At 41.8% G+C, this 128761-nt stretch overlaps 4 protein-coding genes and 1 pseudogene across 8 annotated transcripts; 1 reads left to right on the top strand and 4 right to left on the bottom strand.

Annotated features, from left to right (window-relative positions):
* Positions 1–7378: 7378 nt before the first annotated feature.
* On the bottom strand, positions 7379–40706 carry LRRC66 (leucine rich repeat containing 66). 3 transcript variants are annotated; one of them, XM_061145982.1, is made up of 6 exons: positions 40552–40619; positions 39983–40058; positions 37287–37787; positions 25573–25742; positions 14990–15179; positions 7380–13339 (listed from the first exon to the last, which is right to left on the bottom strand). In XM_061145982.1, the coding sequence occupies exons 3-6, from the start codon at positions 37780–37782 to the stop codon at positions 11622–11624; spliced, it is 2574 nt and encodes an 857-aa protein (XP_061001965.1). In that variant the 5' UTR covers positions 37783–37787; positions 39983–40058; positions 40552–40619; the 3' UTR covers positions 7380–11621. The 3 variants fall into 3 exon arrangements, with proteins under 3 accessions (XP_061001967.1, XP_061001965.1, XP_061001966.1); XM_061145984.1 differs by lacking the exon at positions 40552–40619 and having other exon boundaries at positions 7379–13339; positions 39983–40037; XM_061145983.1 differs by lacking the exon at positions 39983–40058 and having other exon boundaries at positions 40552–40706.
* Positions 40707–40949: 243 nt separating this feature from the next.
* On the bottom strand, positions 40950–70761 carry SGCB (sarcoglycan beta). Its single transcript, XM_061145986.1, has 6 exons — positions 70696–70761; positions 60542–60751; positions 50262–50447; positions 49340–49531; positions 48875–49006; positions 40950–44523 (listed from the first exon to the last, which is right to left on the bottom strand). Exons 1-6 carry the CDS (start codon positions 70729–70731, stop codon positions 44320–44322), a joined length of 960 nt encoding a protein of 319 aa, XP_061001969.1. The 5' UTR covers positions 70732–70761; the 3' UTR covers positions 40950–44319.
* On the bottom strand, positions 54714–56794 carry LOC133058895 (ATP synthase subunit ATP5MJ, mitochondrial-like; annotated as a pseudogene).
* Positions 56913–58704, bottom strand: LOC133058893 (RNA-binding protein FUS-like). The gene has a single exon (XM_061145985.1). It carries the CDS (start codon positions 58630–58632, stop codon positions 57088–57090), a length of 1545 nt encoding a protein of 514 aa, XP_061001968.1. The 5' UTR covers positions 58633–58704; the 3' UTR covers positions 56913–57087.
* A 7077-nt stretch (positions 70762–77838) lies between the features above and the next one.
* Positions 77839–128640, top strand: SPATA18 (spermatogenesis associated 18). 3 transcript variants are annotated; one of them, XM_061145978.1, is made up of 13 exons: positions 77839–78148; positions 95457–95562; positions 95695–95810; positions 97475–97581; positions 102512–102607; positions 104751–104996; positions 106622–106922; positions 108515–108673; positions 110855–111030; positions 114624–114747; positions 120819–120902; positions 125103–125148; positions 125419–128640. In XM_061145978.1, the coding sequence occupies exons 1-13, from the start codon at positions 78062–78064 to the stop codon at positions 125424–125426; spliced, it is 1656 nt and encodes a 551-aa protein (XP_061001961.1). In that variant the 5' UTR covers positions 77839–78061; the 3' UTR covers positions 125427–128640. The 3 variants fall into 3 exon arrangements, with proteins under 3 accessions (XP_061001961.1, XP_061001962.1, XP_061001964.1); XM_061145979.1 differs by lacking the exon at positions 102512–102607; XM_061145981.1 differs by lacking the exon at positions 104751–104996.
* The last annotated feature ends 121 nt before the right edge of the window (positions 128641–128761 follow it).

Below are 128761 nucleotides of genomic sequence, written 5' to 3'. Positions count from 1 at the left end.
GGTAAAACACAGGTCACCCAGTTGGATCTAAATTTCAGCTAAACAACGAATCATATCTTAGTATAAATAAGTCTCAAATATTGCACGAGACATACCTACATAGTTGGAGAACATTTGTTGTTTAGCTTAAAGGCAAACTCAGCTGGGCATCCTGTATTTTTATTTGCTAAACCTGGCAACCTTAGTTAAAGAGACAAATACCTCATCCATATGATATCTTTTATGTGTGGAATCTAAAATATGGCACAAATGAACCTGTCTACAAAACAGAAACACGTGCACACATATAGAAAACAGACTTGAGGCTGCCCAGCGGCAGTGGGGAAGGGAGAGACACAGACTGGGAGTTTGTGGTTGGCAGATACAAACTATTGCACTTAGACTGGATAAACAGCAAGGAACTATATCCCGTCTCCTGGATAAACCATAAGGGAAAAGAAGATTAAAAAAGAATGTGTATATGTGTTTAAGTGAGTCATTTTGCAGAAATTAGCACAACACTGTAAATCAACTACATTTCATTAAAAAAATAGAAAATAAAAAAAAAATTGGTGTGTGCAGCTAACGTGGGGCTGGCAGGAGGCAGGGAGGCTGCTCTCAGAGCAAATGGCCTCTCCCAGCTGGGTGGCAGCTGTCTGCAGCAGGAATAACTCCAGACCAAACAAACACACTCCAGCTGTTTGAGATTTTTTTAAAAGTTGGCGGTGCGGGGAGCAACCGAGGGCCGTTTTAGCTGTTACCACCCTTAGGGTCCTAGCTGCCAAGTACAGCCAGCTCACCTGAGGGATGGAGCAGGGTAGGAAGGGCAGAGTGGGGGTTCATCCCCAGAGGGAGAACCTCAGGGCTCACCTGGATCCGGAGGGAGCGATGGAAGCAGAAGAGGGAAGCCTTGACCCTTGAAGACAGCTCTGTGGAGCCCATCCCAGAATGCAGGAAGGTAAAGACAGGGCTGCAACAGCCTGGGTACCACCCATAGCCCCGAGCATGGGGCAGAGAGTATGCCAGGTGTGGCGTCTGCTGCAGCAAGCACTCGTCTTCTTGGGAAGAAACACCTGGAAGATACTGTGACATCCTGAAGAGAATGTTTTCTACATCTCCTGGGTGGCAGGGCCTCCCTGTCAAGCCAGCCATCGAGAGAGGCAAGGATAAGGATCATCCTCACTGGCGGGGGATGTCCAGAGTGAATTCTGGTTGGAAACAAGGACCCGCTGGGTGGCCTTGGGTGCAGCAGTTTACTCATCTGTTGCTTCAGTCTCTTCTGCTACAGGATAAGGTTAGAATCAATGGTGGGCTCTGCCATCTCTGATCCGTTATTCTCCTGGAAACTGCTCCAAGTTGGAACAGAGTTTCCCCAGTCAGGTTAGTTACCTACACCAGCTATAAGAAAGAATGAAATGACAAAGCTTAAAAAAAAGAAAGAAAGATAAAGGAGGGGAAGCGAATTTATTCCCTGCATAATTATCAACATTATTTCTCATCATTTGCCATCAGAAATTCATTCCCCTTGCTGAGGGATGGCATTCTGAATGTGACCCACATTAATAAATTGATGCAGAGGCAAGACAAAAATGTAGTTATAATGATTTTGGTATCTACAAGATGTCCATAGAGTCTGGAATCATAGATAATACTGTTTTACATTTTTTTCATATTGAAGATATTTGTGATATTATTCACCCACATTTCTGGAATGTGTGTATATATATGTGTGTATATATAATAATAAATAGTATATATTAAATATGTAATTGTATAATATGTATAAATACATATATGTTTTTAGTGTATGTGTGCACACAAGTGTATGAGAGAAAAAATAAATATGGCAAATATTAATAATTAGTGAATCTTAAAAATAGTCAATGAAAGTAAATACAATTCTAGGTTTTCCACTGGTGTATTCAGGTAACTACTACTTAACCAGTCAAAACATTGCATTTGAATGGAAAAAGAAGCTTTCAGATCAGTGGGGTATAAGAAATGATTGCAATATTTATGTTAGTTATTAAGGGCATTATTTATCTGCTAAGTTGTGTCCAACTCTTTAGCAACCCCATGGACTATAGCCTGCCAGGCTCCTCTGTCCATGGGATTTCCCAAGCAAGAGCACTGGTGTGGGTTGCCATTTCTTTCTCTAGGGGATCTCCCGAGCTCAACGATCGAACTCACGTCTCCTGCTTGGCAGGTGGTTTCATCACCGAGCCACCTGGAAGACTGTATTAAGGGCATTAAATATACAGAAAGGAGGCTTTATAAGAATGCAAATAGTTTATGGAAAATATCTAGTTGTATTTTTATTTGTTTTCATTTTGTAACTTTACATTTGATATGAAAAGCATTTCTAATTTCTACATCACATCCTAGCAAAAATTGCAGGAATCCATGGGTTCACTCCTGGCTACATCTGCTACTGACTGAATGGGCTAAACTGCTCCACCCAGAACTGATCAAGGCCTTGCTAATGCTTCTTGTTTATGAGCTACACCGGACTACTTTTCATTAAAACTGAAGCATCAACTCTGTGTTTAATTATTTTGATGAAATAATTCACCAAGTAAGGATTATTTGAAATCCATTTTCCCCTGAAGTTCAGTTCAATATTTGATTGCTGGAAGGTAGAGGTGGGGGTTATGTATAAAGCATGACTTTTGTCTCAGTAAGCTTGGGGTTCCAGAGGCTATAGGACACAGGTTGCATGAAGATTGCTGTTCTAGTTCTGGTGATGGAATTGGAAGCAGGATCTTTTTTTTTCTAAAGGAATGGATCTTCACGGAGCCACAAAAGGTATGGGTAAAACCGCAGTAAGCTTCAAAGCCATCTCCAGCCCTTCTGAGTAGAGCAAAGCTTGTTGTCAGAGAAGGAAGAAGGACCTGTTCTGACAGCCTGGAGTCACTGACTGTTACCCAGTATACCACCCAGGGCACATCCTACTGCTTTTGGGCTACCCTGCAGAGAAAGTCAGCGGGCCCTCTGTTTATTGAGGTCAGTGACATAGTCCTGACCATATCAAGGGAGATCACCTTTCAGGGCCTGGGCTGCACTACCACAATAGCCCACTATCTTATAAAAATATATGGCAGAAAGTCCCACACTTATATTTCAAACATAATATTGGGGCCTAAATTTAAGCTCCTATTGAGCAATCATGTTTCATCAGCCAGCTGTTTGTCTCAATACATTTGGAGGATTTTCCAGGCAAGAATACTTGAGTGGGTTGCCATTTCCTTCTCCAGGAGATCTTCCCCACCCAGGGATTGAACCCGGGTCTCCTGCATTGCAGGCAGACGCTTTACCCTCTGAGCCACCAGGGAAGTCCATTTGGAAGGCAGTGTTTAATCTTTTGAGAAAGATAGGAAACAAACATAGTTTAAGTCTCTTTAAGAAAGGAAAGTATTTTAATTAAAAAGAACTGTAGGACTTCCTGGTGGTCCTGTGGTTAAGAATCCGCCTGCCAGTGCAGGAGACACTGGTTCAATCCCTGGTCTGGAAAGATTCCACATGCCACGGGGCAGCTATGCCCGTACACCAGTAACTACTGAAGCTCTCGCACCCTGGAGCTCCTGACCCAAAACACGAGAAATCACTGCAATGAGAAGCCCATGCAGCACAACAAAAAGTAGCCCCCACTTGCCGCAACTAGAGAAAGTCCATGCCCGGCAAGGAAGACCCACCACAGTAAAAAATATAAAATAATAATAATAATAAAAATAATAAAACAGTAGTCTTTCTAAAAAAAAAAAAGGAACTGTAAACAAACTCTTGCGCCTAAAGTTACATTTGTTTAATTGGACATTATATGCAAAGAATACCTCTTTGTTGGAAAGAGAAGGTGCTGCGGCTAACCAGTGCATATTTGCTAAATAATAGATAGGGTTAAGACAGTCTCCGTAAGAGAGACTGTCTGTATCTCTGGTGATAATTCTTTTTGGCTGTGTTTCTCAGCCATCCAGTGTAAAGCCATCAGAACTCTCTTGTTATCAAATTACTTTATGATGAAAGTTTTTTTTACCACATGAAATGTAAATGTCTTTTATTTGTTTGGATGTCAGTTATCATGAAACAGATGAAAAGTCACAAAATGCCAGGTAAGAAGCAGTAATAGATGAAAATGGTACTTGTTAATGACTGCAAATATAAATAAATTTAAAACAAGTTGTGTTTTCTCCTTTCCTATGAAAAACTGTTTCAGGTTCTTCTAATGTTTTATAAAGTACATTATAATTTCTGGTATTTGAAACAGTAGCATGGTAAAAATAGGACTTTCAAAAATCTTAAAACCAAAACACAACAGGAAGATTTGTTTATGTTTCAACCGCAATAAATCAAAGCAAAATAATTTGAGTAGCAATCAGTAATGGGATATTTACAAATATAGCTGCCACTGCAATATTAAACCTTATTAATCATCCAGTAGTCTTATTATCTGTGTTAATATTAACATTTTCACTTTAGACTTAATTTGTGTGGAAGGATAAAAAATAAGTAGTTATATCATTTAAGTTATAAATAAATCTGGTTTCCCTGGTGGCTTAGATGGTAAAGAATCTGCCTGCAATGCAGGAGACCCGGGTTTGATACCTGGATCAGGAAGGTGCCCTGGAAAAGGAAATGGCAACCCACTCCAGTATTCTTGCCTGGAGAATCTCATGGACAGAGGAGTCTAGCGGGCTACAGAGTCCATAGCGTTGCAAAGAGTCAGACATGATGAGCAATTCACGCTTTCACTTTCATAAATAAATCTATGACTCAGTAAGTTATGAAAGAGAAGAACTTAAAGTTTGGAAGATTCTGCGACCCCATGGATTGTAGCCCACCAGGCTTCTCTGTCCATGGAATTCTCCAGGCAAGAATACTGGAGTGGGTTGCCATACCCTCCTCCAGGGGATCTTCCCAACCCAGGGATCGAACCCAGGTCTCCCACATTGCAGGTGGATTCTTTACCATCTGAGCCACCAAGGAAACCCAAAAATCCTAGAGTGGGTAGCGTGTCCCTTCTCCAGGGCATCTTCCCAACCCAGGAATCAAACCGGGGTCTCCTGCATTCCGCATTGCAGGCGGATTCTTTATCAGCTGAGCTACCAGGGAAGCCCCAATAGAAGCTAAAATTTTTAGCAGGTATAGCACAGAGGAAATGTGAAACTAAACCTTAAACTTGTTCATGTGAGCTCATATATACAAAGGAGATCTTTTCTAACTCTGCCTCTAAATAGCCCAGCTACAGTTATCCCAACACTACACTCAAGACAGATAATCTGTCCTCCATCCCTATGCTTAATTTTCATACACGAGTATAGTATATTTCTCTGCGTTCTGGTCAACTACATAATATATCACCCTAAAACGTTGTTGTTGTTCAGTCACTAAGTCATGTCCGACTCTTTGAGACCCCATGAACTTCAGCGCACAAGGCTTCTCTGTCCATCACTGTCTCCCTGAGTTTCCTCAAACTCACGTCCATTGAGTCAGTGATGCTACCCAACCATCGCATCCTCTGTCGTTCCCTTCTCCTCTTGTCCTCAATTTTTCCTAGCATCAGGGTCTTTTCCAATGAGTCAGCTCTTTGCATCAGGTGGCTGAAGTGGATCTTCAGCATCAGTCCTTCCAATGAATATTCAGTGTTGATGTCCCTTAGGATTTACTGATTTGATCTCCTTGCAGTCCAAGGGACTCTAAGAGTCTTCTCCAGCACCACAGTTTGAAAGCAACAATTCTTCGGTGCTCAGCCTTATTTATAGTCCAAATCTCACATCCATACATGACTACTGGAAAAGCCATAGCTTTGACTATATGCACCTTTGTCAGCAAAGTGATGTCTCTGTTTTTTAAAACACTGTCTAGGTTTGACATAGCTATTCTTCCAAGGAGCAAGTGTGTTTTAATTTCATGGCTGCAGTCATCATCCGCATTGATTTTGGAGCCCAAGAAAATGAAATCTGACACTGTTCCCACATTTTCCCCATCTCTTTGCTATGAAGTGATCGGACCAGATGCCATGATCTTTGAATATTGAGTTTTAAGCCAGCTTTTTCACTCTCCTCTTTCACCTTCATCAAGAGGCTCTTTAGTTCCTCTTCACTTTCTGTCATTAAAGTGGTAAAATAACCCTAAAACTTAATGGCTTAAAACAACAATCACTATTATCTCTCATAGTTCTGGAGGTTAACAGGGGTGAGTTGTTCTTGCTTTGGGCCTTTTTAGGGTTACAGTCAGATGTGGCTATGGTTGAAGTCATCATCTTTATTGTATATCATTTTTGGGGGGGGGGGGGTTGTGCCTTGCAGCTTGTAGGATCTCTGTTCCTTAACCAGGGATTAAACCCAGCCACGGCAATGACGTGCTGAGTCCTAACCACTAAACCACCAGGCACTTCCTGAAGTTATCATCTTTAAATGTCTGACATCTGGGATGGGATGTCTGGAACAATGGGGAGCTAGTTTGGTATCTCTCACTCCACATGGGTAGCTTGGGCTTCCTTACAGTATGGTGGGCTTAGGGTAACTGAATTTCTTAGGTGAGGGCTGGCATCATCCAGAGTGAGCATTCCAAGGCACCTAGGAAGAAGCTGTAGAAGTTTTTATGACAATCTTGGAAGCCCTACAGTCACTTCTGCTGTACTCTGGTAGTTAAAGCAGGTGCAGGTCAGCTCAGATTCAAGGAGGTGGGAGGATACCTGCATGTACAGAGAGAGAAGAAATCGATGGCTTCGCAAAGCATGTTTCTGCCATAGGAATTAGTTCGTGTGTGATTAGGGAATGATGTCAGTCTAACCTAAAAGTCAAGCCTGGTCATATCAGATTTTTCTAGGTGAGGAGCGCCAGAAGAGCAGGAGTAGAATTGCAACCTTCAGCAGAAAGGAAAACACTCCCACCATGCAGAGCTGTACTAGGAGTAGGATTCCTCTCACTGTGTTTTGTGAACATTGAAAATGAGCCGCTGCACCAGGCTCTCTGTGGGAGCTCAGAGAGGTGGACCCCAGCTTTGTGTCACTTTCGGCTCCTATGCCTGGGAAGCTCCTGGCTCAGAGCTGGTTCCGGCTGGATTGTCCCGGCAACCTCCTGGCTCTGCTCTAACTGAACAGTGACCAGTATTGCCATTCAGTGTTTATGTGAATTTTTAATGTATACTCTGGTAGCCTCTAGCCATGTCTTGCTGCCTACATGTGTGGTCCAAGGTGATTGCCAAGGTACCAATGATTGTTTTTCTTAGCACTTTAGTCTCAAGGTTGCCTATCTTTTGAGTAGTCTCCCCAACTTTATTTATCCCATAAGCCCCATGACTTTTAATGTATATTTTTGTAAAACATGAGGTTTTTCATTAATGCACATTTCACATTATAGCAGACAAACCAGAACTATTTATTCTCTACCAACAAAAGCAGGTCTCTTTGGAGAGAAGCTGATTCCATTCTTGGGGTAACATTCTAGACAGACTTGGAACATTTATTGTCAGAAAGTAACGATGCTTTAGAAATTCTGGAGAAAGATGGAGAAACTAGCCTAAAGGAGGACTGATTGACCAAACTGCAACAATCTAAGTTCAAAAACTAAAAATAAAACCAAAAATTATGGTTAATTAAAATATATTGAGTCATGAAAAGCCACAGTCAATAACGACATTCAAAGAAAAATAAGAATTTTCTTTTCCAATAACAAGTGTTATATTTGGGTTGCATCTATTCAAATGAGCCAAGATGTTATCATGTGTAAGGGCACACATTGCTTCAGGACTGCAGATACATATACACACAAAGGCAGACAAAATACCTACCAACAAAAGACTGAAAGATATCGTGCCCAGGTTTGGGATGTCCTTGTTCATTACGGTGACTGAAGTATGCTTGTTATATTGAGTATGTTAAAGTATATAGAGTCTGCAGAGCCTTAGAATTCAGTAACACTTTCACTGCCCACAACACCTAGATTTTCAGATAGTAATATAACATTAACATGGATATTTGAAAAATATAAACTTGCTGGTTTGTGCAGAAACAATGTTTAGACAGTTTTTGCCCTCAATTTCTCATGAATATAAGACTTTCAGGCAACAGAAAGACAGCACACTTTCCCGCTACTTGCTAGTAAGACCTCCTGTTTTAAGGCTGTGGCCGGCCACTTTTTATTTGATGACATAGTAATCTGGTTCTAGTGAAACTCATAGACAAAAGGAACTCCTTGTCCTCCTCTCACTTCGGTCTCCCTTGGGTCTGAAAAACATGTAGCCTTGAGTCGAATGGATTTTGTTTTTCAAATGAACTGGAAATATGGCAATGTCTCTTAGCTTATATCTCTCTGCTGTTTGGTGGTTCCAGCGGTTATTCCTTTGTTTTCTTCTTCACCCTGCATGGCCACTGAAAGAGCAAGATGAATCTTTCCCAAGGACAGAAGGGGAAAGAGGCCTGAGGACTTACATCTTGAACCATTCTAGAGGGGTAGGGGAAATTTTTGTCAACTTGAACCAAAATGACTCTACTGAACCTGAAATAACATCAAAAAGACAAGTAAATGTGGCACTAGTTGCTTTTTTAAGAAAAGTATTTTAATGTTTCATATGTTGTTTGTACAGCCATGTGTCCAAGTTGTGTTTCATAGACTTAGAAACATGTAAAGGTTAATTATGCCAGGGGTTTTCCCAGTGTTTTCTTAGATGAAAATATTATGGAATTGTTAAGCTGATAAAAATTTGAGTTACTCTGCTAAAGAAATTAAAAAATGTTATCTTAATGAAAAGTGAGATGTTTGAAAGGTCATTTGTGTCATAATAGAACTAGAGGCATAATTGGAATAAGTGAAACTGGGGTAAAGGGTATCTAAGGAACTTAGGAATTCTGAAGTTTGAGTCAGTTTGGGGGCAGACCCCAAAGGTGAGACATTTTGGAAATCTGGAAGTAGCAGGCCTCAAATCTCACTCACATAAAGCAGCATTAGCCAAGCTTGGGTGTGTGTGTGTGTCTGTATTGTCTGTTAGCTGCTCATTTGTGACCCCGTGGGACTGTAGCCTTCCAGGTTCCTCTGTCCAAGCAGGCATATTGAGAGGGGTTTAAAAAAATTTTTTTATGAGCACTTGCTGAGAAACAGACCTACTTAACTGCAATGCCTGTGATGTTTATGCTGCATTACCAGAAGCTTTTTTTTGGGGGGGAGGTGTGAACAAAAACAAACAAAAATAGTCAAGGCCATATATACTTTTTTTCTTCAATGCTGCTGAAATAGAAAGTAATTTTTCACTTTATAAAGTAACTGCAAACTCTGAGATGATTTTCAGCTTCATAGACCCTATGCTGGTAATGAACTTCATCCAGCCCATAGAAGCGTCTCCAGTAGATCTCAGTCAAGCCATGTGAAGCCTTGTTTTCACCGGAGCACACAGCAGTATAGCAGGGGCTGGAGGGAGGAAGAAAGTGGTCCATTCTACTTGGGTGGAATGAGCTGAGAAAGGCTCTTGGGGGAGGTGACCTTAAACAGTGTCTCAAAAACAGCAGAGACATCTTCCAGGCAGTGAAGGTGGACTTAGCGGAAAGGCCAGATGTGACCCTAAATGTGGGGAGCAGAGTGGGCAAGGGTGACATAGTCTGGTGTGTCTGTAACTGTGGATTTCAGAGTGAGGTACTGCACAGTGAGATAAATACCACATGAAAAGTCGGATGGAAAGTGGGGCCAGATCAATACTAAAGAGTTCATTTTCATTCATTTATTTAATAAATCCATATATCGAGAACCTATTAAATGCCATACCTTTAGGAGACAAGACACATTGTTGTTCTTGTGGAGATAAGAGTATAGAAGAGGCAGACAGACAGTAAATCAACCATCACACAAATAATTATTCAACTTTACTTGCGATAAGCTCTCCTTGTGAAGGACAATGTTTGTGTGATGAGAGTTTGCAACAGGAAAATCCAACTGAGTCTAGGGGTCCAGGAAGGCTTCCATGAGGAAGTGACAGTTAAGGCTGAGACTCAGGTAGGGTCTATTGAGCTTAAAGGGGGGCTTGTTTGGTGGTGAGGTTGTTGGGTGGGGTTGGAAAGAACGTTGCAGGCAGATGCGATGTGGACAAAGGTCTGGAGACAGGGAGTTACGTGGTGCTATTAAAAAGAAAAAAAACAAAACAGAAAAGACTGCATCCACAAAGAATGGGAGCCATGTGATCACTCTTGGGTTTTAGGAGCCGCTCCCTGGCTGCAGAGGACCAGCGCTGAAGAAACCAGTTGGTGTGCTGTCGTCACAGACCTGGGGCAGTGTCAAGGTGAGCACTGGAGCTGGGGCTGTGTGGACAGAGAGGATAGAACAGACTCGACAGATATCGAGGGGCTGGAAGTGATTGTACTCAATGAAAATAATCAGATGTGGGCAGCAAGGAGAGGAAGACCCCCAGGTTCCTGGATGGAGCAACGGGGCAGATAGTGAAATGAAGGATCAGACTGGGGGTGGTGATGGAGAGGATTGGGGGCTGCTACTGCATTTCACTTTGGACATGCTTAGACTGAACTGCCTATGAGGATATCCAACAGGCAGCTGGATATGAGTTTAAAGTTCCAGAAAGAGTTCAGAGCTAGAGTTACAGAAGCAGAAAATAACAATTAAAAGCCATGACAAGTAACAGCTCACTCAGGGAAAGGAAACAGAGAAGACAAGAGGGTCTGGGACCAAGCCAGACATAGCCAAAAATGACAACAGCATAGATATTTACCAGGCAAACAGAATGGTGGAGTACCTTTTTTTTTTTTTTTTACAAGAAACATAAATGTTCTTCCTGAAAATTAACTTTTAATTTACACTTTGTTCTACAAAATGGAGTCTCCATTAACATTTTTTTAACAAATATTTAGAATTGCTCTGAATCCCTCCGGTTTTGTAGTTTTCTAATCAAACTCCAAAAAGCTATGCTGTTCTTTGTACAAAATTCATTAAAATCTCCTCAGGAGCTCCATCTAAGTGCTTCAATATGCACTAAAATTGTTATTTGAATCCCCTTTGATTTTCAGGTTGAACATCCTTGTGTTTGTCATAGCAGATCTGGTCCTCACATGGACAGCTAACTCCCATCAGGTTTCTCTGGGTCTGCATTTGAGTATAAAAATTGGAATCACCTTTTTTCTAACTGCAATACCATCAGTGTTAAATTTTAGTGTAAAATTTAATTGGAACCTTTGATGTTTAGGTATCTCAATGCTTCCCTACCTAAATGACCCATGTCTTGTGAATGGCAGTTTTATATTAGAATTAACTAAACATAGAGAAGAATTTATAGAATCTAGTTCATTGATTCAGCTTTGAGTGCTGACCCCAGTCTTTATCACTGAAGCGCTCCTATGTGCTCAGTGAGCTGGCTTTATCTGGAAGCACTTGTAATAGTGGTACCTGGCTCTTGAAACCATCTTCCAAATACCCCTCCTGGCCCCTACCCCTTCACAAATGGTGTTTCACTTATAACCTTTCTGGAATCATTGTCCCCAAGAGGACATACACACTCCTCATTTGCGTCAGTGTCCATTCTTGTTGTCCTCTTCAAAATCTTGTTGTGAGGTTCTCAAGTTCTGCCCTGCAGTGACCTTGGAAGAAATACTGTTTTGAGCTGTGTTTATTCCTTGAACATAAAGTTCTTTACAAACATCTGCGTCTCCTTCACGACAGACACCTGTCAGGATCTGAGGAAACTTTGGCAGAGCACGGTGGTGTTTGCGGTAAAGCATCCACATCTGCAAATTCCAAGTCTCTAAGTGAGTACTGCCATTCCACTGCGCTGGGTTGAAGAGCTGAGATGTAATTGTAAATGGACATGCTTGGGACCTCCTCACTGCTCGGACTGCTGCCTGATGACTGGGGCAAGGAATCCTCATATTTATTGACGTTAAAGGCACTTTCCAGATGAGTCTCGCACAAATGACAGTCTGGGTCAGAAATGACAGTTTTCCCAAAATGATCTTCCTGATTTTCACATCTCCTCAGAGTCTTCTGGAAGGCGGTGTTGTTCTCAGGACTCTCTAATGGCCTGACACCGTCCCTCCTCTCACAGGAGACCTGGTCCCCAGGGGGCTCCCCGGCTCTTGGGCTCTGCTCCCCACGTGCCTCCTCTTCCGCCACATTTCTCCAGTCTTCTGAACTTGTTGAACTCAGAGTAAATAAAGACCCTTCCTCAGAATCGGAGTCAGAGTCCACCTCATACTGAGCGTCAGGAGTGTGCCTCTGGGGCTCCTGGTAAGCTGGAGTCACTGGCAGGTCCCCGCCGCATCCTGCCGGGACGCCAAGTGGGGACGGGTCTCCCGCGTCACCGAGCGCGGCCACCTCGTAGTGGGCGGGAGGTTGTCCCTCAGCACCGGCATCCTGGAGGCTCTGCTGCTGTGGGCTCTGCCCCTTCTCCTTAGAAAACTCCGAAGGGAAGTGTGGGGGAGCCCCTCTGCTCTCCGCCCCAGGGCTCAGCACCTGTGTGCGGGCTGGCCTTTGGCAGAGAGGTGCTGTCGTTTCCCTGGGGCGGGGTGGGCCTAGTTCATTGGAATCCTTACGGTCTGAGCCAGGGCTGGTCTGCATTCCGGCAGCCACTGCAGGGATGCCCACTGAACGCTCACCGAGGGAAACTTGCCTGGCCACAGGGTCGGAGCTGCCTTCTCCAGGAACATCATTCCTGTAGATGTGGTCCCATCCCGCTAACGTGAGTTGGGTGTCATGGGCGTTTGGCAGTCCGTAGAGAACGCGCCGGGCTGCACTGTGACTTGGGGGCACCTTACCCATCCCACTTTCTGCCCCAGTGGGGACCCCGCGTTGTTCCCTGTCCTGCCGGCCGCCAGCCTCTCTTCTGCTCAGTGCCACTGTTCTTTTAGGAACCACAGCGGCGCGTGGGGCCTGGTTCTCATAGAGGTTTAGATGGTGGACAGTTTGGCGCAGATCCATCCTCGGCTGCTGTAGGTTTACCGCACCTTCGATTTCATCGTAGAAGGCCTGGTTTGAATACACGTTCCCTGACGCTGAACCTGGACTTTTTTTCCGGCATCTCTGTTGCCACAGTCTGTCCACATAAGGCCTCGCAAAAGCCCCCAGGCAGAAAGCCACAAAGAACGTGATGAACACCGACAGGCAGACGGCCAGCACCAGGTCCTGGGAAGAGCCTTCCTTTCTGCCAGCAGCGTGCACATCCTCGGCCCTCCTAACCCGTTTTAGCAGCTGTCTCGGCCTGTCACCAACATCAGAGCCTGCAGTGTCCTTCTCCAGCATGGAAGAGCGCACTTCCAGGGCCCTCTCAGCTTTGCTCCCTATGATGGTTTTCATATGATTCAGATCAGCGTGAGGAAGGCGAGTCTCTCTGGACACTCTGCTTGTGAGGGTCCACCAGTGTGCATCCTCCTTCCCTAAGAATGGGAATGAGATTCAGTGATTTAAAAGCATCTGTGAGCCCTCAGTCCTTTATCTCCCTGTGTGGGTGCACAGGCACTTCAGTCCTGTCCTACTCTTTGCAACCCCATGGACTGTAGCCCGCTAGGCTCCTCTGTCTGTGAGATTCACCAGGCAAGAATACTAGAGTGGGTTGCCATGCCCTCCTCCAGGGGATCTTCCTGACCCAGGGATCAAACCCACATCTCCTGACTTGCAGGCAGATTCTTTACCACTGAGCCACCAGGGAAGCCTCAGTCCTTATCTAGCTAGATTTAAAATCTGTTTTATATAATTAGCAGTTTTACTGGCTGATTGATTGGTTGGTTGTCTGATGCCAACAGTGTGTGCAAGGCTCCATGCACATTTACACGAGGCTCTCAGGCTCGGGTCTGAGGCTCCAAGGCCCAGAGGCTGTGTTTCTGAGGGTTCCTGACTGACTCCTGCCCACAGGAGGAGGGAAGCCAGGCTGTGGGTACAGTCATGTTGCCCCTCCTCTCTCCACATCCTTACCTACTTACTGCACATCTGTAAGGACATTCTATCAGCCCCCTGCAAAATCTGCCTTGGCCTCACCTGTGTTTGTTATATCATCTCCTCACCTTCCTCAGTGCTGGTAAACAGCAAAAATATTCAGGTTTTTCTATTGGTTCCTGACATTCTGCCCTCCACACTCGGAAGGCTGGTGTGGCTTTTACAGAGTGATGAAACAAGTGTGGCTGACACCATTAAGACTTCTCTCATCATTATGGATTTCTCCCAAACCCGTTAAGCATGGCCATGTCTCTACTCAATAGCAGTCCTGAGTAGAGCAGAGGCCAGAACTCATTAAAAAAAAAGAGACAGAGAGAAATCCATTTCTCTCTTTTTTCCCAGTTAGGAGTTTGATTTTAGATTTAGCCAAGATAGTTCATAACAACAGTGCTCAGTACTCAGTTGTGTCTGACTCTTTGCAACCTCATGGACTGTAGTTGCCAGGCTCCTCTGTCCATGGGATTTCCCAGGCAAGAATACTGAACTGGGCTGCCATTTCCTTCTCCAAGGGATCTTCCCAACCCAGGGATCGAACCCACATCTCCAGCATTGGCAGGGGGATTCTTTACTGCTGAGCCACCAGAGAAGCCTGATAGTTACTAGTGGGGGAAAAAAAAAAACCAACCTTTCCAGAATATTCAATTCCAGTCACATATTTTAGCAGTTTGGGAGAGTGACAGATAAAAAAGCAAAGAAAAATATACTTTTGAAATTTGTGTGTTTTGTTTATGTTATATCTTCAGAGGGGTAGCAAGTATCTTAAATCATTATGGTTCAAGTTTTAGAAGTTCCTTGATTATTTTGTTACTCTTTTGGATAAAAATATGACATCTGGGGGTTGTAGAGAAACATTCTCTCTTTGTGAAATTTCTGGTTTTGACCAAATCCAGTGGTTCCTGGCCATGTGAAGAAAATTGTTCATGAATTGAGGAAAACAGGTACCAACAATTGTTCTGTGATATAGCCCAATGATGACTAATGCACTCTTGCTCCTGAGGTGGCTGTCATTGTTTCAAGTGTCACTAAATGTTTTGTGTACTTTTTTTTCTGTTTAAATGGAACCACTTCTGAGAGGAGAGGAACTACTGACTTACCTAACGACTCACTGCAAATAGCATTCCACCTTTTCCTGCAGGACTCAGAAATAACATTTTGGAAGACTGCCAGGCTGTAGTCACACTGCCATGGGTTATCGGCCAGGTCAGCCTCCAGGTGGGGAAGTTCTAGAGCCATGACTACCACTGGCAGGATGGCTGTCAGCGCATTGTTGCTGAGGTCTACCATCTGCTCAAGAAAAAAACAAAAATTTAGGACAGTCTGTGAATAAAGACATTTGGAGACAAATGAGTTACAGATATGGTCTATATCTCTATGGAAGCAATATGAATTACCCACTGATTTCAGAGTCAGAGACTACTGGGTTTAAATCTCTGCTCTGCCCCTAAGAACTCTGTGAGACTCAGCAAATTGTTGACTCTCAATGAGTCTACCTCCCAGGGTTGTTCTGAAGATTAAATATATGAGAAATCTTTAAGTCTGGAGCCTTTATTAGAAGCCCAATCACTTTCCCTTCCTTTTTTCCTAAGAGTTGTGATTTGTAATGCTAGATATAACCTAGACTCCCAATTCTTATCAAGATTTGGAATTAGGTACCAGGTTTAGAATGTCTAGAAGCCCTATAATCTTGAAAGTGGCAGAAATATTGGATGATGAGGATAGAGTCCAGAAGAACAACTGTGGTTGAACAGAAGGAGCAAAGAGGATTCTTTTGCATCAAGTATTATTTTAAATGTTGTTGTTCAGTCGCTTAGTTGTGTCTGATTCTTTGTGACCCCATGAACTGCAGCACTCCAGGTTCCTCTGTCTTCCACTATCTCCCAGGGTTTGCTCAAATTTGTGCCCTGAGTTGATGATGCTATCTAACCATCTTATCCTCTGCTGTCCCTTCTCTTTTTGCCTTCTATCTTTCCCAGCATCAGGGTCAATTCCAATGAGTCTGCTCTTCACATCAGGTGTGAAGATAAGATACTACCTTATCTTAAAGGTAGTACATTTCTCTGCATCCATGGCTACAGAGTATACACAAAATGACTGCTTTTCCTAGTCTCATATGAAACAAAAGGGAATGTGGGGAACAAAAGGGACTCAGTGATTCTAGAAACACAGAGCAGGATCTGCTGAAGTTGGATCTGGCAGCGGAGTTATGGGGTAGGGGAAGCAGAGTTAGGTGTAGCTCTCGCTGCTGTCTACATTGTTGTGTACCAGGCATTTTACTGGGTGCTTTACATGCCTTACCTCTGATCCTCCAAACAGCTTTGTCATCTCCCCTTTACAAAGGAGGAAACTGGACAAGGTCACAGTATATCCCACATAGTCCCTAGTCCTAGAACTTGGTACCCACATGCTCAGAAAAGAATGGAGGAATGAACAAATGAAAAAATGAGTGGCAGAGTTAAAGTCTGATCCGCCTCTGCAGCTGGGTGCCTTCTATTCCAGAATACAGCCTCTGGGGGCCTGAGCTCTCGCTGCCCTGAAGTGAAGGGCTGGGCAGAGGAGGCCTGGAGAGTGAGGCACCAGAGTGGGATCATGGGATTTGAAAGCAAATCACAAATGCCAACTTTGCTGAAAAGTAAAAAGAGGGCCATGGATAAAAACCAGAAAGTCTGAATGTAATTCAGGTCAATTGTTTAATAAACATCAGGGAAAAAGCAGCACTGGCATCTTAGGTTATATAAATTCTTAAGAAAAGCTGACTCAAACACTCAAACAACACCATAACCAATACTCAGCAGTGAAGGGGACCTTTGCATTGTTGAGTAACCAAGCCCTCTTAACTATTAAAGGAAGGTTGTCAAAAATAGGAAATGAGATTTGGAAGACATACACAAAACAGCTTTGCTTTGGCCTGGCCTTACCTAGGATCAATAGCTTTCTGTGTACACCCTTCTCATCAACAGGTGAAATATCCTAATGTTTTGGTGGGTATTTTCTTCTTCGTGCACATCTGCTTTTTCATCCTAGCAGCTATTATGTTACAAATCATGAAACTGAAATCAAAACAGAAAAGAGGACAGAAAGCTAATAAAATGATTCAGGAGGGGTAATTTCTGAGAGAAGATGAAAACAGAATAGACCAATTTGGCTAAAGAAGTGACCATTCACCATCATTTGAAAGGAATGTACATTATATTGTAGAGAGATTGGGAGAAGCATGTAATGTTGGTAACAAATCACTATGCTAGGAAGAATGGCATGCAAAAAGGAAGGCTAATTTGAAATGCCAATGAAACATTTTCATTCTATCTAAACATGAGGATGGATTTATGCTTTAAAAATCTATCTGGCTTCTGAAAAGATTCCCACATGGGAAGACACATAATATAGTGCAAGTATTAAATATATCATCTGGGGAAAAAAACAGCATCCATTTTAATATTCAGCTTTCTGGTACCAAAGATTCTCATCATGTCCCCAAACCAGTTTTTAGAGTTATTGCTGAACATGCAGAAGGGATAAGAGAGAAGGAGAAATTGCATGATTCTGGGCAACTCAGGTAATTTAGAATTACAGATGATTTAAACATTCTTGGGCTTATTTTTTAGTCTGCCTGTAGCATCTATTACCTGTGAGCTGCAGAAGACTTTTATTTATAAGCACAATAAAAATGCACAGGAAATAAAACAGGCATAGGGAAATTATATATATAAATATAATCAGCATGGGCTTCCTTGGTGGGTCAGTGGTAAAAGAATCTGCCTGCAATGCAGGAGATGCAAGAGATGTGAGTTCGATCCCTGGGTTGGGAAAATCCCCTGGAGGAGAGCATGGCAACTGACTCCAGTATTCTTGCCTGGAGAATCTTCATGGACAGAGGAGCCTGGCGGGCTACAGTTCATGGGGTCACAAAGGGTCGAACATGACTGAAACGACTGACACTCACACACAAACACATCATCAGTGTACAACATACTAAGTGAGGTTCCCAGGCAATCTGACAACATTTCTGTGGTGAACTGTGGAGTGCTGCCAAGTTAAGTAGACTTTCTCATCTGCTCTGATAACTACTATGGCAGACAGGTCCCCAGAAAACCTTCCCCACATTCACATCCTTTGAGTCATCGCCTCCCCTTGGAGGGAGAGTGGTGAGACCTCTGCTTTGCTTCTTCTTTTTTTTGGAAAGTATATCTTTTAAGTTTATTATAAATGTTAATGCTTCATACAGGCAAAATCTATGTAAAATATCACAAATGTACATAGTTTATTTATTTTTTCCTTTATTTATATTAGTTGGAGGCTAATTACAATATTGTAGTGGTTTTTGCCATACATTGACATGAATCAGCCATGGATTTACATGTGTTCCCCATCCTGAACTCCCCTCCCCACTCCCTCCCCATCCCATCCCTCTGGGTCATCCCAGTGCACCAGCCCTGAGCACTTGTCTCATGCATCAAACCTGGACTGGCGATCTGTTTCACAGTTGATAATATATACATGTTTCAATGCTATTCTCTCAGATCATCCCACCCTCGCCTTCTCCCACAGAGTCCAAAAGTCTGTTCTATACATCTGTGTCTCTTTTTCTCTATTGCATACAGGGTTATCGTTACCATCTTTCTAAATTCCATATATATCCGTTAGTATATTGTATTGATGTTTTTCTTTCTGGCTTACTTCACTCTGTATAATGGGCTCCAGTTTCATTCACCTCATTAGAACTGATTCAAATGTATTCTTTTTAATGGCTGAGTAATATTCCATTGTGTATATGTACCACAGCTTCCTTATCCATTCGTCTGCTGATGGGCATCTAGGTTGCTTCCATGACCTGGCTATTATAAACAGTGCTGCAATGAACATTGGGATACACGTGTCTCTTTCAGTTCTGGTTTCCTCAGTGTGTATGCCCAGGAGTGGGATTGCTAGGTCATATGGCAGTTCTATTTTCAGTTTTTTAAGAAATCTCCACACTGTTTTCCATAGCGGCTGTACTAGTTTGCATTCCTACCAATAGTGTAAGAGGGTTCCCTTTTGTCCACACCCTCTCCAGCATTTATTGCTTGTCAACTTTTGGATAGCAGCCATCCTGACTGGCGTGAAATGGTACCTCACTGTGGTTTTGATTTGCATTTTTCTAATAATGAGTGATGTTGAGCACCTTTTCATGTGTTTGTTAGTCACCTGTATGTCTTCTTTGGAGAAATGTCTGTTTAGTTCTTTGGCCCATTTTTTTGATTGGGTCGCTTATTTTTCTGGAATTGAGCTGCAGGAGTTGCTTGTATATTTTTGAGATTAATCCTTTGTCTGTTGCTTTGTTTCCTATTATTTTCTCTCATTCTGAAGGCTGTCTTTTCACCTTGCTTATAGTTTCCTTTGTTGTGCAAAAGCTTTTAAGTTTAACTAGGTCCCATTTGTGTATTTTTGTTTTTATTTCCAATATTCTGGGAGGTGGGTCATAGAGGATCTTGCTGTGATTTATGTCGGAGAGTGTTTTGCCTATGTTCTCCTCTAGGAGTTTTATAGTTTCTGGTCTTACATTTAGATCTTTAATCCATTTTGAGTTTATTTTTGTGTATGGTGTTAGAAGGTGTTCTAGGTTCATTCTTTTACAAGTGGTTGACCAGTTTTCCCAGCACCACTTGTCAAAGAGGTTGTCTTTTCTCCATTGTATATTCTTGCCTCTTTTGTCAAAGATAAGGTGTCCACACGTGTGTGGATTTATCTCTGGGCTTTCTATTTTGTTCCATTGATCTATATTTCTGTCTCTGTGCCAGTACCATACTGTCTGGATGACTGTGGCTTTGTAGTAGAGACTGAAGTCTGGCAGGTTGATTCCTCCAGTTCCATTCTTTCTCAAGATAGCCAATAGCTTTGGCTATTCGAGGTTTTTTGTATTTCCATACAAATTGTGAAATTATTTGTTCTAGTTCTGTGAAAAATACCGTTGGTAGCTTGATAGGGATTGCATTGAATCTATAGATTGCTCTGGGTAGTATAGTCATTTTCACAATATTGATTCTTGCTATCCATGAACATGGTATATTTCTCCATCTATTTGTGTCCTCTTTGATTTCTTTCATCAGTGTTTTATAGTTTTCTATATATAGGTCTTTTGTTTCTTTAGGTAGATATATTCCAAAGTATTTTATTCTTTTCATTGCAATGGTGAATGGTATTGTTTCCTTAATTTCTTTCTGTTTTCTCATTGTTAGTGTATAAGAATGCAAGGGATTTCTGTGTGTTAATTTTATATCCTGCAACTTTACTATATTCATTGATTAGCTCTAGTAATTTTCTGATAGAATCTTTAGGGTTTTCTATGTAGAGGATCATGTCATCTGCAAACAGTGAGAGTTTCACATCTTCTTTTCCTATCTGGATTCCTTTTACTTCTTTTTCTGCTCTGATTGCTGTGGCCAAAACTTCCAAAACTATGTTGAATAGTAGTGGTGAGAGTGGACACCCTTGTCTTGTTCCTGACTTTAGAAGAAATGCTTTCAATTTTTCACCATTGAGGATAATGTTTGTTGTGGCTTTGTATATATAGCTTTTATTATGTTGAGGTATGTTCCTTCTATTCCTGCTTTCTGGAGAGTTTATATCATAAATGGATGTTGAATTTTGTCAAAGGCTATTCCTGCATCTATTGAGATAATCATATGACTTTTATCTTTCAATTTGTTAATGTGTTGTATTACATTGATTGATTTGTGGATATTAAAGAATCCTTGCATTCCTGGGATAAAGCCCACTTGGTCATGATGTATGATCTTTTTAATATGTTGTTGGATTCTGTTTTCTAGAATTTTGTTAAGGATTTTTGCATCTATGTTCATCAGTGATATTGGCCTGTAGTTTCCTTTTTTTGTGGCATCTTTGTCTGGTTTTGGTATTAGGGTGATGGTGGCCTCATAGAATGAGTTTGGAAGTTTACCTTCTTCTGTGATTTTCTGGAAGAGTTTGAGTAAGATAGGTGTTAGCTCTTCTCTAAATTTTTGGTAGAATTCAGCTGTGAAGCCATCTGGTCCTGGGCTTTTGTTTGCTGGAAGATTTCTGATTACAGTTTCGATTTCTGTGCTTGTGATGGGTCTGTTAAGATCTTCTATTTCTTCCTAGTACAGTTTTGGAAAGTTATACTTTTCTAAGAATTTGTCCATTTCTTCCAAGTTGTCCATTTTATTGGCATATAGCTGCTGGTAGTAGTCTCTTATGATCCTTTGTATTTCTGTATTGTCTGTTGTTATCTCTCCATTTTCATTTCTAATTTTGTTGATTTGATTCTTCTCCCTTTGTTTCTTGATGAGTCTGGCTAACAGTTTGTCAATTTTATTTATCTTTTCAAAAAACCAGCTTTTCAGAGACATTACCTTGCCAATAAAGGTCCATCTAGTCAAAAAAAAAAAAAAAAAAAAAGAAAGAAAGAAAGAAAAAAAAGAAAGGAGATTGACAACTTTGAGATAAAAATTTCTGGGATCTCCAACAGTAGGGGAAGGACTGTGGATAGCTCAAAGAAGAAAATACTGTATTTCATGATCAAAAGCCATTGGGAATTTTAATGGTTAATTTAAAAAATAAAAGATATATATGACAATTAAAAAAAATAAATAAAATAACTCATTTTACAGAAAAACATAATGAACACTTCAGGATTTTTGGAAAAATAACTGTATCTGATTTGGACAATTATATTAATGAATAAAAAAATACCTCAAAAAAAAAAAAAAAAAAGAAAAAAGAACAAAAAACCAGCTTTTAGCTTTGTTGATTTTTGCTATGGTCTCTTTTGTTTCTTTTGCATTTATTTCTGCCCTAATTTTTAAGATTTCTTTCCTTCTACTTACCCTGGGGTTCTTCATTTCTTCCTTCTCTAGTTGCTTGAGGTGTAGAGTTAGGTTATTTATTTGACTTTTTTTCTTGTTTCTTGAGGTAAGCCTGTATTGCTACGAACCTTCCCCTAAGCACTGCTTTTACAGTGTCCCATAGGTTTTGGGTTGTTGTGTTTTCATTTTCATTCGTTTCTATGCATATTTTGATTTCTTCTCTGATTTGTTGGTTATTCAGAAGCGTGTTATTTAGCCTCCATATGTTGGAATTTTTAATAGTTTTTTTCCCCTGTAATTGAGATCTAATCTTACTGCATTGTGGTCAGAAAAGATGACTGGATTGATTTCAATTTTTTTGAATTTACCAAGGCTAGATTTATGGCCCAGGATGTGATCAGGAGAAGGTTCTGTGTGCACTTGAGAAAAAGGTGAAAGTGATTGTTTTGGGGTGAAATGTCCTATAGATATCCATTAGGTCTAGCTGGTCCATTGTGTCATTTAAAGTTTGTGTTTCCTTGTTAATTTTCTGTTTAGTTGATCTATCCATAGGTGTGAGTGGGAGTAAAGTCTCCCACTATTATTGTGTTCTTGTTAATTTCCCCTTTCATACTTGTTAGCATTTGCCTTACATGTTGCGGTGCTCCTATTTTGGGTGCATATATATTTATAATTGTTATATCTTCTTCTTTGATTGATCCTTTGATCATTATGTAGTGTCCTTCTTTGTCTCTTTTCATGGCCTTTATTGCAAAGTCTATTTTATCTGATATGAGTATTGCAACTCCTGCTTTCTTTTGGTCTCCGTTTGTGTGGAATATCTTTTTTCAGCCCTTCACTTTCAGCCTGTATGTGTCCATTATTTTGAGGTGGGTCTCTTGTAGACAGCATATATAGGGGTCTTGTTTTTGTATCCATTCAGCCAGTCTTTGTCTTTTGGTTGGAGCATTCAATCCATTTAAATTTAAGGTAATTACTGATAAATATGGTCCCATTGCCATTTACTTTGTTGTTTTGGGTTTGCGTTTATACAACCTTTCTATGTTTCCTGTACAGAGAAGATCCTTTAGCATTTGTTGAAGAGCTCGTTTGGTGGTGCTGAATTCTCTCAGCTTTTGCTTGTCTGTGAAGCTTTTGAATTCTCCTTCATATCTGAATGAGATCCTTGCTGGGTACAGTGATCTGGGTTGTAGGTTATTCTCTTTCATTACTTTAAGTATGTCCTGCCATTCCCTTCTGGCCTGAAGAGTTTCTATTGAAAGGTCAGCTGTTATCCCTATGGGAATCCCCTTGTGTGTTATTTGTTGTTTTTCCCTTGCTGCTTTTAATATTTGTTCTTTGTGTTGCTTTGCTTCTAACAAATAGACTATGTTGAAAGCAGTGAGACCTCTCTCCCATGATCACATTCCATGAGCCTGTAATGTTCTTGCAAGCAGGCTTTCTCCTTTGGGCGCTGAAGCCAGCTGCCACGCCGTGTCCTGCTGCGTGGAAGCCCCCATGGCACAGAAAGAAGTGCAGGCTGACGCTGACAGCCAGGAAGGAACTGAGCCTTCAGCCTGATAGCCCAGGCGGAACTGAATCCTGCCAATAACCACGTGGGCTTGGAAGTGAATCATTCCTCAGCTGGGCCTTCAGGTGAGACTCTAGCCTTGGCCAACATCTTGACTGCAATCTCTTGAGACACGTTCAGCAGAGGCCCCAGCCAAGCCTTGCCTGGACTGCTGATCCACAGAAGGTGAGATAAATACATGTGTGTAGTTTTAGATTGCTAAGTTTGCAGTAATTTGTTACACAGCAATAGATAACTTACACACGTATGCATGATCATCATCTATCCATTCATTCCTTTGTTTATTCACCAAGAGTTCGCAAATACATGGTATGTACTGGATAGATGTTAAGCACTAGAAAACAAAATAGACATAATATATGTCCTCAAAGGGGCTTCCCTGGTGGCTCAGTGGTAAAGAATCTGCGTGCAATGCAGGAGACACAGGTTCAAACCCTTGGGCCGGGAAGATCCCCTGGAGAAGGAAATGACAACCTACTCCAGTATTCTTGCCTGGGAAATCCCAGAGACAGAGGAGCCTGGCATGGGGTCACAAAAGAGTCGGACATGACTTAGCTACTGAACACACACACACCCAAATGTTCTCAAAGAGCTCTGCACCTGGTAGAAGGATTATAGGGACACAAGCATTAACAGTTAACCATACCTAAAATGAAATAATTTCAGACTCCATATGTACAATAAGGAAAAATCATATCCTATTAAATATGTATAAAGGGAATGAATTCAATCTAGAGGCCCAGGGAAGGCTTCCTTGAGGAAGTGATGTTGGAAGGATTAGTAAGAGTTCACGCTTTCAGGCAAAAGGGTTAGCAAGATGGGAGGGCTTGGGGTGAAAACTGGGCAGGAAAGCAGTTAGCAAGAGGAGTGTGGCTTGAAATGAACCTGGAGGCGCAGGCAGGGGCCAATCAGATTTGTATGTTAAAGGAGTAGGGCATCCTGGCCACTTGAGAATTTCTATGTGTAGTCTATGTTTATAAAGGACTGACTGTATTCCAAATATTTTAATAATTTTTATATTGACTCCATTCTAAGAGATAGTATTTGAGTATACTAGGTTACAAAACATATTACTAAAATTAAATTTACCTGCTTATTTTTACTTCTTAAATCTAGTTACCAAGAACATCTAAAATTGTCTATGTGGCTCACGTTGTTTTTATTGGATGATGGTGGTCTGTGTAAAGAATGGGGGTGTGCGGTGCAGGTCACAGGCATGGGGGCTTAGGCTGCTCCTCAGCCATCTCTGGGCTTCCCTGTAGCTCAGACAGTAAATAATCTGCCTGCAATGTGGGAGACCTGGGTTCGATCCCTGGGTGGGGAAGATCCCCTGGAGGAGGTCATGACAACCCGCTCCAGCATTCCTGCCTGGAGAATCCCCAAGGACAGAGGAGCCTGGCGGGCTGCAGTCCACGGGGTCACAAAGAGTCGGACACGGCTGAGTGACGAAGCACAGCACAAGGCATCTCTGGGGGCCACACTGCAGGCCACGTTGGTACTTCTGAAGGAGCACCGAGGAGAGATTTTACAGTATCTCCTAAAAGAGGGGAGGTGGGAGAAAGGGGCTTGGAGGAGAAAGGGCTAGAGCTGTCAGAACTAGAGCAGGGCTCCAGGAGTTCTCACACTCACAGCTGTCTGCATGTCAGGACCTTGGTGAGATGCACTGCAGGGTGCCCGAGACAGGAAGCAGGGCTCTAAAGGGTGACACTGGTCCCCCCTACACCGCTCTGATGTTTAGAACCAAGTGTGGCATGTGGTATGTGTGATGCAAGTATATGTTGGTATCATTATTGTTTGTATTATTTTGTGTCCAGTTTTGGTGTGGAGGCACCAGGGTCACTGGCCTTCTGAGATTCCTGTGGTCCTGGGCCCAACGGGTGAAGAGCCCATGCGGGCCCATAGCATCCCAAACTGCATCAAACACCAGGGATATTTGACTGACCTTGTAGTTTACGGAGGGAGCCTTGCTAATAACAGATTCATTTTCTTGCCAATTGATAAGTGAAAGCTTGGAGCTGGGTTTAATTTGACTTAGGAAAAATAATGTGCCTATTCTCGCTGCTGAGTATTAATGTTCAAATAAAATTCATGTCCACTACTGAGGCCTGGGAGTTTTGAGGCAAGAGAGAGACTTCAACTTTTTAAGGGGAATCTTAAAATAGACTTATATGTTTTGATTAGTAGCCAGTACTACTGGGCATGTAGAAACTCTTCAATGAAAATATTCTTCTAATATAGTTGCCTGTAGGTCCACATATTTGAGATGTTATAAACTTTATTTTCTAACCTGTAATTTTTTTAGGTCCTTGAAGGCTTCTGGATGAATTCTGAATATCCTGTTGCTCTTTAAATGGAGGTTTTCCAGTTGCAGGCAGTTATGAAAATCAGAAAAATCAATTTGTGATATCCTGTTGAATGACAGATCCAAACTCTGTAATGACTTCAGTTTCCATAGTCCTGTTAAAATTAAAAAGCAGATTGAAATATCAATCTGATATTTACTGTAGCATTGTTTATAATGGTAGAAAACTGGATACAACTTTAATGGTTTACTACAGAGAAACAGGCAAACAAAGGATAGTCTATCAATACTATAAATACCATGTGGCCTTAAAAGAGAACGGGGTAGGCCAATATGAACCGACTGAACAGGAAGGTAAATGTTAATTTTCAGAAAAGTATGGAGTATAATTCTAATGTTTTTGCAAAAGAAGAACCAGATACATACGTTTTGAGAGAGCAGAAAAGAAGGCCTGGAAGGAGATGAACTAAGGTACCAGTTGTATTTACACTTTGGAGCAGGGTGGTGAAGAAAGGTGAAACTATGCTTTTATTTTATACACTTTGAATTCTTTCTTTATATGAGTATGTGCTAATTTGGGGGCTTCCCAGGTGGCGCTAGTGGTAAAGAACCTGCTTGCCAATGCAGCAGACATAAGAGATGTGGGTTCAGTCCCTGGGTGGAGAAGATCCCCTGGAAGAGGGGATGGCAACCCACTCCAATATTCTTGCCTGGAGAATCCCATGGACAGAGGAGCCTGGCAGGCTATTGTTTTCAGGGTCACAAAGAGACCAACACCACTGAAGCTACTTAGCATGCATGCACATGCTAATTTTATAAGAGCACCAGTAAAAAAATCTAACCTGGATTGAATGAGATAATTATAATACTTGCTTATTTGATTGACCTGTGGGTAAAACTGGATGATCTTGCTATGGTTATAGAGAAAAAAGTTGTTTTGATGCTTCATTTACATGGATGAGTTCTTCCCCTTTTCAGTTATTATTATTCTATTTTGTAGTTATATCTTTTAACTACTTATTGTTGATAAGTGTTTTCTAGAAATTCTTATATTAGGTAATGTATTACAGCTAGATATTTTACTTTCTGGCAAAATCATCTAATTGAGTGTTGGCCTCTGCCTTTGTATTTCACTTGATTCCAGAAGTAACCATTTGGCACTGAAGATAAACGTTGAGAATGAGGTGCTAGCCATAGCAGTCTTCCAAATTTGATTTCCCATATGAGTCTCACAAGGAAGCCCTGCATTTTTACATTTCCTTCTGCTCTGTTCTCACATGTAGTCTGTGTCTTTAACAAACCTCTACATAGCAGATCATGTTGGTTCGATTCCAGAAGGGTTTATTTCTTGTCTACTGTCTGCAGAGTACTTACTATAAGACTGATTATGCTGAGAGACGATGACTTAATTGAAATGGCTTCACATCTATGCCCTCACGTGTTCATTTCAGCTTATAGACTGAGCCAAGAGATCACAAGGACGACAACCCAGTCAAAATATAACGAGCAAGGCACTCGGTGCCGGGGACGACGACAGCAGAGAACCCTCGTGCCGGATCACGTGATAAAGCACACACACGGGAAAGAGCGATTCGTTACACAGCGCAGTTACGCCCCCACCAATAAAACCATCTTTGGTTGTCAGTCTCTCCATCAGATGATTGGTCCCTTCAGGGCAGAATTCACATCTTTGTGAACACTTGTAAGGCCTGTTGTATGATACACATTCTATAGGCTAGAGGACAGTGGTTGACCTGCACAGAAATTTACAAGTTGTGGAGCCAACATTAAAGATTCAATACAAATATGTACATTTCTAACTTTTCTTGAAAACCTGGAAGTCTCAAATGGCACAAAACATTTGGCTGGAGCTGAATGAAGGCTGCCTGCTTTGGATGGGACATGTGCTTATAGATGAATATGATGTCTCTATCAAAAATAGGAAGACAAGGAATAGGCCAAGAAGCCCTCATGCTTAGAACAATGAGAGACCGCCAAGGTTAATATTCAGCGGGCACAGGCTGAATACTTATGAATACAACATGAGAAACACGTCCATACTGGCTCATGAGCAGCTGCCGCTGAGCCCTTGCGTGCACTGCCCTAGGCACCGGACTGACTGCGTCCTCCCTCCCCCAGAAAGATTCCACTCCACCAATACAGCCAGGAGGCTTCCAACTTGGGAACCCAGGCGAAAGGCCGTTTGTTAAACGTTGTGAATGTAACCTCTGGGGAAAACCTGTTTCTTTGTGGAATGAATATCCCTATATGTTTTAATATGCAGACATATGGGCCTTGGGGAAAAAATGCCACACAGAAACTTAGATGAAGGAGTTTCCTAACATTTTCATGAGATTTCCTGGCCTGTACAGGGATGTAAGCTCATGGTTGCTACTATATCTAGTGCTTAATTGAATTGAATAAGTACCCCAGGAGTTCAGTGATGAGGGAGACCACATCGATCAATTGACAGGGGGTGTTGAAACCTCCACCTCTAACCGTGGATTTGAAATGCAGCTGGACCTTGTGGGGCCTTCTCAGAGACAGGGCCCTGTGTTCCTGACCTCTCATCTGAATAGAAAAGCTTTAGCCTCCTAGGCCTTCCCCAAGTTCCAAACAGCAAATTTAATCAGAGAAGTGAGAAAATGTAGAAACCAAGGAAAACAATCAAGTAAGACAAAATAATAACAGTTTATAAAAACAGAATGATCATATGATCCAGCAACCCTACTTCTTGGAATATACTCCGACAGAACTATAATTCAAACAATACATGCACAGTTATGCTCATAGCAGCACTGTCAAAAGAGCAAAAGCAGGCAAACAACCTAAATGATTCATCAACAGATGAAGATAGAGAAGATGTGGTACGTGCATATAATGGGATACTCCACAACCATAAAAAAGGATGAAACAATGCCATTGGCAGCAACATGGATGGACCTAGAAATTATCATAAGTGAAGTAAGTCAGACAGAGACACACAAATACCATACGATATGTGGAATCTAAAATATGGCACAAATGAACCTATCTACAAAAATCTGTTCTCCCTGACCATGAGACACAGACTCATGGTCAGGGAGAACAGACTTGTGGTTGCTAAGTTGAGAGTGGGGAGAGAAGAGGGATGGACTGGGAGTTTGGGGTTGGTAGATGCAAATTATTAGCTTTAGGATGGATAAACAACAAGGTCATACTGTATAAAGCACAGGGAACTATATTCAATATCCTATGACAAACCATATTGGAAAAGAATATAAAAGAAGAATATACGTATATATGTGTGTGTGTATAACTGAATCACTCTGCAGAAATTAGTACAACATTGTAAGTCAACTACACTTCATTAAAAAAAAAAACAACACCACCACAGTCTCATCTGAGCCAGCTCTGCAGGCTGATGTGCCTGCTCTGCAAGCAAAAGACGCTTTGACCTTGGTACCACGGCATCCTATGGCATGCCCAGTGTGTCCCCCTGTAGAGCAAGGCCATACGGGTGCAGCTGCCACATGTGGCTGGCAGGAGGCAGGGAGGCTGCTCTCAGCCAACGTCCTCTGCCAGCTCGGTGGAAGCTGTCTGTAGCAGGAATAACTCCAGGCCAAATAAACATTCCAGCTATTTGAGTTTTGAAATAAAATTGGGGGGTGGGCAACTGAAGGTCATTTTAGCTGCTACCACTAAGGTACCTTGTAAGGTACAGTAGCAAGAACTGGGATGGGAAAGAGAATTAGATACTCAGGATGATCAAATGGCCCTAAGGGAGAACTAATATTTTTGCACACCTGTTCTGTATGAGGTAGAAGGAAAGATATTTTACATATATCATCACTCTGTTACAGTTTTTACAAATGCTGTCTCTAAGCCTCACATCAACCTTTATGTATATCATTATCTCTAGTTAAAGATAAGAACCAGGAGGCTTTTCTAGGTTAAGTGTCTTGCTTAAGGTCAATAAACAAGTAGAGTGATACACGGTGCTTCCCTGGTAGGTCAGTTGGTAAAGAATCTGCCTGCAGTGCAGGACACTGGGGCTTGACCCCTGGGTTGGGAAAATTCCCTGGAGAAGGAAATGGCAACCCACTCCAGTATTTTTGCCTGGAAAATCCCATGGACAGAGGAACCTAGCAGGCTACAGTCCATGGGGCCGCAAGAGCTGGGCACGACAGTGACAAAACCACCACCAAGGAGTACAAGAGATAAAGCAGAGAGTAAGGGCACATATGATAGGCACATACGAACCTACCTACAAAACCAAAACAGGCTCTCAGATACAGAGAGCAGACTTGTGGTTGTCAAGGGAGAGGGGCGAGGGAGAGGGATGGACTGGGAGTCTGGGCTGATAAATACAAACTGGAAGAGTGGAACCGGAACATGCCCAAGCATGTTTGGGGATGGGGGGCAGGGTGGCTTTTGAACACGGACAGTTGTAAAACTCTTCTTTTGACTTCCTTCATAATATCCAGCTAAGATCCACAAGAAGATAACTTTTGCACATGGGAATTAAGACTGTGATGTTCAGTTATTCCTTCCACATGAAGATTTTCTCTTTACTTCTACTTTTAGAGAATCAAGCTTTAATGCTACTAAGAGAACTGGTGAAGTTCTACAAATGATCTTTTCGTTTGGGGGTCTCTCAAGATGGAGTTGGGGAATTTGGGTAAACTCTTCCAAGACCCTTGACTGTGTTTCTCAATAAAGGGAAGTATGTTCTTTTATAAACTACATGGTGAAATCGGTGTTAAAGGACATTCAGGTGAGTGGAAGAGGTTGTGAGGTTCATTACTGGGTGGGGACTGGTTATCAGAGAGCACATTTCATGTGTAAAGAGAGTTGAATGTTGGGAGAAAAAATATGGAGGCAATTTTGTGGAGATGGGATTATTTATTAAACTGTCTTCTGATGATCACTTAGGCCACAGGAGGCAAGAATTTGATTAGCCTTTGCATTTAAATGACCAGAGACAGTTTTATTATTTCCAAGAAATTATCTCAGTGTCTATTAGAGAAAAGGCTACAGAGGGTATGTCCAGACATTACACTATCTTAGAAACATTTCTTCGGACTCTGAACTTCCTAAACGCTCTTCCAAATGTGATAATCTGATAACATAAAGTTTAAGGCTTCAAGTTCAAAGAGTATTAAGAATTGGAATAGAGCCTGGAATGGTCCTGGATAACATATTTGATTCATAAAATCAGCCCTTAATATGGTCAAATTTACACGGGTGAGCCACAGACCTTGCCCTCTTGGCTTAATGACATATATTCATGTTGTTACTTTTGAACCTGTATTGGTTTTGAGAACATTGGTTATTGGTATTTCCATAATCCAAGGAGCAATCAGGATGAAAGGTTTAATATCCTACAAATGAAAAGAATACAACATGCTTCTTCTTTTCAACAATACACTGGTTACATTTTTTTCCTTCTCCACCAGTTTCAAAAATCAGGTACTATTTCACCTCATTGATAACATACTTATCTCTTGGATTCTGGAATTTAGTGTGTTAATGTGAGGTTGTCACATCTGGTCTTTCAGCCTAACTGGAAACCCAGTAAGATGTTTGTCCTGATATATTTTCAGGCACTTTTGGGCACTCCCAAAATACTTCTTGATGTAAGTGGGATAGTGTAACTGGAGACTGGTCCCCAGGATTTCTATTTTTTTAAACTGATTTTTCCATTGTTAATGCTATACTCCCAAAATACGGAATAAGGTGAAGTGATCATTAAGGTTAAATTCACAGTTGTCTTCTGTTTTGTAAATTACATAGGCCAGTACCTCCTCTGGGTATTTTTCCAACATGAAGCTTTTTGGTAACATCACAGCTGGTCAGTGTCAAGACAGGAAGTCAGCTGACATTGGGTTAGTCAGTATGATCTTTTACCCTTCCAAAAGTGGGCTCTCTGGAGTCAAAGCAACCTTTCACTGCCTCTATGAACTGTCACAATTTTAAGACATGTCAAACATGATTTATAAAGGTACACATGTGCCACAGGCCAATTGTTTGATTGGTGCTGAGATTATCTCTAATTAATCGTCAACTGAGATGAGAGCAAACACCTATGTAAATCAGTTCAGTTCAGTTGCTCAGTTGAGTCCAGCTCTTTGTGACCCCATGGACTGCTGCATGCCAGGCTTCCCTGTCCATCAGCAACTCCCGAAGCTTGCTCAAACTCATGTCCATTTCGATGGTGATGCCATTCAACCATCTCATCCTCTGTCATCCCCTTCTTCTCCCGCCTTCCATCTTTCCCAGCATCAGGGTCTTTTCCAATGAGTCAGTTCTTTGCATCAGGTGGTCAAAGTATTGGAGTTTCAGCTTCAACATCAGTCCCTCCAATGAATATTCAGGACTGATGTCCTTTAGGATGGACTGGTTGGATCTCCTTGCAGTCCAAGGGACTCTCAAGAGCCTTCTTGAACACCACAGCTCAAAAGCATCAATTCTTTGGTGCTCAGCTTTCTTTATAGTCCAACTCTCACATCTGTACATGACTACTGGAAAAACTATAGCTTTGACTAGATGGACCTTTGTTAGCAAAGTAATGTCTCTGCATTTTAATATGCTGTCTAGGTTGGGCATAGCTTTTCTTCCAAGGAGCAAGCATCTTTTAATTTCATGGCTGCAGTCACCATCTGCTGTGATTTTGGAGCCCAAAAAAATAAAGTCTGTCACTGTTTCCACTGTTTACCCATCTATTCGCCATGAAGTGATAGGACCAGATACCAAGATCTTAGTTTTCTGAATGTTGAACTTTATGCCAACTTTTTCACTCTCTTTTACTTTCATCAAGAGACTCTTTAGTTCTTCTTCGCTTTCTGCCATAAGGGTTGTGACATCTGTGTATCTGAGGTTATTGATATATCTCCCAACAATCTTGATTCCAGCTTGTGCCTCATCCAGCCCAGTGTTTCTCATGATGTACTCTGCATAGAAGTTAAATAAGCAGGGTGACAATATACAGCCTGGATGTACTTCTTTCCTGATTTGAAACCAGTCTATTATTCCATGTCCAGTTCTAACTGTTGCTTCTTGACCTGCATACAGATTTCTCAGGAGGCAGGTCAGGTGGTCTGGTATTCCCATCTCTTTAAGAATTTTCCACAGTTTGTTGTGATCCATACAGTCAAAGGCTTTGGTATAGTCAATAAAGCAGAAGTTGATGTTTTTCTGGAACTCTTTTGCTTTTTTGATGATCCAACAGATGTTGGCAATTTAATCTCTGGTTCCTCTGCCCTTTCTAAATCCAGCCTGAACATCCGGAAGTTCACAGTTCACATACTGTTGAAGCCTGGTTTGGAGAATTTTGAGCATTACTTTGCTAGCAGGTGAGATGAGTGCAACTGTGCGGTAGTTTGAACATTCTTTGGCATTGCCTTTCTTTGGGACTGGAATGAAAACTGACCTTTTCCAGTCCTGTGGCCACTGCTGAGTTTCCCAAATTTGCTGGCATACTGAGTGCAGCACTTTCACAGCATCATCTTTTAGGATTTGAAATAGCTCGGCTGGAATTCCATCACCTACACTAGCTTTGTTTGTAGTGATGCTTCCTAAGGCCCATTTGACTTTGCATTCCAGGATGTCTGGCTCTAGGTGAGTGATTACACCACTGTGGTTATCATGAAGATCTTTTCTGTATAGTTCTGGGTATTCCTGTCACTTCTTCTTAATATCTTCTGCTCCTGTTAGGTCCATACCTTTTTTGTCCTTTATTGTGTCCATCTTTGCATGAAATGTTCCCTTGATATCACTAATTTTCTTGACGAGATCTCTAGTATTTCCCATTCTATTATTTTCCTCTATTTCTTTGTATTGATCATTGTAAATCTAACTATTTACCTATGTAAACAGTTAGATACAAATGATTCTCTGCTTTTGGATTATAATTATGAATTAGTGTGGGCTAGGATCACGTCTACTGCAATACTATTTAACATTTTAAAAGATAATGAGATTTAGACAAAAACAAATTTATTGTTACCTAGCCATAGTCACAGAATGATGAATGGGAAGGTACGCTAGAGGGGACTCAACCTAGTAAAAACTAAAAGTATATGATGATTACAGAAAAACACTTCAAATCACAAAGTGCTATGGATAAAAGAACTCAAGTATAACCAATTAGATTTAAGGCTTACATTGGACTTCCATCATTGATCTGTTTTATTCATCTCTCCATAGTTCTGTATGCTAGAATTCTATTATTAAATAGAATTTCAGATACAGGATTTGCTCATTTCATATGTTTTCCCCCCTCCTTTGGAAGTTTTTAACATATTTCCTGATATTTTGGGAAGCAAAAGTTTAACTTGAGAAAAGAAGATAGGACTGTATCTGCATTTTATAGGGATATTTGGTCCTTAAATGAAATGTATTCATCCTAACCTCCAGTGAGCTCTGGGGAATTCATCTGCCTTAAGGAGCCAGTCAGCATTTTTCTATTTACTGTTGTGGTGGGCTAATATTTTAAAATATTAATCTTTTGCCTATCTCTTTCCCTTATTTCCTTTCTCTCCATTCAAGCAGAAGGTAAAAGATCTGTGTTAATTGTTCCAGGGGAGGCCCTCACTGGTGGCACAGTGGAAAGAATCCACCTGCTAATGCAGGGGACACAGGTTGGATTCCCTGGTTGGGGAAGATTCCACGTGCCGCGGAGCAACTAAGCCCATGTGCTGCAACTACTGAGCCCGAGCTCTGAGGCCTGCAAGTCTCAGCTATTGAGCCCGAGTGCTGCAACTGCTGAAGCCCGCATCCCTAGAGCCTATGCGCCACAGAAGAGAAGTCACCGCAGTGAGAAGCCCGCACGCAGCAGCTAGACAGGAGCCCCCGAAGGTACATCATAAGGCAGAAAGCAGAGGTGCAAACATGTCTTTTTGGCTTTTGTTTACCAAAGGCCTAAATCTTTACAGGAAAGGAATTTCTAGATCTAGATAGAGGATTGTGAAGAAACAAAAGCAGGTAAGAATTTCCTCCAAACTGAAGAACTGAAAAGAAATGTTCTCTGGCTAGAAGGGGTAAGGGATACATATATGAGCATGTGTGCACGTGCACACACACACACACACACTTTGATGCCTTGTTGGCGTATAAGATTCTAGAGCTGTGGTACAAATCTAGGAAAAGACAAATGAAAGTCCATGAAAGACTGAGGTTAACTGTCACTATCTCTCCATCCCACCCTAACTGATGCTAGCAGAATGGGGGCTCAGAATTAGAAATTCTGCTGAATTATAAACTATAGTTACATATCCAGTTAACCTGTATTTGTGGGTTGAGATTCACATTTAACACACTAGTTAGGAAACACTGCTATATCATGTGAGTATGTGTAGCTTTAATGATGTTCATCAAAGAGTTATAGCAAACAAAATGGAAATAATCTAAATGCTATTTAACTGAACTGATTATATGTATATATGAAAATTGGGGCTTCCCTGGTGGGTCAGATGTAAAGAATCTGCCTTCCAGTGCAGGAGACACAGGTTCTATCCCTGAGTTGGGAAGATCTCTTGGAGAAGGGAATGGCTACCCACTCCAATATTCTTGCCTAGAGAATATCATGGACAGAGGAGCCTGGTGGGCTACAGTCCCACCAGGTTGCAAAGAATTGGACACAACTGAGTGACTAACATATATGAAAATTATTTGACTATTTAAAATATTTATGAGATTGCTTAATTATGTATGATGTTCAAAATATTCTGTGATATAAAATTATGTTATGACATATGGGCAGTAGGATACAATTTTGAAAGAAAAATATATAGGTAGGCATAAAGAATAAAGTTGAAGAATATATATTACATGAGGGACTTTAATGTTTCCCTTTAAATTTTTCTTTAATTCCTAATATTCTACAAATAATAGGCATTTCTTTTACAATAAGAATATAATAAAAATCATAAAATGCAATTAGTTTACACTGTGCACTGAAAATACTACACGCTGCTTCTATGGAAAAGGTCGGGGAGAGAAGACTCCTGTCGTCACACAATTCTGCTGATGTGGGGACTGGAGCAGTTGTCCCTTCACCTGCCAGGCTATTATTGTCACAACTATGCTTACAACAGGACCAGAAACTGGTGAAAGAGCAAAAGATAAGTGAATAAATAAAAAAATAAAAACATGAAATTAAAGAACTGAAAATGAGAAAAACTATATATAATTTGAGATGGAGAAAAATGAAAATATTCTTACATTTTCTTAGCATGTGCATGCACGTGCGCTAAGTTGTCCCAGGCATGTCTGACTCTGTGCAACCCTATGAACTGCAGCCTGCCAAGCTCCTCTGCTCATGGGATTCTCCAGGCAAGAATACTAGAGTGCACTGCCCTGCCCTCCTCCAGGGATCTTCCTGACCCAGGGGCTGAACTCATGTCTCTTACATCTCCTGCATTGGCAGGCACATTCTTTGCCACTAGCGCCACCACAGGGTCTAATATAAAGTAAGCACTTAGCAACAGTGACTGAGACTGAAAACAAATAGGGAAAGGAAACTCTGCAGCTTTCCTGAATAAAAAAAGGAAGCTGTGGCTTACAAATCTGATTTTCTAAATAAAACATCATTACTATTATAAAATATAAAAATATAAAACATTATTATTAGTATTATTATATATATTTTCTAAATAAAAACAGTGGAGTTGAAGAACTCCAACATGTAGATTACTGAGTATCAGCATGGATGAGTATTTATTATAAAATAGGATGATATGTGTTCTGATGAGTTCGAATTTTGATTTAATAATAACAGTTTACATATAATATTAGCATATATATAGTCTACATTTGGAGGAGAACTAGATAAGTAGATGTAAAATGTATTCTGTAAAAACAAAAGTTATAAATATGGCAACATTTAATTTGAATTGTTACATATTAAAAGTATCTGAACTAGTTATTTCTCAATGCTAATTAGTAACAAATATACATAAATCAAATTAGGTAATTTAAAATAATGCATTATTATTTAGCACTTAAATACTTTCTATTATTAGTATCTCTTGACAAATTCATATAATATCAATATAAATTATGGCAACAGGAGATTAAATTACATTGACTTTAAATTCCACATATTATAAACTTAAAATTCTCATAAGAAACTCCTTTTATTATATTTGAAAAGTGAAAGTGAAAGAATTGGTCACTCAGTCGTGTCTGACTCTTTGTGACCCCATGGACTGTAGCCCTCCACACTTCATCCATGGGATTTTCCAGGCAAAAATACTGTAGTGGGTTGCCATTTCCTTCTCCAGGGTGTCTTCCTGATTCAGGGATCGAACCAGGGTCTCCTGCACTGGAGGCAGAGTCTACCGTATGAGCCACCAGGGAAGGCCTCTTATTATCTTTACTCTGATCAAATTGCTATACTTCTAGCTGTTTTCCTGAAACTGAAAACAAACCTGGAATTCTTATTGACACGAAATATCATGACTCAGTGGGTAAAGAATCTGCCTGTAATGCAAGAGACATAGGAGATACAGGTTTGATCCCTGGGTTGGGAAGATTCTCTGGAGAAGTAAATGGTAATCCACTCCAGCATTTTTGCCTGAAAAATCCCATGTACAGAGGAGCCTGGTCGGGTACAGTCAAAGGGTCGCTAGGGTCGGACGTGACTGAGCAACTAAGTATGCACATTAGCTCTCCAAATACTCGTGGTTTCTTGGTCCATCTTTTAAAATTGTACTTACCCTTGGGAATGTTGCTGAGTTTATTTCGTTGAAGAGTAAGCAACTTTAGAAATGGAAGCCGATTTCTCAAGCTGCCTTTGTGGCGTTTCACCCATGAAGACTTAAAACTGGGTAGATCCAATAATACTGAGTGAATGGCGTTGTTGCTGAGGTTTAGTATTTCCAAAGCATGAAAATGTTCAAGAGAGCTTAAGGTTATTTTTGATATGAGATTGTTACTAAGGTCCAGGTGTTTTATGTTCCATTCTTCTTTTTTCATGTGAGTTTGTAAGAGAACCCTAAAGAAATTGGAACTTTCATCCACCGTGGGTGCTATCTGTGATATGTCCACGGGTATTTCATGCTTTCGAGCAAAAGAACAATTTGTTGTAAGATATCCGTTCCATTGGCACTTGGAATTGAATAAAATACCGCTTCTTCTTGATGGGTTTGTCATTGTGCCAGTAAAATAAAGACCTATAACCATGGCAATCACTCGGAAACACGGGTTTTTCATAATGCCTGGAGAAAGAAAAATTGACTTATTCAAAATGACTTATGTACAAACAGCAAATAAGCAGAAATTTTAAATTTCAATTTAAGACTTAGCAAAGTTATCTTGCCTTGATTGTCAATTTAAGTGGATGTTTGATTTCTTACAAATTGAGGTAAAATATAACTGCCAAAATGGTATACAGCTAATAGTGTAAAATTACATTTATGTCACATTTTAAAAGAAAGACCCTCTCCCCCCACTGCCCTCCACCCCAATCTGTCAAAAACTACATATTCGCTTGGGTCTCGCCTCTGTGTCTGCTTTTCCAGGACCATTCACCCTACAGTCTTCTTTAGAATGAGGGAACCCTACCAAGATTAAACACTTCCCTGTTCCTTGCTGGTCACCAGCACCGAGTAGTCTATTACGCTTACCTTACAGCACTGTAATCAGCCACATGAGTGACAAGTCATCTAGCTACACTAAACCACAGAACTGTATTGGTGAAAAGTTCAACTCATGGAAGAGACTTATGATTTTTTTAAATGACTGGAGGAACTACAAGCTTTGTCTTTGTGGCTTTTGGTGACCTTTCAAATAAAAAGGTGGGGGTAATAAAAAGGATGCTTTGCCTAGGACCCACGAAGATACAGAAACTCAAGTATCTTTTTCATCAGATTACTGAAAGCAATCAAAAGCTTTAAAACAAGTATCTACAAATCACAATACCTGCAGGTATACACAAAAACAATTTTAAAAGAAAAGTAAATGAGTACTTTTGTGATTTAATTACGAAATCCCATGAGAAGAATCAATGTGTGTACAGATGACCACGTGCTTCAGCAGGCAGCTTTACGACAAATCGCCCTTCCTGCCTTAATGGCACCACTGTCATTCCCATCACTCATCTGAGTGCTAGAGTGGGCTAACTAGTTTTCCTGCCATTTTTACTGCCTCTTGATTCTCCTTCTTGGTTTATCCAATGAAATTCCGAAGGGTTACTTCCCCACAGTACTGTTTCCCTCATTTCATTCCCTCATTCAAAATCCTTAAAGAGATCCTCAGTGCATATAGTCCAAATCCCTCGGGTCGGCATCCTAGGCTTTGTATTGTTTACATAACTTTGTGAACTAGTTTTGAAAGCACATGTGGAGTACCTATGAGATGAGGCTTGTGCACCTTACTATATATGCAGATCTCATGCAAACATCAGCTTTTGGTTCCCTCCAATTCCAAGCCCAAAGCCCTTTCCTCTTCTCAGTTCAAAACCTATGTATGTCCTTCTAGATCTATCACAGATCTTATGACCTGAAGACCCTTTCTCCTGCTTTTTTGTCCAGAAACCTTTCAATATTTATTGAATGAATGAATGTAAGTTAGTAACATTCAATTTGACAGAATATCAATACTATCCTGCATTGCTTTGCTTTGCACCTGTTTTAAACACCCCAAAAGACAACAGCTCCCAGATGGTAAGGGCCATGTTTTTATATATATACACATACACATATAGAAAAAGTTCCCCCACTTTTTAACATTTTTAATACTCTTCAGTCATAGGACTATGCTATATATAAATAGGGCTGTATCTATATCAACCTATTTATCATCTAAAATTTATATACACATACATAAAGATAAAACTTCCCCTATTTAAAAAATATTTTTAATAGTCTTCAGTCTGTCATAGGACTATGCTATCTATAAATTGGGGTATATCTGTATCATCAACCTATTTATCATCTAAATTTATATATTTCCCCCCATGTTCTATATTTTTAAGTCTGCAGTCTGTCATAGGGTTATACTCTGCTTGGATAAATGAATAGATGGAGTGAATGAAACTGACCATGTAACTTTTTAAACTTTGGTTTCATATAAGATCAAATCTCCCATATTTTTGAAGGGCATCTAAATTCAGGTACACATGGCCATGAACTGCAAAGGTGCCCTACAGCATGGATGAGTGACTGGCTTTTAAAGTGTACTTCTTATGTAATACCAGCAATTGAATTAATTTGTATAGTCAGAAAGGTATTTGTTACTACATTCAAAGCTGAAATCATCAGTATACAATTACATAGCAAGCTAATGTTACAATATCAGCAGTAACAGAAAAAAGTCATCATTCATAGGCATACTATAATATCAAAGAGAAACATGTGGTTCAAAAATTTTTTCTTAAGGGACTTAAAAAAAAATCATTTTTTTTTTCACTTACCTGATTCTAAGTTGAAGAGATTTATCTGTAACTAGTAGATTTGACTTCAAAACAGCTGATAAGGATAATTTTATATCTTAAAGTGAAAGGTATTAATTCATAAATTAAAAAATATTTTACAACAATGCAAACCAGCCATAATATACATATGTCCCCTCTGCAGTGTCGTATGGCAGAAACCAACACATTGTAAAGCAATTATCCTCCAATTAAAAATAAATTCAAAAGACTTTATATCTATACATATATACACTAAAACAAACTTATATGTTAGGTAAGGAACATCTGAGAACTCCAGAAATATTTTCTGAGGCTATTGGAGACAATTAGGTGAAATGTAAATCTATAAATGGACAGATTCAAGCTGAAGTTATGAGGAAGCAGTTAGAAATATGGGGTGTGTCACTGAGAGAGGTAGGGAGAAAGCAGTAGGAAAATCAGAAAGTAGAAAGGAAATGAGTCCGTTCCTATATGAAAGAGAAGTCACCACAATTAGAAGAAAAAGGCACAAGAGGCTAGTCTTGCCAAGATGGAGAAAGCACATCACAGGAACAGTTTCTTGGGCATACCTCTGATCCTCAGGGACTTTTTCCAGTGGGTCTCTCTGAATCATACCAGGTGAGGATTTTAGACCCGAGCCTCTGAGGCTCCACCCATCGGCCTTGGAGCCTGCCCTCTGGCAAACCTTTAACCCTTTCTTATCTAAGCTCTGGCCTCTTGCAGAGAGGACAGACCATTGTGCACATTCCCGTGGGATGCTGGGGAAAAGCCACCAGAAAGAGAGGCCTTCTGCAGTGCCAAGGGCAGGACCTTCCAGATGGGCTGTACAACCTCTCACTCTGAGCTCTAGGGTTCCAGAGAGATGACATAAAGACTGGTGGTGCCCAATTCTCGAGCTAATTCAACACGTTTACAGGAGTGAGTAGAAACCTGCCAATATTTTAACAATTAAAAAATCAACAGCAAACAATTTTACAGAATCTTTATTGTAAACAGAGGTCATTAATAGTTATTACAAACTGACTCAACTGAAAGTCAAATTAGTAACTCAGATTTATATGTTTATTTTTGTACGGCATAATCTGTAATCTTTGCCCCCTCAATGCTTTGAAAAAAGGTTACTAAAATTATCAGTATTTCAATGGTCTCTCTTTTTCTGTCAAGTTTAGCACCGTAACATCCTCATTCTTTTAAAGAACTCACTCGAAACTAGGTAGAACTTTCACTGTTCATTCAAAACTATCATACACCATTTGTTCTTTAATAATGCAAAAAGAACACAAGTATACGTTAAAATATTACAGACAACACAGACAGTCCCTACTGTGCGTTGCTTTGCATTCTTCCCACCTGCCCATTAGACAGCCTCTAAAATACCTTGCTTTCATTTCATTTGTCCCCCTTGTCATTGTCATCTACCTCTAAAGGAGCGTAGTTATTTAAACAAGCATGGGTCTGTCCCATTTTCCTGGGATCCTGTCTTTGATTTCTACTCACCCCAAATCTGTTGCCTGTCGAATCAGTGTTTGATGGAGGGGAATAATAAGCAGAAAAGGCAAAGTTAAAAATTCAGTTTATAGAAAAATACCACCTGATGGTGAGAATGAGTAGTTGAGGCTTTACTGTTACGCAAAATGGATGGTTTGTTCTTGTTCTGCTTCCCAGGGAATTTTCCAGGTCTATGTTTCAATGAAGAAGCAAAAGCTACCTGTAAAGTGTCCTAAAATACTATACCTGTTACCTTAACATCAGTTCTATAAAAACATCAAAATATTCTCTCATGTCCAAAGCACTTTATGGAAATGTATAAAAAACAAGTTATTTCTCAGAGAAGTAAAAATAGATTGTTTCATGAATTACATTCAATCAATAATACTTTGTAACATAGTGCTTTGTGGTTTTTGTAAAAATATTTATCTAAACAAAACTCCAAAGCAAATCTAAATAAAGCAGACATGTAATGAATGTAAAATTTACAAATATACTGAGCAGCTGAATGTAAATTCCAATGGACTTTTTCTGAATATCATTCAGATATTAAGTGAAACTGAATAATATTCATATGGGTTTTGAGTATCACTACAACTAACAATACCCAGAGGTCATAAATTTCACTTCCTCTCTTTTTTCTTCACTTAAAAACTGTACTCAGTAATAGGTAAGTTAGTCTCTACTGTTTTTTGTTTTGGTTTTTCTATCAGAAAGACTGTGACAATACTGAATGCAAATTATTTTTTGTATTGATTTTCTCATCTCTATAGTTCAAAGTGTCAAGGACAGAATACTGTTATATTTAAATGCAAAATGGGGTTTATGGTTTATCTCTGCTGCCTACTTTATGGCACACGACTTTGAAGTCTCTCTTCCTGATGTTGCATGTGTGTTAACACCACCAGAATTCCTTTTAAGTCAAATATAAAACACATTAAAAATCAACGGGCTTGAGGGTTGTAAATCATTATAATGGGTGCTGACGTTAGAAGCAAAGATCAATTCTCATCTTACATAAAAATTACTCATATTACTTCCTTCATTAGCGCCCTTTAGTCCAGCGCTTCCTGACTCCTCTCAAGGTCTGGCACATATTTAAAAGGTTAATCTGTCTGGCTCGCTGGGGTAAACTCTCCAGCCATCTCTGGCCAGCAGGGCTCGCCTGGGACATGACCTCCCCGTCTCCCACTGTGCCACCCCGAAGGCTGAGGTATACATATCTTGGCAACCCCTTTACCCATTCAGGCACCCCAGTTGGGGAATGGGGGTAATCCACAACTATGACCTCTCTATAGCATAATATTTTGTAATTGGCTTAAGAAACTTTAAAATCTGACATTGACTGGTCAGTTATATGACATGAGATTGATTTTCTTATATCTAGAGTAGCACAACTGTTTTGATTCTTATCTGCACAGGTAAATCTGAATTAGCCTCTGTTTATCTTTCTAGAGTTTTAAATACCTAAAAATCCAGTACAGATATTGACAAAAAGAATGTGGTATTTAGAAACAGGTCCATCTAGGTTTGAATCACATCTGAATTCCAATCCCAACTCTGTTCTTTCCTCAGGCAAGTTTCTTAACTTCTCTAACCCTCAGTTTCCTAAACGGGTAAACTGGGATAACATCTGCTTATAGAGTTTGTAGTGAGAACTAGACATTACATGTGCAATGCTTAAGGCAATGCCTAGCAGTGTAAGATGCTCAATAAATGACAGCTATCAGCATTTCCTAGATAAAGCTGAGATAGTGCTTTCATTTCTACCACACTGCGAACACAGTATTTAACGAGTAAATCAACATTTAATGAGTGAACATTCTCTTACAGTACTTTCTTCCTAGTGCAAAACTAAGGAACCATCAGTTCAGTTCAGTTCAGTCACTCAGTCGTGTCCAACTCTTTGTGACCCCATGGACTGCAGCACGCCACTGTCCATCACCAACTCCCGGAGTTTACTCAAACTCATGTCCGTTGAGTCGGTGATGCCATCCAACCATCTCATCCTCTGTCGTCCCGTTCTCCTCCTGCCCTCCATCATTCCCAGCATCAGGGTCTATTCAAATGAGTCAGCTCTTCGCATCAGGTGGCCAAAGTATTGGAGTTTCAGCTTCAACATCAGTCCTTCCAATGAATACTCAGACTGATTTCCTTTAGGATGGACTGGTTGGATCTCCTTGCAGTCCAAGGGACTCTCAAGAGTCTTCTCCAACACCACAGTTCAAAACCATCAATTCTTCAGTGCTCAGCTTTCTTTATGGTCCAACTCTCACACCCGTACATGACTACTGGAAAAACCATAGCTGTGACAATACGGACCTTTAGTTCCTTACTATCTCCCATATGTGAAGCTCTTTAGGGACCTCACTTGTTTGCGAGAATATAGTTGAAAGTAATGCACTAAAAATCTGTCTTTCCTCTTAGAAGCCTAAGGACAGAACATGTAACATTTATTGATGGTGTACCTTTAAATATCTTAACTGGGTCTAACCCCATTAGTTACCAAAAGTTACTTATAGTGAGTCTACAGTTGCTTCATCCCTTTATCCTTTAGACAGGAACAGTGGCATTTTAAAAATACTTCTTTAAAGACTAATTTTGATTATACTCACTTCTCTCAATAATTTTAGAGAACCGTAAATTGAAGATCAGTGCAACTCAATGAAATGTATTAGAATTTAGGCTCTCTGAGACTATTTTAAACATGGAGACTACAAAATAGATGCAGCAGTGCACTGCAGATTAAATAAATGAGTTATCATAAACTCTGTAAAAACATGATATGCATGCCTAGTCTTAAAAAAATAAGTCACAATATGAATCTATTGATGTCCTCTTGGGTTCTTCTAGTACGGGTCTCCACAGGGGTTGTCTGAGGTCTGGCAGCCCATGTTCTGACCTGTCACCTGCACTCTGAAGAGCGTTCCGTCGGCACACACACAGAGTTTGTAACGCACCCAGTCATCACCACCAAACTGGTCTCCGCTGGAGGAACTTGGGAGGCGAGTCGTGTTGACCATCACAGTGCCATTCAGGATGATGCTGTTTTCCTATCAGGAGAAAAATCATATGGTTTATTTATCCACACAAGAAGGGACAGAACAAAGATAATAAACAAAACTCACTGGAATATGAGCAAGAATAGAAGGTGGTAAGACAGAGTAAAGTCATGACCAAAATAACAACCAAAAAAAATCCACAAACCAATCAAAATTTGACTAGTGACCTCTCAGTAACTGTTCATAAGGTGTATTTATACATTTAACACAATTTATTTCTCAGCTAAAAATTATATCAAAATTCCTAAGTGCACATAAGACTGACACTGATCAAGTCTCAGATCATTTTCACTTGCTGCTACTTAAGAGTTTTAACCAAGTGTCTGACTGATATGTTTCTGACAATGAACAGAAAAACTAGAAAACTTTTTTCTCCTAGAGAAAAGTAATTTTAATTTCCAATTATTTTTGGTAACACTATAAATGAAGATTCAAGCCATATAATTTTGAAGACCAGATGCTCAAAAAAAACTGCCTGGAAGTACTTCTCTTCAAGCCCACTGTCCCAGGAGCACTATGATATTGCAGACTTGCTCTTTTTTAGAACTCCTCTCTCTCCTTTCTTCCCTTTTCTTCTTTTCCTTCATTCAGTGATTAATTTTTAAATGTCTTCTATGTGTCAGATACTATTCTTGGTGTTGAGTACACAGCAGTCAACAGACAGGCAAAGTTCAAGTCCTCATACACTGATGTTTTACTGGGGAGGGGCAGACAATAAACATCTTAAGAAGTAAAACAAACATCATCTGAGAAGAGCAAGTCAGCATAAGTAGAGAGAGAGTGACCAGGTGGGGTTCTACTGTACAGCGGAAGGTCAGGGAAGGTCTGATGGAAACTGGGTGACATGAGGGAGCAGGGCATGTGGGTGACTGGGCAAAGGAAAGAATAATATGCACACGTGACTTGTGTTCCAGAAACAGACAGGAGGCCAGTGTGGCTGAAGGAGAAGGTGAGTCAGAAATAACCAGGGGCCAGACACATGGGGCCAGGGAATGGACTTTGGATTTTATTCTGAATCAGATGGGAAGACATTGGGAGGGTTCTGACTGGAGAAGTGACACGATCTTTTAAAAAGGATTTCTTTGGCTGTTTTTATAGAGAACAGCATACAGGGGTGAGAGAGGAGGCTGTTTCGGCAGTGCAGGCAGGAAATGACGGTGTTCTGCACCATGGTGGTCGTGCTGGTGGAGATGGCGAGCATCAGCTAGGCTCTGCACATCTTCTGAAGGTGCAGCCTGAAGGCTCCGCTGACGAACCAAGGGGCAGCATTTAACAAGCTGGGAACACTGGGAGAAATACATGTCTGGGGAGGGAGGAAGGATATGCAGGCTTTTAGACTTGTTGTGTTTGAGATGCCTCATAGATACTGAAGTGGAGAGGTAAGAAGGCAGTTGGATATATGAATCTTAGTTCAGGGGAGAAAGAAGTTCCAAAGTTGAGAGTCATCAGCTTATGGAGGGTGCTTAAAGCAATGAGAGAAAGTTGATTATGAAGTGATGGAAATGGTTAATTGACTATGTTAGTGAGGTTGCTGTTGTCCAATCATGTCCGACTCTTTGCGACCCCATGAATCGCAGCACGCCAGGCCTCCCTGTCCATCACCAGCTCCCGGAGTTTACCCAAACTCATGTCCATCGAGTCGGTGATGCCATCCAACCATCTCACCCTCTGTTGTCCCCTGCTCCTCCTGCCCTCAATCTTTCCCAGGATAGGGTCTTTTCAAATGAGTCAGTTCTTCGCATCAGGTGACCAAAGTATTAGAGTTTCAGCTTCAACATCAGTCCTTCCAATGATTATTCAGGACTGATTTCCTCTAGGATGGACTGGTTGGATCTCCTTGCAGTCCAAGGGACTCTCAAGAGTCTTCTCCAACACCACAGTTCAAAAGCATCAATTTTTTGGCACTCAGCTTTCTTTATAGTCCAGCTCTCACATCCATACATGACTACTGGGAAAACCATAGCTTTGACTAGACGGACCTTTGTTGACAAAGTAATGTCTCTTCTCTTTAAAATGCTATCTAGGCTGGTCATAACTTTCCTTCCGAGGAGCAAGCGTCTTTTAATTTCATGGCTGCAGTCACCATCCGCAGTGATTTTGAAGCCCCCCAAAATAAAGTCTGACACTGTTTCCACTGTTTCCCCATCTGTTTGCCATAAAGTGATAAGACCAGATGCCATGACCTTAGTTTTCTGAATGTTGAGCTTTAAGCCAACTTTTTCACTCTCTTCTTTCACTTTCATCAAGATTTAGTTCTTCTTCGCTTTCTTCCATAAGGGTAGTGTTATCTGCATAGCTGAGGTTATTGATATTTCTCCCGGCAATCTTGATTCCAGCTTGTGCTTCATCCAGCCCAGCGTTTCTCATGATGTACTCTGCATATAAATTAAATAAGCAGGGTGACAATATACAGCCTTGACGTACTCCTTTTCTTATTTGGAACCAGTCTGTTGTTCCACGTCCAGTTCTAACTGTTGCTTCCTGACCTGCATACAGATTTCTCAGGAGGCAGGTCAGGTGGTCTGGTATTCCCATCTCTTTCAGAGATAGTACATGGAATTGAGATAGTACATGGAATTTTCACATTTTGTTCCAATGCTGCCATCTTGTGGTCATGTAATTTTACTTTCTTTAAATTTGTAAAGCAGTTTTTTAATGGGAAGTATAGTTAACTTACAATATTGTATTAGTTTTAGGTGTACAGCAAGGAGATTCAGTCATACATATGTTTTTTGGGTTATCTTCCATTGTAAGTTATGACAAGATTTTGAATATAGTTCTCTGTGCCATATAGTAAATCCTTGTTATCTATTTTATGTATAGTAATTTGTATCTATTAATCCCATACTCCTAATTTATCTCTCCCTGCCTCCCTTTCCCCTTTGGTAACCATGTTTGTTTCCAATGTCCATGAGTCAGTTTCTAGTTTGTATATAGATTCATTTGTATTATTTCTTAGATTACACATATAAGTGATATCATATTTATCTTAGCACTTTTTAAAAAAAAAAGGCAGTTTAATTGATAAGATTCTTCCTAATGATTAGCCACACACTTAAAAACCAACCTCTGATATTACCTGAAAGATAAAGCTAATTATCTTTTCATTACTGGCTTCTTTTTCTTTAACTGTGGAGATATTGGGGCGGGGGGGGGGTGGAATATGTGTGTGTCTGTGTGTGTATTTCAAAGTATGTCACAGTAACAACAGGTAGAATTTTCAAGTAGAAAAAATGAAAAGATTTAGGTAATTTGCTAATGGCTGTAAACCAATCAGTCACATCTCTTGCTTCTCTGAGTTTCCGATGTGGAGAAGAACAGCCCCTGGGACACTATCACTCTCTCAGAAGGATGGCTTCCTTCTACGGGGTACACAAAGAGGACTCAGCACTGATACTGAGTTTCTGATAAGAATCACATTTTACGTTCATAATTACTATTTAGAGACTAGAACATGTTCTTCAGAGGAAAAAGATATTTATGAAAGTGAAAAACCTAATTTTTAAAAGTTTTTTCCTTCAAGAGCTATGATTACATTTTTTAAAAGGAAAGAACTATTTTGTAAGTCCCAGGTTTAAGTTCATCTTTGTTATTTAATGCTTGATAAATTCAATCAGCTTTAGTTGGATAGCATAGAGCAGGTGCCCAAAAGACATTCTGAATATTGACCAGAATTATGAAACAGGTAGAATGTTTTTGGACTTATGGCTCCCTTACATGAAATATGTTACCTATTAAAGTTCAGATATAATCTGTGAGGCACAAAGGAAACTGCTTTTCAACAGGTATAATAAAGGCAAAATCTTTTTCCTTTACAATTAAATAACAGATGTATAAATAAAAACACATTTTATATATTGACTAATTGATTTATACATCACTGGATACAAAACCCAGGAAGGGATATGAAAAACCTTTAACTGATAAAACCCCATCAACTTCACGGCATGGATAGTTATTTTGATATTCTTTAAGAAGGTTTTTTTGGTTTGCATGCCTTTTAAAATAATATAGGCATCATTATGCAAAAAAATATTTTTAGAAAATAACAGGCAAGCAGAAATAAAATAAAAATCATCTGTTACCCTGCTGCCCATAACCAACCATTGTTGACATTTTGGCATAACCTTCCAGGTTTTTATAACATACATATAATCTGAAAAATAAAAATGAGGTATTTCACACATTGTTTTACAACTTACTTCCACTTCATAATCTATTGTGAACATCTTTCCATGTCAAAAAATACAAATACACTATCATTTTTCATAACTATACTTTCCAAATATGGGTTTATGTACCCAAGAATCTAGCAATTCACTTAAATTAAAAAAATACTCACAGCCTTTAACTCCATATTACCACCCATGTGGAATTCAATGGTTTTGCCCATAATGAATACTCCTTCATTTCCACGGACAATAGCACGCCCATCAACTTTTATATTTAAGTCACTAGTAGCATTGCTGGTAATCTGGGAAAAAAAAAAAAAAAAAAAACTAGTGATGAAGAATTTCTAAATTAAAGTGAGAATTATTATTAGAGATAGAAGAGTAGAAGTTTCAATGAAAAAATATGAAAGGCAAGTGTTTTCATTCACATTTTATAGATGTAGAGATAAAGAGAGATGATTTGATAATGATCACACAAACCAGTTGATGACAAATGTAGAACTAATCTTTTCCACTGTTTTGGAGTTAATTATTTCACAGCACTGTATCAGTAAAACTGCCTCCCCCTCAAACACACTTTGTAACTCTAGACAGTAATTCTCTTCCATTAATAAAGCAAAGAAAATAAACCATACCCGTTCAGTAGATGCTTTTTGAACATTCAGACTTTTCACTCCACTTGGCAAATGAAACTCATGAGTTTCATAGTCTGTGCTGAATAAGATATTTTGAGTCCTTGGGTCGAAAAACTGCATGCCAATGTCACTTGTAATAGAAGTTTTGTTCTTTTCTACACTGAGCTTTGTTGTCCCTTGCTGAAAAACAATCTTCAGAAAAACACTTCATCATGAATATGTTTTTGAAAAAGGCTGCATCCAAAATTCATCAAGAGCATTATCAAAAACTCTACAATAACAGACTTTTAACTTCAAGTAATTTTCACTGCCTCTTTCTGACTCCCCCCCCCCCACTTGGGAGAAGAGCTCTTTAAAGTGAGGGCTGACATGCTTATACACTGTAACGGTTGGCAGAAAGCAGATGGCACCCGAGCACAGGGACCCAGAGCTAAGACAGGCATGGCCAGTGAGGATGCTTCCTTCAGGCTCTGGTCAGCTATACTGGCCACTCGGCAGGGGCTGCCCCTGACTAGGACGTATTCCCTACCAGACTCCCAGAGAGCGGAGGTTATTCCAACCTGGGAAGGTGATGTTTTTTAAATTTATTTTTAACTGGAGGATAACTGCTTTACAATGTCATACTGGACACAGTGGGGGAAGGCGACAGTGGGATGAAGATGCTTTTTAAAATGGTTTCTTCATGTGGAGGAGAAAAGAATAACTATGCATTCTTACAGTACTTACATCTATCCCAGAAAATGTTACCATGACACAAAACATAGAATATTAAGAAAATACCAAATATTAATAGTTAGAAGGCCAATATTATCAAATATAATTATGAATTTTCTCTAAAGGAAAATATCCATTTCAAACAATCAACTTGAGGTTTTTACAAAGAATTTTTCTCTAATGTTTCTCAAATAATATGGTTACTTACAGGCTGGTTGTTGCCAGTGATGACTAAATTTTCGTTTCGTCTTCCTCCTACTGTGCTCTTATAGAGAGGATGTATAACTCCCATGTCAGATACTTGTTTAAATCGAAGCAGACCACTTTCATGAAACTCCATGCTATCACAGCCATTTGGTCCGATGCGAATCACGGCCCAGATAACAAGTGTTATCTAAAAAAGGAATCAAACCCACTGTTGATAGGCAGCATACATTCTTAACACAACTTGAAAGCAAACAGAAAAGGCAGCTGCCAAAGGATTAAACTTCCTAAATAGTTTCATCAGTGACATAAACACATAAACTGGGTTTCCACTCACAAACAAAACCAATTTTATTTTAATCAAGGTATTATATACAAATAACTAAAAGTAAAAAAAAAAAGGAAGTAGTTTATTTCTTTTACCTCCTCTGTATCTTGTCCACTTTAAGCAATTTTAGCTATTTTTGTCTGGAACTTCTCTCCATATTTCTAAACAATGTGTGTGTTATGTCTTTACTGATCAATTTTAGATTGTCATCTATTAATCTATTTTAGCAGAGAATTTCAGCTCATTTATATTTCTTCTCCCCTAACTCCAGTCCACGTTCCATCCATGTTCAGTACTCTCAGCCATTATGACAATATACATATTATTCACACTAAGCCCAACGCTGTACTATGATGGTGGTTCTTTTCTTGGGCTTTGTGTCTTTCAGAGTTTAATACCTGTCTTTCCCTCATTTGCTTAATTTCTCGAATATCAGACTAAGTCTTTTCAAGCTTTCCAACATTTCTGTAAAATGTCTGTCAATAAAATGTTCTACAAGTCCAAACCTCCCAGAAAATGTGTTAGTTCTGTCTTCCTCTCCCGGGAACTCTTTCCGGCCCCCTCATCTTCTGCCTGAAGCCTGTCCTTGCCCTGTGGGTCCGCCTCACGGCTGCCACCCCGCACTCTCCCTTCACTTTCACGCTACGCCCTCCATCTGCTTTCCCGGCGTGGGTGCCGAGTTTCCTGCATCCTCGTCTTCAGCCTTCTTGGTGTAGCGCCTGCTTTCAATAAAGCGGGCTCCTGTGGCTTCCTTAGGAAGAATGTATGGAAAGTAAATAGTTTTTGAGCATGGCTAAGAACATGTCTATAATCTTTCACAATGGATTGACAGTTTAGCTTGACACACATTCCTAGATTTGAAATTATTTTCTGTCTGAATGTTAAAGCCCTTGCTTTCCTGCCTGCTAGTTTCCCACACTGCCTTTGAAAGGCCTGATGCCACTCTGATTTTGTGTTCTTTATACATAATCTTTCAAAAAACTTCTCTCAAAGATTTTAGGATCTTCTCTTTATTCCGGTCTCCTTAATTTTAACAGTGATAGCTTTGGTGTGAGTTTTTTTAGGCATATGCTGGACCCAGAATGGGCTTCCCGGGTGGCACTAGTGGTAAGGTACCTGCCTACCAACGCAGGAGACTTCCATCTCTGGGGGGGGAAATCCCCTGGAGTAGGAAACAGCAACTCCCTCCAGTGTTGTTGTCTGGAGAATCTCACGGACAGAGGGGCCTGGCAGGCTACAAAGGGCTGCAAAGACTCAGGTACGACTGAAGTGACCTAACACACACACATGGACCCAGAATGGTAGTTTTCAAATTTTCTTTATTTATTTGATAACATTCTCCCTAGTGTGTTCTCTCCTCTTTCTAAAACTCCTATTAACAGCAGTTCACGGATTAATTCTTTAATTTTGTTGAATTTCGTGGAAGTTTCTTTTTTCTTCCAATATCTATATATCTATCTACCTACCTATCTATCCATTCATCTACCCATCCATGTGTGTGTATTTCCATGAGTTTTTCATATTCTTGAATTATTTTTTAATGGCATGGTATCCTTGTTTAATGGACACAATATCCTCTTACTTCTCTGAAGATAATGATTTTAGTGTTTTTATTTTTTTAAAAAATTAGTTTGCAATACTGTGATGGTTTGTGCCATACATCGACATGAATCAGCCACAGGTGCACATATGTCCCCCCATCCTGAATCCCCCACTTACCTCCCTCCCGACCCCACCCCCTGGGTTGTCCCAGAGCACAGGCTGTGAGTGCCCTGTCTCATGCATCGAACCTGCACTGGTCGTCTCTTTTACATACGGTAATATACACATTTCAATGCTACTCTCTCAAATCGTCCCACCCTTGCCTCCTCCCACAGGGTCCAAAAGCCTGTTCTTCACATCTGTGTCTCTTCTGTTGCCTTGCACACAGGACCATTGTTACTGTCTTTCTAAATTCCATACATATGTGTTAATATACAGCATTGCTATTTCTCTTTCTGATGTACTTCGCTCTGTATAACAGGCTCCAGTTTCATCCACCTCGTTAGAACTGACTCAAATGTGCTCCTTTTTATAGCTGAGTAATATTCCATTGTGTGTAAGTAAGTAAATGAAAGTCACTCAGTTGTGTCCAACTCTTTGTGACCCCATGGAGTATACAGTCCACGGAATTCTCCAGGCCAGAATACAGGAGTGGGTAGCCTTTCCCTTCTCCAGGGGATCTTCCCAACCCAGGGATCAAACCCAGGTCTCCCACATTGCAGGTGGATTCTTTACCAGCTGAGCCACAAGGGAAGCCCAAGAATACTGGAGTGGGCAGCCTATCCCTTCTCCAGTGGATCTTCCCAACCCAGGAATCAAACTGGGGTCTCCTGCATTACAGGCGGATTCTTTACCAACTGAGCTATCAGGGAAGCCCTGATACTGTGTATATGTACCACAACCTCCTTATTCATTCGTCTGCTGGCGAACATCTAAGTTTACTGTCATTTGCTACCTTTTCTCTATTTCCCTGAATTCCTACTTTCTCCGTGGTTTGGGTGCTTTTCAAGCACCCAATGGTTTCAAGCATTTCTCAATTCTGGGACCTTTCCATAAAAGTTTACTGATCCCTGTGGCTCTGTGTTCATATCTAACACAGAGGTTATAAAAAGTTCATGGAAAGGTCTGTGTGGGGTGGGGCCAGTGACTGACAGGCCTCACAGTAGGGGGTTTAGGTAGCTTTTTCACGGGGACCTGCCAAGCGTCAGCATATTCAGATCTTGCCCAGAGAATGCAAGCCTGGTGCAGGGAGCTGGAGGTGGGGGATGAGGATAAGGGAGCCTCAGGGCTCAGGGTGCAGGACTCCCCTGCTTTCCTGTGGAAACCCATGCCTACCCTCAGGCAGAAACAATCCCGTTTGGTTCAGTGCAGGGTGAGGAGGGGCAGCTTCGTGACTGCTGGCTGGAAGGGGAGCGGGGCTGGGGATCGTATGGCTCCTTCTACAGATTTTTCAAAGAAGCTCTCTGCAGTTCCCCTCTCATGCCTGCTTTTCAAGGAACCTGTACTTCCACTTCCTGAGGTTTTTCAGGATTCTGCAAGGCACTTCCACCAATGCCCTCTGCAACCCCCTCCCCAACACGCAGTTTCTCTTCTCTGGTAAGTTGCCATTCCTCATCCTCCTTTTTGTCTTCAAATATTATGATTTAGAATTCTGACTGCCTCCTGCTTTCTTCCAAGATATTTCTGCTTCTTGACACTGTCACCTTAGATTGAACTTTTTAGAGCAGAAGGGGATGAAAAATGTCTCTTTTTTTTTTTTTTGCCATCTTAACCATAACTTTTCAATAAAATAAATTCAGAACATGTGCTCCTAGTAAAGCTACTTACAGTTTCAGCTCATTTCAATTTAAGTGAAGAATTGGACACAAATGTTTTGGATGTACATAAAATACAAGGACTAACTTAAGAGTGTTAGAAGTAAAGAATACAGTGAAGGGAATCACTTTGGAACTGCTGCATCCATGTTCATGATCGGTGTTAGGGACACCAGTAATCACTCTGAAAACGACTATCCACACACAGGCCAGAGGATGTCACGCTCAACTCTCAGGTAGTGTCAACCTTGGGTTAAGAGTCTTCGTCTTTAAGGAGCTTCCCTGGTGGTCCAGTGGTTAAGAATGTGCCTTGCAATGCAGGGGACATGAGTTCGATCCCTGGCCAAGGAACTAAGATGCCATGTGTCACCGGGCAACTAAACCCATGTGCCACAACTGAGACCTGACACAGCCAAATAAATGAATAAATAAAGATTCATTTAAAAAGTCTCCTTCTTTAAGAAAGCAATTATCTTTGGAAAGGGTAATACACCAACTCCTCAAACCTTGGTGTAAACTAGTCTACCTCAGGTCCTTTCATTCTTCAACAATAAAGATTCAGGACTGCAAAAGGTAATCTTTTACTGCATCCAAGGTTCACAATTTTTAAGCTGAGGAGGCAAAAGTAAATTTGGGAAAAGTTGAAAGAAAACATGAAGGAGTGTATTTTTACGAGAGATGAAGGCAATAAAATCATCTTGGGAAAGGTCTCTTCTATTGAGTTGATGCTAATCTTTTAAAAGTTAAGCTGTTTAAAGGAAAGAGTCTATAAACATTTTTTTTCTAAGTAAAATTAGTACACGGTGAGAAATGAAGTATTTCCTGCTGTATCAGGAAACGAGGATGTCACAGTCATCAGCAATTGCAGCCCTTCAGTGTGAGCGGATGAGCCCTAAGGACACTTAGGGTGGAGAATATTGGCCATCAGACTGCAACCAACCCCTATGGTGAGCTCCAGGGATGCTCAGGATGGAAAACACAGGACACGGGCCCCAGAGAGCTGAGAGGCATATGAAAGCAATGATTCCATAAACTCAGATTCTTGGATCTTCCCGTGCACAGAAAAGTGATAAATTCTTTAACCTGGGATATCTGGCCATCTTTTGATGTTCAGACTACCTGCCCTTTGTTGCAAAACTTCTATATAACCTGGCTCATCCCCTAACCACCTCAGAGCAGTTCTTTCAGGGTCAGTTGATATGCTGTCTACCAGGTCTGAAGTCCTAAAAATACTTGCAGAATAAAACATAATTCTCAACTTTTAGGTTGTGGCTATTTTTTAAGTTGATGATGGCAATATATTAGCACACTAGGTTTTCATAAAGAAAATATTCATTAAAATTCAGTAAGAGATAAAACATATACAGGCATACTTCATAGATATTGTGGGTTTGGTTCCAGAAAATAGCAATAAAGTGAATATTGTAATAAAGCAAGTCACACAAACTTCTTTGGCTTCCAAGTGCATACAAAACTTAAGGTTACACTATATTGTAGTCTATTAAGCATGCAACAACATTACGTCTAAAAAAACAACTTTCAGGGATCCTGTTGGTACACCTCATAGTCCAGTGGTTAGGACCCAGCACTCTTACTACTGAGGATCTGGGTTTGATCTCTAGTCAGGGAACTAAGATCCTGCAAGCCATGAAGTGAGGCCAAAAAAAATGTACATACCTTAATTAAAAAGTACTTTTTTGCTAAAAAAATGCTATCCCCTGAGCCTTTAGTGAGTATAAACTCAAGGCTGGTGGAGGGTCTTTCCTTGACATTCATGGCTGCTGACAGATCAGGGTGGTGGTTGCTGAAGGCCTGGGGTGGCTGCGGCAATTTTTAAAAATAAGATGATAATGAAGTTTGCTGCACTGACTCTTCCTTTCATGATTTCTCTGTAGTACACACAGCTGTTTGACAGCATTTTACCTACAGTAGGACTTCTTTCAAAATTGGAGCCAATCCTCTCAAATCCTGCTACTGCTTTTATTATTGTGTTTGTGTGTGTGTGTGTGTGTGTGGCGGGGGAGAGGTCCTCACAGGCACACTTATTCATGCCCGAGGGCAGCAGCACTGCTACAAGCATACACAACGTCCCGTGTTCCCACAACACAGTCAGACCTACGTCCCACTCAAGTAAAGCTGGTTAACGATGACCACGAGCAGGTGCAGGACTGGGAGCTTTCAAGGCTTTACCTCTTTTATCAGCACTCCTGATTTTATAAATGATGAAGCCATGCCTACCCAAATCTCCAGGTAAACGTGGGTATAGTAGGGCTTCATGGAGATCCAAACATTCTTAACAAGGCTTTGAGGCATCTCTGCTCAGGACCTGCCACTGCTTTATCAACTAAATTTATGTAAAAGTCTAAATCCTTTATTGTCATGTCCATAATCTTCATAGCATCTCCCTCAGGAGGAGATTTCATCTCAAGAAACCACTTCCTTTGCTCATCTGTAAGAAGCAACTCCTTATCCTTTATCAGGGGGATGGTAGTAATTTATCACATCTTCAGGCTCTACTTCTAATTATCTTGATATTTCTACCACGTCTATAGTTACTTGATCCACTGAAGTCTTGAACCCCTGAAAGTCAATCGTAAGGACTGCAATCAACTTCTTTCAAACTCCTGTTTACATTGATATTTTGACCTCTTCCCATAAACCCCCATTGTTCTTGATGGCATCTGGAATAATGAATTCTTTCCAAAGGCTTTTCAACTTACTTTGCCCAGATCCATCAGAGGAGTCACTATCTATGGTAGCTGTTATCCTTAAAAAATGTATGTTTTTTTTAAATAAAAAAATGTATTTCCTAGTAAGACCTGGAAGTCAAAATTATTGCTTGATGGATGGGCTGCAGACTGGATGCTGTGTTACCAGGCATGAAAACAACACTACATCTACACTACAAATAACACTGTGCATCTCTATCAGAGCTCTCGGGTGACTGATGCATCGTCAGTGAGCAGTAACATTTTTTTTTTTTTTAACTAAAATGATGGTTTTTAATGGGAACCAGAGGTATGGTTACAGTTACATAGTCCGACACAAAAAACCCGTGGGTGATCAGGAGGTGGAAGGTTACAAAATAATGAGGGTAGTAACACTGGGTACAGGAAGAAAGCTGCTCCAAGGCCTCAGGAGCCAGGCTAGTACGGCCTCTCCCTGCGATCCTGTCTGTGCTCACCCCTGGAGTCCATCTTGCCAGGGCCGAAACCACCTCTGTCCCCACCACCCCGGCCCCCTCGGAAGCCCCCACGGTCCCCTCCTCGGCCTCGGTAGCCGCCCCGATCACAGCCTCCTCTGCCACCACGACGATCATCTCCGTAGTTACCCCCCATATGAGAACCTCCTGGTCCCCCTCCTGGGCCATCTGGCTTAGGGGCCTTACACTGGTTACATTCATTCCTCCAAGAGAAGTTCATGTTCTCACAGGCAGGATTAGGACACTTCCAATCCCCTGCTCGCTGCTGTCCTCTGCCACTGCCGCCGCCACTGAGGAATCCTCCTTGGCCACCGCCGCCGCTGCCACCTTCTCCATAGCCTCCACGGCCCATGCGTCCTCCTCGCCCTCGGCCTCCACGACCATTGCCACCACCCCGATTGAAGTCTGCTCGCCGAGTAGCAAATGAGACCTTGATAGGATTCCCAGAGAATTCTTTACCATCAAACCAGTCAATAGCTGCTTTGGCGGAAGGTGGGTCATCAAATGATACCGTGGCCTCTCCCTTCAGTTTGCCTGTTTCCCTGTCTGTGTACAGATTGATCATGGGCTGTCCTGTTTTCTTATTTGTCTTAATGATACCAATCTGCTTGAAGTAATCAGCTACAGACTCAATTGTAACATTCTTGCCCAGCCCTTGCACGAAGATGGTGTTGTTGTCTGAATTATCCTGTTCAGAGTCATGACGTGATCCTTGGTCCCGAGGGCCACCAAATTTATTGAAGCCACCACGGTCACTTCCGCCCATGCCGCCTCTGCCTCCACGGCCACCTCCACGACCTCTGGGTTCATAGCCACCACTGCTGCGGTTGTAACCACCGCCACCGCCCCGGCCACGGCCCCCACGGTCCTGCTGGCCTCCCCCGTAGCCACCACTCTGGTCCTGATTGCCATAACCACCGCCGCCGCCACCACTGCTCATGGAGGACTGATCTTGGCCATAGCCACCTCCGCCACCCCCTCCACCACCTCCACTGCCACTGTTGTACTGGTTCTGCTGTCCGTAGCCCTGAGGGGGGTTATAGCTTGGCTGCTGTCCATAGCTTTGCTGCTGTCCACCATAGCCAGACTGCTGGCCATAGCCTCCACTCTGGGGCTGCCCATAACCGCTGCTTTGAGAACTGCCACCGTAACTTCCTGAGGTGCTGCTAGGAGCTGGCTGCTGGCCATAGCCAGGGTACGAGGACTGTTGCCCGTAAGACGACTGAGAACTCTGGCTACTGCCATAGCCACCAGCTGAGCCATATCCCTGGGGAGCTGACTGCGTGCTGTAGCCTGTGTTCTGGGTCTGTCCATAAGAACTACCGTAGCTGCTCTGGCCATAGCCCGAAGTGTCCGCAGACTGGCCGTAGCCACCGTAACTCTGCTGCCCGTAGGGCTGACTGCTCTGCTGGGAGTAGCCCTGCCCAGGCTGAGATGGGTAGGCCCCGTAGCTTTGGGTTGCTTGTTGGGTATAGTCGTTTGAGGCCATGTCCGCGCACGCGCGCACAGGCCGACAAGCAACAAGGTTCCAACACTACAGAGCACCGATGCCTCGAGGACCGAGCAGTAACATTTTTAAAGAAACATGTTTTTTTTTCTGAGCAGCAAATCTCAACAGTGGGCTTAAAATATTCAGTAAACTATGCTGTAAACAAGTGTGCAGTTATCCAGACTTGGTTGTTCCACTTATAGAGCCCAGTCACAGAAGATTTGCATAATTCTTAGGGTCCTAGGATTTTCCAAATGGCAAATAAGTGCAGGATGCAACTTAGAGTCACTGGCTGTCTCAGCCCCTGACAGGAGAATCAGCCTGTCCTCTGAGGCTTTGAAGCCAGGCATTGGCTTCTCCTCTCTAGCTACAAAAGTCTTAGATGGCATCTTCTTCCATATAAGGCTGTTTTGTCTGCATTGATAATTTGTCATTTAGGGAAGTCACCTTCAGTAATGATCTTAGCTAGGTCTTCTGGATAACTAGTTGCAGCCTCTGTATCAGCACAGGTTATTTCACCTTGTACTTTCATGTAATGGAGAGCCTTTTTTCTTAAATACCATGAACCGACATCCATTAGCTTCAAACTTCTGCAGCTTCCTCACCTCTCTCAGCCTTCATAGAATTGAAGGCTGTTGGTTACTCTGGATTTGGCTTTGACTTAAGGGAGTTTTGTGGCTGGTTTGATCTTCTACCCAGACAAGTAAAACTCTTTCTGTATCAGCAATAAAACAGTTTTGTTTTCTCACCACTCATGTGTTCTCTAGAAAAGGAATTAAGTTTATTGCCGTTGTTGCGCCGCACAGCTTGTAAGATCTTCATTTCTTGACCAGGGATTGAACTGGGCACTTTGGCAGTCAAAGGGTCAAATCCTAACCCAGTGAAACACCAAGGAATTCCCTAGAGCAGGACCTTCAATTGCCTTTAAGGAGCTTTTCTTTGCATTCACAACTTGTCTAAGTGTTTGGCATAAGAGACCGAGCTTTCAGCTAATCTCAGCTTGTCATGTATCTTCCTCACTAAGCTTAGTCATATCTAACTTTTGATTTAAACTGAGAGATACCTGCAATTCCGCCTTTCACTTGAACACTTAAGAGGCCATGGGAATGGCCTCTCAGGGAATGGTTCAGCCAGTAAGGAGTCTGCCTGCAGTGCAGGAGACCCAGGTTAGACCCCTGAGTCGGGAAGGTCCCCTGGAGAAGGAAATGGCAGCCCACTCCAGTACTCTTGCCTGGGAGATCCCATGGACAGAGGAGCCTGACAAGAGTCAGACATGACCGAGTGACTTCACTTCACTTCACTTTGAATAGAGGGAGAGAAAGAGTGAAAGGGGGAAGGGCTAGTGGATGGAGCCATCAGAATGCAAACAACATTTATCAATTAAATTCACCATCTTTTATGGATGTGGATAGTGGGAACCCCACACAATTACAATGGTAATATTAAAGATCACTGTTCAGAGAACACCATAAGAAATATAATAGTGAGAAAAACTCTGAGATATAGTGAAAACTCCTGAGCTGTGACAAGGAGACTGAAGTGAGCAGATGCTGCTGGAAAAATGGCACTAACAGGCATGCCTGGGACAAGGCTGCCACAAACCTTCACTCTGTAAAACATGTAGTAAAGGCAAAGTACAGTAAAGCTACATGCCAAAAAACAAGTCGTGTCTGACTCCTGGCAACCCCATGGACTGTAGCCCACCAGGCTCCTCTGTCCATGGAACACTCAAGGCAAGAATACTGGAGTGGGCTGCCATCTCCTTCTCCAGGGGATCTTCCCAACTGAGGGACGGACTAAACCTGGGTCTCCCACACTGCAGGCAGACTCTTTACCATGATTCCACTAAAAAGAGAAGAAAAATTCCTCATGCTAATTAAGAAAACAATACTCCGTGCTAAATACTCACAATTAAATTGATGACAGCCAGGATAAACAGGAGGATAATCACACAGATGGCTAAATTGCCCTTTCTTCCTCTCAGTCCTGTTTTATGGAGGCGATCTTCATCAATTGGAATATAGCCGGCTTTAAAGTTACTGTTGTGCTCTTTATTGACATTCCTTCTCTCAACAGCCTTCTCACGCATGGACTTCTTCACAGGACCATTGGAACTTTGCTAAAAACAAAACACAACACAATGGAGTAGCTATACCCTCTGTTTTGGATGCATTATTTGTTAGGTGCAAATTCTTAAGGAAAGAAAGCTAAATTGGTTAGTGATACATTTTCTACTAATAAACCTCAAGTCATGTTGCACTAGGGCTTCCTAGGTGATGCTAGTGGCAAAGAACCCACCTGCCAATGCAGGAGACGGTTTGATCCCTGGGTTGGAAAGATCCTCTGGAGGAGGGCGTGGCAACCCACTCTATCTAGCATTCTTGTCTGGAGAATCCCCACGGACAGAGCCTGGCGGGCTACAGTTCAAAGGCTTGCAAAGAGCTGGACAAGACTGAAGTGCCTTAGCATGCATGTACACACATGTTGAGTTGCAGGCTCCAAGCGGGGACACAACTGTACTGAGAAGGGTTGGAGGTAACAGTCTGATAACAGACTTCCACTCTGAATAGTCCTGCTTTGAATAGTCCTACCTGGAATCAAGATTGCCGGGAGAAACATTAATAACCTCAGATATGCAGATGACACCACCCTTATGGCAGAAAGTGAAGAGGAACTAAAAAGCCTCTTGATGAAAGTGAAAGAGGAGAGTGAAAAAGTTGGCTTAAAGTTCAACATTCAGAAACCGTACTGATTAACATTTGTTGTTCAGTCACTGAGTCGTGTCCAGCTCTTTTGAGATCCTGTGAACTATAGCCCACGAGGCTCCTCTGTTCATAAGACTGCCCAGGCAAGAATACTGGAGTGGATTGCCATTTCTCCAGGGGATCTTCCCGAGCCCGGGATCTTCCCGAGTCTCCGGCACTGACAGGCAGAGGCAGCAGGGAAGCCCACGGGCGACATTAAGTCACCATAAAGCAACCACTGTGCTGCTGACACTGCTGGGGAAAATATCAACCACCTCAGAGATGCAGGCGATGCCACTCTAATGGCAGAAAGCGAAGAGGAAGTAAAGAGTCTCTTGATGAGGGTTGAAGAGATGAGTGAAAAAGCTGGCTTAAAATTCAGCATTCAAAAAACTAAGATCAAGGGATCTGGTCCCATCACTTCATGGCAAATAGATGGGGAAAAAGGGGAAACAGTGACAGATTTTATTTTCTTGGGCTCCAAACTCACTGTGGTGACAGCAGCCAGGAAATTAAAAGACGCTTGCTTTTTGGAAGAAAAGCTATGACAAACCTAGACAGCGTATTAAAAAGCAGAGACATCACTTCACCGACAAAGGTCCATATAGTCAAAGGTATGGTTTTCCTGTCTTCCCTTCTGGCTCAGCTGGTAAAGAATCTGCCTGCAATGCGGGAGACCTGGGTTCAATTCCTGGGTTGCGAAGATCCCCTGGAGAAGGGAAAGGCTACCCACTCCAGTATTCTGGCCTAGTTAGAACTGGACATGGAACAACAGACTGGTTCCAAATAGGGAAAGAAGCACATCAAGGCTGTATATTGTCACCCTGCTTATTTAACTTATATGCAGAGTACATCATGAGAAATGCTGGGCTGGATGAAGCACATGCTGGAATCAAGATTGCCAGGAGAAATATCAATAACCTCAGACATGCAGATGACACAACCCTTATGGCAGAAAGCGAAGAACTAAGGAGCCTCTTGATGAAAGAGAAAGAGGAGAGTGAAAAAGTTGGCTTAAAGCTGAACATTCAGAAAACTAAGATCATGGCATCTGGTCCCATCACTTCAGCTCAAATAGATGGGTAAACAGTAGAAACAGTGAGAGACTTTATTTTTGGAGACTCCAAAATCACTGCAGATGGTGACTGGAGCCATGAAATTAAAAGACACTTGCTCCTTGGAAGGAAAGTTATGACCAACCTAGACAGCATGTTAAAAAGCAGAGACATTACTTTGCCAACAAAGGCCTGTCTAGTCAAGGGTATGGTTTTTCCAGTGGTCATGTATGGATGTGAGAGTTGGACCAGAAAGAAAGCTGAGTGCCGAAGAATTGATGCTTTTGAACTGTGGTGTTGAAGAAGACTCTTCAGAGTCCCTTGGACTGCAAGGAGATCCAACCATTTCCTAAAGGAAATGAGTCCTGAATATTCATTGAAAGGACTGATGCTGAAGCTGAAACTCCGATACTCTGGCCACCTGATGTGAAGAACTGATTCATCTGAAAAGACCCTGATGCTGGGAAAGATTGAAGGAGGGTAGAGAAGGGGACGAAAGAGGATGACATGGCTGGATGGCATCACCGACTCAATGGATGTGGGGTTTTTTTTTTCCCATTTATTTTTATTAGTTGGAGACTAATTACTTTACAATATTGTAGTGGTTTTTGTCATACATTGACATGAATCAGCCATGGATTTACATGTATTCCCCATCCTGATCCCCCCTCCCACCTCCCTCTCTACCCGTTCCCTCTGGGTCTTCCCAGTGCACCAGGCCCGAGCACTTGTCTCATGCATCCCACCTGGGCTGGTGATCTGTTTCACCATAGATAATATGCATGTTTCGATGCTGTTCTCTCAAAACATCCCACCCTCGCCTTCTCCCACAGAGTCCAAAAGTCTGTTCTGTACATCTGTGTCTCTTTTTCTGTCTTGCATACAGGGTTATTGTTACCATCTTTCTAAATTCCATATATATGTGTTAGTATGCTGTAATGTTCTTTATCTTTCTGGCTTACTTCACTCTGTATAATGGGCTCCAGTTTCATCCATCTCATTAGAACTGATTCAAATGAATTCTTTTTAACAGCTGAGTAATATTCCATGGTGTATATGTACCACAGCTTCCTTATCCATTCATCTGCTGATGGGCATCTAGGTTGCTTCCATATCCTGGCTATTATAAACAGTACTGCGATGAACACTGGGGTGCACGTGTCTCTTTCAGATCTGGTTTCCTTGGTGTGTATGCCCAGAAGTAGGATTGCTGGGTCATATGGCAGTTCTATTTCCAGTTTTTTAAGAAATCTCCACACTGTTCTCCATAGCGGCTGTACTAGTTTGCATTCCCACCAACAGTGCAAGAGGGTTCCCTTTTGTCCACACCCTCTCCAGCATTTATTGCTTATAGACTTTTGGATAGCAGCCATCCTGACTGGTGTGTAATGGTACCTCATCGTGGTTTGTTTTTTTTTTCTTTTTTTTTTTCATTGTGGTTTTGATTTGCATTTCTCTGATAATGAGTGATGTTGAGCATCTTTTCATGTGTTTGTTAGCCATCTGTAAGTCTTCTTTGGAGAAATGTCTATTTAGTTCTTTGGCCCATTTTTTGATTGGGTCATTTATTTTTCTGGAATTGAGCTGCAGGAGCTGCTTGTATATTTTTGAGATTAATCCTTTGTTGCTTTGTTTGCTATTATTTTCTCCCAATCTGAGGGCTGTCTTTTCACCTTGCTTATAGTTTCCTTTGTTGTGCAAAAGCTTTTAAGTTTCATTAGGTCCCATTTGTTTATTTTTGCTTTTATTTCCAATATTCTGGGAGGTGGGTCATGGAGGATCCTGCTGTGATTTATGTCGGAGAGGGTTTTGCCTATGTTCTCCTCTAGGAGTTTTATAGTTTCTGGTCTTACGTTTAGATCTTTAATCCATTTTGAGTTTATTTTTGTGTATGGTGTTAGAAAGTGTTCTAGTTTCATTCTTTTACAAGTGGTTGACCAGTTTTCCCAGCACCACTTGTTAAAGAGGTTGTCTTTTTTCCATTGTATATCCTTGCCTCCTTTGTTGAAGATAAGGTGAATGGACGTGAATTTGAGTCAACTCCGGGACTTGGTGAAGGACAGGGAGGCCTGGTGTGCTGCGGTCCATGGGGTCTCGAGAGAGTGAGACACAACTTGGCAGCTGAACAACAACAACAAGGCACTCAATGATGTTTTACTGAAATGAGTGCGTTTGATAATTTTAGATGTCAGAGATTCCTTCAGACTTAATTTCTCTAGATTTTCCCCTACAAACCCACAGCTTGTTCTCTTTGGGGTTCTCAGTCATTTTGAAGAGTATAAAGAGAACCTGAGACCAAAAAATTTGAGAACCTCTGACTATGGTTGAATGACATTGTAGGTGATTATTTGGTATATCATGAACATAAAAGGAAGGAGTAGAAATGCTTACTGTCCAACTTTCATATTTTTTAGAGCTTTGAGAAAATTAACTTATTGAATAAGCATTTTTTAAGTCCTTTAGGCTTTAACATTAACCCCATACATAGGAATACAAAAGAAATACAGGACAAGATCGTTATCCTCCGGGTATTACAAACGTGATTTGGGTACCCAAAGCTAGCATACACATAGTTAGCAATGCAATAACGTATTCTGTGTGCTCCGATGCCAAGATCACCAGTGCAGACAATACATGCTGTGGAGCTCATGGGAGAAGAGACAGCATGGCTTGGAGGTGTCAGGGAAGCCAGAAGGAACAGGTGGGTCAGATCTGGCAATGCAGGCCGGATCAAGGTGCAGAGGAGGACAGGCTGTGGAAGTTTGGGGACACCTGTGAACAAAGTCTAGTCTTTACATCTGTTTATTTGTGAGTAACCCGAGGTCCCTGAATATGAACGGTATATGTTTCAGGATGCTAAATGTGTGAGTATTTGCAGGAGACACAGGAAAGAGGAGAATATTAGCAAGTAGGCTGCTGGAATGTTGTCAGAAGGGAGACCCAAGGTATTGAGGGCCTAAAACAGGTGGGATGAAAAAGGAGAGATTAAAAATACACTTCAAGAGAAGAATTAAGTGAATCTGAAGCCACTCACGTTTACTGAATGGTGACTACTTAAACATGGGGAGTGAGGCAGGGGGCTCTTACATACGCTGCTTTTGAGCTGAGTGAGAGACCATCACATGCCTCGAAGGTGATAAGGGTGGACGAGGTGTTAGCTCAGTCAGGACCTGAGATTCGAATTGGAGAGTCTTCAGCTTCAAAGTAAATTAAATCTATGAGACTAATATCAGTCTACTGTAAGAAAACAACATGAAGCAGTGGTCCCCAACCCTTTTTGTGGCACCAGGGATCAGTATCATGGAAGACAATTTTTCTACAGACTGGGGTGTAGGGGGATGGATTTGGGATGATTCAAGGGCATTACATTTATTGTGCATTTATTTCTATTATTATTCCATCAGCTACACCTCAGATCGTCAGGCACTGGGTCCCGGAAGTCAGGGAACCCTGTACAGAGCAAAAGAACAAAGAGCCAAGGAAGTACTCTTGGAAAACTTTGTGCAGGAACAATGGAAAATGAGAAATACAAGAAACCTAAGGATGTGCAGCATTGCTGAACTCAATATGGTAAGAATCGCCTCTGTGATTTTCAAACTCTGGGTAGCAAACTGGTAAGTACAAACAGTCCTGAAAAGATGCCAGCAAGTGTACATTTATTTTCATTAAGAGAGAAGACTGTAAGTAAAGAATTATGTACAGTCAGAGGAAAACTGTGCTTGTTCTTGTTGTTAGGGTCTTTCTGTCCCTTCCCTCCAACCATTTGTAGGAAGACTCACATGTTTGATGGCAGAGGGAAACATGCCAAGAAGGACAAAGACCAGATACCTCAGAGTAGGGCAGAGTAATGAGGGAAATAAGATCCTCCAAGAGACAGGAAAGAAAGTGAATGTACAGGAAAGTCTTAAAGGTGGGCTCCCACTTCATTCAAATGGTTCACACCAGGAAGAGAAACCATTTCTATTTTTCCTCGGGGTGTAAAAGGCAAGGTCATCTCTCAATAAAGAGCGGACAGGGAAGCTGGAATCTTACTGTGGTTGCAGGGATAGCAGGCTGGTTGAGGGCTTATGGAAAACAGAAAAAGACAAGGATAATCATTGTGGGTTATGTGGCAAACAAAATTTTTTAAACTCCACCAAGTGGTAAGAGTAAGCGTCTTTTAATTTCATGGCTGCAATCACCATCTGCAGTGATTTTGGAGCCCAGAAAAATAAAGTCTGACACTGTTTCCACTGTTTCCTCATCTATTTGAGCTGAAGTGATGGGATTGGATGCCATGATCTTAGTTTTCTGAATGTTGAGCTTTAAGCCAACTTTTTCACTCTCCTCTTTCTCTTTCATCAAGAGGCTCTTTAGTTCTTCTTCACTTTCTGCCATAAGGGTGGTGTCATCTGCATAGCTGAGGTTATTGTATTTCTCCTGGCAATCTTGATTCCAGCTTGTGCTTCCTCCAGCCCAGCGTTTCTCATGATGTACTCTGCATATAAGTTAAATAAGCAGGGTGACAATATACAGCCTTGACGTACTCTTTTTTCTATTTGGAACCAGTCTGTTGTTCCATGTCCAGTACTAACTGTTGCTTCCTGACCTGCATACAGGTTTCTCAAGAGGCAGGTCAGGTGGTCTGGTATTCCCATCTCTTTCAGAATTTTCCACAGTTTATTGTGATCTACACAGTTAAAGGCTTTGGCATAGTCAATAAAGCAGAAATAGATGCTCCAAAATCACTGCAGATGGTGATTGCAGCCATGAAATTAAAAGACGCTTACTCCTTGGAAGGAAAGCTATGACAAACCTAGACAGCATATTAAAAAGCAGACACATTACTCTGTCAACAAAGGTCCATCTAGTCCAGGCTATGGTTTTTCCAGTGGTCATGTATGGATGTGAGAGTTGGACTAGAAAGCTAGCTGAGCGCCGAAGAATTGATGCTGTTGAACTGTGGTGTTGGAGAAGACTCTTGAGAGTCCCTTGGACTGCAAGGAGATCCAACCAGTCCATCCTAAAGGAGATCAGTCCTGGGTGTTCATTGGAAGGACTGATGCTGAAGTTGAAACTCGAATACTTTGGCCACCTGATGCGAAGAGCTGACTCATTTGAAAAGACCCTGATGCTGGGAAAGATTGAGGGCAGGAGGAGAACAGGACGACAGAGGATGAGATGGTTGGATGGCATCACCAACTCAATGGACATGGGTTTGGGTGGACTCCGGAAGCTGGTGAAGGATAGGGAGGCCTGGTGTGCTGCGGTTCATGGGGTCGCAGTCGGACACGACCGAGCGACTGAACTGAACTGAAGCAGTAAGAAAGGCTTTGTAGAAGATCACTCAATCTATTCAACAGGTTTAACACAAAACAAGTTGCTGAAAAAAGTCGTGTAGGTTGTGTATGCACATGAGGTGCAGAAGCTATGAGGGTGCGTCGTTGTTGCAAACATTTTAGAGTTGAATTTGTATTTTGGTAGTTTTTCGGCCAAAGGAAATAGAATATCTTAGGGAAAGTGAGCTTGCTTCTAATTTTCACAGATCCAGTATAGAGTTATGACAGTGATGTCAGATGGGCAATTTAGAAATCTTAGCCAGAGTGTGAATACAGGTCTACACAAGAGACAGGGCAAATCTTACCTTCCTGGGATGAATTCTTTACTTTTCTCTGTCAATTCATGTATATCAGTATATTTCATTCTTTGCACTTGCCATTTACAGACGAGTTACTATATGCCAGATGTTCCAGACTACCAAGATGTGCAAGGCACAGCACCTACTTTCAACAAACTTACTTACAGGCCAGCAGAGTAGATAGATGGAGCCACTAGCAATTACAGTTCAACATGGCAAGTGCAGTTGTAAAGCAATGAAACTGAAAGAGTGCATAAGAGGAATACCCTTTGACTCATCAAGTAAGCTCATCAGTTGAATATTCTTCAAAAAAGCTGGGGCTTCAGTTGGACATTGAAGGACAAACAGAAGTTAGCCAAGTAAAGTACAGAGAAAGGCATTCCAGGCAGAGGAAACATCATGAAACTGAGTAGAGGTCATCTTGTACAAACTAACATCGGTAATTTTACATGGATGGTGGAGAAGATGAGTATACGAATGGACAAAATGAGAAATGCGATGTAGTTGTGCTTGCATGCTAAGTCACTTTAGTCATGTCTGACTCTTTGCAACCCTATGGACTGAACCCCGCCAGGCCCCTCTGTTCATGGGATTCTCCAGGCAAGAATACTGGAGTGGGTTGCCATGCCCTCCTCCAGGGGATCTTCCCCACCCAGGGATTAAACCTGGGTCTCCTGCTTTGCAGGCAGATTCCTTACCACTGAGCCATTGGGAAGCCCCAAGATGTGGTTAGGGATCAACAAATGAGTAGATATAAGTACCACATCAAGAATGAGAGACTCTATTCTGAAGGAAATGGGGATTTAAAATAGGTTAGTGATACAGATTTGCATGATAGCAAAATTAAACCAAAAAGAGTTGAACGGGAATAGATGAGTTTAGAGATGGAGATATCAACAGCAGGTTTCCTTAACAGTTCAAATGAGGGCTTGACTGAATTTTGACACTGCGCATCAAGATTCGGGAGAGGCCTTAAGAGGTAGAACTGAATGGACCTAGTGATTGGATGTGAGTGTGAGTTAGGGGGATCTAATATGACCCCCAAGTAGGGCCTGATACATAATTTGTGGGGTCTAGAGCAAAAAGAAAACGTGAGGTTCTCTGTTCAAGTACCAAGCCTGAGAGAGCAGAGTATTAACCCAGAGGTGGGTCCATTCTGAGCTCCCTTGAGCCAGTCCTGCTCCCAAGTCTGTGGCAAGGTGAACCAACTGAATTAATGGTTGTAGCCCTTTTAATGGTGAGCGTGATGCACCATTCACCATTAAAAATTTCTGAGTTTGGGGTGCCTGTGGAAAATTCAGTTAAATTCCAACTGGAGACATAAATACCTAACTCTGAAGTGGAGAATAAGGGATGGATCAGATTGCCCAGTCTATGTGTAAAGCAAGAATAGAAACTAGGTGGAACTTCAAGAGTATCAACAGGTGATGCAGATGAAAAAAGAACCCCCTAAAACAGGCGCTGATAATTCAGGAGGGAAATCACAAAAGCAAGGGACAATTTCAATCTCAACAACTCAAGAAGCTTTGTCTCCTTTCAATTTCACTCATTCCTTTACATTTTATTGTTAGGTCCTGTAGCTTGCCTACCATCTTTAGCTGATTTTTCTGCTTTTATCTGGCAGTTTGGCTTTAACTTTGAAGGCAGATGTCATGTCTTTTATTTTTCACGGCGCTCAGCATGACTGTTCCAGTGATATCTACCTACTCTGTCTCTAAAGGCAATTAATTACTTAAGAAAATCTTTCCAGACAAGATTTTTCTGAAAACAGAATGCTGGCTACTTGGCTCATTTATTTTTTTCAACAATGCTGAAGAATGAGACTTTTCCAAAGAAACTATCCTACCAGTTTCTTTTTTAAGGAAGATAATAACTAAGGCGGGGGGAAGCGACTATCAAAATTATTTTTATTATAACAAATCACTCTAGTAATTACAGGTGTAGGTGTGTGTGTGTGTGTGAGTAAATGTGTGCATAATGTATAGCCTGCTTTTTGGGAAGAAAATAGCCTTTTAAACTATTCTAAGTTACAACTTTACAATGCAGATTAGGAAATACTTGATAAAGCATTTATTAAAAATGATTTTAAACCAACTGGGTAGGAGACAGTCTTATACTGACTGGTGCCTTAGTCTCCAGAACCAAAGCGGGAGGAGAAACGTGGCTGTCAGCCTAGGGGGACGGCACACAAGAAGTGGCCGCAAGCTGATACCCAACAACAGCTGACTGTTTCTTGGCTGCTATCAGCGGAGGCTGGCGGCTCGTTGGCTGGGGCTATTTTTACCCGCCTCTTCGCTGGCCACGGAGCAGAACATGTCCCCGGTACGTCCTGGCGGAGGCTCCCGGCTGGCACGACCCCATCCCGGGCCTCCAGGACAGCGCCCCTCCTGACCCCGCCGAGGGACAGCCAGGCCAGGCCGGGAGCCCGCGGCTGGCTCCCCCTTATCCGCCCCGGAGCCCCTGCCCGGGGTCCCGCCCGGCCTTCGCCAGCAACCCGGGCTGCGGACAGCTCCTCCCGCCCAGCCCCGCCCCGCGGAGCCCGCCCTCGCGCCCCGGTCCCCGCCTGCCGGTCCTACGGAGGACCTCACCGGCAGGACCCCGGCCTCCCCCGGCCCTCCAGCCCCCGGCTGCGGCGGGGCTCACAGACCTGCTCCGCGGCCGCCGTCGCCGCCGCCGCCGCCATCTTCCCGCGCCCGCCGGCTCCGCCGCCCTCCCGGCCGCCTCCGCACTCGCGCGCCTGCGCTTGCGCGCTGGAGGGGCGGGAGGGGCGGGAGGGGCGGGAGGGGGGCCCGCCGCTCCTCGCTCCGCCCCCCATCTCCGACCCCGCCCCGCCCGGGCCGCTGCGGCCAGCTGCCCTGCTCCCGGCGCCCAGGCAGTGGCCTCCGGGAGCGTTTTCTCGCGCACCGGGATTCCGTTCGACCTCGGGCCGCCTCTGGATTCTTCCAAAAGGGCGCCCTCAAAATACAAAGGACCCCTCTCCCTTCCCCTCCATTCCCCAGCAAGGAGTGGGGGGCGGTGCTGGTACCATCCCGAGGGCTCCTTGCTTCACGAGTCGGGGTCTCCCTGGCTGGATGGGAAGGGCGCATTTGCAGAGTAATGTGGACGACGGAGGAGGTGGTGACAACGTGGACGGAAGTTAACAAGTTGCTGACAGGCAGCTAAAATCTTGAAAACCGAATGTCCTAAAAGAGGACAGTCACTTCGGGGATGCTTCTTAGTTTTGGCGGGCCTGTGAAGGCTGATGCTTTTTTTCCTGTGGTTTTGGAGGTGGGTTGAAGATAGTGTGGATGTATCTCCTGGGGAATCCAATTTAACAGATGTTTACTGCACACCAGGAAGGCATTCAGATATACAAGTAACTCGAGTACACATTCCTTGTTCCCTGTGGAGTCAATATAATCCAATAATCCTCTTAGTTAAAAAAAAAAAAAAAAAAAAGAGGGCAGTGGTGACCAAGGTGTGATAACTATTCCTCAGATGTGGAGTCAATATAATCCAATAATCCTCTTAGTTAAAAAAAAAAAAAAAAAAGAGGGCAGTGGTGACCAAGGTGTGATAACTATTCCTCAGGTAGCTGAAACTTCTCCTAAGCATCTTGGGGCCCCAGGCCTGCCTAACTCAACAGGAACACCAAAGAGACCTGCTGGCCAAATTTTTCCTTCTCTAGGAACTAAGTCAGTTTTGCTTTTTGATGACTGGAGCTGATGTTTCTCTCTCCGCGTACTTTACATCAGGGGATTGCCGAGAAATTGTAGTTAGAAGATTCGGCTCTCTCACCTGGTAAATCCTTTATAATCTTGCCCGTCTCTCCTCTAGTTTTGGCTAAGATCAGTACCTAGCTGGTCATCAAGTTCTGCAAATGCTTTCCAAATGCTGGACCCAATTGACTTGCATCTCTAGGCTGACTCCTGCCTGTATCTCTAGGACAAGCTTCATCTTAAGCAGAAAGACTGTTACAGCTCAATGCTTTGGGGAGTTAGCAGTAAGCCTCTGATAATAGTCTGGCTGTGGTCCCAATAATACACTCAGATAACTGGGCTTTTGACTGATCCTTAATTCCTATCCCTAATTCTAGTCCTGTAGTCCTTACTTCCTATGCTTTGCTTCTTTTCCTTCTGCTTGAAAAGTCCTTCTCTTTTTCTCTGTCAAGCACACTCTTATTCATCCTTCAAAAATCCATTCAAATGTCATGTTCTCTTTGAGCCTTCCTACCTGCCTGGGCAGTTTTAGCTGGTCTGTCCCTTAATTCTGCTCCTAGTCTTCTACACGAATTTCAGATTGCATTGTATTCTGTTTACCTGTCTTAAGATCATCTAAAAAATGGGGCGCTCTGTCTGGAAGATCTGTCTCTTACTCATCCTTTTATCTCCAATGCTTAAGACAGTAATGAAACTTAATAAATATCTTAGAAGTCTGTAATACCCCAGTTTCTAAGACTAGCAGCCCTGCCTTGGTTTTGCCAACCTGTCTCATACATAGAGACAAAGTGCCTTGGCAATACCACCAGTAAAAACTAAATTTAATCACATGCAATTGGGTCAGCAAAAGCTAAAAGATTTTCTTCAAATAGTAATAGAGGCCCTGACCCAAAGGACTAACATGGACAGCTGTAGGATAAGAATAGCATGGCACACACAGAAGAGGACTGGGGCGCCTAAAAAGAAGCCTGACGAGAGCAGAACAGATTATGCCTTTAGCCACATTTGCTGAGGGTTTGCAGCTGTCCCCAGTGGAAATTATGATGAGGATCCCACTGTATATCCTTGGAGCTCCCTGCATACACGCCTCTTACATACAAGCATCAGAAAACACACACAACTCTTGCTATACTGAGGGGTTTGGTTGCTCTTTTGTTGGCTTCATAAAATCTTAATTAAAAATCTCTCCCGCTATCTGATGCAGGTAAAATTCAAAGTGGACAAAAGTAAGAAGTTTCAGAAAGCCTATTCCATCCAGATGTTTGACTCATTACACTTCTCTAGGAAAAAAGGCTCCTGGCTGGGTGGTAGAATTATGATGTTTTAAGAACAACCAACTGGCTGTTAAATTTGCTTTCCTACCTCTATGGGGTTATGACCTCAGATATAAAGCAGCCAATCATCTCCTTCCTGCCTTCTTTCCTTCTTTGCTTTCCTTTCTTCTTTCTTTTACTTCTTTCTCTTTTTGTTAACAGTTTAACAAACATTTATAGAGGGCTTAGAATGTGCCACTTGCTGTGCTGAGGATATTAAACTAAACAGACCTTTGCCCTTTTCTTTAAGAAACTCACAAGCTTATATAGGATGCAGACAAATAAGTTTAACATAGTAGGGTAACAATATCAACATTTCTAAAGTTAGAGAGACAAAGCACAAAGAAGAGAGTAATGAGCTTTGTGGGGGTGGGGGAGTTAGGAAGATTTTGTCAGTTTGAGCTGAGTTTAAATTTATTAAAAATGCAACTTTGGAGAAATCCCGTGTTTATTTCCTGGAGGTTAGCTCTATTAGTTATTTCAGCAAGCCTGCAGAGTAAATTGTATGCCAAAAAGAGGTTCAACTTTTGCTGATTGGCTAATGCTCTCAGAATCAAGGCCTGACCTCAACTGAATTGTGAACCAGAAATTGAGACAACAAGCAAGATTTGCTCAATCTCAACCATAACTCTGTTAAAAAAAAAAAAGGAAAAACGTTAATGTCAGAACTTCAAGAGCTGTTAGACCTCATCAAGTCCATGTTTTTCATTATATAGATGGAAGAAAAGTGAGGCTCAGAATGATTAAAGACTTATGTAAAGTCATGAGAAACCACTAACTGGAAGAGTGTGAGATAAAACAAGAGTATCCATGTCTAAAATTTATTCTTTCAACTTCTCTAAGATAATCTGATAGTGTACCAGAAAGAAAGATTTGATTTTTCTTTTATTCCCAAATAAATGCCTACTTGATAATATCCTGAAATAAATAGGAACAAAATAGAGCATCAAAAGATTCTTCAAATAGAACCTTTACTTATCTATTTCCTTACCTGGTAGTTCAGGCTTCCCTTGTGGCTCAGCTGGTAAAGAAACTGCCTGCAATGCCGGAGACCTGGGTTTGATCCCTGGGTTGGGAAGATACCCTGGAGAAGGGAACAGCAACCCACTCCAATATTCTGGCCTGGAGAATTCCATGGACTGTATAGTTCATGGGGTCACAGAGTCGGACATGACTGACTTTCCCTTTCACTTTTCCCTGGTGGCTCAGACGGTAAAGAATCTGCCTGCAGTGTGGAAGACTCAGGTTTGATCCCTGGGTTGGGAAGTTTCTCTGGGGAAGGAAATGGCTACCCACTCCAGTATTCTTGCCTGGAGAATCCCATGGACAGAGGAGCCTGGCGGGCTACAGTCCACGGGGTCTCAAAGAGTCAGACACGACTGAGGGACTCTTAACACTTCCTTTATCCTATATATATATATATCTCATATATATATATATATATATATATATATATATAGACTTTAAAAACAGAATCTCAACCTTGTTGAGTGCATGCTTATAGTTTTAAGCATGTGGATTCTTCTTTAATCAGCAACATCTACTGTTTGCATTCCAGGCTCTAACTCTCTCTTAAATTGATTGCCATCCTGCGCCCATCAAAAGTGCTAAGGAAGGGATCATCATTAAGGGCACTTATGAGGATATCTACTTATTCCTACAGGTATGGAAGTTCTAAGCTTGTATCAAGTAACATCACCAGAGAGCAAAGAAATGGGGTGTCAATTGTTTGGCCCTCTCTTTGATGGCATGTGTTCTAGTGTTACCCCCATTGGCATTGATCAAAGGTGAGAGCAAGAAAGATTGTTTCTGTATTTTCTTTACAAAGGGGAGGTTATTAAGGACACATTCATCTGTTATTCTATACCCTTTGGAAAGGAATAAACATATTTAAGAACTGGTACCAAAAAATGTGCTTTCATTCAAAGAATTGGTATGTGTACTTTAAAAATCAAATGGTAATCATACCATCCATTTTCCTTTTTTTTTCTTGACTGCCACAAAGCCCCAAAATAAATGTAAAATAAGGCTCAATATTAGTACACAGGCTTAAACTGGGGGCATATTTGTTTTTTTCACTAATTTTTTTCTAAATCCAACAAAGATGTTTTCTACAAACTTTTTACTATAAGCGATCTGAGATTCTCTTTTGGAAGTTTTAAGGGGATAAATAATGAATAAGTATGTAAAACATTTCCTTTGAGTACTTGAGAGTTATGCTTGTTACTAGTAAGCATCAAGTTCTTGCTATGGACAACCATGTCCCAGAGCTCTATGGAAACTAATGGGTGCATGAAATGACCGGGAAACCTGAAGGGTCTTGAATCTAGTTGTGATGGTCAAGTATTGTAAAGATAAGGTCAGGTAGCATATTCTAAAGTGATTTCAGACTCATTCTATCCTAAGACTCCATATGTCTATTAAATGAGTAATATGAACATTTGGTCAAAGCATATTCTATTTTGAGTTGGCTTAAATATTGATATCTTGAGTAACATTTTTCTGAAGGTGGTCAAGTTTTTGGATAGCTGTTTCTGAGTAAGTTTTCATAAAAGCAGTTTGTGTTCATGGTGGAAATTTGAAAAATCGGAAAAGTATAAAGGAACTAATTAAAATGATCCATAATCATGCCTTGGGTTCATGTTGTATAATGTAACACAATATATATAATTTAGAGACCTGTTTTTTTCACTTAACATTATATAGTAATAATTCCTAGATACTAGCTGTTCAATAATGAGATTTCTATTGTGAAACATTCCATTGAATAATTTACTCAATCAGCAGCCCTATTGGTGCTTTATATGTTTCCAACCTACTCTTCTCTGTTTAATATTAGTACTGTGACCTATTTGTACATTTGTAGCAATAGTAATCATAGCATTTAGGAAGCAAATTTATAGCATTTGCTGTAACACGTCAAGCACTGTGTTGCACTTCACATGAATGATCTTATTTAGTCTCTAATAACACTGTGAAGTAGGAACTATAGTAAGATGATATAAGGGCTTCCTAGATGGCTCAGAATCCATCTCAGGAGATGCCGTTTGATCCCTAGGTTGAGAAGATCCCCTGGAGGAGGAAATGGGGAAAGGAAACACTATTCAGTATTCTCACCAGGACAACCCCATGAACAGAAGAGCCTGGCAGGCTGTAGTCATAAAAGAGTCCCAAAGGACTGAAGCAACTGAGCACACAGGCATGCAAGATGATCTAAACAAGGACTAGAGGTTAATTAAAGTGCAACAGCAAGGAGGAGGATTTAACCCTTAGTTTGACCTAAGCAAATATTCCAACTTGGTTTTTATTAATAAGTCAGTCAGACTGTTCAAAGATTCCAGTTACCTATAAAAATGTGCATTAAGTTAAGAAATCTATAAGATTCTCCTTCATTGCCTTCCTCATTCTTTATATTTTTTTAAAGAAAGTCAGTAATGAATATTTATTTTTTGTACTTTAGCAATTGTTATTGCACTATGATAAAATGTGTGTTCTCTTTATATTCTTTGTTTTTTCTTTTTGTTGATATATAATTAAAATAATAATACATTATGTACAACATAGTGATTCAATATTTGTATATAATGTGAAATAGTCACCACAATCAGTCTAATTAATATCTATCGCCAGACACAGTTACAAGTTTTTTTTTTTTTCTTGTGGTGAGGACTTTTATAGTCCTTATTTTGTGATCTACAGAAGATAGTAAGAACACAGACTCCAGAATGAGCCTTTCATTTTTATCAGAGGACAGTAAAACCACTAATTAAATGGAAAAAAGTGGGGTGGGGGCAAAAAGTCTTAAGTTCACCGTCAGTGGACATGTTCCATGTTCATAATTCTTAAATACCTGAAAAAAAAAGAAACTGAATTAAACTAGCTAACCGACTAGCTGAGGTCCTGCTTCCACTGGCTCTGTTTTAAAAAAGATAGATAAGGATGATTTGCAATCTGCACATCATTTGACGACATTGAAAATAAGGGTACCAAAGTGCTTAGTGATGGTTGAAATGGTTTCATTTCTTAAGTAGTCCAGACTGCCACTGTGGCTTAATATACCTTTTGAAATAGTGCCAAACTGGCTCTAAACTTGCACGAAGTCTTAATTAGAGAATTTATAATTAAATAACTTTAGAGTGGTTAATGATTCTAAAAACAGACCAAATCTTATTTAAACCTGATTGACTTTAATTTGTGAACATCCTGGAGCTAAAATCTATTTAGCTGGGCACCCACCAAATCCTAGGTGTTACAAAGGAAGAAGTAAAGTCTTGAGACGTGAAAGAATATAGGAAGGAGTCAAACAACTGCTTTCTTCACCGCCTAACCAAAAACGTCTAGAAAGAATAACCTTTGGTTTCCTAGACAAGAGGCCTCCGGCTGCCCAGCATCCCCACACTGAGGCGCCTCTCTGTCCATCAGGGTCGGGCGGCTGCCATCCGGAGTCTTAGCGTCTTCCAGCCGCCGGCCCAACCCGGAGTCTCACAGGCTTTGGGGGCTCTCGCTTTCGGCCAGCAGCAGCAGCAGCAGCAGCAGCATGAGGCTGAGCATCAGGAGCATGAGGAAGAGCGGCATGGCGCGTCCCGGCGCGGCCCCGGCCCCGCAGGCGGGTGGGGGTGGGTGGGGAGCAGGAGGGAAGCGGGCGGCGGGGCTGCGGGCCGATAGGGCGCTCGGATGGGGCTGGGCGGCGGCGCGGGCGTTGCCAGGAGACGGGCGGCGCGCGTCCCCAGCTGCGGCGCGCTCACGTCAAGGTTTGTTTAATAATCGCCCGGGTATTTATTGTCCTGGCTCCCGGCGGCCGCGCGGGAGCCGGGAGACCGCGCGCGGGGCAGCGAATGAGGCGCGGCGGCTGTGGCCCAGGTCACCTCCCCCCGGCTTCTCGAACCCTGCCCAGCCCGACCCGAGGGGGGGAGGATGGAAACACCAGCCGCGCTCTGAGCGCCTCAGGAAGAGAACACCTTCGAGTCCATCTCCCAGAGCGGGCCGAGCGGAAGAGCGAGCGATGGCCGATAACCTGAGGAGACTGGTCTCCAACGAAGCTTTACGATCGTTGCAGGACAAGCTCGAGTCCTGGCTGAGGGAGTACAACGTGAGTCAGAGGGGAAGACCCCCGGAGTTCGCCCTCTCTCTAGTTCCTTGCACAACCCTCGGCGGGAGGCTCTTAGGGCTGGCCTCCGGGTGACTGCTTTGCCAAGTCCCGCAGTTTGGATTCCTCACTGGGACCCGCACCGAGGGAAGCAGGGAAATGCGATTCCTTTCTCTCCTTCCGGCGCGAGGTGGCGCGGTCGGCGAAGTGCTGGTCTGGTCGTAGCAGAGGAGCGCTCCTATTTTAGCGAGCGGTAGCCAAGGACGCTGGCGGTCCTAGCAACGGGAAAGCCCAGCGAGCAACCCAGGTCCGGTCTAGCTTGTCACTCTTGCTCCAGTCCCCTCTACCTGCAGTCCACCCCGATACCCCGACTCGAATTATGATTATTTATAACATCCCTCCTCTTGCCTTTCCGCAAGTCTCCCACTCTGGGGATAAGATTTTTATAGAAATATACCCAGGAGTTAGTACCCAGAAGTCAATGAAACAGACACTAGTCAACCTTGCGAGTTTCACTTTGTGTGCTGATCAGCATGGCAAGTAAGGCAGTTTCAACACCAGGGCAAATTTCAGAAGGCCTGTTGTCAAGGCATCTGTAAGCCAATATTCTTGTCATCAAACCCAGTAGGGTTCTTCAAATCTCATTAATTCCCCCCACCCCCAACCCCACTCCAGCTCCCGTTCATCTCCCCATCCAGATAGTAGAACTCCAATGCAGAATTTGCTTCGGTTGGTCTGTCTTAAAAAGGAGAGTTCTATGCTGTAGCTCAGCTGGTAAAAAAAAGTCCATCTGCAATGCAAGAGACTCCGGTTTGATCCCTGGATCAGGAAGATCCCGTGGAGAAGGGCATGGCAACCCACTCTAGTATTCTTGCCTGGAGAATCCCCATGGACAGAGGAGCCTGGTGGCTTAGTGACTAAACAACAACAAACAACGACAAAAGCTGAATCATTTGGGGCAAATTATTTAACCTCTAGGTCTCAGTACCTCCTCAGCTAACTGGGAGACTGGAATTGATGATGGGTTAAGTTCCCTTTTGGATCTCAATTTTTTGAGTCTAGATTAGCTTGTTTCTGAAATCCTACCAGGAAAATGCAACTGCCTGCCATCATGAGTCCCTGGACTTTCCTATTCACCTTGTAACCAGGCTCCTGGGACGAGGGGAGCTCAAAGCACTATGGCTTTCTCCTTAGCCTGCTTTTCTAGTGTTTACCCCATTTGCCCACATTTAAAGAACCAATATTGATTATTCCTTCTCCATCAGAATTGCAGGAAAATTAAAATTCACCATTAGCACAAAGCCCTGGGCTCCCCCCACCACCTACCTTTAAAAGTGGCTACTTGTTACCTAATCTCAGAAGGATGAGACTAACAAAGCCTAATACATGTATTTTCCCTTCTTAAAACCACTTCTTACAGAAAATGTTTTTCTTGCCCTGTGGCCGAAATTAACTTGGACCATTAAAGAGTGTGTTCAGCTTGTCATTAGACAATGTTGAACACAAATGACACTGGTAGTGGCTGGACCAAATTAAATGATGGTTTTAGAAATGACCTGTAAGTTCTGAGAAATGCCGAAGTTTACTGTACTTTCTCTTCTCACTAACAGTGGTGCACCCCATTCTTCTGTTCTCACCAAAACCATTTCTATTTAGATTCCTCACTTGTGGCCCTCCCCATCTCCAATACACACATATAATTAGTGGAGACTGAACTCTTAGAGATCAGCGCCTTTACAAATTTTGTGGCCATTCCTTGGGCATCATCATTTCTCTTTCAACTTTCTGGCATCTCTATTGCATTTGACTGTCAACACCTGCATTTTTCTAAGACTCTATTTGTCTCCTTATCTTACCACACCCCTCTCATAGTTATTCTTCAAGGGTAGACTTTAGAAACCTTCTCTTCCACCTCCATTCCTGTTTCATCTCTTACTCCTATGCTGATGAATGTCATATCTATACTCAGGTCCTTTTCTCATCTGAGCTCTCACTTCTCCAAATGTCCATTGGACATTTTCAGTTGTGCTAGTGTCATTGCAAAGTCAAATCACTGTAAGACTGACCCTAGCTTCTCCCATGCCACAAACACTGGCTTCTTTCCTTTAGTCACAGTCTTTATCATGACATACTCCACTACTTTCTCACCAGCAGAATCCGTTGATACTCGTTTCTAAGCTTGTGCAGAAACTGAGCACGTGCCATACCATCCCCGCCTCCGCTGGCACGCTCATACACCTTTGGTCATCTTTTATTTGTGTTACTCAAAAAAAAAAAAATAACCCAAAGTTATTCTTCTAAATACCAAGTCAGATCAAGTTACTCCTATGGCAAAACACTCCAAACTTCATATCTCAGAAAAAAAGTTCCTGCAAATGGCCATCAGGCTCCTGTACAACTGTGCTCCTTTAAACTCCGTGATGTCGTCTCTTACTCTTTCCCTTGCTCAACCACTCTAGTGATACTGGACGCCTTGCTCTTTGTAGAGCAGAACTGTCCAACGGAACTTCCCGTGATGATGGACACATTCTATGTACATCTCTCTATCAGCACTGTCCAGCATGGTGGCCAGTAAGCATTTGAAATTCAATGAATGCGAACTGAGGAACTGAAGTTTTAACTTCGTTGAAGTCTAGTTTGAATTCAACTAGTCGCATATGACCAGTGGCGACTGTATTGGACAGAGCAGCCACCCTCACCCCTGGAACCATGGTGCCCCTTCTCTGCTTTATTTCTTCCATAATATCTACCCCTTCTAATTTTCACTGATTTACTCTTTTATTTTGTTTGTTAGTCTTCCTCCCCTCCCCCAACACACCCTAAAATGTAAGCTCCAGATGGCAGAGATTTCTGTTTCATTCCACTTTTGGCCCCCTAGTAGTTGCTCAATAAATCATGACTGGCTGAATGCCACCACCGTTCTCCCAGACACCCAGTTCCTTGGACTCATTTCTGAAAAACCTCATATTCAGCGTAAAATTAGAAATGACCCTGTGCATGCCTTGTGTGTTCAGTCTCTTCAGTCGTGTTCATCTCTTTGTGACCCTATGGACCATAGCCCACTAGGCTCCTCTGTCCATGGGGTTCTCCAGGCAAGAATATTGGAGTGCCCTATTGACATGGAAGCAACCTAGATGCCCATCAGCAGAAGAATGGATAGGAAGCTATGGTACATATACACAATGGAATATTACTCAGCCATTACAAATAATTCATTTGAATCAGTTCTAATGAGATGGATGAAATTGGAGCCCATTATACAGAGTGAAGTAAGCCAGAAAGATAAAGACCAATACAGTATACTAACGCATATATATGGAATTTAAAAAGATGGTAATGAAGTGCCCTATTGCCATGCCCTCCTCCAGGGGATCTTCCTGACCCAGGGATCGAACTGGAGTCTCCTGCATCTCCTACATTGCTGGCAGATTCTTTACCCCTGAGCCAGCAGGGAAGCCCAGAAATGATCCCCAAATATCTTTAATTCAACTTTTCTTAAAATTGAAACCAGAAGCCAGGATTAACGGTCCTCTCACAAGTGAGAGGGTGCAAGCATTCTGAACAGTGTGTGTGTGTGTGGCGTGTGCCGAGTGGTGAGGGCGGGGCGCTAAAGGAAGACGATGAGAAAATCTCTTTACAGAACCTACCAAAATTTAGGTTACATTGAGACTTATTCAACATCTTGTCATCTACAGTTTGAGTTTCACTCAATTGCTAAGAGTTTTCCTATAATACTGCAATATTGTTTTATTAGTTCCAAAGACTTTGGCCTTAAATCCTGAAGGTGAAGAGTACTCATTGTAGCAAATTATATTTATTAAAATATTGGTTGTAGAGAACTATGTTTTTTCCTTAAAAGCTTCAAATTATGTTTGCTATGGAAGGTTGATTTTTCTGACTGTGACCACATTAATTGAGTTCTGATAAACTCAAGCAAAAGAAAAGACTGTATATATTCCTCTAGAATTAGGAACATGGTTAAAGTTATTCCTTTGGGGAAAGTTATTTTCAAGTGAAATAGATAAATAACTTGAACAGATTAATTCTAAAACACAATGCAGAATTTTGATTGTTTTCCAAACTAGCCATCATTTAGATTAACAATTAGATCCTATTTAGTTTTTCTTCTTAATTTCTCTAATATAATTTCCTGCTTTATCCATTCCTATCTCCTCTGCCCTTATCCGGCCATCACCACCATCCCATACACAGCCTGTTTCCTTGATTCCTATGTTGTCAGAAACAGTAAGTTCTTTTAAAATATAATTTCCTGCCCTGAAGCCTTTGTTTTTTATCTTTTGGCTTGTTTTTAATCTTACAACATCTACCAATCTTCTGGGCCTTTGGCAAAACTGCTTCTTGCTTGATTTTATTTTTTTAAGTTATATTTACCTTAACTTCAGGAAGAAATATTTTCCAACCCTCTCCTCTTCCAGAGAAGCAAATCCTAAAAACAACAGCAAACAGCACCACCTCATTTTCTTTTAGTTCTTAAAGAGATGCTGAATTATTGCATTACTTGGTCTTTAAAACTTGGACTCCATGGAAGACTCAGGGACGGGTTGTGGTAAACACATGAATCACAGAGTAAGTTTTTCCTCCTTTGTGGTTATTGAGAATGCTAGTGGATCAGCCATAGAGAATTCCTTCTTGTTTAACCAATAATTGAGCCAATTATTAAGAGTTTAAGAATTAATTGAACAAACGATTACTTAGCTCCTGGTATGTATAAAGGTTTGGGTGAGATACTCTATATTCACACTTTTTCTGCAGTGTACATTTATTCATCAGACAACTTTTTCTTACAATATGTCTGTCTGTGCTAGGTGCTGGGAATAGAAATGTCAGTTGCACCTTAGTGATGAAATTCTAGTTGGAGAAGAGGACAAGGGAGAGAGGAAAGGATGTGTGCAAGAAGCTGGGAAGCATGAAAAAGCTAGCATATCTCAGGGGACTGGGAATACTTCCAGGCAGGGAGTGGACATGAGATAAGGCCAAGGAGATGGGGTGGTGGGGGCCAGGGGACGGGTGCCTTGGGTGGTGTGTTATGGAGTTCGGACTTTATCCTGAGGGCAATGGGGAGAAACTAAAAGTATTATATAGGGAGGTAATGCTTCTCTTGCATTACTCTCCCTTTCTGCTATAGAATTCTGTACTAACAAGTGAAAACAACATATTAAATATCAGCCCATAAAAAGAAACTCTTAAAGAAGTGTCCTCTGTTTGTTTTAGAATAATCTCTGTGGTTGAAATAGAGCTGCTTTTATGCCAAAACATGCCTGATTCTAAGTACAAAAGTGAAAGGTTGCTACTGTGAGCTGTGTGTTACGCCAGGATTTGTGACCTCTGGAAGAGAGGATTTTGATCCAGGGTCAGAGATGAGACTTGATTACTTGGAGCCTTTTGTGTAGCAAAGTTTTAATAAAGTATAGCAAAGATAGGGAAAGCTTCTAACATGGACATCAGAAGGGGACAGAAAGAGTGCCAAGGCATTTTATGTCTGTTAGCTAGCTTCTAATCAGATAAAGAAACAACTCAAGGCTGAGGGAGTTTCACCAGGCCCCTCTCCCACAATATGCATTTTTGAGATAGGATGGCCAAGGTGTGTCATCCCCAGCCATAAAACAATTAATATGAGTACTGGTTTGTTGAGCCATTATCAGCCCAAGGTTTGAGAAAAGAAAAAAGAGGTTGGTCTTAGGCAGAACCGGTTTCCTCAACACAGAAGGGAAAAAAAAAGTCTGCCCCTTGCAGTTTACTTCCTCCTGCCGCCTGGGGGCCTCTGGCCTCCTACCTGTTACCCTCTCAAAAGGCTGTTGTCATTGCTATGGTGTCTTCAAACAGATTCCCTGGCCCCCCTTCACTCTTCCCCTTCTACATTCTTGAGGGTTCAACTAGTTATTAAATTTATAGAGAACACTTTTCTTCCTTTCAGGACCTTTATCTCTTTCAGTTCAGTTCAGTCGCTCAGTTGTGTCCGACTCTTTGCGACCCCATGGACTGCAGCACGTCAGGCTTCCCTGTCCATCACCAACTCCCAGAGCTTGCTCAAACTCATGTCCGTCGAGTCGGTGATGCCATCTAACCATCTCATCTTCTGTCGTCCCCTTCTCCTCCCACCTCAGTCTTTCCCAGCATCAGAGTCTTTTCAAATGAATCAGTTCTTTACATCAGGTGGCCAGAGTATTGGAGTTTCAGCTTCAACATCAGTCCTTCCAATGAATATTCAGGACTGATTTCCTTTAGGGTGGACTGGTTTGATCTCGTTGCAGTCCAAGGGACTCTCAAGAGTTTTCTCCAGCACCACAGTTCAAAAGCATCAATTCTTCGGCATTCAGCTTTATAGTCTAACTGTCACATCTGTGCATGACTACTGGAAAAACCATAGCTCTGACTAGACAGACCTTTGCTGGCAAAGTAATGTCTCTGCTTTTTAGTATGCTGTCTAGGTTGGTCATAGCTTTTCTTCCAAGGAGCAAGTGTCTTTTAATTTCATGGCTGCAGCCACCATCTGCAGTGGTTTACTGGCCAGTAATGAATAAATGCCAAACCTTAGTGTCTTGACAGAACAGAGATTTCTTTCCCATTCATGCAAAGTCTGATGGTAGCTCTTGTCTGTCACTGGCTGAGTTTCAGGTGCCCTCCATCAGATGGAGCAGCCACCTCATTACCAGACCTGGAAGTTTCTGCAAGGGGAATAGAGGGAGTGGAGAACTTGCCCTGCTCCTACATCATACACAGACCTTGCACTCATTGTCCCTTGGGCAGACTTAGTTGTGTGGCTGCTGCCTAACTGTAAGGGAGCCCGAGAAATGTGGAAAAGCACGCGGAATATTTAATGGGTACCACCCCCTCTGCCACAGTTACTAATGATAAATTCATGGCTACAAAATAATTGACAAATAATTAAGGAAGACTATTTTCTTTTTAACAGAGAGTCTACTAACTTTTAAATTTGATTCTCCTTATTTTCATCTTGGACAAACTGGTTAATGTAAACATCACCATTGTTTAATGTTAAAGGAGAAAAAGTAACAAAATAAGTCCAGTAAGAATATTAATTATGGATCAAGACACTAAAATGCAGAGTGTGCATGCTCATTGCTTCAGTCATGTCTGACTCTTTGCCACCCCCTGGACTATAGCCTGCCATGCTCCTCTGTCCATGGTATTTTCCTGTCAAGAATACTGGAATGGGTTGCTATGCCCACCTCCAAAATCCAGTGGGAAAGCCTAAATAGAAGCTCTTCCTAAATTGTTGAGGTATAATCCTCCTCTTTCTTATATCTAAAATTCAGAAAAAAATAGACATGCAACAAGCAGCAAAGGTTAACTGTATAGCACGGGAAACTATTTTGTAATAATGGAAATATAATGGAAAATAATCTGAAAAATAATATAAACAATGTATATGTATAACTGAATTACCTTGCTGTGCACCTGAAACACTGTAAGTCAACTATACTTCAATAAAATATGTATATTAAGGAAAAAATAAAGTGCAATTCAGGATTTCAGTTTAAAAACTTTGTTGTGGAGGCAGTGAGTGTGTGGCAGGGTCAGCTTCAATGATGTAGAACAGAGGGTTGATTTTGAAACAGAGCCATTTGAAAGGCTGCCCACAGATAGGCACCTTTCTAGAAGCAGTTATAGCTTGTTATAACCAGTATTTTCACTTTTACTTTGCAGAGGACTTCATTTAAAAGGATTTTTTAAGGTATAGTTGATGTGTAGTGTTATATAAGTTTCAGGTGTACAGCATAATGATTCACAATTTTTGAAGGCTATGCTCCATTTATAATTATTGAATATTGTCTGTATTCCCCATGCTGTACAACATATCCTTGTAGCTTATTTATTTAGTTTTGATTTTTTTTAATTGGAGGATAATTGCTTTCCAATATAGTGTTGGTTTCTGCCATACGTCATCATGAGTCAGTCACAGGTCCTCTCCCATATGTCCCCTCTCCCATCTCTATACCCATCTCCCATATGTCCCATATGTCCCCTCTCCCATCTCTATACCCATCTGGCACTGTTGGTGGGAATGTAAATTGGTTTGGCCACCATGGAGATTCCTTAAAAAACTAGGAATAGAACTACCATATGACCCAACAATCCCACTACTGGGCATATACCCTGAGAAAACCATAATCGAAACAGATGCATGTACCCCGATGTTTGTTGAAGTACAATGTCTATTTTATTCATAGTAGTTTATACCTCTTAATCCCTTATAATGAGTGTTTAAAGAGTTCTTGAAAGCCCTGAAAGCACTCTTCATGCATTATTGCCTTTTAGCTTTATAAGAACCTATGAGATAGGCTTTATTTTCTGTATTTTACAGATGAGAAAACCAAATCCCAGGAGGGCAGCTTGCTTGCTCAAGGCCACTCCACTTTAGAACTTGGATTTGAACCTAGCTCTTTTGCTTGTCAAGTCCATTCTCTTATCTCCTACAGAAGGAGGAAAGGACATTCCACTGACTTGCACTGTCTGTTTCCTGCCATCCTTCCCCCACCCACCTTCTAAAAATACATAGCCTGGTCAGCAGTGGCAGTGGGGAGATTGGAACGGGGAAGGAAGGTAGAAATTAGGGTTTTGCTTTCCATATGTGAATTTCCAGGGTCAGCTGCAAAGACCTGAGAAATGCCACCCCTGACTAGACTTCACATCCTTCCTACTGATCATCTCTTTTCCTTGCTCCTGTACATATTCGCTAATTGGCATGTTTGGAAATGGCATTCTTGTTCTATGTAAAATGACTTTTTTTAAAAGAAGAGTATTAAAAAATAAAAATATCAGGTAAATCATTATTAAGTGATTGTAACTTGCATATTTTAAAGGATACTGTGATAAATCCTTTTGCACAGTTTCTTATCTAATGTAGATGAAGCATATTTTGTGTATATGAAAGTAAAGTTTCTCAATGTGGGAATAACTATATTTTGTACTAAAATTGATAGATTTGAATAGCTTTTCAATTGAAATTTGCAAAGCTTTTCAAATTGAAATTTGCAAGTTGATTAAAAATATTTAGTGATACATTTTATTATTAATATTTGTGGAGAATGAGATGGTTGGATGGCATCATCAACTCAATGGACATGGATTTGGGTAGACTCCGGGAGTTGGTGATGGACAGGGAGGCCTGGCGGTGCTGTGGTTCATGGGGTCGCAAAGAGTCGGAGACTACTGAGCAACTGAACTGAGCTGAACTGGGGTGAACATTTTCTCTCTTTCTAATATTGTGCAGGTAATTCAATTTAAGAATAGAATAGTATGATGAGAGAGCCATTTCAACACAGGCTGCGATGATTGGGGTCTCATGAGGAGAAATGTTAATAAGGTCAAGGCTGCTCAGAAGTATAGGAATTGAAAGGGATCAAAAGATTGTTGATCTGGTGCCCATGGTACACGTACACTAGCGAAATAGGCTTGTGTGGGAGTGGAGAGAGCTGCTGGAGGAAGTGAGGCAGCAGAAGTCATGGAGAAGCACGTTATGAAGAACCTTGGAAATAAGGCAACACTTAAACTTAGCTGGTCAGGGGGTTTGGTCTGGGCTAGAGAGTGATAACACCAAAGGGGTGGGAACACAGCCTCTGTTCTGTTGCTCTCCTTCCCCACACTGCGAAACTTCTCGAAAGACTAATCTATCCTCACTGTCTTTGCTTCTTTAACTCCCATTTGTTCCTCAACCTGGAATGATTTGGAACAATATCAAGAATCCTTTCCCCAAAACATTCTGCTGATGGTCAGGTCAAGTCTAATCTCTCTCTCTTTTTTTTCCCCATAGTCCTTATCTCCTTGATTTCTCTGCAGCAATTGACACATCTTATCCAATTTTATTGGACTTCTCCTGTAGCTCAGATAGTAAAGAATCTACCTGCAATGCAGGAGTCCTGGATTTGATCCCTGGGTCAGGAAGATTTCCTGGAGAAGGGAATGGCAACCCACTCCAGCAGTATTCTTGCCTGGAGAATTTTATGGACGAGGAGCCTGGTGGGCTATAGTCCATGGGGTTGCAAAGAGTTGGACATGACTGACACTTTCATCCAATTTTATGGCTTTAGCTACTTCCCAGATGTTGGTGACTCCAAGATTTATTTCCAGCCTGGGCCTTTCTCCAGAGCTCCCAACCCGAATGGCTGGCCATCTGTCTTCCAGACAGCTTCATGTGGATGGCCAGATCCTCTGAGTCAACATGAACCAAACAGGATGAGTTGCCCTCCCTCCTGTCTTGTTGCTTCTCTACTTGTGGCCTCTGGTTAGACAACAGCATCACAATCTCCCCTGTGGCCCAAGTCAGAAACCTGGTCTCCTATCTCTCCATCACACCTTGTAAATGGGTTCATCAAGCCCTGAGGAGTCCACCTTTTAAAGGTCTCAAATATCTCCCACTTTCCCCTTTAGCTGCAGTTGCTCTTATTCAAACTCCAAACTCCAATCATTTCTTACATATGTGGGGAAACCAACTTCTGGCATATGGTTAAGGCAGATCTCACGTGAACTTTGTAGCAATAATGCCTACCGCTGCAGGAGAGTAAGGGAGGAGACATGCTGACAGAGCAGCTGCTTGCTGTGAAGAGAATTCTTTCCCTCACAACTCACAGTATTTTTGCAGCCATCATGCTTACAAAAGGAGGCTAGTAGCCCATCTCCATCACACAAGGGTTTTTGTTCCTTCAAAAAAAACACTTTGCCAAAAAAAATGTTAGTAGTGCTGGTGGTTATATTCTGGAATATGACACTCCTTTCTGTTACTTCTAGCTTTCCTATCTTCACGAAGCCACTAGAATAAATTTGAAGTTTCCTTGTTTAAGTTCCACACCAGCAACATGGCATATTCCTATTGATTTCCTACCTTTCTCCATGCCTCACTCCAATCCAATTTTTATACAACTCTTTATGGGATTGTTTTGGGGCCCCTCATTGCTCAAATCAGTGATTTTCAACATAGCCAAAGCCCTATTCTCTGGGATAGTATTGTTAAAACTTACCCACAAAGTTAATGCATTTTACTTCACAACATAGCACACATACCCCCTTTGTTGTTGTTGTTCAGTTGTTCATTCGTGTCTGACTCTTTGCATCCCCATGGACTGCAGCACGCCAGGCTTCCCTATCCTCTACCATCGCCCGAACTTGCTTAAACTCTTGTCCGTTGACTCAGTGATGCCACCCAGCTATCTCATTCTCTGTCATCCCCTTCTCCTCTGCCTTCAATCTTTCCCAGCATCAGAGTCTTTTCTAATGAGTTGGCTCTTCGAGTCAGGTGGCTAAAGTACTGGAGCTTCAGCTTCAGCATCAGTCCTTCCAATGAACATTCAGGGTTGATTTCCTTTAGGATGGACTGCTTTGATCTCCTTGCAGTCCAAGGACTCTCAAGTCTTCTCCAACACCATACCCCCAACACCATATATCCCCTTATACTTATATAAATGAAGTAAAGTTTTCATAAATAATTCTTATTAGTAATTGTGATGTAACTGTTTTCTCTTTCATTAAATTTTTTTAGAAGGAGCTGTTGTTGTTGTTGTTCAGTCACTAAGTCATGTCCAACTCTTTGCAACCTCATGGACTGCAGCACGCCAGACTCCTCTGTCCATGGAATTCTCCAGGCAAGAATACTGGAGTGGGTAGCCATTCCCTTCCCCAGTAGATCTTCCTGACCCGGGGATTGAACCTGGGTCTCCTGCATTGCAGGCAGTTTCTTGACCATCTGAGCCACCAAGGAAACCTAAACTCCTTTTCCATCTGGAAAGAGCATTCTCCCTCTCATACCTCTTCAGTTCAGTTCAGTTCAGTCTCTCAGTCATGTCCGACTCTCTGCGACCCCATGAGTCACAGCACGCCAGGCCTCCCTGTCCATCACCAACTCCCGGAGTTTACTCAAACTCATGCCCATCAAGCTGGCGATGCCATCCAGCCATCTCATCCTCTGTCGTCGCCCTCTCCTCCTGCCCCCAATCCCTCCCAGCATCAGGGTCTTTTCCAATAAGTCAACTGTTCGCATGAGGTGGCCAAAGTACTGGAGTTTCAGCTTCAGCATCAGTCCTTCCCATGAAGACCCAGGACTTATCTCCTTCAGGATGCACTGCTTGGATCTCCTTGCAGTCCAAGGGACTCTCAAGAGTCTTCTCCAACACCACAGTTCAAAAGCATCAATTTTTTGGCACTCAGCTTTCTTCACAGTCCAACTCTCGCATCAATACAATACATAGTAAAGAATCTACTTGCTAAGGCAGGAGATGAAAGAGACTAGAGTTTGATCCCTGGGTTGGGAAGATCCCCTGGAGGAGGGCTTGGCAACCCACTCTAGTGTTCTTGCCCAAAGAATCCCATGGACAGAGGAGCCTGGTGGGCTGTAGTCTATACGATTGCAGAGTCGGACATGACTGAAGTGACTGAGCACGCATGCAAGCACATGATTAGTTCATATCTTTGCTCTGTTTATCTTCTGGGGAGTAATTGGTAGAGTACTGGAAAAACCATAGCCTTGACCAGACGGACCTTTGTTGGCAAAGTAATGTCTCTGCTTTTTAATATGCTATCTAGGTTGGTCATAACTTTCCTTCCAAGGAGTAAACATCTCTTAATTTCATGGCTGCAGTCACCATCTGCAGTGATTTTGGAGCCCAAAAAAATAAAGTCTGCCACTGTTTCCACTGTCTCCCCATCTATTTGCCATGAAGTGATGGGACCAGATGCCATGATCTTAGTTTTCTGAATGTCGAATTTTAAGCCAGCTTTTTCACTCTCCTCTTTCACTTTCATCAAGAGGCTTTTTAGTTCCTCTTCACTTTCTGCCATAAGGGTGGTGTCATCTGCATATCTGAGGTTATTGATATTTCTCCCGGCAATCTTGATTCCAGCTTGTGCTTCTTCCAGCCCAGCGTTTCTCATGATGTACTCTGCATATAAGTTAAATAAGCAGGGTGACAAAATACAGCCTTGACATTCTCCTTTTCCTATTTGGAACCAGTCTGTTGTTCCATGTGCAGTTCTAGCTGTTGCTTCCTGACCTGCATACAGGTTTCTCAAGAGGCAGGTCAGGTGGTCTGGTATTCCCATCTCTTTCAGAATTTTCCACAGTTTATTTTGATCCACACAGTCACCTCTTCCCAAACCACCTGACTTCCTCCTCAGGTAACGCTAAGATCAGTGGGACCTTGGCCAACACAGATGTGATTCCAGAGCTGGGAAGGAGTTTTATCGCCTCCACAGCTCTCAGAATCTCTCAGCTAGATCGTTATAACTGCTTACCTCCTTCCCAGATGCACTCTCTAATTCAATTATCTGGTCTGCTCCCGCCAGAGTCATTTTTGTGAAATCAAAACAAACTCTCCACATGCCCCATTAAACTTTTCAGTGATTGGATAGAGCCCAGAGCCCTTCATGTGATAAATAAAGTCCTTTATTACTTGGTCTCTGGACCCTGTGTTCTCCTCTCCTGTACAATATGCCTTGCTGCTTCTTGCCTTGATAATAATACTTGTTCTTCCTCCACTGAAAGTGTCTTAACCTCCCACCCATCACCCCGTACTAGAGTATATTCTACTCTTCTACAGCTCACTATCTTCTTAGAGCACTTAGTAAGCTCTAAGGGAATTATTTATCCCCTGTGTGTTTCCTACTCTCTGTCCTGCTTCCCCAGCTGGTGAACTCATTGACAGCAGGCAACTTTTTATTTTTTAATGTAGTTTTGTTCCCTGAGCTGCCAGCCCAAGGCTTAGGAATTAAAGGGAGTCAAGGATTTATGAATGAATGAGATTTGGAATTAGGAGGCAGGACAATTGGTTCATGGGCTTCCCAGATGGCACTAGTGGTAGAGAATCTACTTGCTAAGGCAGGAGATGAAAGAGACTAGAGTTTGATCCCTGGGTTGGGAAGATCCCCTGGAGGAGGGCTTGGAAACCCACTCCAGTGTTCTTGCCTAAAGAATCCCATGGACAGAGGAGCCTGGCGGGCTGTAGTCTATAGGGTTGCAGAGTCGGACAAGACTGAAGTGACTGAGCACGCATGCAAGCACATGATTAGTTCATATCTTTGCTCTGTTTATCTTGTCGGGAGTAATTGTTTGGTAGAGTACTGTGACTATGGAAAGTTGAGTGTCTTCTGCAATGCTTTGTATTAGAAATGGGCAACGTGTTGTGACACGTCTTGGGATCAGAAACAGTCTGACATGGTATAGTCTCTTATGTTAGTGGTGTGTGCAAACTCATTTGATAAACATTGGACCCCTACTTTGTGCCAGGCACTGCTCAAGGCACAGAAACCTATGGTAATAATACTACAATAATCCTAATTACTATATACCTTCTCAGCTCTGCACCTATGCTAGCTCGTGAGATCATCCACCTTCTAAATTCCAGTGAATGGAAGAGCATTTTTCAAATGCCTTCTCTAAGGGAATAAGCTAATAAATGGAGAACCTCATCTGAACTGAGGTCTGCCCTATTACTCAGTCCATTGCTCCCTTCAGTTCTGTGCAGCATCTTACAGGTGCTACATCTTTTGTCTTGAAGGTGCAGAATGTGCATTATTTTGATTTAATTCTCTTAACACTCTGCAAGCCATAATCTTCATTTTCCTGGTGGGGAAATGGGCTCATAGAGGCTAAGTAACCTGTGCAGAATTACACAGAACAGTGGCAGGAAGCAGAGCTGAGATACTCAGGTCTGCTTGACTCCCAAGCCTATTCTCTGTCCACTTAGCACATGACATGATCCAGTCAGAGGGCAAAAGGCTGTAACTGGGGAATTGAAGTTCACTGTGGTAACTGCAGGAATGAAATAGCAAGGGCAAGGAGTTGCTGGTTCTACAAGAAAGGAATGGAGGGAGCTGATCAGGCTGTGGGTCCCGTAGGTCCTGATCATGCCCATATTATGATAGTCACTCACTCACTCACTCATTCATCAGATATTTGGGGCCCTTTGATCTGCCATGGATACTAGTGGTGATTGATGAGAAAGACAAAGTTTTTAAAAAAGAAAACTCATAGTCAACATCGAACCAAAACAGCTCATAGACTTTTTAGGAGAAGGGGATAGAAGAATGAGATATTTCAATTGTGTCTGTTTCTCCTTATAAGAGTTACAATAGAGCTAGTCCCGGGTACCGCTAACCAGGCGTGGAAAGTAAGCCAGCATCTCCCTCTCAGTTACAATGAGTCCCTCCCATCCTGACTGCTTCCCCCGCCTGCAGGGCGCCCGCAGAATCTCCCCTGCCGACCTCTCTGACCACCTGTCCTCTGCCACATGCACCTACTTCTGGTTCAAGGTTGCCAGATTCCTTCCTGCCACTGGGCTTTTGCCCTTGTTGTTCCCACAGCCTGGCCTGCTCTTTCTCTGGTACTCTGAATCCGAGACTTAGTTCCAGTGACTCCTCCTCAGAGAGGCCTCCCTGACTGCCCTCCTAACTCACTTTTTGTCATATAATCCAATCCTCCCCCTCCTCCTTCTGGCACTAATCATGATCCAAAAGTCAGTATAGTTTAGTAGTCAAGAGCATGAACTCTGGAAGCAGGTCTCGGCTCTGACATCACACTAGCTGAGTACCCTTGGGCATATTACTTAACCTCTCTGGGCCTCAGTTCTCTCATCTGAAAATGGCGATGATGACAACAGTCCTCCTAATCTCCTAGAGCACCTATGGTGGGGGTTTTCTGAGTTTACCTACATAAAGCATGGACAGTGCCTGGCACTTAGCAGGTATGTAATAAAGCCAAAGTAAGTGAATCATCTCATTTTCATTCATCCACTCAATACATACTGAGTTCGAATACATAGAGACAATAAGATGAAGGGCTAGAAATGCCACAGTGACCCGGCCAGGCACAGCCTCTGTCCTCAAGAGCTTACTGCCTGTCTGAACCACTTCCCTGTTGACACAAGTCTGCATTTCACTTGTAAACTTTTGCCTGGAGGTCATCTAAACCTTTCCTCTTCATTCTAATTTCTATCTCCCACTTCTTATCTTGGGATTTGTAGTACCCAGAAGGCACCCCTGCCTTATGATGGCTTGAGGTGACATGAAGATCTATGCATTTTTACACCCACATGATTTGTTCCTTGCAGTTGCGTTCTTTCCTTCAAGAGTCAGAATCAATTAGAGGCTTGGCTAGCGAGGCTTTGGTGAAAGCTCACCAAGGAGACAACAAAAGCAGCAGAAGAGTTGAAAGGTCTACCTCCTCGCTTCTGTTCTGGGGGCAGACTTTCCCCGAGTCCAACTTCTTCTCTCCTAGATTTTGCTTGTTGGAAGCCTTCCCTGACTTTCTCAGACAATGGCTCTTAAATAGACCTTGTGCTCATCCCTACAGTAAGACTTTGTTCCATTGCAGGGTAACTGTCTACTCTCCTGTCTCCCCAGCTAGTCTGCATCACCATGAAGCCTAGGCCATCTCTTTGGTCTTCTTCTCCATTGTATCCTCCAGCCAGCAATACCTTCTTATTGTTGACAAATAGAGCCCTTTGTGCACATGTTGAACTTAGGTAGAGGATAAGAACCAATAATGTGGGTAAATTAGGAAGCAGTGATTTATCTTTTGTTACAAAATGTCTATTTATGAAAGAAGTGTTTGCAGGGTTCCATTGAGTAGGACTTCCCAGGTGCCGCTAGTGGTAAAGAATCTGCCTGTCAATGTAGGAGATGAAAGAGTCTTGATTTGATGCCTGGGTCTGGAAGATCCCCTGGAGGAGGAAATGGCAACCCATTCCAGTATTCTTGCTGAGAGGATCCCATGGACAGAGGACTGGTGGGCCACAGTTCAAGGAGTTGCAAAGAGTTGGACATGGCTGAGTGTCTGGGCACCGCACATTGAGTAGGGAGTCAGGGTTATTGCTATAAAAAAACCCCCCACATTTCAACAGCTTAATGCCCACAAACACACACAAAACTTTTTCAATGATGTAACAGTTCAAGTGTTCAGTTAATAGCCTTCTAAATCTTGTGGCTTCACCATCCCTTATGCTCCTGGGGTCCTCTGTTAGGTCTTCTGTGTTTGGTTGGTAGATGGAGAGAGAGAGAGAAAGAAGACAATCATTCAGGACAGTCACTCATCACTTCCCATCCCAGACCGGAACGGGGTTGCATGCTAGGGAGCCTGGGGGAGGCTGTCTAGCTGGATGTCCAGGAGGAGAGGCAAGTGTGTTTTGTGAGCACACAGCAGTGTCTGCCCTGGGAGCATACCAGAGCCAGCTGGTCCTTGTGTAAAGTGACATGTGTGTCCATAAAGTGACATGTGTGTCCACCGTGCAGTGGATCCCAGAAGGATGAAATTGCACTGATGTCTGCCATTCTGGCTTTGCAGGAGAACTCATGTGATCAAAATCTCAATCACTGCCTCGAACTCATTGAGCAAGTTGCCAAAGTGCAGGGACAACTCTTTGGGATCCTCACTGTAGCAGCCCAAGAAGGTGAGAACGGCCCATGCGTCTCCCTCCGGCTCTCCCCTCTTCGGCCTCTTTTTCTTTTCCCTTCCCTTTGCTCTCTGCCTGGGTGGGTGTGGTTGGCTTTCTCTAGCTCACCTTGTCTGTGGACTCTTCCAGGAGGACATTATGATGGCGTGGAAACAATCAAATCGCGCCTTTTGCCTTGGCTGGAGGCCTCCTTCACAGCTGCTTCCCTGGGGAAACCTGTGGACAGCAAGGTCCCTTCTCTACAGGTGGGGATACTAAAGGGTCGTCCTTGGTGTTCAGCACCTCATCAGGCTCTGGGAACGCAAACATACGTAAGATAAGGCTTTTTACCTAGTGAGGGGCTTGGTTCTAGTTAGGGAGCTGAGACATGGGTTGGAAAGGTGAGTTTCTATTTATCATAGTATGTGGCATAATGGATTAAGTTTTCTCTTAAGACAGATCAGTAGTAAAATATCAGCCTTGCCTGCTTCCTGGTGGTATGGCTTCAATCAACTCAAGGAGCCTGTGCTTCCTCAGCTATGAAAAGGGCCTGGTGATGGTCTGTATTTGGGACATTGATGCACCCACTCTAGGCATTAAATAGTAACTTTTAAATGACAAGTTAGTCACCCTGACAGGGTACCATGGGGGAGGGGAGGTGAGTCATAAGAGAAAGGGATCGTTGAAAGGGGGGCAGCTCAGTATTCTGAAAGAGTAAAATAAAACGAATTACCTAACTGGAAACTTCTCAGATAAGAAAACTCAATGCTGGTAGACTGATCAAGAGTGTCATCATTTGTGGTTGATGTATCCGTGGTTTCCACACAGCCGTGGTAGTGTTTCAACCGTTGAGGACCAGGCTGAAAAGAGAGGCTCAAGGCAGGGGCCCCCAACCTCCAGGATCTAATGCCTGATGATCTGAGGTGGAATCGATGTAATAATAATAGAAATAAAGTGCATGATAAATGTAATGCACTTGAATCATCCTGAAACCATCCCCCACCCCCGGGTCCGTGGGAAAATTGTCTTCTATGAAACTGGCCGCTGGAGCCAAACAGGTTGGGGAGCGCTGGTGAGGCACGGGTATCACTGTGTCTGGATAAGCAGGACGTTGGTGACCTTGATTTTCAATGTTTTTCGGATTTATATGAATTTCTTTCAAAAGGTGAACCACTTAGGCTGTGCTCTAAGACCTGTTCTAAGACCAGGCTGTGTTCTAAGAGCACCACAGCTGTGTTCTAAGCAAGAGGGCCTTATGAGGTGGTGGTGGCTGGAGGATTCCTGCTTAGAGATCACGTGACAGAATCCTTGTCTACCTTCTAAGGTCCTAGGTAGATTGTCCAACCTATTAGGTCTCAGTTTCCTCAGCTGCTCAATGGGAACAATGCTTTTGCTTACCTAATAGGGTCATTGTGAGAGTCAAACGTGATAAGCATGGGAAAAAACTTACATGTAGGAAGTGCTCTGTAGATGTCAGTTTTCATTAAAGAAAGTTTTTACATGGGGAAAAAATGTCTCTTAGATTTTTACCCCCTGTAGATGTTATTCTGGGTATAAAGAAGTAGAATGATACTTCGGTGTCTTTTTAAAAAATCTGAGGTGTCACTTACCTGCAGTGAAAACCATAGGTTGATGAATTTTGACAAATGGATATATCCTTGTAACTCACATCCCTATTGAGATACAAAACATTTCCATTCCTTCAGCTCGTTCCCTTGTGCCACTTCCCAGTTCCCTCCCTCCGCCCTTAGGGCAATCACTCTTTGGAATTTTATCATTCTAGGTTAATTATGCTTGCACGGAAACTTCATGAAAATGAAACAATACATTATGTGCCCTTTGGCTTGATTTCTTTTGTTTAGCGTAATGTTTTTGCTGTCCATGTGGCTTCATGTTTTCAGACTCTGTTTTGATTTGTGTATCATTCCAGGATACATTCGATAAGGACAGACATAAAGAGCCTGGTATTCGAGACATACAACAATTAGATGCCGATTTGAGTGCAACTCGTAATCAACTCAACCAGGTTCAAGACGAGTAAGAGGAATGCAAGTTATCTTCTTTCAAAAAGAATTGCTTATTCTTAATATTTAAGTTTAAAAGGAAAATAGTGGCTCATGTAAAACGTAGATATTTGCAAATACGTAACATGATGTGTGTGTATGAGCTGGGAGTCAGTGTCTTTGAATTCGGTGATGGGATTTCTATATTATGACCCCTAAGACTCTGGCTCCCTTGGCTCCATTCCTGAGGTTCCTCCTCCTTCATAGGCCCACTATCAGTTCATACGTATAAAAAAGAAAGACTGTAACATGCAAATCTACCTTTGGGAAGGAACATAAGAAAAGATGCAGACAGGAAAAGAGTGAAAGATCAGGTAAAGAGAAAAAATAAGAGAAAGAGAGAAAAAGTAAAATGAAGCAGTCTGCATCTGTCAGTTACGGTCTATGTATGCCTGACTAAGAAGCATTCAAGATTTTGGAATAATTTTGAGATACAAAAATGTAATTTGAAAAAGTTAAGTAATGTCAGGCAACAACAGACCTCAGATGTATGCTATGTGCAAAGCCAAGGTAGCAAGCTCAAGGAATCACTGCGATGAAAATTGCAAACTCTGGGTTTGTACTTGAGGGAGATAGACAAATGTGATGCAACTGCTTTCAACTTATCTAACAAAAATCCATCAAAAGATATTTCTCTTACTGCAGCATTGCTACATGGCTGACCTGCAGAGGGCAGCAAAGGATTCTTTTGTCACTAGTTAGGGCTTATGAAAAGAATAAAGAATCTGCCTACAATGCAGAAGACCTGGGTTTGATCCCTGGGTCTGGAAGATACTCTGGAGAAGGGAATGGCAGTCCACTCCAGTATTCTTGCCTGGAGAATCCCATGGACAGAGGAGCCTGGCGGGCTACAGTTCGTGGGGTTGCAAAGAGTTGGACACGACTGAGCGACTAACACACTACACAGGGCTTATGATGGAATACCGTGTGGCCTTCTGGCTTGTTCTCTGCTGAGATTTCCTTCTAAAGAAAACATCTCTATTGATCAATTGATTTAGTTTTTCCCGATTATAAAAGTTATACATATTTCCTTCTGAAGATACATATAATAAGAGTACAAAGGTGAAAATCACCTATTAGTTTATGCCTATTAGCATTTTTTGCATATTTTACTCTAGATATTTTTCCTTTCACACACACACACACACACACACACACACACACACACAGAGTTACCTCCCCACACACTTATTTTTCCAATTGGAACCATTGTCAGCAGTTTTATAGCTGCAGCAGTCAAAATTTACAAATGTAATGTGCACAATGCATAAATTCCTCTGAATTTCTATGACTTAATTCAACTAATGCCAACTGATTTGGAGAGGGGTAAGGAGGAGCCTTAACCCTGCCACTTCTTTTCTGGTTTATCGTAGTTCTTTTTGTGTAAATCTTCAGTTAATTCCAAGTTCGGACTTCTGTTAGGGGCTATGTTTGCCCTTTCAAGGGGTCTCACTGTCCTCTTCCTTCCTTAGACGGCTGTCTAGGGGTGGAGGGATGCGTTTGTACTCTCCTGGTGCTGGAGGAGAGGGGCTCTGGGTCTTGTACTTCCCTCTCGCTTCTCGCTGCCTTGGTTCTGCCTGGGCACTAGAGTTGGAGGCTGAGTTGTGGCTTGTTGGCTAGGCTTCCTGGGGCATTTGATGGCCTCTGCTGCTGCCTTTGGTTATGAGGCAAATCTTTGTGACCTTTCTGGTTCTTGACTTCAGGCAGCACCCATAGAAGCCAGGAATTCCTACCTCCCTCTCTTGTCACCATAGCTGTGAAGTTACCCATAAGAGGTATCATGGACCAAAAGCTATGACTGTGTGAATTTTTTTTTTAAATGTTTATCTGGAAATAATGTCAAATACAGAAAATTTGCAAGAATAGCACTAAAAACACCCATGTACCCTTTCATATACCTTCTGCCCTGTTTACTTTATCATTTGTACTTATACTTTATCTGTGTGTACACGCCCCTCCCCATTTGAAAGTTGCACACAGTAAAGTGCTTGTTTTTTCCCCTAAATTTCCTACTTTTGTTTTGGTTTAACCCATTTGAGGTTCACATTCTATTTCTCAAGGCATCAGAAATGATGGAGGCTGTTCTATGGTAGCCAGCTCTCTCTTCCACTGCTCCACTTCCCTGTCTCTCAAACCAGGATGCTCTCTACTGTGGCATGAAGAGCCCATCCAAGGAGGTTCCCAGGTCTAACCTTGTGGAGTCCAGTTTGGGTGTGATTCAGTTCCAGAGGAGCCAGTTCCAATAGTAAGGGGACAGGTCTGCCCAGGTTTGATGAGCTCTAGACAAGGGAAGACCACTAGATTTTATGCTGGGACTCTGGTTAGAAGCCTCACGTGTTCTCACTTCCCATGTCCAGTCTATTAGAGGACCCAGTGGAATCTGCCCCCTAAACATCTCTTGCACACGCTCCTTTCTATACTGCCTCTGCTGCTCTCAGTCAGTCCTCCACAGGCGCTCGCCTCTCACACTTGCCTTCCACCTGGCTGCCCTGGGTCTGTTCTTGCTCTGCTACCATCCGTTTTCCACACAGGAAATAGAGATATATTTTTATTATAGCAAGTAACTCCCCCACATCCAGCTTAAACCCTCTTAGTCACCCCGTTTTGTACTTAGAAAAAAAATTCTAAATTCCTTCTCAGAGCTCTCCCAGCCCTGTGTGATCTGACCCTCCCTCTCGCTCCATCCTCATCTCACGCTAGGGTCCCCTCACCCAGGCTTCCCTCTGCTTCCTCACCTCGCAGGCCTTGCCTGTGTCGTTTCAGAAAAGCAGAAGTCTTCTGCTGGTTCTTTGCAAGACTAGCTTTTTCTTGTCTTCCAGGTCTCAGGTTAAATGTGACTTAAATGCTCCAGAGGGTTACCGTCCTGTATCACTGTTCTGACACTTGTATATTCAGCACCCAGCATCGTGCCGGAGCATAATAAATTCTCAATAATTTGCTCAATGAGTGAATAAATCTATAATGAAAAATAAATATGTTAGCCTGTTTAAAACAGTGCTTGTCACGTGAAATGTACCCCCTTTCTTCTTTCTGTATATCATCCAAGGGGGCCAAATTAGCCCTCTTGCCCCCTTTGTTCGTATGCATGTTAGCTCACACACGTGGGCCGGGTCTGTCTTTTTAAATTGAAGTGTAGTTGATCTGCAGTGTCGTGTTAGTTCCTGCTGTATGGCGGTGTGATTCAGTTACACATATATATACACACACATTCGTTAACACGCTCTTTTCCATCTTGGTTCATCACAGAACATTGACTCTAAGTCCCTGTGATGCACAGTAGGAGCTCGCTGTTTATTGGTTCTCCATACAGCAGTTTGCACCCTGCGCTCTAGTCCTCCCTCCCCCACCCTCTCTCCTATGCCTTGTCTTGAGACAAAAAGCAAAACAAAGCAAACGAAAAATGATCACTGTTCCTACTCTTCTCCCTTTCTTGGTCTATTTTCTTCTTTTAATATTCCACAATTTTCTCTTGGTAAAAGTGTTCATTTTCCCATATATACTTTAAAAAATCTATAACATATTCACATTTAAATTAAATCATAGTAATTTCCTTTTAACTGCCAACATCCCTATTATGAAGTTATTGCTACTTTGGTTTTAGTTTAGACTTTAGGCATTTCATTGTTTCACTCATTCATTCTTTTTTTTTAATCTACTATATGACAGGCACTGTTTAACATGCTACAGATAAAGAGATCAATAAAATAGACTCTTTGCCTTTCAATAGCTCACAGTTTGTTTGTAATGAGATTATAGATGTGAACAACTGTGGGAGGAGCTCAGAAGGGGATACAAACTTTGCCTGAGTTAGACCTGGCCTTTGGAGAGGTATTCATGGATGAGTGGGCATTTGTTGGAGGAGAAGGATTTAAGATGGGATTTGGGGAAACTCACACCACTTCTTCAATTTCCTCATTGCCTGGGACCAGTGGGGACTTGATAGGAATCTAGCTAGCCCATTATTTCTCAGTCTGCCTCACTGTATAGGGGAGGCCAGAGTTTGACCTTCCATTCTTCTGTCCGAGCGTGAGGGGGAAGACTGGTGTAAGTTTGGATAGCAGTTGCAACCTCTTGTTCTCAGAACTACTGTGATGAAAGAGACAGGGTGTTCCAGGGATGTAGGTCAGAGATGTCCGGAAACCTTTGCTACGATCTGTCGCTGTATGAGGATGGCTTCACTAAGAACCATTGGTCCTTGTCTAGTGGCATCCATCGCATTCTCATTTCCTTTAGTTTAGACCTAAAGAAACAGTATGATTTATTATGATTTGCCTACAATGAGAGGAGTCTTTGAAACTAACAATGATCAAACTAAGTTGAAAATGCAAGAAAATTGTGCTCAATTAGTGGTGGAAGTCAGAGGCAGGAACACATGAGACACTTGGTAGGTGAGTGTAATTGTGAAAGACTTTCTTTATAGGTCGGCAAATAATTTTTTTATATTTAGTAAGTCCAGGAACATTAAGTCAAATACAATGCTATAGTGCAAAGTAATAAGAATAGGTATTAATATATTACAGAAAATTGGAGATTTTATTGAGAGAAGCAACCTGGGGATTTGGTGTAATTAGAGAAGATGAATTAGGAGGGTGAGATGAAGAGATTGAACAAGTTTCTTTGTACTTTACATTCTAATATCGGTAATTATTATGTAGTCTTGTAGGGGTGGTAGCACTGAAATTTCTTTGTGTTTGACATTGAGGAAAGATGCTACCTTGTTTTTGCATACCAGTGTGCCATAATATTTGTAATATCATCTGATTGAATGCAGATGTCTTATAACTTGTTCTTGTTTATGTTGAATTTATAGCATATGGTAAAAGTTCCCCAGAGAAACTATGCCTTAATTTAAAAAGTCTGCCAGTTTTGGAAAGTCTGTCTTTAGTTACTGATTTCTCTTACAGTATGGCTGAGACTGAAAAGACTCTTGAAGAACCCAAGAACAGATCTGCCATATCCCTTTTGGCTGCAGAGGAGGAAATAAATCAGCTAAAAAAGCAGTAAGAAAAAAAAAATGACAGGATTATTGCAGGCTGCTAATTAATCTTTGAATTAGCTTTTTTGGTGCTCCATGACAATACAAAAGAATCTGTCCACAAAGAGGAGAGGCAGCAATATTTTTATTAATATTTGATATACTTTTCTTATTACAAAAGCAGTCAGTTCAGTTCAGTTCAGTCTGTCAGTCATGTCTGACTCTTTGTGACCTCATGGTCTGAAGCATGCCAGGCTTCCCTGTCCATCACCAACTCCTGGAGCTTACTCAAACTCATGTCCATTGAGTCAGTGATGCCATCCAACCATCTCATCCTCTGTTGTCCCCTTTTCTTCCCACCTTCAATCTTTCCCAGCATCAGGGTCTTTTCAAATGAGTCAGTTCTTCACATCAGATGGCCCAAGTATTGGAGTTTCAGCTTCAGCATCAGTCCTTCCAATGAATATTCAGGACTGATTTCCTTTAGGGTGGACTGGTTGGATCTCCTTGCAGTCCAAGGGACTCTCAAGAGTCTTCTCCAACACCACAGTTCAGAAGCATCAATTCTTTGGTGCTCAGCTTTCTTTATAGTCCAACTCTCACATCCATACATAGCTACTGGAAAAACCGTAGCTTTGACTAGATGGACCTTTGTTGGCAGTGTCTCTGCTTTTTAGTATGCTGTCTAGGTTGGTCATAGCTTTTCTTCCAAGGAGCAAGTGTCTTTTAATTTCATGGCTGCAGTCACCATCTGCAGTGATTTTGGAGCCCAGGAAAATAAAGTCTGTCACTGTTTTCCATTGTTTCCCCATCTATTTGCCTATCTACTATAGAAAATCTTCAAAACATAGTAGAAAGGAACCAAAAACCTCTCATAATTCCAGAGCCAGTTCACTGTCACCATTGGATATTTCTTCCAATTAGTTCATTAAAAATAAAGACAACAAAATATAAGTATACAGTTGTGGACCCCATTTTTTCATTTAATATTTTTCTCTATTACCAAGAAAAAATAAAGCAGAGCTTAGTTTTAAATAGATCCATCATATTTCCTCATTTGAGTATTTCCCTAATATTAAATATTTACTTTGATGCCAATTTTCAACATTAGAAATAATTTTTGTGGCAAATCTTAGTTTAAATTTCAGATTGTTAGTCTCTAAAGATAAATTTCTAGAAGGGGAAAATAAATACTGATCCTTTAAGGTTATACCTTTTTAAATCTTAACTTTGATTTCCCCCCAAAAGAGCAGTAGTAGTAAGGTACATATATACACATTTCTGTGTCTTCATACATGTTCCAATTGTTCTGATTTCTTTAGGAACACCCATGAATTTTAACTTGCAGCACTGCTCTGCCTTCCACTTCTAACTCCCCTCTCATCATCATTTCAAGCTCTTATTTTTCTAGCTGATAAAGCTTCTCAAATTCTTTATTTCCTATTACTCAGCAATTCTTATAGCACCTACTCTGTTCTTCACGGTTTCTAGGGCAGCGTTTAATTCTGCTACTGCATTTTCAGCTCCTCTGTATCCTTCTTAATCTTACCCCTTCCCTTTTCTTCTCACACCATTGTCATTTTCATCACACCGTGTTCTCTCCTTATGACTTTTTCTCCCTGGTATGATGGTCACACCTCTTTGTGTGTACTGAGGATGCCCATTTTATTTCTAAAGCTTTGCTCCTTTCCGTAGTACATTATTTTTATAGGTCCACACATCTGCTTAGTGTTGCGGATGTTATTCAATTTCCAGTGAAGTCCCCCCCGCCTCCCACATTCTGAAGCACCAGTGATCACGTCTTGACCAGCTTCTGGAGTAGGTTTTGGAGGTCACTTCTTCCAGAGTTTTGTGCAGTGAAGCCATCCAGTATAGAATAGGGTGACTCTGCATTGCCTCTGCAAGGATTTCATGATTCTTCCCACAGCTTTGGCTAGAAAATTTGCACACCTATTTTTTCTTCAGGAGCTTTCCCATGCAAGCTGCAGACACGGTGTAGTTCCCTGACCCTGGCAATTCTGTTAATTTGTTCTTGTTCCTATTTCCATGAGTTTTCCAAGGCAATAATGCCACACTAAATAGAGTAGCTTCCTTAAGTATGCCAATTGCAGTTTAATCACCTTTCCTCCATCTCTACCTCTCTCTTTCAAACCTTTGTTTCTGTTCAGGCTTAAATCTCTTCAAGCCCAGGAAGAATCCCGCCACAGAAACTCAGATCGTAGGAGATCAGAGAAGCGGGTCTCTGAGCGTAGGAGAGTGGAGCTGCGGGGCTCGGAGCAGTGGGTCTCTGACCTGGACAAGCGGAGCGCAGACAAGCGGAATGCAGAAGCCGTGTGCGATTACGAGAAACAGCTCCGAACCCTGAAGGACGAGATAGCTGTTCTGTCTGCTGAAAAATCTGTACTCCAAGGAAGGTCTGACAAACTCTCACACATCTTTTCATTTCAGCCCCTTTTTGCCAAGTTAGTGATCAAAGCCCGGCTCGGTAAAGGAAAAAAAAAAAAGTAAAATGATATCCTGAACCCAAACCCCAACAGTATGGAAAATTTTGAACTGTAGAAGGCTGGTTTCTCTAACTGCTCCCTTCCAGAGAGAAAATACCTCCTGGATTTACAATACTTGGGCACTAATTAGTTTCAGACTGACACCGAAGCTTACAGAATGGAACTGAGATGTGCAAAAGAAAGTTTGTGGCTTGAAACCAGACTTGAGTGCCTATAATGCAGAAGGCAGTACTCGTGTTGAAACACTTGATACCTGTGTTGAAATACTGTTCATGACAGGAGGGTCCTGTTCTCTGAGACCTAGGTGTCCTCTCTCCAGAGATGCCCCAGTGTCACTTTACTGCCAGGCATTTCATTTTTACATCTCACTTTGTCAGGTGGGGTATGTAGGTAAGGGGACGTGAAATTGCCTTCTACTGATGGACAAAATGTTAAGACAGGTCATTCAGTGTTAAGTGAGGTCAAAGCAGGATGTTTCTCTGCCTTTTCTTGTGCTCACACTTCCCTCTTCCCTGCCAGCCCCAGTGTGCCCAGATTCAGGTTAACATCAAAGCCACGCCTACCCCAGCTCTCCATTTCCCTATATGTCACCTTAATCTTTCATTCTGGGGAATCGCTCCATCAGTGTGGTGCAGGTGCCAGCTTGGACTAGCTCCTGGGGACCGGTTCTGTGCATTTCTACCTAGCTCCAGGTTCAGGGACATCACATGAATAGTTTGAAGTTGCCTGTGGTGAGAGTGCTTGTTGCACTGTGGAAATTGGCAAACACGATAAATGAGGGCTCCGCCCACCTCCACCTTCCACCTTCAGAGAGGCTGCCTTGCATTACTTTTTGCCCTACCTTTTGTCCCATAGTTCCTTCTACAAAACTTTCCCTTAGGGTTAGCTTTTCTGATCATTTATTATGTACTTGGTAGCAATATATAATACCTTTCACTGACACAATGCCTTCGATTCACCAAGTACCTCCCCATATTCTTCCAACCCCCACCACCATCCTAAAATAGGGCACAAATTATGTAGGTGAAAATGGAGGGTCTGGAGAGGAGACATGACTGCAAATGGTTTCACTGTTATAGAACACATTTTCTTTCTCACTGTTCAATCTGTTTATCTCATTTTATACCAGAAAGCTCAGTGACGTGTCAGTCGCCGGAGGTCAGGGTAAGAAATCTGACTTCTTTAACCCTGGCTCTTGCTAGCTGTGTTACTCTAGGACAGCCCTCGTAGCATTTATGAGCCTCAACCTCCTCATCTGTAAAATGGCCAGCAATCACTGCTGACCTTCCCTGGCTGTTTGAAGGGTAAACTGATGTGCTGAGTGAGTGAAAGTGAGTTATAAATTCTCATGCATCAGGCAAATATAGAGTACTGTTTTTCCTTTGTGGAGACACAGTGCCTCTCACAGGGAGCTGCTCTCCTTGCCTCTGCCTCCGGTGGCTTCTGGTTTCTGGGGAGAGAAGCAGCTGGAGTGTAGGAACAAAAGGGAGGAGGGACTCGGAGCTCTTCCCTGCCTGATTCTGGTTCACCGACAGGTCCGCCAGGAGCCGGTCTCCCAGCCCGGTCCCTTGCAGCCGCAGTCACAGCCGAAGTCACAGCCGCAGCCACAGCCGAAGTCACAGCCGCAGCCGAAGCAGATCCGCCAGCCCCGCCTCCGCCAAGGCCAGGACCCCGTCCCCGAATCGCGCCAAACTGTCCAGCGTGGCGCGCAAAGCCGCCCTGCTGTCCCGGTTCAGCGATGCCTACTCCCAGGGCCGCCTGGATGCGCAGTGCCTGCTGCGGCGCTGTGTCGACAAGGCCGAGACGGTGCAGCGGATCATCTACATCGCGACCGTGGTGCGTGGGCCCCGCCGTGGGTCGCTGCGCTTCCGCGGTTCCCGGGCAGAGCGGGCGGGAAGCCTGGGTAACGCAACAGACGCTCCAGAGGACTCGTAGGGCCTGAGGTCGCTGAAGCGGGGTGGGCTTCCGCTTCCTCCCTCCCTTCCTTCCTCTTTCCTCTCTTCTCCTGTTCTTTCTTTTTCTCTCCTTCCTTCTTGCTCTCCTTCCATCCACCTATTACAAATATTTGCGATGAATTATTTTTCACACTAAGTGACCTTTTCTTATGGGCTTCCCTGGTGGTTCAGTGGTCAAGAGCCCGCCTTCCAATGCAGGTTTGATCTCTGGGTAGGGAGGAGCCCCTGGAGAAGGAATTGCCAACCCACTCCAGTCTTCTTGCCTGGGAAATCCCATGGACAGAGGAACCTGGGGCGGGGCGGCCGGGGAGAAGGGGTGCTACAGCCCGTGGGGTTGCAAAAGAGTTGGACACAACTTGGCGATAAACAACAAAAACAAACATTTGATTGGTTATCTTCCATTCTTAGAAAAATCAGAAAGCTCTGAATATTTTAACTCTTTTTTTAATTTAACGAAGCGCAGTTACTAAAATTGCTAATATAACAGCTATTTGAATATGGAAAATTAATGAGTGCTTATATATAATCTTCAGTTCTATGGGTACCATATTGAGATACTAAGAACCTGTTATGAGAACAATTGAATATTACAAAACAAAACAAAATATTGATGTAAGAGAAGAATTATCAGAATATTTTGAATTTTATCCTATGCTTATTATATATCAGGAGTCAGCAAACTATGACCCCTGGGTCATAGCTGGTTCAGGCCTGTAATTCTAAGAGAAGTACCACCCAGGAGCTATCATACAAGAATACTCTTACATTTTAAAGGATTGTTAAAAAAAAATAGTGACAAAAACAGTTGGACCCACAAAGCCTAAATAAAATGCTTACCATCTGGCTTCTTACAGAAAAAAGTTTGCCAACCCCTGGGTTATAGAGTTAAGAATCACATACTGATTTGTTATAGTTCTGTAATTGTAGAGGCTATATCTTTCATGCATAATTGAGGTTTTCCTATGCCTGCTACATAACAGATATTAAATAAATATTTTTTGAATTAATATATGCCAGGAAACATGCCAGATGCTTGATATGTGTCTATGTATGACATGACCACTAGATTGATAATTTTCTCTTATTTCTGGACCAGTAATATGATCATGCTGTGGGGACAAAGCATCAACTGGCATCCTTCAAGTATTTATGTAACCACAGGTGATTTTATTTCCTTGAATGTCTGCCTTGTCCTGATTCTTGAAATCAGGGTTATCAGAACAATGATCAACTATCTTGAAATTAGTGAATATAGGTAATCTAATAGATGATGGATAGAACATGTATTTACGCACTTTCCAAAATTTAGTTGTGTATTTTCTCCCAGATTAAAAATAGTTTTGACTGCTGGGTTTAGTTTTAGAAGTCCAATATGATGCTGAATTTTTTTTGGGTATTCTTTCTTTGTTCCTTGCTTTGGACCTTTTTACTCCTCTCCTCCCACCAAATACATTGGCTGTATTTTATGTGCAGGAGGCGTTCCATGTGGCCAAAATGGCATTCAGACACTTCAAGATCCGCGTGAGGAAATCACTGACACCATCTTGTGCAGGGTCAAATGACTTTGAGGATGCTGTCTCGGATTATATCATCTGTCATCTTGATCTATATGATTCCCAAAGCAGTGTTAATGTAAGTGTTGGGTCTTTTATTGGGACTGGTTTGCTACAGCTGCTGCATTGAATGCTAATAACTGAGAAATCCATTCAGTGCTTACTATCACTTCTGATAGCTTATGGTGAAAGATGTCGGATTTGTGATCTCTGAAGAAGATTTAACTTTGGGACCAGGGACCAGGCTTGATCACTCAAGGACTTTTGTGCAGCAAAGTTTTATTAAAGTACGAAAACGGACAGAAAAAGCTTCTGACATAGACATCAGAAGGGGGATGAAGAGTGCCCTCCTCGCTAGTCTTAGAGAGCCTTATATACTTTATCAGACCCACTCCCACAACATGCATCTTAAAATTGGTTTTTCCAGTTGTCATGTATGGATGTGAGAGTTGGACTATAAAGAAAGCTGAGTACCGAAGAACTGATGCTTTTGAACTGTGGTGTTGCAGAAGACTCTTGAGAGTCCTTTGGACTGCAAAGAGATCCAGCCAGTCCATCCTAAAGCAGATCAGTCCTGAATATTCATTGGAAGGACTAATTCTGAAGCTGAAACTCCAATACTTTGGCCACCTGATAAGAAAAACTGACTCATTTGAAAAGACCCTGATGCTGGGAAAGATTGAGGGCAGGAGGAGAAGGGGATGACAAAGGATTAGTTGGTTGGATGGCATCACCGACTCAATGGACAGGAGTTTGAGCAAGCTCCAGGAGTTGGTGATGGACAGGGAGGCCTGGCGTGCTGCAGTCCATGGGGTTGCAAGGAGTCTGACATGACTGAGTGACTGGACTGAACTGAACTGAACCAGACCCACTCCCACAGTATACAAGTTTTAAGATAACAAGATTAGTAAGAAGGTTCTTGTTAAGGAGAAACATATCCTTGAGCAAGATACATTGTTGTATTGACTAAGACAAAGCAATGTAGAAAAGAATGTTTGTCCTTTTCTCCTCCTTGAGAGCCTTGGACCCCCTTGCTCCTCCTCGGGAGCCCCAGACTTCTTATCAACCTGCCTAGGGATTGACTCTCTCACTTCTACGTACGTAATGGGAGAGCAGGAGTGAGCAGCATCCAATGTACTTTATAGAACCAGTCATTATTGGCTGTTTCTTAGACATTTTATGGGGAAACTATTTTGAGCTTTGTAGTCCTATTCTTCAGACAGGTCCTTAAGGTTGGAAGACAGGATATCATAGTGCTTAAGAGCAATGATTTTGGGAAAGATAGTTATGGATTTGCATCCTGGCTCTGCCACTTACCAGCTGTGTGACCTTGCACATTTACTTAACTTTTCTGTACTTAGACTTCCCTGATGGCTCAGATGGTAAAGTGTCTGCCTACAATGCAGGAGACCCGGGTTCAATCCCTGGGTTGGGAAGACCTCCTGGAGAAGGAAATGGCAACCCACTCCAGTATTCTTGTCTGGAAAATCCCATGGACGGAGGAGCCTGGTACGCTACAGTCCATGGTGTTGCAGAGTTGGACATGACTGAGCGACTTCACTTTCACTTTCTGTACTTAGATTTTCTAATCCTTAAGTGGGAGCAACAATGGTCATGACCCCACAGAGTTTATGAGAGGATTAAATGAAAGGAAGCAGGTAATTTTCTTAGCAAAAAAAACTCTCAATAAGAGCAAGATTATAATTGTTGGGCTTGCCATGTGGCTCAGTGGCAACTCTGCCTGCCAATGCAGGAATTGTGGGTTCTGTCCCTGGGTTAGGAAGTTCCCCTGGAGAAGGAAATGGGAACCCACTCCAGTATTCTTGCCTGAAAAAATCCCGTGGCAGGCTACAGTCCATGGGTCTCAAAAAGTCAGACACAAGTAAGTGACTGAGCCTGAGCGATTATAATTGGTATTATTATAGATTATGAACAAGGCAGAGTTTTGTGCTGGCAATCATATAACTTGCCCAGAATAGAAAAATAGTAGGAAATAATAAATAAAAGCTATTAAGAGTTTTTACTTTAGTTTTTTGGGAAGACTTCCTTGGCCTTTAGTATGTCATTTGTTCTCTGTCATCTTTCCTCCTCCTCTGTTAGGGAGTCTTCCTCCTTTCAGCACACACAATTCTTTTCTAGTTTACCTTATTTTCACTCCTGTGCCCTTTTCCCACCTCCCACCAGTCATAACGTCCTTAGGGGTTGTCAGTGTATCTTTCGCAGGTTGGTAACAAGATGATGCCATCTTTTTGTTTTTCAGGATGTGATCAGAGCCATGAATGTCAATCCCAAGATTTCATTCCCTCCTGAAGTTGACTTTTGCCTCCTCAGTAACTTCATCCAGGAGATATGTTGCATTGCCTTTGCAATGCAGACTTTAGAACCACCCCTAGATATTGCATTTGGGGCCGATGGAGAAATTTTTAATGATTGCAGGTAAGAGACATAGAAGCAGAAGCTAAGGGATTCTTTATAAACAAATGATATTGTCTTTATTTCCTGGGAACAATTTAGGGAAAAGAACTCTGGGTGGGGAAATCAGCAGACATTAAGTGTTTTCCAAGCCCTGCCATGTACTCTGTACTACAGTGGGGGGCGCCTCTCCTTGGGTCATTTTCCTTCTTGGCCAAATGTGATTCAGAGGGGGCCTTATGTTTCCCATTGAGTGTATTGGTTTTGGGGAGAACTAAGGAGCACCTGGACTCTGGAACACTTTAAAAGAAAAGTGCTATGTAAATACAAACGTGTATTACTTTTTATTTTCTAAAAATTTTTATTGAGGTATAATTGACATTTAATGTCATATGAGTTTCATGTCTACAACATGATTCTATATTTTTATATATTGTGAAATGATTACCATAAAAAGTCTACTTAACATCTGTTACCATACATAGTTAAAAAAATTTGTTTCTTGCAATGAGAACTTTTAAGATCTATTCTCTAAGCAACTTTCAAATTTGCAGTACAGTATTATTAACTATATTGTTAACAAGTATACCTCTGCGTGACTTATTCTGTAACTGAAAGTGTGTCCCTTTTGACCTCTCTAACCTGTTTTGCACGCCCCCTACCTCTGACAGCCACTGGTCTGTTCTTTGTACCTGTGAGCTTGGTGTTTGTTTGTTTTAGATTCCGCTATAAGTAAGATTGTATGATATTTGTCTTTCTCTGTCTGACTTATTTCATAATGCCTTCTTGGTCCATCCCTGTTGTCTCAATTGGCAAGATTTCATTCTCTTTTTATAGCTAAGTAGTATACCATTGTATATATACTACAACTTCTTTAACCATTAATTCATCATTGAACACTTAAGTGTCTATCTTGGCTATTGTAAATAATGCTGCAGTGAACATGGGGTGCATATATCTTTTCAAGTTAGAGCTTAGTTTTCTTTGGATAAATACCTAGAAGTGGAATTCCTGGATCATATGGTAATTCTGCTTTTAATTTTTTGAGAAACCCGTATGGTTTTTCATAATGGCTATACCAATTTACATTCCCATCAATAGGGCACAAGGGTTTCTTTTTCTCCACATCCTTGCCAGCACTTCTTATCTTTTTGATAACAACTCTTCTAACAGGTGTGAGGTGATAGCTCATTGTGATTTTGATTTCTCTGTGATTAATGGTGTTGAACATCTTTCCATATATCTGTTGGCCATCTGTATATCTTCCTCAGAAAAATGCCCATTCAGATCCTTTGCCTAACTAACTGCTGAGGAGTATTCACCCATTTTGGTCTGTGGAATCTGCTCATTTCACAGACTTCTGGCAGGCTTGCTGCTTATATACATACCTGCTGTAACATGCTGTCTCTTGGCCTGTACACTGTGGCCTGTACTCCTGGGTGGCTGTGAGCTCAAACTGGAGTTCCTAATAATGACTGAATTCATTTGGTTCTACCCTAGGGTTTTACAGAACAAGACTAAACCTTTTTTTGTTTGTTTGTTTTTATTCTTACCCTGATAGCCTTTCACACATTTGAAATCAATTACTCATCCTTCTCCAGCCTCATGGTTTCAGATTTTTTTCATTTGAAGGGATTTTTGAGACCTCACATTTAGACTGGTTTTCTTGGTTTGTGCTCCATGTTTTTCTGAGTATTCCTTTAAAAAAAAAAGTGTCCACACTTACATATATACATGGAATATTGCTCAGTCATAAAAAGGAACACATTTGAGCCAGTTCTAAAGAGGTGGATGAATCTAGAGCCTGTTATACAGTGAAGTAAGTCAGAAAAAGAAAAGCAAATACCATACACTAATGCATATATATGGGATCTAGAAAGATGGCACTGATGAACCTATTTGCAAGGCAGCAGTGGAGATGCAGACATAAAGAACAGACTTAGGGACAAGGGCGGAGGAGGAGGGAGAGGATAAGATGAATGGAGAGGGTGGCATGGACGCATATACACTACCATATGGAAAATAGAGAGCCAGTGGAAATCAGGCTCACACTGAGGTTCTGTAACAACCGAGAGGGGTGGGAAAGGGTGGGAGGTAGGAGGGAGACTCAAGAGGGAGGGGACATATGTACACCCATGGCTAATTCATGTTGATGTATGGCAGAAATCAAACCAATATAGTAAAGCAATTATCTTTCAATTAAAAGTAAATAAAAATTTTAAAAAGCATCCACATTGAATGTAAACCCCAAGTTTGAACTGACCAGACTAGAGGGGCTAACACCATTTTTATTCTCTATTAAGTCTTCTAATTTATAGTAGCTTTTCTTTTCTTTTTTTTCGAGCCATAGAACACTGTTGACTCATTTTGAGTTCAACTAAACCTGTTTTTCTTTTTTTTTTTAACTTTTACTGTGATTGAGCCAATCATCTGTGCAGTTACATGCTTTTTATTTGTTAAAAATTTATTTGTTTTTAATTGGAGAACAATTGCTTTACAATATTGTGTTGGTTTCTGCCATACATCAACGTGAATCAGTCATAGGTATACATATGTCCCCTCCCTCCTGAACCCAGTTACATGCTTTTTAGACTCAACTGCAGGACCTCACGTGTGTCCACATTATGTTATTATCTTAGTAGATTTAGCTTATTATAGTTCCAACCTCTTGAACTGTTTTTTTTTTTTAATACAGTCATCTGTTTCTTTTTCCCTACCCACTCCCCACCTTTGAACATTTTTCCTGTATTTCCTGGGAGTCATTGATGAACATATTGACTTACCCCAGGATTGAGAGAGAGAGAGTGAGCCCTGGGCACCTTCCTTCTCATTGACCCTTTAACTACCCATTTTGGATATGATTATTGAACCAGTGTCTAATCTACCTACTTAAGTTAATCATCCACCTATATTTCTCTTATTTTGTCCAGAAAGATAACATAATAAATCTTGTAGGTGGCTATGGGACTTCAGATGCTCTCCATCTCTAGCATTTCTCTGAATTACAATTCTTGTAATCCTGAGAAGGAACAAGATTAGTCTGACATGACTTGAGTTTTTGTTGTTGTTGTTGTTATTGTTAATTTTTAAAATTGAAATACAGTTGATTTGCAATGCTGTGTTAGGGCTGCTCCATTGTACAATGGATAGCACACTGGACTTCCATGATGTTGTGTTAATTTCTGCCGTGCAGCACAGTGATTCAATTATACATATATATGCATTTTAAAAAATATTCTTGTCCAGATGGTTTATCATAGGGTATTGAATATAGTTCACTGTGCTACACAGTAGGACATTGTTGTTTATCCATCTACATATACTAGTTTGCATCTGCTAACAGCAACCTCCCACTCCACCCCTCCCCTAACCTCCTCCCTCTTGGCTGTTCTCTATGACATGACTTATTCTTAGTGAGCTCATGTTGGGTCCTTGTTATAACTGGTTCCTATTCTAGGAGTCCACAACTATCTCTTTAATAATAGAATCAGGATCCATATTTATCTAGGTTTGAACAGAATAAAAGATGAAAATTTTACACTGATGACCCTCCCCTCCCAGTTAGGCTACATAACTGCTTAACCTCTCTTGCTTGTTCTTTTATGTGTTCATAATAGGTACCGTCGAAGCTATGACTCCGATTTCACGGCTCCCTTGGTCTTCTATCACGTGTGGCCTGCTCTCATGGAGAATGACTGTGTCATCATGAAGGGAGAAGCTGTCACCAAGAGAGGGGCTTTTGTACGGTGGCCTTGTGTAGTGACAGTTCATCCCAAGTGTTTGATTCACAAGTTCGAGAACATTTATAAACCCAAAGATTGTATAAAAGAAGTTCATAAGGGTTGTTTGATAAGATTTCATACAAAGGAGAGGAATGGGACTGGTTGTGAAAGAACAGATTCTTTTCTTTGATTCATGAGTCTTCAGAATTTCCTGGCAGTCATTTCTTTGTCTGTTGCTTTATTTGTAAGATGGAGGTGGTTTAGTTGCTAAGTCGTGTCTGACTCTTTACCACCCCATGGACTGTAGCCCACCAGGCTCCTCTGGGATATCCCAGGCAAGAATACTGGAGTGGTTGCCATTTCTTCCTCCAGGGGATCTTCCCGACCCAGGGATCGAACCCACATCTCCTGCCTTGGCGGGCCAATCTTTACCACTGAGCCACCTGGGAAGCCTCTTTATAAGATAGAACTGGTCCTATTTGCCTTTTTCATCTTATAAAAACTATGCTATTATACTATGCTATTATAAGGGCAAAGCCTTTGAGCTCACTTCCTGGAGGCTTTTTATATTTCTAAGCATTTAAAAGTGATTGATTAACTTTCAGAACACAGTTGGTCAAATATTTATTGACAGTTCTCTGTTTGGAAACATGTCCTGTTTGGAATGTGTCCTGTTTTTCTCTCCTTGGTATGATGTGTAAGAAGGGGAGGGATGGAGAAAAAGAGGGCAGAGGAGGTGGGGAGAGAGTAGTCAGTCAGTTTCCTATATACATGAGCTGTAGAATGCTTTGAACATGTCAAATAATTGGACAGCCTTCAAAGTGGAATCTTAGGTATGCAAGTGTGTGAACATGTGTGTGTTAAGGTGGGGATTGGGCGTTGGAACAGGTTGCTGTGAATGCTTGGATATTCTGCACATTTCCCATGATGGAGTTTTACCCTGTCCTTCCTAGAAGGAGGTGAGTGAATTCTGGAGAGAGGCTCCTGGGTCCAGAGCAAAGCCACCATCTGGGTGGTCTCAGTTCCTGCCCTCTTTGACTTGGAGAAGACAGGAAGTGTTTCATGGCAGCTTTTCACATGCAGAGTGTGAGAAGCAGAGTAGTATATTTTAAAAGAACTTAAGAAAAGGATTTTTGCAGCTTAAACATCTCACTAGAGCAAATAGTATCTCAGTGAAATATTCTGTGCAATGAAAGCTGAGGCTGTAGAAATTGGTTGTGTTGACTTGAGAAGCACACATGCTCACATGAAGTGAGCTCATAAAATGTGCTTCTTGCCCTTAAAACAATCACCCTCTGTTAAGAAACTCTTAATGTAGACTGTCTGCAGTATAGTTTGTAAGGGGAGGAGAGGAAATAGCCACTATTTCTATGCTCTACATCAAATAGCAACTGCCTTTTAACTTCCCTTGTCTCTCTCCTTAAGTGCACCATCAGTATTTACCCAAGTTGAAACTCCCAAACTTAAAGAAAATACCCTAAAATCAAAAGCAGAAAAGGAAAAGGTTGGATGAAAGGATCTGATAAGAAGACTTTGATTAGTAAAATCTCATTATAGGAAATAGTTTTCTTTTTTGAGCCTTGATTTAGTTAGAGAGCAGAAAGTCCACAGTGGTGATTCACTCATGCATGCATTCATTAATTCATTTTATTTGGTAGTTATTTACAACCCTAGCACTCTGTTTAGGTGCTTGGGATCCAGCAATGAACAAAACAGCCACAAATTCCTGCCCACATGGAGCTTACATTCTCCAGCAGTTGAAAACTTCAATGTAATTTCTAACAGCTTCTGCATCAAAACAAAGTTCTGTTGCAGGAAGGGAGACCCCTTTCAGGGCCTGAAACTGGGCTCTTGTCTAACACTCGGAAATGAATTGTCCGAGGAGACACATGTGCTGACAAAGCAAGAGATTTTATTGGGAAAGGGCACCCCGGTGGAGAGCAGGAGGGTGGGGGAACCCAGGAGACCTGCTCTCCCACGTGGCTCACAGTTGGGTTTTATGGTGATGGGATTAGTTTCCAGGTTGTCCTTAGCCAATCATTCTGACTCAGAGTCCTCCCTGGTGGTGCATGCCTTGTTCAGCCAAGATGGATGCCAGAGAGAAGGATTCTGGGAGGTGGTCGGACAGGTGGTGTCTCCTTTTGACCTTTCCCAAACTCTTCCATTTGGTGGTGGCTTATTAGTTCCATGTTCCTTACCAGGACCTCCTGTCATAAAACAACTCATGCAAATGGTTACTGTGGTGCCTGGCCAGGGTGGGCAGTTTCAATCAGTGTGCTTCCCCTAACAGCTCTCCCCTGAGAGACTTCATACTCAAGATACTTCTTGGGAATTTGGGCGGAGGTCTCTTTTCTTCTGTAACTTCTTCCTGCTGTGCCTGGGCTTAGGCCTGCCTAGCAGAGCAGAAGTCTCTCTCTAGGTAGAGAGATCTAAGTCAAGGTACTTTTTGCCTAAAACCAGCATTTATCCTTGTAATAACAGCAATTTAGCTTGAAACTGTTGGCTCCTCTCAGAGATGAAATAGACAGGGGCCAAACAGAAGACCTGAGAGGATGGTCATCACTGGTCTCCAGAAACAGGAGGCAACATTTGGGGTGAGGGCTGCAGGGTTTGTGGCAATTTTTTTTTTTTTTTTTGGTTGGTTGGTGGTGAGGCAACAGAGCTATGCTCCAGGAATCTTGTGTTTACTCTGAAGTTACCATCCTCCACCTGGGTCAGGGCTCCAGTTCTGTAGAAGAACTCAGACATTGTTATGCATATTTCTTTGAGTAGGAACTAGGACCCTGTCTGGAGGCTGTACCAAACTTTGATTGTTTCTCCCCTGTTTCTGTATCCCCCTTCCCTGATTAGCAATTGTTTGAATCCACCCTTTGGAACTCAGGAAAGGTCAAGGAGGCTGAATGAAGCCTATATCCTACAGACAAGAAATGGAGAACACAGAACAGATCTGTACTCCAGAGCCCCACAGAGTTCTGCTCAGTTTTAATTTAGGTAACTGGGCAACTATGATTGTGATAACTTTCTGTCAAAATGGGGCATAGGACTGCCTCAGCTTGGAGAATAGACACTGAAGTGGAAGTATTCTTGAGTTCCAAGTTCTAGATCTGAGTCTTTTATGATTAAAATCTCAATCCCTTGGTCTGCCATTTTGGTGTAACAGACTCAATTAGAAGTAGTTGGAGGAGTGATAACTGGACTTTTAATAGACAAAATAAATCTCATTTCTTTTTAGAAGAATAGGCCTGAAACCCAGTCTGGACCTGGCACTTTGGGGAGACTTGTAGCCAGGTCGCCAGTTGCCTAGTTTTATAAAAAGTAAGGTTGCAGTTACTAGCTTCCAGCATTGTTTTGAGAATGGTGGCATCCAAGCCTGACACAACTCAGAAAATTCAAGTGTTTAGCAATACAAGGTCTAATCTGAAATTACACCCATAGCATCACCTGGTTATTTCTCAGGATGTCTGAACCATAGCTACTCTATTTTGACTTTTAATTGTATAATTTTTCTTAATATCCAAAGCAGATTTCACCATTAATGACGTCAGTGTTTCTCTAGGTATGAGAAGATGCAAGAATTGGGACTCATAAAATCTTCTTCTGAAAAGATCTAACTATCTGAAGGCCTGTTATGCCAGTTTTTCCCAGAGCACAGAGTGCCTCATTCCTGATTTTCACCCTGAACTCCTTTCAGGGGAGTTGAAGGTCTGCAGTTGCACTGGCCATGATTTAATCTTTGTAGATGTAGGTGGCAAGTGTCAGTTTTCAGTTGGCAGAGCCCCTTTTTGCTCATAAACTTCACCATGATTTTGAGGGGGACACTTCATGACCATTTTATCTCATGGTGCTGAGAATGTCCATTCTCAGGTTTGGCAAAGATTTTGTTGACAGGCTACTCAATGTGCTATTACTGGACTAGGCCATAAAACAGTATCCAAAATTCTCTGGACCACCTGTCTTACTAGCTTCTTGGTCCAGGAAAACATTCCCGGTTGTTGCCTCTTCCCATAGCTAGAGTTACACTGTTACTATCATCAATCTCATAGGGAACTATATATTATTCCATCAGAGGCCTCAGGCATACATTTGGCAGTGTAAGAAATGGCAATTTTGTAAAACAGGTGAAATACAAATAACATAGCCAGCAGTATTAGTAAAGTCACAAGTAAGACTTAAGTTAAGAGCTTCCATTAGATGTAGCCCAGTATATCCCAGGTCGTCTGACTTAGTCTACTCTGTACGAATCTTTATCTTCCAGGGAAATTATATATTGGCACTGTCTATAATGCACATAGCCCAGTTTTCTAGTGTTACTAGACTGATTATCCTTAATATGATTTAATTGTTTCTAATGTAGAGGAGACTTTAAACCTAAATTACCACAGCCTGGTGTTATCTATATAAATCAATCCCATAATTGTGGGAAATTTTTTTCCTGCTTTGCTGAAACTTTGCTTGTTGCTCTGATTGAGCTTGAGTAATAGAAGAAAGCTCAAATTTATGGCCAGAGTCAGAGGAGGCATTATTAATTGGCCCAGTGAGGGGATCCCATCTAATAATATCACAGTGACCTGAATATGACTATAATTTTTTTTTTAAAGTAAAATTTCTCAGGGCCAACCAGTTAGAGTCTTGTAGTAGAGAAATTTACCAAGGTAACCCAGAACCAGACACAGGTAATTGGCCACAAACCCAACAATTGGATTGATTTCTAAAACTAGCATAGGATCAGGCCTGTGATAGAAAAGCATTTGATTTATATGCAAAGGTCTAAGAAGTCAAGAAAACTTTATAAATGATCATGCAAATCAGGTCCAGCATCTTGGGCAAACTGTCTACCTCTGATGTCATCATCTTCTCATCCTGGTGTGGTGTAGTTTCTCCTCTGTTTGAGCATCATTTTAAGGTGCGAACTGGAGCCCTGACCCAGGTGGAGGATGGTAACTTCAGAAACACAAGATTCCTGGAGCATAGCTCTGTTGCCTCACCACCAACCAACCAAAAAAAAAAAAAAAAAAAAAAAAAAAATTGCCACAAACCCTGCAGCCCTCACCCCAAATGTTGCCTCCTGTTTCTGGAGACCAGTGATGACCATCCTCTCAGGTCTTCTGTTTGGCCCCTGTCTATTTCATCTCTGAGAGGAGCCAACAGTTTCAAGCTAAATTGCTGTTATTACAAGGATAAATGCTGGTTTTAGGCAAAAAGTACCTTGACTTAGATCTCTCTACCTAGAGAGAGACTTCTGCTCTGCTAGGCAGGCCTAAGCCCAGGCACAGCAGGAAGAAGTTACAGAAGAAAAGAGACCTCCGCCCAAATTCCCAAGAAGTATCTTGAGTATGAAGTCTCTCAGGGGAGAGCTGTTAGGGGAAGCACACTGATTGAAACCGCCCACCCTGGCCAGGCACCACAGTAACCATTTGCATGAGTTGTTTTATGACAGGAGGTCCTGGTAAGGAACATGGAACTAATAAGCCACCACCAAATGGAAGAGTTTGGGAAAGGTCAAAAGGAGACACCACCTGTCCGACCACCTCCCAGAATCCTTCTCTCTGGCATCCATCTTGGCTGAACAAGGCATGCACCACCAGGAAGGACTCTGAGTCAGAATGATTGGCTAAGGACAACCTGGAAACTAATCCCATCACCATAAAACCCAACTGTGAGCCACGTGGGAGAGCAGGTCTCCTGGGTTCCCCCACCCTCCTGCTCTCCACCGGGGTGCCCTTTCCCAATAAAATCTCTTGCTTTGTCAGCACATGTGTCTCCTCGGACAATTCATTTCCGAGTGTTAGACAAGAGCCCAGTTTCAGGCCCTGAAAGGGGTCTCCCTTCCTGCAACAGTTCCATTAGCCCCAAGAATTTGAATATCCCAAAGTTCATTGTAAGGAGATTTCATTGAGAAATATCCTAGAATTATTGTCAAATATTGGGCAGCTACAAGAAATTAGTGTACCTCATGCTGATGACCAGTAACAGGCAAGTGTAAGCATGTCAGAAAATTCTTGTTCATTCTATGGGATATAAGTATTGTTTTAAGCTACATGGGCTCTTACAAACCATTGATTATTTTTCTCTTTCTTTTTTTTTTTTCAGTGGAATTCAGTGCGATCTGTAAGTCGATGTCGAAGCAGGAGTTTAAGTCCCATCTGCCCTCGTACCCGTATTGGTTTAGGCATGGTACGTATCTGTCTCATTGTTTTTACACAGAATCATCTTATGTATTTTTTCATCCACAGTTACCTATAAAAGAGGTGATGGTAAGTCTGGAGGTAGAAAGAGAACCTGCTGAAGTCAGCTTAGATTGATTTCTATCTGACCTTGGGCTAAGGAATTTATCATTCTAGAAAGAAGGAAATAGAGGTAGTTTTTTTTTTCTTTATTAGTTATTTCATTGCTTTATTTTTATCTTTAAATGAAAATGGGTTATTAGCTATCAATTAGTTTTCTGAACAGAGAATGGGACATCTTAGTCAACTGATCTCTGCACACAGCAGTCCCTGGTTCCTCTAGAAGTTCTTGTATGAACTTGGAGAAGTTGCTCAAATGATCTGGATTTCAATACTGTATAAAGGTTATTGCAGGTATTGATTTTCCTCCAAATTTCAAAGTAGGAAGAATTAAGATTAGTCTCTGTATATTTGTTCTTAGGATTACTAATAAGTCTGTCAAAGAAAAAAAAAAAAAGCAAAAACACCTCCGAAGACTGTGGCAATAATACCCCTAAAACCTGACATTATTATGAATCACCACTGTTCATCATTCAATCATAATATTTAGTTAATGCCTTTCGAATACATGTCTGGACCAAGACATGTGGATACCAGATAGGCTAACAATTTGCTTTTCCTTCAAATAAAAATTCCTTAAATATTTGTTCAACCTAGTTTTGAGGAGAATGGTGAAGAAGGAGGATTGCATTTGTCAAGGCTCCATTTCTCTCAAATTATCTCTAGTGACGCAACTCTAGCCCTACACTTCTAAACCCCTCTCAGCAAAACATATGTTTAATAAAGTTCCCGTCAAATGCTTCTCCTGTACTGTGTTGATGCTAGACTAGGGGAGAGGGGCAACACACAAATGATTAAACATGTTCTCTTTCCTGAATGGGTTTCAATACAGGAAGATCAGTATGGGAGGATCAGTATGATTTAAACAAAGTAACTGAATGTGGTATATGATCAAGTCCATAAAAGAGGCACCATGTACTAAAGCCATCAGAGGAGGCAGTCATTCCCTCTGGATTTGGTTCATGGGGGAGGTGGTATGTGATCTTACAGAGTTTTTATGGGTTGGGGAAGACTAACCATAGGAACAAAATGGCCTGAGAATGCAAAGGCGTGTGTCAGACATGGTTCTTTCACTCTTGCAGATTTTAATATAATTTAATTATCCTTATTACCAAAGAAATATTCACCATAGGTAAAAGCAAAAGGATTGTGCATTAATGGACTGATAAACAGACATCTTATGAGTTTTATACTGGAAGAATAAAAATTCTCCTCATCCTAACAGAGTGTTATATCAGAAGCAAGAGCAGTATTAGCCACTTGTCCTTAGCCATGACACGTTTTAACTCTGGACACTCACTGGAGATTTATCAATGGGCAACATCCCTCTGCGATAAGTACCTATGCATGTTTGAGCCCCTCCTCTTTCTTTTCTCCCTGGGTAAACGAACTCTGGACGGAGGTTCGTGACATTGTACAGGAGACGGGGATCAAGACCATCCCCAAGAAAAAGAAATGCCAAATAGCAAAATGGCTGTCGGAGGAGGCCTTACAAATAGCTGTGAAAAGAAGAGAAACGAAAAGCAAAGGAGAAAAGGAAAGATCTTCACATCTGAATGCAGTGTTCCAAAGAATAGCAAGGAGAGATAAGAAAGCCTTCCTCAGTGATCAGTGCAAAGAAATAGAGGAAAACAATAGAATGGGAAAGACTAGAGATCTCTTCAAGAAAATTAGAGATACCAAGGGAACATTTCATGCAAAGATGGGCTCAATATTAAGGACAGAAATGGTATGGACCTAACAGAAGCAGAAGATATTAAGAAGAGGTGGCAAGAATACACAGAAGAACTGTACAAAAAAGGTCTTAATGACCCAGATAATCATGAAGGTGTGGTGACTCACACTCACCTAGGGCCAGACATCCTGGAATGTGAAGTCAGATAGGCCTTAGGAAGCATCACTATGAACAAAGCTAGTGGAGGTGATGGAATTCCAGTTGAGCTATTTCAAATTCTAAAACATGATGCTGTGAAAGTGCTGCACTCAATATGCCGGCAAACTTGGAAAACTCAGCAGTGGCCACAGGACTGGAAAAGGCCAGTTTTCATTCCAATCCCAAAGAAAGGTAATGCCAAAGAATGCTCAAACTACCGCACAATTGCACTCATCTCACATGCTAGTAAAGTAATGCTCAAAATTCTCCAAGCCAGGTTTCAGCAATATGTGAACTGTGAACTTCCAGATGTTCAAGCTGGTTTTAGAAAAGGCAGAGGAACCAGAGATCAAATTGCCAACATCTGCTGGATCATCAAAAAAGCAAGAGTTTCAGAAAAACTGTGTGGATCACAATAAACTGTGGAAAATTCTGAAAGAGATGGGAATACCAGACCACCTGACCTGCCTCTTGAGAAACCTGTGTGCAGGTCAGGAAGCAACAGTTAGAAGTGGACCTGGAACAACAGATTGGTTCCAAGTAGGAAAAGGAGTACGTCAAGGCTGTATATTGTCACCCTGCTTATTTATCTTCTATGCAGAGTACATCATGAGAAACACTGGGCTGGAGGAAGCACAAGCTGGAATCAAGATTGCCGGGAGAAATATCAATAACCTCAGATATGCAGATGACACCACCCTTATGGCAGAAAGTGAAGAAGAACTCAAGAACCTCTTAATGAAAGTGAAAGAAGAGAGTGAAAAGGTTGGCTTAAAACTCAACACTCAAAAAACTAAGATCATGGCATGTGGTCCCATCACTTCATGGCAAATAGATGGGGAAACAGTGGAAACAGTGTAAGACTTTATTTTCTTGGGCTCCAAAATCACTGCAGAGGGTGATTGCAGCCATGAAATTAAAAGATGCTTACTCCTTGGAAGGACAGTTATGACCAAACCTAGATAGCACATTAAAAAGCAGAGACATTACTTTGCCAACAAAGGTCTGTCTAGTCAAGGCTATGGTTTTTCCAGTGGTCATGTATGGATGTGAGAGTTGGACTATAAAGAAAGCTGAGCACCCAAGAATTGATGCTTTTGAACTGTGGTGTTGGAGAAGACTCTTGAGAGTCCCTTGGACTGCAGGGAGATCCAACCAGTCCATCCTAAAGGAGATTAGTCCTGGGTGTTCTTGGGGGGTCTGATGTTGAAGCTGAAACTCCAATACTTTGGCCACCTGATGCAAAGAGTTGACTCATTTGAAAAGACCCTGATGCTGGGAAAGATTGAGGGCAGGAGGAGAAGGGGACAGCAGAGGATGAGATGGTTGGATGGCATCACCAACAAAATGCACATGGGTTTGGGTAGACTCCAGGAGTTGGTGATAGACAGGGAGGCCTGGTGTGCTGCGGTTCATGGGGTCACAAAGAGTCAGACACAACTGAACGACTGAATTGAACTGAACTGAAACAAACTTAAAACTTTTGATAAGAATAAAATGCATTCTCAAAGGTGAAACTATTGCCAAAATTCTGTCCCTATCCACCATCATCTCTTTAGAAGACTGGTGCAAATATTTTTGGTTAATCTGATTGACTTGTTTGAGATTTCATAGGCAGAAAAGCCTCCATCTTTGCTAGTGTCTATTTAAAGTGAAGGCTCAGAGTAAGAATGATGCCTTCAGTCAATTATTTCTGAGCCATGTCAGGCTTATAGGTAACTGGGATAGCTGGTTTTTGCTCAGTGAAAGCAAAGATGAGATTTGACCTGTGGGTCTTTTCTGGCTTCCCAGGGACTCCCTTTAATAGGCAGCATTTTGGGCACATGAGATAATTCATATAAAGAATGTTCCAGAGAGTATTTGATAATTTTGGTCTTAATTAATCTTCATAATTATAATAATATCTTCTGGAAGTCATGGAATTCAGTATGGCCAGTGAGAATCCAATCTCAAAAAATGTTTAGCAACTGTTAACAACCACCGACACAAAAGCCAACAAAACCCAGGCCACTGAATAATTTAAGCTAAACTGAGTATATATGCACTTTGGGAAGTATAATAGGAATCATAGGGCAAAAACTTCAGGGCAAAGCCGCCATAGCTGTAAACTGCTTCAGAGCAATTGTTTAGCTGGATTTAGGGAAAAAAACATCAAAAGGATTCATTGTTTGAGCTTCATCTACTGGGTAATTTGCATTACACTTTTATATTTTCCAGATATCTCGAAGCCGGAGTCCTTCTCCGATAAGATGTGGATTGCCAAGTAAGTGGGATTGTCTAGGTGGAGCAAGGTTTCTGTTTTTTAATGCTTCTCGTAGTACTCAGCATGGAGCAGCAATATGAATGTTTTGCTTCCTGGAGAATGGCAGGCTACAGTCCATAGCGTCCATAGGGTCACAAAGAGTTGGACACGACTGAGCGACTAACACGTTCGCTTTCAAACTTGGATTAACCACCCGTGTTTTGTTTAGGTCTTCTCAAAAGAAAGTCTAATAAATCAACTGTAATAATGAGCCCTTTGTTTTCTCCCTAGGGTTTTAAAACCACCAGCCATGTTCCTCTGCCCAGGACACCTACAATGGCCAGCTTACCCAGCGCTTCCACCTACCTGCCGTGTTGCCTCAGACCTCACCTAAGCTAATGTGACAAGGCGATTCTGTGTATCACTTCACACAGAGAGTTAAATGTTTTGGCTTAGCACATTGGTAACTGCAGATATATTGCATTTTATTTTATTTTTATAGATACAGATTCCCTTAATTTGATAAAAACTATTGCCTAGGTGTTTAGGATCATATTCATTTGAAGCAAAGTCCATTATACAGGTTCAGGATTCTCAACCTGAAACACGAGGCTCTTTTATAACAGCTAAAGTGGAAAACTTATACTGTGCTATGTCCAAAAGACAAGAAAAGTCATTTCAATTTGCAGACTGATCATAAATATTATAATTGCTGGTTTTAGATTTAGCTGGAAAACAATCTGGGCTGTTTTTATTTTCTTTGGGGACTTGGAAGACAGCCCCAGTATCAAGTTGGGGAACTTATAGCATAACAGGGACTTCAGGCTACATGTACATGATGATGATTTAGGAAAATATAGTTCATTGGTTGGCTTCTCTTTTCCTACTTTGGAGTGCCTGGTTTGGTTTAGTTGAGCACTGTTGGTTGAAGCTACTTACTTGAGAGAGTTCTCTTGCTTCATAAATGTGGAGTGGTGATTTGGGTAGAAGTTAACTTGGAGACTATATGTTAGTTACTTTGTGTTTATCTCCTGGGAATGTTTCTGAATGAACTTTTAATGTACGTGTTAAATATAAAAGCTACATCCTGACATCTTTTACCTATTCTACTTAGTTGGTTATAAACTCAGATCTCCTAAGAACTCCATCTGACACCAATGGTGGGAGTGTAAACTGGTGCAGTCACTATGGAGAACAGTATGGAGGTTCCTTAAGAAAGTAAAAATAGAGCTACCGATACAACCCAGCAATGCAATCTTAGGCATATATCCAGAGAAAAACGTGAATTCGAAAGGATACATGCACCCCAGTGTTCATAGCAGCACTATTTACAACAGCCAAGACATGGAAGCAACCTAAGTATACATCAACAGATGAATGGATAAAGAAGATTGGTACATATATTGGAATACTACTCAACCATTAAAAGAATGAACTAATGCCATCTGTAGCAACATGGATGGGCCTGGAGATTACCATGCTAAGTGAAGTAAGTCAGACAGAGAAAGATAAATATTGTATGATATTTCTTACACATGGAACCTAAAAAAATGATACAGATGAACTTATTTACAAAACAGAAACAGACTCACCAGACTTACAGAACAAATTTATGGTTACACTGGGAGAAGGCTGGGGAGGGGGAGGGATAGATTAGGAGTTTGGGATTGACTTGCACACACTGCTGTATTTAAAATGAAATGCGTTTCCATGAAAAAAAAAAAAAAAAAAAAGAAAGGGACATGCCTGGAATGCAGAAGAGTTCTCACTGAATAGCTGATTAATAAATGACATTTAGCTATGCTAAACAATTAAAAAATAAAATAGCACTATTGTTTTTGATTTTTGCTTTGTGAAAAATTCAATTTAGAAAAATGTACTAAAGAAGAAAATTTTTTTTTAAATCTTAAAAAGGAAAAAAGAACTCCATCTGACTGAGACTCTGAAACTCAAGGCTAAAAGCTAAGGGAACCATTTGTAGATTTTAAACAGAATGTCTGTCCCTTGATTTCTCCACTGTGAAGTACTGTTGAAAAAGTTCAAGCTCTTGATGGAATGATAAGTAATGTTGTTTTTGCTTTTTTTTTTGGTCCATTTTAATACCATCTTTAAACGCAAGTTTCGCAAATGACCACTTTTGCCATGTGCCTTTTAGAGAGAAGCTCTGGATTGGTCGCAGCTCAGTTTGCGTAAGTTCAGCTCCAGAACCAGCAGCTGGGGCTATTTGGGTGAAAATAAATAAAAACAAAATGAAAACCCCCACAGATAACAAAAAGAAAAACTTCTCTAAAGCTTCTGTCTTTCGTGCTGGGACACAGGCGAGGGAGAGACCTCTCTAGCCTCCACCCCATAGACTGCAGCCCGCCAGACTTCTCTGTCCATGGATTCTCCAGGCAAGAACACTGGAGTGGGTTGCCATGCCCTCCTCCAGGGGATCTTCCCGACCCAGGGATCAAACCTGGGTCTCCCACATTGCAGGCAGATTCTTTACAGTCTGAACCACCAACGTATTCTGAAGTGCAGGCTTCATTGTTCTCCCTCTGTGTCTGTGTAGTCACCGTTTTGAGGCAGGGCCGAGTGCTGAGAGAAGAGCTCAGTGTCCAGGCAGATCCAGTTTTGACTTGGTCCTCAGCTTGCTTGGTGGCCTGAAGCCAATCACTGCACCTCTCTGAGCCTCACTTTCACCGAAGAGTGAGGCAGGTGGATGGGATCGGTAGTTATGTCAACCCTCCCAGGCTCAGCGCCTCCCTTCATAATGTGTATTCTGGGTATTCTGAAATGAAGTTCAAAATTAGTGTGATTATAGGCATATATGCTTTTAAACAGTGGATACAGTACTCAAACTGTAATATAAACAGAAATAAAAGGAAATTTTTAATAAAACAGAATGTATTTCAACAAAAAGCCTTGGGTATAATGATCCTAGAAGACGCAGTGAAGTCATCAGACACTTGCACCTGTATGTAGAATTACCACCTACAAATGTAGATCAGTGTGCATTGTATTGGTGATGTCAGAAACATGGATGCCAGGGGTTTTCTGAAATGGTGAACAACTCTTGGTGAAGTTTTGAAAAATAACTTACAGCAGTGCCTTGATTTGCATAGTAAATGCATGCCTGGAAAAGCTGGTGTATATTAAAACCATAAATCAATTACTTTGTGTTATGGGCTAAAAGGTCTTTTCTAAAATCTCACTAAGTAATGAGAATGTCTACATATCAGAATTTTTTTTAGGACTGAAATGTGGGAATGCACCTGGTTGGGAAAAACGTTGTATGAACTCAGTTTATTTGCTCTGTATCCTGTCAGGCCACTTGCCATTTCCCAAGTCTTTGATTTGAACTGTAACTGCACGGGACCTGGCAGTTAGTCTAGAATAATTTGTGGAAAGGGTCCAAAAGCAGAAGGCGGCTGACCTATACTCATTTCATCAAGGCATGCACCTTAACCTTGGTGACTTTGAAAAATGATAAACTTTTATTGTAACCTGGGTAAATGTTAGTTATTGTATTATCAGTTTAACCTCTAATAATAAAATCAAGAAAAAAATTCTTCTGTACCTCTAAGTTCTTTGCAATGATATGCTTTCCTTGCAGATTCCCTTCATCTGCCTCTCTTCTGTGAGGCCTGAA

Source organism: Dama dama, chromosome 6 (genome assembly GCF_033118175.1).
Source record: "Dama dama isolate Ldn47 chromosome 6, ASM3311817v1, whole genome shotgun sequence".
In the NCBI taxonomy this organism is placed as follows: domain Eukaryota; kingdom Metazoa; phylum Chordata; class Mammalia; order Artiodactyla; family Cervidae; genus Dama; species Dama dama.
This window is presented reverse-complemented; position numbering and strand designations above follow the sequence as displayed.

Coding starts and splice junctions, on each gene's coding strand:
- LRRC66 (XM_061145983.1), bottom strand. CDS start 37,782: ATGAAAAACCCGTGTTTCCGAGTGATTGCCATGGTTATAGGTCTTTAT. Junction 25,743..37,286: donor ACTCAGCAACATTCCCAAGG/GTAAGTACAATT, acceptor TAATTTTAACAG/GACTATGGAAACTGAAGTCA. Junction 13,340..14,989: donor TATTTGCAGTGAGTCGTTAG/GTAAGTCAGTAG, acceptor TCCCATTCTTAG/GGAAGGAGGATGCACACTGG.
- LOC133058893 (XM_061145985.1), bottom strand. CDS start 58,632: ATGGCCTCAAACGACTATACCCAACAAGCAACCCAAAGCTACGGGGCC.
- SGCB (XM_061145986.1), bottom strand. CDS start 70,731: ATGGCGGCGGCGGCGGCGACGGCGGCCGCGGAGCAG. Junction 49,532..50,261: donor TCACTGGCAACAACCAGCCT/GTAAGTAACCAT, acceptor GTTTTTCTGAAG/ATTGTTTTTCAGCAAGGGAC. Junction 44,524..48,874: donor GTAATATGGAGTTAAAGGCT/GTGAGTATTTTT, acceptor TTCTCCTGATAG/GAAAACAGCATCATCCTGAA.
- SPATA18 (XM_061145978.1), top strand. CDS start 78,062: ATGGCCGATAACCTGAGGAGACTGGTCTCCAACGAAGCTTTACGATCG. Junction 78,149..95,456: donor CCTGGCTGAGGGAGTACAAC/GTGAGTCAGAGG, acceptor CTGGCTTTGCAG/GAGAACTCATGTGATCAAAA. Junction 108,674..110,854: donor ATTCCCAAAGCAGTGTTAAT/GTAAGTGTTGGG, acceptor TTTGTTTTTCAG/GATGTGATCAGAGCCATGAA.